Raw genomic sequence first — 144,179 nt, forward strand, 5'->3', positions numbered from 1 at the left:
GGAAAAGGTATACATATACGCGACTACCACAGGGATATTGTGAGAGTCCAACAATATTCGCACAGAAAATGGCAAGTAACCTGGCGGGATTTATCCCACCGAAAGGCAGCCAGATTTTACTTTATGTAGACGACATTCTGCTGGCAGCCCCCACCCAGCAAGAATGCAGAGAAGATACCATAACATTACTACAATTTCAAGCTACTCAAGGACACAAGGTAAACAAAAATAAATTGAAACTTTGGAAAAAACAGGTCAAATACCTGGGATATGTAATATTCAAAGGGGGCAGAATATTGGATGAAGACAGAAAAACAGCAATATTACAAGCACCCAAACCAACTACTATGAAGGAAATGATGTCCTTCCTAGGTACTACTAATTTTTGTCGGAGTTGGATTCCAAACTATGCCTTGGAATCTGCTCCACTGACTAACTTGATATTCAAGAAGCCTATGGCAGCACAAGATTTATTACAGTGGACACCAGAAGCAGAATCAGCTTTCTGCAAATTGAAACAACTGATAGCATCCTCATTAGTTTTAGGATTACTGAACTATCATAAGCGATTTTCCAAACTGTAGATTGTAAGCAGGGTTATACAACATCAGTGTTAACACAGCAGCATGGGGACAAACAACGCCCCATAGCTTACTATTCATCACAGCTAGACCCAGTGGCGCGATCCCTGCCCCACTGTGTACAAGCAGTAGTCGCAGCTGCAATGGCAGTGCAGGCTTCAGCCTCAGTAGTGTTATTCCACCCTCTCATGTTGAGAGTGCCTCATGCAGTCACGATTATTTTACTGCAAGAAAAAGTAGCATATCTTTCTCCTGCTCGACATCTTTCCTGTATGACTATACTGTTGAGCCAACCTCATATGACAACTGAACGATGCACAACTTTGAATCAGTCAACCTTGCTCCCAACCCCTACAGATGGCAAACCACACTGCTGCCTGCAAGAGATTGAACAAAAGACACTACCTAGAAAAGATCTCACGGATGTTCCCTTGGATGAAGCCGAGGTGACATACTATGTGGACGGCTCATGTAGGAGGGGTCCTACAGGACAGAATCTAGTGGGGTATGCAGTAGTTTCTGATACTGAGATTTTAGAAGCAAAGTCTTTACCGCACAACTTATCTGCACAAGCAGCAGAATTGATTGCTTTAACAAGGGCATGTACCTTGGCAAAGGGTAAACGAGTGAACATTTTTACTGACAGCCAGTATGCTTTTTCTACTGTACATGTTTTTGCGCAGCAGTGGAAAAATAGAGGAATGATAACATCTACTGGTAAACCAATTAATCATGCACAATTTATTTTAGATTTGTTAGACTCTATTCAGTTACCTCAGAAAGTAGCTATTTGTAAATGTGTAGCTCATACCAAACAACAGGACAAGATTTCAAAAGGTAATGCGAGAGCTGATTGCAAAACAAGCAGTTTCAGAAGTATTTCTTTTGAGTGAGGAATTACAACCATCTGAGATTTTAGACTTAGAAATGTTAAAAACAATGCAGACACTTTCTACAAATGTAGAAAAACAAAAATGGATAAAACGAGGAGCAATTCTTGAGAAAGGGCTGTACATCTCCAAAGAGAGGAAACCGATTTTACCATCTAACTTGTTCAGATATGCAGCTTTGTTGAGCCATGGGCAATGCCATGTCTCAACAGGGGGGATGGTACAGTTAGTGAGTCGAGTGTTTATAATGTATGGATTTACAAACTACACAAAAACTTTTTGTGCAGCATGCCATGTTTGTAACAAGCATCATGTACAGGGGGCATTGAAGCCTAAAGCAAGGGAGTTTCCCTACACCACCGTATCCATTCCATACTATCTGTATGGATTTTATAGAGCTGAACAAATGTGAAAATAAAAAGTACTGCCTTGTCATTATAGATATGTTTTCCAAATGGGTGGAAGCTTTTCCGACTAAAAATCCAGATGCAGCTACTGTTGCAAAAGTCCTCATTAAAGAAATTATTCCTAGATTTGGTATACTGGAACAGATTTATAGTGACAATGGCACACACTTTGTAAATCAAACTATACAATTGAGCCGTTATTTTGGGATTTCTCTGAAAAACCATTGTGCATACCACCCCCGATCTGCAGGATTAGTAGAGAGGCATAATGGAGTTTTGAAAAACAAACTTAGGAAATTGATCAGTGAGACACAAAAGAACTGGGTGCACTGTCTGCCTCCGGCACTGTTGAGTATGAGAACTGTTCCAAATGTAAAAGGGTTAACTCCTTTGAAATTTTATTTGGGAGGGCACATTATACACCTCAGTGGAAACCTCTCATGCCTGCAGACCAGGAGGCTTACAGTTCACTTGCAGAGTATATGAGGTGATTTTTGAATAACAAACTTTTGGAGTTAAATTCTGTTTCAGATAAAGAACAAGCCAGACCATCGGAAGCAGCAATAGTCCCAGGCATGTGGGTCTGGGTGAAAGTCGTGAAGAAAAAGAATTGGAGTTCTCTGAAGTGGGAAGGACCGTACCAGGTGCTACTGTCAACACCCACTGCAGTCAAGATCGGAGAGCGAGCGTCCTGGATTCATCTGACACACTGTAAATTAGTTAAGAACTTTGAACTGGACAAAAACCTTGTTACTGTTGTACAACGAGAACAAAATGACCAGGTATAGAGTAAACAGGGATGCAGAACAACCTCAGAAAATTTGCATGATTATTCTGATAGCTATACTGATAACAATGATCTTTTTGCTGTGGCCTTTCCTTTTTCCAGCCACATGAGTTGAACTGAACAAACGTGATGCATTACTCGTAGACTGGCATCCAAACTTGGCTGGGACTTTTAATGTTTTGAACTGCTGGATTTGCACAGCTATACCAACAGCATACGGGGGATTATTGATGACTGCTGTCCCCCTAGGAGTCAATGAGACCTGGGAAAACTTGATTTTTGATACTACACCCATGAAATCACAAGACAAAATAGCAGTGTACCTACCTGTTACACAAAAAGGGATTGTATGTTTTTATAAAATGACACTATTCAGGTGGGTTGGTGCAATTGCAATGTGATTGTTTCTTATAAATGTTATATAAAGGCTAATAAGGCAGAAACTATCTTTGATACAAACTATGACTCATATTTTGAAAAAAATGAAGAGAACTGTTAGTGAAATACAGCATAATCCTGTTCTTTTGAAGCAACTTTCTATTATTGACAAAAAAATGTTTCATGCAGGGCGAGCATATATCAATACTAAAGTAGAGAATTGTTATTTTGTTTGTGGGAAAAAAGCATATGACTACCTGAGAATTGGTCCGGCAGTTGTTTTTTGGGTTACCTGGTTCCGGCCATATGACACACTGCAGCTTTGCCTCAGGGGAAAATTCGAAACATCAGAGAGGTTAGCAGTAAACCTAGAAGTCCAATCAAGAAACCCGAGAATCCAGTGGGACGAATCGAAGCAGGGTGGAGAAACCATAACTCCGTGAAAAACAAAGATAAACTGACACATATGGACTTGAGTGACACTATTATATCATGGGCAGGCATAGCCCCTGCATATGGCGCAGTGAAATCAATTTGGGAGCTGAGAAAACTGTCTATACTTCTTGAAGTTATGAGCAATGCAACGTTTTCTGCTCTCGAATTAGTGACTGATGAACTAAATGCTATGAGAACTGTGGTACTTCAAAACCGCATGGCTCTTGACTTCACCCTAGCGGCGAGAGGTGGTGCGTGCGCTTTAATCAAAGAAGAATGCTGTTCGTATATTCCTGACAACCAGCACAAGATACACGACCATCTTGAGGTGATCCAGCAAGTGTCGACCATGACCAAGCCAGGCCCAAACCCACTGACGGACTTTTTCCAGAATTTGTTTGGGGGGGTGGGGTTCCATCCTAATGAACATCCTGATTGCCATTTGTGTGGGATTACTCCTATTAGGAGCATGCATTTGTTGTGGTATTCCCTGCATGAAAAAGTTAATCAAAGATTTTACAGATATGTCAGTTTCTGAGACTTTGTATCAAAGTACTGAAATTGCTTTCATAAGTCTAACCTACATGACTCTCTTAACTGCAAATCCAGAATGGAAGAGGTTAGGAGAAGAAGTAAACTGTTTATGCTTTTGAAAATACAATAAAAAGTATTGAAGGGGGGAAATGTCAGGGAAATATGCATTTATGTATATGTCTAATGCTTATTAGAAGCTAAAAGAATTTACACGTTTTCATTCTATTTTATATACAGCTGAATTCTGTGTGAAATTATAAGATGCTTTTTGAAACTACAGTATGCTTTCTGAAAACTTGCAAGATGCCCCCTGACCTAGTAATTGCTAGCACAGCAAAATTCATGTTTATGCCTTTTGGAAATGTACTGAGAAGCAGGTGATTATCTGCTAGGTCAGGAAGTAATAAATGAAACAATACTATATTCTATAATGTTATGATTTTGAACAATCAGCTCTGTTCGTGTTATGAGAACATGCACAGCTGCAGAAGAATAAGAGATACATAAGACAAAGGACTGCCTGAAGAATCTGTACTTGCTTTGTGCTCGAATTAGCTGTAATACCTTGAACAGAAACATAACATAGTGGGAAACTGCATCTAACCAGTGGTCACCAAGGCCACATTGTTTTTCTTAGGAAGTTTTTCATAAAATTGATAGTGCAAGCAGAAAATTATGGATAAACAGCTGCTATGTAATGATGATATTAAAACTTGTGATCTGCTATGTCAGCTTGGTAGGCGTTAGAAAGTGTATAAAGATGAATTTACTTCCTGATTTTAGTTAGACAAACTCTGTATTAGCACGTTTTTGTCTCCTTGCTGCAAGATTAAAGTGCCTTAACCTGAACCTACTGTGTATTGATCATTTTTAAAGTACATTTTTCCTTTGACACTTTGGCATACATTTCCTCATATGCTTTGACATTTCACACAGAACCCAGTCTTCCTGTATAACTGTCTAACCTTGGATACTGCCACACATTAAGGTCCCCTAGAAAAAGATATATCATCTTTTGTTTTTAATGTATTTATTTTTTCTTTGCCTCTACACATCCTGTTATTGTTTCTATCTCATCTCCATTTGGGCCATAATAGGAACTGACCAATACTGTCCAGTCTTTAAATGTACCTCTGCAGACAAATCACCCACCACTATCACTCTTTCCTGCAACCACTAACCTCCCTGTTTTTACTAATATATTTACTCTTCTTCTCACTTGTTTTAGGACACAATAAATTCTTACCCATTTGCATTATTTCCTCTGCATCTTCCCTTTTTCTATTTGAACTTTATTACAACTCTGAGGGAAGAACTAGGTATATTATGCTGGCAGGAACTAAACACATGCTCCCTCTTTAGCGGGTTATTAATCCTATGCATTCCAACTCCCTACTCCATCCTTCTACCACCTTCACAATTGCAAAATTGTTCCTTCTCCATGCCATCAATTTTTATGCAAACTTATACCACACGAGTTTGATTTCCAATAGCTCATTTTCATATTACTCCATCAACTTTACTTCCTGCTCCAAATATTTTTTCCTTGATTTACCTAGTATCCTCTTTCATACATCTCAAAACTGACAGGCACCTTTCTCTGGCCTACTCTCCTCTCCTTAGGGTCACTGGACATACTACAAGGACTCAGCAATGCTATAGCCTGTCATTTGACTTAACAAACACTTGAATAGTGATCCCATGGCACTGTCTTCCCCTATTTCCAACTTTACCCATTGCCCTGCACCTATCCCCTACCTCCCTGCCCCTAAATTAATTTCCCTTTTATTGCTATTTTCATTGTGTACCTTATTCTCTTGCATCTCATCTTACCTTACTGAACTCTTCATCTTGTCCATGTAACTAGACACCTGTGGAACAGACTGGGCAGCCCTATGAAGATTGTGCCTTAACTTGTATACTACACTATTTAAGTTTGTTAAAATCAACAACATATACACCATTTACTTTCAAATTACCCAAAATATAGACACTGTCCCTTAATCTACAAATATAGAAAAGTAAACTGAAAAGAATAGAATGGGCAAATATTGAAACATCATTTGTCCTTGGTCCCACTACATAAAGACTCGTACTTAATGGACTTCATTGCCATGCTTTGCTTGTTTTGTGGGCTTAGAGTCTGGCATGCTTTTCATAAACCAACATGTGATTTTTCAGGGTCTTCTCTGACAGCTTCCTTTTGATAAGTCTGCAACTCCTTTCTCCTCCTCCATACAACTCCATTCCTCTGTCTCGTATTACACTCTCAATTCACCTTGGCTGGTCCACATAAATCATCTTTTTGTGTCTGGAGTCATTAAAAGCAACCTCTCCCTTCTGCTTGTCCTTGTATTTCTTCTGCAAGCTTACTTTGTAGTACCAAACTTATTACTATTAACACACACATGGAGGATTTAGGCTTATCAAACTCTCCTTTTACTTCAATGGAGCTTTGGTTTTCACTCCCCCCATCACTTGTCTTGAGTGCTAGAAACTACTCCCCTTCTTGAACTGAGTGCACTACTTGCTGCTAAGACACTGCATATGTCCACAATCCTCCTCCTCCATAGCCTTCCTCCAATGATGCATCCCCATCTCCCCCCCTCACCTAGGGGTAGCGGCTTCCACCTTTTGTTTGTCTACATAAAATCTAACAGCTTCTTCTTTAGACTAACAGCAATAAGCACTCTGCTGTCATTTAATACTTATGGCTGCAGTGTAAACTAGTCTGCCCACTGTCCTTTCCCGTTTCAGCTACCATAACACTGACTCCATCTTCACTGTCTCTATATACACAGAGGGCAAAAAAATCCCCACCACTTTTACTACTGTGTCTCCCATTATCAGACCCTCTTCCATACTGCTTCTAGGCCCCAGCAATACTGGAATTTGTTACTTATGCAGTTCCTTGCATGTAACCAAACTCTATTCTTAAGACTTCCAGGAGTCCAAACTACTCTGGGATTGCTCTGTGCATGCCTTGCTTCATCTATCCTCATTTATGCCAGCAGTTCCCCCTTCTTCCTCTTCTAAGTCATTTGTTGCTGTGCCCCTGCTTTCTCTTTCACCACCTCACTGTACTTTATATATCTCGCATATTTGCTCATTATGGTTATGTACTGTTTTACACCTGCTCTCATTTCGTCATCAGCTGTTATCCACCAGCCACACCAGGTCTCTTCACCTTCACTCCTCGACTCTTTCACCTATGTACTTCATTTCTCCCTTTTTACTCATCTACAGCACCTCAAAGTCTCCCATTTGCCTACAACTGCTTGCTCATCTGCCACTTTATTTTAATCTGTAACTGTACCAGTCTACCACAATATTACACTCCTAAACAAGCTGACTGATGTAAACTTCTCTTTAAACCAGCCATCTTCCTCAGCATCACCACAGTGCTCCCCTATCTTCCTCAGCATCACCACAGTGCCCCCCCACACACACTAGAGTACTTGGGACCGATTTCCTTGTAAAATTGTGTCAGACTACTAATGAACAGATCATGTACTGTGCCTTGTAGTTACTAGCTGCAGCAATACTTAGGACCTTGCATTGCAAACAAAATGTACTATACACATAACTGTTAGCCTGCTTAACTCTGCATACGTACTAAATGTGAATTACTTACGGATATTACAGTCTTACCCCACTGCATTAACGTCCACATTGCATATTAAAAATAAGTCTATCATACAGTCTTGTATTTGGTAAATACTTTTATTTCACTGGCCCACATGTCAAGAGAAAAGAGTTTACTGATCAGTTTGTTTACTTACTTAAATACAAGTACAGAACTGGTCAGGATGGCTGCTTTCAGTGAATGGAAAGCTTATGGAATATGTAATGCTGCTGCCACTGGGAAGTGGTCTGCTGTTGGTAATACAACCAAGGTACACAGGCATCCACCTAGAGCATTTCCAAGCCTTAAGTACAGAAAGGAAGCTATTCATTTTTGTAAAGGAATTAGCCAGCTCTACTGCTTGCTCCAGATACTTGGGGAGATATGCTGTCAACTTTCTCAGCTTTACTGCACTGAATATTGTAGGAAGAAGTAATCAAAGCTAGGAATTAAGAAGCTGCATTCAGAAATACTCAAGCTATATAATGTAACACTCCTAATATATTCTGACCACATAATTAGATTAGTGAGGAAAGAAACATACTATGTAAACTCAAAGGACTACTCCAAAATAGTCATAGCTGACAGCACTGATCCACATTTTGGTTGTTCTCACACTTTTCAAGCTGTAGGTTGTAACCTTAAAGTATATGCTGCTCATTTCTTCAGGAAAGTAAACTACACATGCTTCCTTTTGGCAAATCTGAAACTGTCAAGTCAATTTGGCTGCTTGTATGCAAAGTCGGCACTATTTAACTGAAACTACAAAAACTGTTCACCTTTATTCTTTTAGTGACTTTCATGATCAGAGCCTTTCATGATCAGAGCCTTTGTTTTACAACAAATGTTGAAATCAAACTGGATGTTACTTTTGTTTAAAAGCTACACCATTATTAGACACAGTGCAGTCAGGTAGCCAAACTATGAGAGCCTGTGGAATGCCTTCTTATTTCCGGCATGAAAATTTGTTCAAAGTTTTTGACGTCTGCAGTACCTTCACAATTTACACTCTGAGGTTAGACGTAAATTAATATAGAGGAATAAAAACACAATGTCTTAATTTTTTTTCTTAAAATTTTGGCATTAAAAATCACAAATCAATCAAAAGTAAGACCTTGATATGTAGGCATGCTTTCGGGGATTTGTAGGGCTCTGAACTCAGACCACTACACTGCTAGGGCATGTATTACTACAGCAAATATACCAAATTAAATGTGCTTAAAAAAAAAAAAAAAAAAGCATGAGAGAGAAATGTATTACACATCAGTCCACTACAGATACTCCTTTAAATATTGCTTGCAGCATAGTATTATGCTCACATATAAGCCATACAACAAAAAAAGCAGAGGAATAACCTGACCATCAAGATTACCAAAACTCAAAGTTACAGGGTTCAATACTAACTTCAAGTTACTGTTTTTTGTTGAGTCTGCCTGTTCTTCCCTTGTCTGGGTAGGTTCTCTCTAGGCATTGTAGTTTAATGTCTCTAATTATTTAGAAACCATTCTAGGACCTCTTATTAGACATATCCCGACCATTTTGAAAGATACCTATCAGTTATTGGATGATCTTAATAATTTAACAAACACTCCCCCTTCTTGTACATTAGTCACTCTAGATGCAAAGAATTTATTTACGGCAATTCCCAATGATTATGGAATTGAGGCGGTCAGAAAAGTATTACACACGACAGAGGGCTTTGACAATGAGATGCAGTTACTTACTTGCACTTTATTAGACACAGTACTCTGTAACAATGTTTTTATGTTTCAAGATAAATTATATGTACGGAAATGAGGTGTCGCTATGGGCACCCCATGTGCAAATTCTTATGCGAACTTAGTGATGCATCGATGGGAGAAAACACATTTGTTTGGCAGTGCTTTCTTCCCACATATATCACTCTACAGGCATTTTGTAGATGATATACTTATCATTTGGGATGGAGACATGGATTTGCTAAGAGATCTAGTTACTTATTTAGAAACAACTAGTGATTTCCTGAAGTTTACCATTGAGTCTTCTTTTTCTAAGATAGATTTTTTAGATATTACCATCCTGAAGGATCAAACTGGCTTGATTTCAACTACCTTGTTTAGAAAGCCGTGTTGGAAGAATGCATTGCTACACTTTAATAGTATGCATCCACGTTTCGTATTTCCGAACATTGTTAAGAGTCAATTTATGAGGGTTATGAATATTTGTAAGAATGAAATAGATAGGCTCTTACAGTTTGAGATTATGGACAAACTATTTGAAGAAAGAGGATATACACATACTCTAGTAAGGGCCATGAAAGAATCTGTTTTAAGTTCAGCAAGTGTCAATAATAACTGACAATATACCACACGAAGTAGATATAGAGGGGCTAATGATGATAATAGAGTTGATTTTAACAGAGCCAGATTACCTTTTACAACTAGATATACTAATGACAATAAAAAAGTAATAGAAATCATTAGAAAGAACTGGGATGTCCTAATTTTAGATCCACGTATATCCAAGCTTGTAGGTGAAACACCCAGGTTCAGGTACAGAAATAGTAAGAACCTTAGAAGACTTCTTTGTGCTGAAAGAACAATGTTAAAATGAAATATAAGTAGGTGTCCACTGAGAACTGGTACTTACCCATGCAATAAGTGCAATATGTGCAGCAATATTGTTGATGAACAACAGTTTACTCATTCTTGTTTGGATTATGTTTTTACCCCCAGACTTTATGCTACTTGTGATAGCATGAATCTAATATATCTAGCAACATGTACAGAATACACAGCATTCTATATAGGCATGACTTCTAGAAGATTAAAAGACAGGATGTACAACTATATATATGACATCAGGAAGTTGAATCCGGTCAATGCACTAGCTAAACATGTTGCTGAACATTTGGATCATGCTTTTAAGTTTAGGGTCCTACAGATCGTTAATATTAATAAGCGGGGGGAGATAAAATGAATTATTTAGAATCTGTTGAATTGTGCTGGATTTTGAGGGTAAGAGCACATATTGAACCAGGACTCAATCAATATATTAGTATTAAATCTATTTTAGCAGCACGTAGATAATAAAATGTTTGAATATGTCATTTTTTGAGATGTATTTTTATTTTTGATTACTTGATTATGTATATAAGTTTTTATTTATTATTTTTTCATAATTCATGTTTTTGCTTCCTGGTTACTTAAAATATATATTTATAGTAATTGTGAATTTTGTTTTGTTTTAATATATAGCATGATGCTTTTAGTAATATTAGTTACTGTTTCAGAAGTGATTCAGTGTTGTAATTTTATGGAGAATGTTCTGATTTTTAGGGAGCAGCTTTGAATCATTAAGCTACTCATTTGTTCTTATTAATCAATCAATCAATTCAATCAACCTATTAACCTATGAGGTTTAAGCTTGATACGTATATATACCTATAGATATTTATTGTTACTAAAACCTGAGGAAGCATGTTTTATTACACGTGAAAGTGCTTGTTTTTACATTTCCATTAAATTCGGTTTATGTTTTATTTCGTGGTGGTCTTCCTTTATTTTTGGATATTCATCTATCTTTAAATATTAAAAAAATTTCAAATACAGGGATTTTATGCTGGCATCATACATAGAAAATAAAGTACATGTACATCAATGGCAGCCTAGACGCTGGCTGCACTTTCGGCTACAGTGTTCCTTTTTTGTGTCTTAGTAAATTAAAAAAAAAAAAAAAGTTAAGTCCTGCAGGCCTAACAGATACGTGCTTTAGCCATGTCCTTTGTTTAATTTGTCATTTTGTAACCAATTAATATAATTTCAGGACACTGAGTAGAGATGGAAACTGTCAGTATTGTTTTACTACACTCATTTTGTCCAACAAAAAAAAAAAAAAAAAAAAAAGGCACATTTGTGACTTGTGGAAGGCATTTATTAATTAAGAAGAACCAAAGTAACAAAGGTGGGAAGGTTTATTTAAATTGTATTCAAATCTGTCTGGAACGCAATCCTGCAGGGAACTGGAGTACAGGATGTCTTCTATAACTAAAACCAATTTCCAATTATACTCTAGTGCCATTATTTGAACAGCAGCTCAAAATTCCTACACAGAGATAAAGTGGAAATGCCTCTAGTCTTGATCACACATAACAGTCATCTATTGTTTTTTCCAAATCAAAAAAAGTCACTTGTCCCTTGGTTAACAGACCTCACCCAATTCCATTCATATTTTACTAAAGTGCCAAATGCAGTCTAAAACATCATGTAAACAAAGTATATTGCCTTCATTGGCTTCACTTCCAGGTCTAAGTCAAAGTTCATGGCATTATTAGAGCTTACCAGTCTGAAGCATGTCATTTTTAGGCATGCTCTCTTTATATGACCAAGACCTACAGCCTACCAATGTATTACTGCAGCTGACAGTAATGCTAAACACATCAACGAATCACCACTGTCATTGGTCCATAGTTTGTAAAGCTCATATGAGAAAAGATACTCTGCTTCTGCTCAAAATTTGAATCCCTTTCTCGCTAGATCACTTTTCGCTTCCTTAATTTGGTCCTTTAGTTCCTCTGCAGCAGCTTCACAGTTATTGAAAGTAGCTACACGATAACCAACAACTGCAAGGGAATAGCAACCAAAACACACCAGTAGGTAGACTGGAAAGGGCCAGATGACCTCATAATACTGCTTTGAAAGATCGAGTCCTAGGAGATCAAAGGTGAGAGCAGCCCATACAGTTCCAATTAGTGTCAGCCCAACAAGCCACTCTGTCAGTTTAGTCATGGTGCAGTGAATCACTCCTGGAATGAAGCAACTGGAAAACACTAGAAGTGTAGAAACATAAAAAAAAATTAAGCGTGATCAATAAGCATTTAACAGTATTTCTCTTCATAAGCTACCAATAAAACATGTCCATACATGGCACAAATAATGGTTATTCACTAAGCACTGGTACCAGTGGTCTAAACAGAGATTTTATTATATAATTAGCAACACTCAAAACAACGATATTTTATGCTGGATAGTTTGTTTCACCAAACTAATACTTACTGATCTACCAGGTGCATTCTCCAGTTAATCCACTTGGGCAGCAGTTTACTATACACCAGACCTTTTTTCAATTTGCCCTAAAAGATATACATTACGTAATACATTTAACTTTAAAGTGTTTTTGCATTCCTATTGTTCTAGCTAGCTTAATCTCCAAGCACTTGACCCCACCCAGTTTGGATTAGTCAAGGGCAGCTCTTGCTTGTTGAACCCGTTGACTTTTTTGAGACTGTCACCAAGGCACTGGATGAGGGAAAGTCAGTACACACAGCTTACCTTGACATGGCTTGAACCTCTGACAAAATCCCCCACTTGGGCATCATCGAAAAGCTAACAGAACTTGGTGTAAATCCCTATCTCATCAGGTGGTTTGCCAACTGGCTCACTGATAGGACCCACAAAGTCAAAACACGTGCCACTACCTCTGATAGCAGGCCTGTCACTAGTGGTGTCCCCCCCCACGGATCTGATCTGGAACCCCTATTGTTTGGCATCAACTTCTCAAGGTCCAGGCAAAAACAAAAGGCCTGTGGCTGACCAGGTTTGCGGACAACTAAGTTGTGTGATGTCACCGACTCCCCAAATGATGTTAACATACTTAAAGAGGGTCTCACAGCAACAAATGAGTGGTGCCAAAGGCATGGCCATAAGTTAAATGGTAAAACATGTAATATCATATAATTTAGCAAAAGCATAGCCCTTACTGATTACCACACTACTGTCAACCCCCTAAGCACACAACCTGTGGTGAGAGACCTGGGTACACAAGTTGACAACAATCTCACATTTGACCACAATGTAGTGGCAGTGGTCACAAAAGCCTTTTACTTGGTTCATCTCATAAGTAGAGGGACTGCATCCAGAAAAAAGGAGCTTATTAGCTCTCTGTACTCCTCCCTCATTAGGCCAATAATTAAGTACAACGCCCCATTTGGTATGTACCTCTCCAAACACCTGCACCAACTGGGAAGGCCACAGAAACACTTCACAAAGATAATCCATGGCCTCCCAACACCTGTCCTGTGTGGAAAGGCTCAATTCACAATCACTCTACTCTGTATCATGCAGATTGCTCAGAGGTGACCCGTGCTGTGCCAACAAGGCAACTGCAGATCCTGGTCTTCTAGAAACGCTCCATATCCATAAGTCTAACTCCTTGCGTAGTACCCAATCGAAAGGCTTAAATCTAATATGTGACATTAACAAAACTTACTGGAGAGACAGGTTTGTCTCCCACAGGCTGCCCAGTCTCTGGAATAAACTCTCCAAACAAATCAAAGTATGTTGTTGACCCTCTTCAAGCGCAACCTTGATGAGTGGATGGGCAGCCATAACTTTGTTTCAGGGTTCCACATGTGTCACTCATTGACAGGGGTGACAGGTGTTGACTGTAGTTTCTTTTCTGGGGATAAACACTTGGCTAGGCTTGTAAGGGCCCCAGAGCCATTAGCCTAGTAAATCTCCTATGATCCTATGACCTTTCTATATATGTCACCTCTGAGGTCACAAATGTGGAGAAAAGGGAAATGCATTTATTCTCTTTTCTCCAAGTTTGTGAAGCCTTGAAGACAGCACAAAGACTGGGGGTACAAGAGTTACATCCCCTACAAAAAATGTGTTTTATCACATTCCAATTCTCTATATCCAGCCAGCCATAATTATTATGATTGTTGGTTGCATCCAACACCATGAGCAGCCACCATCATCTGCAGAGTTTACCAGATCAGTAGGGAACAGAAGTAGGTAGCTAGGCCCTTCTTGCATATCACACATGCACAGCATGCATAGTTAGGGACAACTGAGATTCATTCAACTGCCCACTACATTTCTTTGGGAGGCAGGAGGAAACTGCAAGTACTTGGAAAAAAAACTCTTGTGAGCATACAGATGATATGCAGAATCCAACGTCCTCTGAGTACTCACAAGAGTCAGTCTGTATGATTTCAGACTTAATACTCTAAATTCATTCCAACTTCACAATCCTTTATCAGGAAAATATTTACAAATCTGGTTGGACAAGTCAACACTTTATTCATTAGGCAAGCATACAAAACTATGAAAGAGAAAATATGCCTGTTCATAAATTCTTGCATTTATGACTCCTCATTCTTGTCAGTCAAGGATTAACAAAGTTGTACAACAATAATTCCAACCAAATTATTTTTATGGTCTATATTAGTCTTCTGGACATTCAGAGGAGAGTTTCATGCTCATTAGCAAATTTCTGTTTACTATATATAACAGATAAAGTAAGCCAGTAGTACAAAACTACATCTGATGTAAATTGTCACTGGTTACAAAATAACACCTAGAAACCAAATTTGATGTACAGAGTTAGCACAGATACTCTTCAGATTTCACTTAAATTTGCAGCACAGGGCAGATTTCACTTAAATTTGCGGCACAGGGCACCTGACATAGAAAAGGAGTGACAAAACTGGTAGCTACTACACTAAACACAGTACACACCAGCACTCTAAATTCCAAATGTGGGAGCTCAGGTAGTGACATCCTGCTCCACGGAATTCAAAGTATGAAGCTAAGCTTTCAAAATAAAGAGAAATAGAAAAAAACAAGGAATACACTTGACTAACTGCATCACTTCATCCTTGAAGAAGGTGACAGATATTTCTTGATATTTCTAAATAAGAAAGGGAATACTGAAGAAATCAATTTTCTAGCCGAGTTCTAAATGCAATAACAAACACATATTTACATAACTTTATGACTTTCATCTAATCACAATTCACTGAAAAATCTCTTAAAACACATTTCACTGAATCAAATTTTATAGAAAATTTCATATAAATCAAACACTACTTCAATATTTTTTTTTTTTTTACTTTTACTTAAACTATGCTAACTCCACTGTCACACAAGTAAAGGAAAAGAGAAAACACTCTACACAAACTTCTAGAGATAGTGATACAATATTAGTTTGGGCATTCTCAAGTCAAGGTACAAATAATGTTTTAGACTAATCTTTCAAACTGCCTTGTAATTCCTATCATTACAAGATTTGTTTTCAATGATTTATGATCAGATGAGAAAAATTATGCAGTCAAATATGAATATATGTACATATGTACATACAAGTACACACATCAAACTACACCTTTTTCTGGTCTCCTTTTATAATCAGGCCTCCGCCACCCACCACCACTTCAGTTCCTCTTCCCTGAACCTCCTCTACCAGTCTGATGTCTCCAGATACAGTATACTTCAAATGGGATTTCATCAAAAAGATGATGCATCTAAAAGGATAAAACAAAAAAACACTAAGCCGCTGTTACTAGGCATGTAAATCTGTCTGCCATCTTGCAAAGCACAAAAAGGTACAAGATGAGCTTCATTCAGGATATAACCTGAATCTGGGCTTCATTCAGGATATAACCTGAATCTGTAGACCAAAATTCCAAACCAAACCAATCCACAATACGCAGAGAAGTCTTCACAAATAATGCCCCACAAAAGAAGAAGTGTTACAAAACACATTTGTACAATTTTCCAAATGAAACAACCATTAAAACTTCATAAAAAAACATAAGCGCTTTAGTTCTGAGCTAAATTATTAGGAACTTTATCAGACCCCTTAACCTGAATCTGTGACACCAACCTTAGTTACATTGAGTACTCACAATTAATTTGAAAGCTAGCATTTGAATTCTTCAACGATTTACAAGAGGAGTTTTGCATGGGAATTATAAAGGTCTGAATGTTTCAAAAAGAAACTGCATTTCAAAGTCATCTTTATTTTTGGCAGCATTCATATTTTTAAAATGACATGTGTAAAGCTTTACTGTCTTCATTTAAGTATATTATAATTTTTTAGGTTAGGTATGTAATTAATCATTAGTGCATTTCTAATGACCTTACCTACACAAATGTGATTCTGTCTATTTACACTTTTTTCAGAAGGTCAAATGTGTGACGTGATGTGCAGCATGGATTCACCATAATACAAACTCAGAGTTTGCAGACAGGACTTTAATATCCACCAAGTGTGAGACTCTCTCTCCTTCCAGGGAAGGAAGGAAATAAATATGTTATGTCATTCTTTGAGCATAACATCCCAAGATCAATACGGTATATACCTTGGTTGCAAAATTAAAATACCAGCATTGCTTACTCACACCTTTAGTCAGTTGACTCGTAAGATTAAAAATGATAATAATTTTACACATACACACACCTATATTTATGTTATGTACATGTGTCTACACACACACATATTAACATATGCAGTTTTCAGAGCACAGCTGTTTATTTTGTTGTTTCACTTATACCTTTTAAAATTCAATACGAGTTACATAGGAGTCTCATACTGGGCTAAGAGCTGCCACCTTAAAGATAAATGTGTACACTGTGGATTATCTCCTGTATGACAGTTACACATATGTGCAAAATTAACAGCTCAAACATTCAGCTGAAATGTAGGTTCATATTTTAGAAATGTACAACAAAAATAGAGAGCAAACCACCAAGGGATAAATGCTCCAAAGCCAGTCACAAGTAATGAGTTTAAAAAGTAAGTAATAATGCTTAGGAGCAACCAAACACGAAATAAAGTCTCCAGCATCAATTAAATACCAATTGTGTGACATAAATGTTAAAGCATCCAAGAATAGTCCGTTCTTGATAAACCAAGTGTATTTTATTTAAGCATATAAGACAGGTAAGCACTTTCGCCAAAAGGCTTCTTCAAACCATTAGTAAACAGATATTCAAACCTTTAACTGTCTTATATATAATGAATGGTTAATTGAATAATTAGAATCAATAACATCATCAAAAAAAATTTTTTCAAAAATTTAAAGTCAAAGGCCAAGTAATACAGGCATATACTAAAGCATACAGAAAAATACATGACATTTTCCATATATAAAAAAATTGATACTATATCAAGTATTAAAAATACACCCAAATAAGAACATATATATGTATATATATATATATATATATATATATGTATATATATATATATATATATATATATATATAATTATGAACTTTGATAAAGCCTTAGTATAAATAAGTAAAAATACAATCCTAACACTAAGAATGGTTAAAAGCAGGCAGTATATAAAATTCTGACAATTAATCTCCTGTTTTTCAAAACAGGCTTAAGTGGAATTGTATCATTAAAACCTGGACTAACATGTGCCTTAAATCTAATGATCCATTTAATCTCTATTCTTTCCGTATAATTTCTAATATCTCCCCCTCTGGAACTGGGATTTTTCACCTGGAGAACCATAAATTTAAAGGTATGCTTGGTGTCTGTTTCAAGAACATGTTTAGATAAAGCATTAGTACTGAACTGAATGCGTATTTGATAAAGATGTTCTCTTATTCTGTCCCTGAACCTTCCATCAGTTTTACCTACATAGAAGGCAGGGCAGCAAGTACACAATGCAAGATAGTCTACGTGTTCAGTGTTGCAAGTAGCAACAACCTCAAACTGGAAACATTTAGATGTAACTTAATGAACAAACATATTATGGTTATAAATGTAAGAGCAAAAATTGCAATTATTACATGGAAACGTACCATTTCTGTATAAGTCATTACTAGAAACTTCCATCATGTTAGGATAACACAGAATTCTATGCAAATTATTCTTATTCTTAAATGTAAACTGTGGATTCTCACCAATTATATCTTTAATTAGGGGGTCAACAGTCAGGACCTTGCAATGTTTGTAAATTATTTCTCCAACATCATTAAAATCATGTGTGTAAAACATAGAACATTTCTGTGCACCTTTCACTTCTTTATTATTTGTTCTTCCAAAGTTATGACAACTGGAGTACATATTTCTACCATAATCAGAAAAATATGGGTAAGCTCTGTCACTCCTATATTGTTCTATACTCTGATAGCAGTCAGATATTTCACGTATATTATATGATCTGGCCAACAGTCTCCCTTTAAGGTCTATTAATTAATTCTCATATCCCTCGAGTTGGATTCAACCTTGAGGCTCTAATGGCTTGTCCTTTAATGATGTTATTAAAGACAAATTTCGGGTGCATGCTCCTATAACAGGGTTTCCTATACACACCATTGTTGAGTTTACCATTATTCAGTTTCTCTATATAAACATCCAAGAAATTGATCTTATGAATGGACTCATCCATTGTAAATTTTAAATAGTCTGTAAGTGAATTGATTTCATTGAAAAAAAATGCACAATTAATTTTTGCTGCATGTCCACAAAAGAAAAAGATCTACAAAATGTTTGTAGAAGACCACAAATTTCAGAAATCTATGTAATGGGAATAAATATTCCCTTTCCCACATAGCCATCACCAAGTTGGCGTAGCTATTGGCACAAGACGTGCCCATAGCTACGCCATCTTTCTGGATGAACATATCATTATTGAATACAAAATATTATCTTCCAATACTATTTCAAGAAGTGAACATAAATCTACTTTAGTAGATGTAAAGTCAGTATACTATGTGAGGTATTTGTGAATATTTCCAATGCCTTCTTTATTGGGGATAACCGTAAACAGTGACTTAACATCTAAAGTCACTAGAAAATAGGGAAGGGTATCTTCTATTGAATCCATTTTAACATAGAGGTCTAACAAAAACTGTTTTGTGTCTTTAAGAATAAATGAATTCTCAACAACTATAGGTCTTAAAATGTTTTCAATATAAACCGAAATAGGTTCGGTGACCCAACCCCTACCAGCAACTATCGGTCTCATCGGTGGGCGGGTTGGGTCCTTATGTATCTTTGGTATCGGTGGGCGGGTTGGGTCCTTACGTATCTTTGGTAGACCTTGAATAACAGGTATTAATGGATTCTCAACCCAGAAAAAAATTAAACATCTCGACACTAATAATTTCACTTTTCTTTAAATCCCCTAAGATATCATAAACCTTTATAACACGATTGTGGACATCTCCCAAAAGAATAGGCATATAAAACTTCCTCTCATCAAGCATTTCATACATGAAGCAATTATATCCAGCCATGTCCATCACTACTACAGGCCCGCCTTTGTCGGCTGGCCTGATGATATTTTTGTCATTTCTCAGTCTTCTCAATGCTGATCTCTGTCTGTATGTTAACTTACCTTTCTTGTATTCATGGGAATAGTTACATAGGTTATAAACATCTTCCTCAACCATTTTACTAAATGCATCTAGTAAAGGGTGATAAATGGGAATGGATGTACTTGGTTTTGAAAAGCGTGAGCTTCAGAATTAGTATCTTCATTATTAAACAGTAATTTCAATTGTTCATTGCGGGCAAACAACTTAGTGTCTAAAATAATGTCCGTCAGGTCACTATTGGTAGTGGGTATGAATGATAGATCCTTGTTCAACAATTCAGTTATATCTTTATCTAAGGGTCTATGAAATTTATCTGACTGCTATCAAAGTATAGAACAATATAGGAGTGACAGAGCTTCCCCATATTTTTCTGATTATGGTAGAAATATGTACTCCAGTTGTCACAACTTTGGAAGAACAAATAATAAAGAAGTCAAAGTTGCACAGAAATGTTCTATGTTTTACACACGATTTTAATGATGTTAGAGAAATAATTTACAAACATTGGAAGATCCTGACTGTTGACCCCCTAATTAAAGATATAGTTGGTGAGAATCCACAGTTTACATTTAAGAATAATAAGAATGTGCATAAAATGCTATGTTATCCTAACATGATGGAAGTTTCTAATAATGACTTGTACAGAAATGGTACGTTTCCATGTAATAAATGCAATTTTTGCTCTTACATTTATAACCATACGTTCGTTCATCCAGTTACATCTAAATGTTTCCAGTTTGAGGTTGTTGCTACTTGCAACACTGAACACGTAGTCTATCTTGCATTGTGTACTTGCAGCCCTGCTTTCTATGTAGGTAAAACTGATAGAAGGTTCAAGGACAGAATAAGATAAAATCTTTATCAAATACGCATTCAATCCAGTACTAATGCTTTATCTAAACATGTTCTTGAAACAGACACCAAGCATACCTTTAAATTTATGGTTCTCCAGGTGAATAACCCCAGTTCCAGAGGGGGAGATATTAAAAATTATACGGAAAGAATAGAGCTTAAATGGATCATTAGATTTAATGCACATGCTAGTCCAGGTTTGAATGATAAAATTCCACTTAAGCCTGTTTTGAAAAACAGGAGATTGTCAGAATTTTATATACTGCCTGCTTTTAACCATTCTTATACTGCCTGTTTTTAATCATTCTTAGTGTTAGGATTTTATTTTTACTTATTTATACTAAGGCTTTATCAAAGTTCATAATTATATATATATGTTCTTATTTGGGTGTATTTTTAATACTTGATATAGTATCAAGTTTTTTATATACGGAAAATGTTATGTATTTTTCTGTATGCTTTAGTATATGCCTGTATTACTTGGCCTTTGACTTTAATTTTTTGAAAAATGTTTTTGATGATGTTATTGATTCTAATTATTCAATTAACCATTCATTATATATAAAAGACAGTTAAAGGTTTGAATATCTGTTTGCTAATGGTTTGAAGAAGCCTTTTGGCGAAAGCGCTTACTTATCATATGCTTAAATAAAATACACTTGGTTTTATCAAGAACTGACTATTCTTGGATGCTTTAACGTTTCTGTCAGACAATTGGTATTTAATTGATGCCGGAGACTTTATTTTGTGTTGGGTTGCTCCTAAGTGTTATTACTTACTTTTTTAACTCATATTTTAGAAAGTTGTAGCTATGGGTTTACAGTTTACAAAAAAGGAGTAACTAAGACCAGCTAGTGTAAAACAGCATTGTATTAATAAATAATTCTACTTTAAAGCAGAACTAATAACATCCGAAGCATGATATTCTGCATTTTCAATAAAAAGAAGTTATGTACTCACCATAACGTTCCATCTGAGTAGGTAAACTTCATTTGTCAGCAACCTGTGGGTTTCGGATCCGATACGGATCTGAGCCGGCAGCATACCAAGCAAAAGATCCGAGCTCCAAGCTCCTCCTCCCTACCCATACTACACTGCAACCTCCTTCCAATCCTCCGATTGGGTTTGCCACTCCACACGTGACGCCAACAAACTAACCTGAGACCCCTGAACCAAGGACAAACCTCTAGCTTGTAAACTCCTTACATCGAGCTCAGCGAAAAGAAATGCCAAGGTAAGGGGGAAGGAGGGAGAGACGGTTGCTAACAAATGAAGTTTACCTACTCAGATGGAATGTTATGGTGAGTACATAACTTCTTTATCTGAAGTAGTTAACTTCATTTGATCAGCAACCTGTGGGACAGAGTCCCCAACTACCCAAAATCTTGGGAGGCCCTTAAGGAAGGATATTCCGGAGCACTGCAGAGCCAAAGGAAGCCCTTCCTCTAGACACCAAATCCAGTTTATAATGAGTAATAAAGGTGTGAGAGGATGCCCAGGTAGCCGCTGAGCAAATGTCACCCAGGGAAACTCTAGACCAGAATGCTGCAGACGTTGCCATAGAACATGTAGAATGAGCATGAACTACTGGTTCTGGTAAGCCAAGCTCTCGGTTTGCTTGTAGGGTAGATAGGGAAATTCACCTAGAAAGAGTCACCTTTGAAACGGGTTTCCCTAAAAAAGGCTTAGCAAAGGAAACAAAAAGTTGATCAGATTTACGAAAGATTGCCATCCTGTGCAAATAAAAAATGTAACTGCCTGTGAACATCCAGCAAATGAAGTTTCTATTCCCCTTTGTTCTGAAAATTAGGGAAAAAGACAGGCAAATTAATAGATTGATTAATGCTCGTCTCAGAAGCAACTTTAGGGAGAAAAGATGGATTAGTCCTGAGAGACACCCTGTCATTATGAAACACAAGATATGGGGGGGTTTCATACAAAGAGCCTGAAGCTCCGACACTCTCCTGACTGAAGTACCAGAAAAGCAGTCTTCCATGACAAGAATTTTAAGTCAACTGATGCTGAGGGCTCGAAAGGAGGCGTAACTAAGGCCTGAAGAACCGCAGTCAGATCCCACGGCAGGGACGGATTCTTAATAGGAGGTCTCAGAAGAAAAGTGCATTTCAAAAAGGTCTTACAAATTTTGGCAGCAATGAGAGAGCCTAAATTGTCCCCTACATGGAAATGAGAAAAGCTGCCAGCTGGACCTTCACTGTGGAAGAGCTGGTTCCTCGAGCTGGTTCCTCGCTGGAAGATACGAGACAAAAAGTCTAATACCGCTAGGATCGGAGCGGTAAAAGGATCTAAATTTCTCTGTGAAGCCCAAATGGAGAAGCGTCTCCATTTGCTACAGTAAATTTTCCTGCTAGAGGATTTATGTGCCGCAACCAAGACAGATTTAACAGGAGAAGAGATACCGGGAGTCCTAGCAACTAGTGGAACTGGAGCAGCCAAGCTGTGAGCTTCAGGCTGTCCAGATTCGGAGGAAGCATTCCCGTGGGATGACGAATCAGATCTGGAATGGGATCCAAGGTGGAGCTATGAGATGAGACCATAGGCAGGGAACCAGACCTGACGAGGTCAGAATGGGGCTATGAGGATCAATCTTCTCCCCAACGGGTGAGCTTTCTGTTGAGCGGGAGTGGGGGATACGCAGAAAGAAGACCAGGTGCCAAGCATGAACAAGAGCATCTCTGGGGGCTTCCCCTGTCAGGGGGATTAGAGCGAAAGACTCGCTGCACTTCGCGTTGGATGGCGATCCGAAGAGATCGCAGCAAGGCTGACCCCACTTGAGGAAGATCTGTTCCGCTACATAAAGGTTCAGAGACCACTTGTAGGGAGAAAAGATAGTTCTGCTCAATTTGTCCACCAAGATGTTGGACCGACCCAGAATGTGCATTGCTATCAGAAAGCGGTTGGTGGAGATTGCCCATTCCCAGACTCTCATGGCTTCTTGACAAAGGGGATAAAACTTGGTTCCCCCCTGTTTGTTGAAATACCCGACCACAGACATATTGTCCGACTGGATAGCAATAGTTCCCAGAGGAAGATAAGCATGAAGGGCCTGCAACCCTAAAAGGACCACTCTCATCTCTAGAACATTTATATGCAGAACGGTCTCGCTTTTGGTCCACGTGCTTTGAACAGTCCTGCACAAACAGTGCCCCCCCCACCCTAGGCCGGAGGCATCCATGGTCACCGTGGCTTGGGGTTGGGGTGCAACAAAGGGACGTCCCTCCTGCAAATTCCGGGATTGGAGCCACCACGTGAGAATTTCTGCACACACTGCTCAGAGGGATCGGAATATCTAGTGGTTGATGAAGAATCGACCACTGAACTTGCAACTTCCACTGTAGAATTCTCATATGCAGACGAGCACAAGGGATCAGGTTGATAGCTGCTGCCATGGACATTAAGGCTCTCAGGACTAATTCTGCAGGGGGTGCAGGGGACTGCAGAAGCGTTAACACATCAAGTGCCAGGCTGTGTAGTCTGTCTGGGGTTAAGAATGCCCTGGCCTGAAGAGAATCTATTCTCACCCCTATGAAGTCTAATACTTGAACAGGTTGAAGGGAAGACTTCCTGAGATTTATGGTAATCCCTAGCCGAGGTGATATCCAGAGAAAGAAATCTCTGGCTAGTAAGAGTAGATGCCTGGTGGGGGCGGTGAGGAGCCAGTCGTCCAGGTATGGGAAGACCTGAATGCCCTGAAGTCTCAGGTGGGCCTTACAACTGCCATGACCTTAGTGAACACCCTGGGGGCTGTGGTCGAGACCGAAGGGTAGGGCCCTGAATTGATAAGGAGTGTTCCCGGACTGCTGAGTTTTTCTGGAACCACAGCTTCTTTTGCTCTTGCTGGTTCCTGGAAAAGGACCTTTGAGGGTTAGAGAAGCAGATCCTGATGTCTGACAGCATTTTCCCATCTTTCTCGCTCTGAACAAGTGTATCGTGGACAGTCTTCCCGAACAGGGTTGAACCGTCAAAGGGTGCGTTACTGAAGGACATCTTGAAGGGTTCTGAGAAATCGCAAAGACGGAGCCAGGTGCGATGCCTTAAGGCGATGCTGGACCCGCTAGCCCTAGTGTGTCCCTCGGTGGCATGAGAGAGTAAACGTGTATTGGACACAGACTTGAGAGTGGCCATACGAGCCGAGAAAGTCCGTTTATCCTCAGCCGACATGGACTCCTGGGGAGACTCAGTGTACTTTTTCACGAGGTCCCGCTGCAGTTGAATTACGTGGATCAAGAAATTCAGCGCGCTTATAGTAAAGGTAGCTGAAGCAAAAGTCCGCTTTCCAAGATGGTCCATAGCCCTGGACTCCTTGTCTGGGGGGTGGACCGAGGAACTTTCTTGGGCGAGTTCCTTTTTTGTGGCTGCCGCCACCACCACCATGGCATCAACCGGGGAACCTTTGTTCCAAGAAGCTCTATCTGCCGGTGGGCTCAATATTTTCTCGGGCCTTTTGGGTATTGGCTCCACAGTGTCCGGTTCCTTCCAAGCTCTGGTAGTGATAAGGTCCACCCGGTGGGGGGGGACACCCAAGAGGTAGATTTGCCTGTGTCAAACGCCTCCAGGAATACCAACTCATCAGAGGAAGGTTTCTGGGTGGACCCCCCCCCCCCAGCGAAGGACTTCCATAATGTTTCATACGGAGATGTCTTTGGGGGGTGATTTGGGGGAAACGTCCCCTTTCTCCAAGTTGGTATCCTCAGTGAGGGACTCGGGGGAGTCCAAATGCCTCCTTCTACACTGGCATTTGTGAGGGACCTCCTCGGGTGGACTCTCCAGTGAGGGCTCACAAATGGTTTTGTGTTCCTCCAAGGGAACTGGCTGGGGGGGCAATAGACACAGGCTGTCCCTGGGGGGACTGGATGATGGAAGACAAGCCCAGATGCGAGGAAGCAGGGAAGGACCCAGAGGACAGAGTGAGGGGTCTTGATCCTTCAGAGAGAACCCTCTCCACAACGATGAATGCCGAGGGAGAACCGGCCTCCCTGAAACTGGTGGTGAGGGTAGCCAAGACCCTCGGATCCAAAGGGATCGGTGCCAAAGCTGGAACGGCCGGACCCAAAGGGACAGTATGCCCTGACCACAACGGAGCCAATGACACACTCATCCCCTCGGATCAGACGTCCAACTCTTGGCTCTGAGAGCTCAAGTCCGAAAGCGGATCTGACAGACTCAAGGGCATGGCCGGCGTTGAGGCCGAAGGTACCATCGGTGCCGACCCCCTGACTCCGGGGCTCCTCAGATCCATAGACTCCGATATCTGATGGTGGATCAGAGAAGGAGCTATAGGAGCGAAACTCAGAGCCGAACTCCCCGCACCGGAAGGGGGGGGGAGCCAGCAACACCCCCATCTGCAGTTGAGTTTGTAGAAACCTTCACATCATCTGATCCATGTCTGCTTCAGAAATGCTCTGAGTCGATCTAGTGGACGCCAACGACACTGGCCGGGAGAGCTGACACGAAGACTACCTCGAGGGTGGTCTAGCCTCCTCCTCCGGCTCCAAAGAAAAACGTGGTGAACGGAGCTGAGGAAAGGATGGCCTGGTAACTTTAACAGGAGACAAAATCGCCTTAGTGGGAGGGGCTGTTGGATCCAACTCGGCCTGCCGCTGGTGGCCCTTCTCTCTATCTTTATCTTTTTCTTTCTCTCAATGTCTGTCTGTCTCCCTGTGTTTTTCTTTTATTCTCTCTTTCTTGGTCTCTCTCTCTCTCCCTGTGGTAAGGTGGGAGGGTGAGTCCCGGACAGGGAAGAAGGGCCTGAAGGCTGGACAGCCACAGCTGTGGCTGGTGAAGAAGCAGTAGAAGAGGCAGAAGTTGATTCTGCGGGTAAAAAACCCACCAAAATTAACTTGTTCCTGCGATCCCGCAGGGCTCGCGGGTTGTAGGCCGCACAGATTTTGCAGCCGGATGACAAATGGGACACCCCAACTACACACAGAGTGTGACCGTCGGCTGGTGACAGCTTGTGGCCACACTCTGTGCACTTAGAGAAAGTCACTTTCTGACTTTCCGACATATTAAGGGAACACACACACACACACACACACACACACACACACACACACACACACACACACACACACACACACACACACACACACACACACACACTCTATGGGTGGGAAGGGAGGCCTACACTAACAGAAAGTTAACAACTTTCAAACTACAAAAAAATAATAACTAGCAATGATGGAAACCCGTAGTGAGGGATAAACTAATAATTACTACTAGAAATATCAAAAGGGGCACACACAGACCAAAATTTTCGAAAAACCCTGACAAACTTGCCTGGAGCTCAAAAATCCCGTGCTGGCAAAGCAGCGGCAAATGAGATCTGGGGATTGGAAGGCGGTTGCAGTGTAGTATGGGTAGGGGGGAGGAGCTTGGAGCTCAGATCTTTTGCTTGGTATGCTGCTGGCTCGGATCCGTATCGGATCCAAAACCCACAGGTTGCTGATCAAATGAAGTTAACTACTTCAGATCGGTTGTTTTTGTTCTTCATCCTAAAATGTATTAATAGTTGGTACATAAAATTTGCAGGGGGTGTGGAGTTTTTTTTGTGGGTTTTATTTGTACCTTTCAACTTTTCGGAAAGTTGATCATATGGTTGCCCCCATATGAAGTTCAGCTTTCTGAAAAGTTGATCTTCTAATATAAACCCATATACATATATAATGACTATATACACAAAAACGCATACAATTATGTATTTATGCAATTGTATTATGAATGTCTGATATTTTAAAAAAATTGAACACAATAAACACATGGAAAACAATAGATCATAAAAGGAAACAAATTCATTTTCTGATCTCCTACTCGTAACCCTATCAATCCACTCAGACCAACTTTGCGTGAATAGTGGTAGTGTTATGGAAATGTGTTTTTCTAACGTAAGGTGTTTGGTTAGAGTTGGGGGCAGGGCCAATGTTAGGGTTAACTCACACATTACTAAGGTGGAGCAGAAAAAGAAATTATGTACCTACCATAACGGTCCATGTTAGTTGTCCTTCATCTCGCCTTCCTTCTTGCTGGATGGGTTCGGAGCCGATCCTCGACTCCGACTCGGCCATTTACTATAGCTCAAGAGCTCTTTACTGGCTCGAGGCTACCCCTTATCCCAGAATGCCCAGCGCCAGCTACCCAGATCTCGTTTGAGATAGCTCACACTAGACATAATAATAGGAGATAATCCATTAATAAACACCTGGATATACAGTTAATTGTCATGATTTGGTTGAGAAGCAACTAACAAAACAAAATTAGCCAGTGAAACTATTGAGAAACTCCTCTCAATCCTCGAGGAAGGGGTAAGGAGGGAGGGACACAAGAAGGAAGGCGAGATGAAGGACAACTAACATGGAATGTTATTGTAGGTACAGGACTTCTTAATGTTTAAGTTGTCCAATCTCGCCTTCATTCTTGCTGGATGGGACAGCGTCCCTAGCACCTCAATCCTGGGTGGCTCATTGGAACAGACTCTTCTGAACCATGGAACCAAGGGAAGCTCTGCCCCGGGAGAGCACATCTACTTTGTAATGAGAAATTAATGTATGAGGATCTGGCCAAGTAGCTGCTGCACAAATTGAATTTATGGGCAATCTAGATGAAATGCTACCGAAGTAGCTTCTGACCTTGTTGAATGACCTTTGGGTTTTGTTGGAAGATCTTCTTGTCGCAAGTGGCAGGTATGGACTATGGTGTCCGATAACCATTTTGATAATGTTACTTTAGAAACTGGAAGGCCTTGCTTGTTTTTAGCAAATGAAAGGAACAAATGATCTGATTTTCTCATTTCTTTAGTTCTATGGAGACAGAAACACAGTTGTCTATGCACATCCAGTTGGTGTAATCTGTATTCTGCCTTGTTGGAATGATTAGGGAAAAAGACAGGGAGTTCAATGGATTGATTCAAATTGGGGTCTGAACAAACTTTAGGTAGAAAAGATGGGTTAGTTCTCAGGGGAAACTCTGTCTTTGTGAAAAACTAGGTATGGAGGGTGAACACATAGTGCATGAAGTTCTGAAACATGTCTGGCAGAAGTAATAGTGACCAAGAAAAGAGTTTTCCAAGAGAGAAACTTCAAGGAACATGACGCTGCTGGTTCAAAGGATGGCAGTATCAAGGAGGCAAGAACCAAATTGAGATCCCAAGGTGGAAGTGGCTCTTTCACTGGGGGTCTAAGTAGAGATACACCTCTCATGAAGTCCTTACAAAGTTTGTGAGACATTATGCTGGAGTTAGAAACTCCGACATGACAATTTGAAATGGCAGCCAGTTGTACACTGATGGTAGCAGCCGCTGCACCAGAATGAAACAGTTCTTCTAGGAAGTCCAAATCTTATGTACAGGAGCTGTAAAAGGATCTAAATTCCTGGATTCTGCCCAGAAAGAGAATCTTTTCCATTTGCTAGCATAGACTTGTCTTATGGGAGGAAACAATATCATCACGCACTGCTGGGGAAATATTGGGGAGCCTGGCTAGGATTGGAAGTGGAGTAACCAAGCTGTGAGCTTGAGAGATTGGAGGGATTGGTGTAGCCCGCCTGATTGATGAATCAAGAGGTCCGGTACTGGGCCCAGAATCCAAGGCAGGGCTAGAAGGTGGGGGTGAAGGAATGGAAACCAAATCTGTCAAGGCCAATAGGGGGCAATGAGGATCATTTTGCAACCCAACGAATTTGCTTTCTGAATGACTTTTGGAATTATGGGGAAGGGGGGAAATGCATAAAGGAATCCCTGAGGCCAATCGTGGACTAGAGCGTCCCTGGGTGTCTGACCTGGAGAAGGGACAAGGGAGAAGTAGCTGCTGCATTTGTTGTTTAGGGGAGTGACTAAGAGATCGCAGCAAGGCTGGCCCCATTTGTGGAAAATAAGATCCACAATTTCCTGTTTCAGAGACCACTTGTGAGGCATGAGGCTAGCCCTGCTGAGCCTGTCCGTTATTACGTTGGATGTCCCAGGGATATGCTTTGCTATCAGAAAACATTGGGAGGAAATTGCCCACTGCCACAGTCTGAGGGCCTCTTGGCACAAGGGGTAAGGCCTGCTTCCGCCCTGTTTGTTGATGTACCAAACCACTGACATATTGTCCGTCTGTATTGCAATAGTCCCGGCAGGGAGAGAGTCTTGAAGAGCTTGCAACGCTAAGAGCACCGCTCTCATCTCCAGCATGTTGATGTGCAAGTGGTAATCGTGAGGTTGCCAAGTGCCTTGGACGGTCTTCCCTAGATAACACCCCCCCCCCCCACCCTATCAGGGAAGCGTCTGTGGTCACTGTGGCGACTGGATGGGGTTCCATGAAAGGTCTGCCCCGAGAAACTAGTGGGGAAACCATTCACCAGGAAAGGTGTCATTTGCAAGATTCTGTAATTAGCATCAAGTGAGACATGGGTAATTCCTGGAAGGACCATTGTGTGAAAAGAAGCCAATGAAGGATTCTCATATGAAAGCGTGCTAAGGGAACTAGAAGAACGGCTGCTGCCATGGACCCCAGAATTTGAAGAACATATTTGACTTGAATTCTTTTGCTCCTCAGGAGAAGTGACACCTGTTTTCAAATAATGGAAACTCTTTCCTGAGGCAATTTTACAATCATTTTTCTTATGTTTAGCCGCTCCTATGTATGTAATAGATTGACATGGCAACAAGGCAGATTTTTCGAAGTTTATTGTGATGCCTAACTGAGCACAGAATGTGATGGTGTAATCTCCTGCTTCTATAAGTTGTTGCCTAGTGGTAGCGGTGAGGAGCCAGTTGTCCAAATAAGGAGAACACCTGGAATCCTTGACATCTCAGGTGAGCCGTGACTACTGCCATGCATTTGGTGAACACCCTGGGGGCTGTGGTGAGACCAAAGGGCAGAGCTCTGAATTGATAATGACTGGCCCCTAGCTGAAAGTGTAGAAATCTCCTGGACCATCTGTCCATTTTTATATGATAGTACGCGTCCTGAATGGAGCACATCCAATGTGACCCAGAAACAGGAGAATGGACTGCAGTGTTACCATCCGGAACTTTTCTTTTTGTACAGATTTGTTTAACCTGCTGAGATCCAGAATTGGTCTCCAGTCCCCTGTGTTTTTAGGCACTAAAACGAATCTTGAGTAAGTTCGGGATCCTACTTGGTCTGCGGGGCCTTCCTGGATGGCTCTTTTTTTCTAGAAGTCTTGAAACTTCTGCGACTGCCTAATCCCTTAGATTGGGTGGAACATCTGGGATGGATTTTTTTGAAACAAAAGGGGGTTGATGAAAGGGAATCTTGTAACCTCCAGATGTAATGGCTAGCACTCATTTGTCTTTTGTAATATTTTGCCAGGCGGATGGGTACAATGAAAGCCTTCCCCTGGCTACCTCCAGAGTTGAGCAGTCGGGCATCACTTCAGGGATGTTGATAGGGTTTGGAAGAGAATGTATCTCTGTCACCCTGATTTTGCGGACACCCTCTGCCATGAGGGCAGCGTCTGCCATTATTATTTCCCCCTCTGCCCCTGGTGGAAAATTCACCATGTGCATCAGGCAAGGGTCCCTGGGATTTTCGAAACCACAACTTTCCACCCTTCTGACCTTTTGGTATGGTCTGGTAGGAGTGGAAAAACAGACTCCGACATCAGACAGTGTCTTGCCTTCCTGCTTTCACCTGAGGCCCAAAAAGAGAGGAGCCATCAAAGGGGGTATTGGTGAAGGACGCTCTGAAAGGTTCTGCAAACTGACACAGCCGCAGCCAAGAATGTCACCTAAGAGCTACTCCTACTCCTGCAGTTCTACTCACTCCATCGACTGCTTATGAAATAAGCCTCATGGAGGAGTTGACTATTGAATTAAGATTCGCAAGCTGGGTAGCTACCTTGGCTGAAGCTCCCTCAGCTGTGAGATGTTGTAGTGTATCTCCAAGCTCTTTTAGGAGATCCCTCTGAAGCCTAGTAAAATGGGAAAGATAGTTCAGGGACCTAAGGGAGAAGGTCGCTGATAAAAACATTTGCTTCCCATATCTGTCCATCGTATGAGAGTCTTTATTCGGTGGATGGACAGATGCAGAAGTTTCAGCTAACTCTCTCTTTTTGGCTGCTGCTACCACCATGGCATCAACTGGGACACCTTTAGTTAAGAGCTGTTTGTCTTGGGGAGCTGTGATGAATTTATTGGGTCTCCTTGGGACAGGTTCCATGGAATCTGGAGCTGACCAAGCCTTTCGAGACACTACAGACAAGAGTGGATCAAAAGGCTGAGACAACCAGGAGGTGTAAGGTCGGGAACCAAATACTTCCAGGGATACAGAATCGTCCTCGGAGGGGTCTAGGGAAGTCCAGCTACGCCTCTGCCTGAGAATCTCAAGGATGTCCGAAAAAGGAACATCTTCAGAGGGGGACCTTGGGGACCTCTCCGATTCATCCAGGTCTGTTTCTGAGGTGACAGACTCAGGGGAGTCTAGGTGCTTCCTCTTGCACTTTTTCTTCCAGGGAGCCTGCTCAGAATGTTCTGGGGAGGCTTCGAAAGAAGAGGGTTCACCCAATGGGGTGTCCTAGGGCATAGGTCCCCTACACTTTGGGGATGGAGGAGGAGCAGAATTTGTCACAGGCACCGAGGGGGATGGAGCCGATGGGACTGATAAATGAGCCGTCTGTGGGGACTGCACTCTCCGCATGACCTCGAAAGTGTCACGGTCTCGACACAAGGAGGGCTCCAGCTCTGAAGAGAAAGGAATACCACCCTGAGCAGAGGGCGATGGCTCCAAGGCAAATGTGGGAGCCAAGCTCAACTGAGCCAAGAGCGGGGTCGGACAAGGGTCCAACGCCACTTCCCCCCTCGGAGCCGACGAGACACCTTCGGCGCCCAGATACCTCAATGGGAGGAAGAATCGAGGTAATCAGAGCCGATGTGGATGTCATCAGAGCCGAAAGAACCACTATCGGAGCGTCCATGGACTCCAGCTCCAAACTAAAGTATAGTCGGAGGAGGAATTGAAATCGAAGCTGATAAGAGCCAAAGCCTGTTGAGGTGGGCTCGAAAGCATTTTAGCAAGGGCCTGTGACTTATGCAATCTACTGACCACTCCCTCCACATCCTGATCCGATAACCTCAAGGATCGAGAGAAGTGGGAAGATCAGAGATGACTGGACTTGCTTTGACGTAATGGTGACTGTGGCACTGAGCAAATCGGCTCCAAAGGAGGAGATGGCTCCAAAATTAACAGTTGGAGCAGACAGAGGGGTAGTTTTGTCAGTGCCAGCCGGCACCGACACGCTTGGTTTGTCAAGCTTACAGGTCAGTTCCGAACATGGAGCCGATGGCTTGACTGGTTTCAAAGGTTTTACTGGCTGAGAAGCTTTAACCGGAGAATCCTGTTTTAATAACCCACAGAGGATAAGCTTGTTTTTAAACTCCTCCAGAACCCTTGGACTAAAGGCATGACAAACAGCACAAGATTCCTGCAGGTGCAGAGCCCCCAAGCAGTAAACACAACTAGTGTGTCCACCTGCCAGAGATATCTTGACAGCATGAGTCACACTTTTTAAAACCAGAGGTTTTAATTTCCTTAGACATTTGAGTAAAAGTCAAACTACAACAGAAAAGACCTAAAAGGAGAGCCTCTAACTTAAACGGCTGTCCGTAAGGGTGGGGAGGGGAAGAACTCTCTAAGTTAAACGAGTTCAGGGAATAATAGAAGGCCTAGCGACTAAGGGGCGATGGCCAACACAGCACCAAAGTAAAGAACAAGGAGGAGATAAGGGGGTTTACAATAAAAGAAACTTACAAACTACTACCAAAGAAGAATTATATCAAATTTTAAGCACAATATTTGAGTTTAAGAGACAAAAAATTATACTACGCCTGAGCCAGTATTGATCGCAACCTTGCAGCTAAAGCAGCAAATGAGATCTGGGTAGCTGGCGCTGGGCATTCTGGGATAAGGGGTAGCCTCGAGCCAGTAAAGATCTCCCGAGCTATAGTAAGTGGCTGTGTCTGAGCAGAGGATCGGCTCCGAACCCATCCAGCAAGAACGAAGGCGAGACTGGACAACTTAACATCAAAGCATTATGATTAACCATTTCAGGCATACAGGATCCTTATGTTATGTCAATAACAACAAAAGAATCTGTCTTATGGATTTACGATATAATAATAAAATAATAAAACCAAAAGTGGGAAATGCAACCAAACTGAAAGTGAGTCAAAAGGCAACCACGAAACGAAACAATCGCCACCAGGAAGTCAGCCAAAGCTCTTTATTCCAAAACCAAGCAGACAAGGCTGTCACCAGCCACGAAAAAACATGTAAACGCCTTAATCCTCTGATAACGGACAGTATGCGTTTTCGTCAGATTCTCGACTTCTTCAGACAATCAGTACATTCAATTAACACAGTATGTATAATGTTGACCATCAATTGATTAATTGAAATTATTCTTCAGGTCATGGTGTCGTGCCCACTTAGCTGTCCTTAAAATGTTTCCTGTTGTAAAGCACCCTTGCTTACTCAGTAGCTCTAGATGCTCATCATGGGAGACTCTATTTGACATAATCTCTGCATTGGCTTCCTGATGTACCTTTGACACAGTCAGATCAGTAGTTCTCTCTCATCCTGATCCTCCCACACTGTGACATAATAAATATAAACCATTTCTAACACAACCTGCTAGGATAAAAATTGCTCAGACTTGCGTCCTTTCCACACTATTTTATGCCTCACCCATTCTCACCAACTTGCCCAAAACCGAAATTGTCAACTCAACACCTGTTACAATCAAATTGAAAATTTGTTACCAGTGCCTCCTACCGAGCCCACCACTGCCACTCCCTAAAACAACTTGGCTGGCTTGAATTCCCTAATCTCCTAAATTATCATTAACTTTCCTTTGTCCATAATCTCCTACTACTCCCAGACAAAACTCCAGCTCTGGCCATTCTACTAGAACTACAAGCTAAAACTAGACAACTTTGCTCTAGTGACAAAAAATTAATCAAGGTCACCAAGACCAACAACACAGCAGGGGACTGACTCCCTCTTCCTTAACTACATAGGCAAAATTTGGAACACCTTACCTACTGCTATTACCTCAGCAAGCTCAAATATTACATTTAAAAGACTCCTGAAAGGACACCTAAAGCAAACATGGATATGCACATGTTCCCCACCTGGCTGACGTCCCCCTTCATCCTCTCCCCTTACTCTTGCCCTCCAACTTCAGCTTCATCATCAAAAGAATGCAACTTCTCTAGCTTCCTTCCAGTTCTAATCCAGTTCTACCTCTAATTTATACCCCTTAGTGAATACCCATATGTCACTGCTAGGACACACGTATCTATCTGCTAAACTTTACTTTTCTCTTTACATCTCTACTCTTACTTTATATTTAAGCTACTTACGCCTCCTGCTTTTCTTACTTAACCTGTTGCCCAATTTCCCATCTCTGTCACTTTGCCTGCTACTATACTCCCTAATATGTCTAATCTTTCCTCTCTTTGTTGCTATACTCCCGACTGTGGCCAACTTGCTCACAACTGTATAAAGCAAAACATGCAACTATTAATGTTCATCATTATGTAATGCCTCAATCTAAAACTGTAAAAGATGTGTTCAGTCTATGTAAATATGTTAAATCTTAAGCTTCAATGCTATGTTACAAGTCATTAAGTGTGGCACTATGTAAATTTGACTGCTTCTGTATACACCTTATATTTTTCTTAAAATTTAACTGTGGAGCTTTTCTCCCTGGGCCTCCAATGAAAATGGACATGCATCCAGTCAGACTTTCCCAGTCAACAAATGTAAAATATATAACATCTGTTATTGTACAACTCTCTCAGATCTTAAAACTCATTATTGCTTTCTTCTTGTAAAACTATAGGACTGGCTGTAACTGTATGAGACATGGTCTTCTTGTTCACCTTTTTATTCAACTTTGTCATTCAATATAAATGCCCAACACTACCAAACAGTCAAAACCACCACGCAACTCCTTAGGGACACTAATCCCACTTACAACTCCCCCCTTTTCAAATATGCTGATTCAGGAAATGCACTCTAATACTGCACCCTTCTCCTTGAAAAAACTACCAACTGACATAAGAAAAAAGAGCAACCTCTTCTAATCTTAAAAAAAAAAAAAAAATACAAATGAAGGGATACTTGTTTGCTGAAAAGTGCAAATCTCAAAGGTTCTGGTTAGCAGTATTTCAAATTAAAACTTTCACTGCAATATTTTTATGACCCCACATTGAATATTGTCCTTTATTGTCAAACTTTTGCTTTTATATAACTGGGTTGATAAGTACTGTAATTTTGAATATTATGTATGGTACTATTATCAGGTATCCCTACATCTGTTTTGATATTTTTTTGGTGTTGCTCTTTCAGCCTTGGTCACAGCCATCACACTTTCATAAGTTAGATACTAAATAAAAAAAAATAAACAAAAAACAAAACAAACTCACTAATTCCATCAAACAAATTAAATTATACTGCTGAGTCAATAGTATGTTTTAATCAAGGACAGTTCATGGGGATAGGCTATAATAATCATCAGGCCTGACAATGTTGAAAGATTCACTTACCTCTAAAACTTAATATCACAAGTTTAACCTTTCCTCAGTTTCAACGGACTGGGTTACATTTCTGCCTCTTTTCAAGTAAAAAGAGATTCTGACATCCAATAACTCTGATCCAGTCCATCAATGCTGCATGTTTTGATGTTCCCAGATAAAGAACAAACAACTAAACACATCTTTTTTTAATGCACCTTACAATGTTTTTGGGGACAAAACTTCCTGATCTTTTGTTTGTACGTTACCACTGTAAACTGCTAATTCAAGATCCAGAGAAGTGAGGCAGAGAAAATCCAGGACTTCTTACAAGAGCTATTTAGCCCAAGCACAGTTAGATACAAAGTTTAAAATTGATCTATCAATATTTCTTGCCCACTACAATGCCGTTTTTTTAACCAAAGTAATAGTGTATTACGGCACATCTTTGACAGTTAAAATGGTGAGGTGTTAGCAACACCATGCTAATAAGCTATTTGAATATCTTCTTATATTTCTATTTTTGTGGATGAACTTGAGAGATCCTCGACCTAATAGCAGATACAGAAAGGACTGAGAATTGGCCTAGATAAAGAGAAAGCATAATAAAAACAGAATCGGGCACAGTCAACAAATGCATTACCTTCAGAGTTGCAAGACTAAAGCCAGACCTTTTTACTTGTATTTGTTTTCAATACCATGGCAACTCAAAAACTACAGGGGGATTTATGAATTACTGATTACTATTTGACTATGCAGGACCCAGTAACAAGATCCATACCTATATGTTTAAAACCACTAGTCTGTGTTTCTTGGTCTGTCATGTCAGAAAACTTTATTCTGTATACAGGACACACTATCACAAAACTTAACAAGAACAATCAAAAATCATTTTCCACTAGCCAGTTGGTAAACTGGAAGGCATGTTTGATACCAAAAGATAAATCTATACAAACTGTTAGGGATACAGGGTAAAACCCAAGCTGTGTAATCCTAAAGCTAGAGTGTCTGAATCAACAAAACATCACAACAGTTAGATGCAGCATTACGGTAATCAGCTTCAGGTCTGGGGATATGTGGTAGAGATCTGGTTAAGTTTAATACTGTTATATGAGTGTTTCATCATTAAATAATCTGTAGACACAACCATAAGTTGTTGTTTGTCTTTTTGGCTTTTCTTGGTTAGGGGTCGCCACAGCGGAACTCCGGTCCGCTAATGATTGGCAGTCGATTTTTATGATGCCGAGTTGCCAGCCTGATGCCCAACCTTCAGTGAAGGCACGCCCATTCACGCATGTCTTTCGGAGGCAACTCGACCACGGGGAGGACATGCAGACTCCACACAGAAGGCACTCCAGCTGAGAATCGAACAGGAGAACATCTTGCTGTGAGGTAACAATGCTACCGCTGTACCATCATGGATATTCTAGTCACAACCATAAGTCATGGATGCTTATTAAAACAGAATAGTTTACAAAGCTAATTTTTGTAGAATCATTTTTTTTTATGGACACCACATAATTATGCCAACACCTGCAAACTTTAACTGCCATTTTACCATAAAAAAGTCACAACATAATCAAAAGATTAGCACATTTTGTCATGGTCTTAAAATTTAGCAATATAAAAAGAATATTGTGAAAACAGTAAAAATTTAGTTTCTTTACAAAAAGAAATTAGTGTTAGAAGGTTGGTTTACCACTTAACTGTTGAGTGCCTCAGATGGTTGGTATCCAGTGATATCCTATTGCAGGTGCCAAGTATTCCCAGTTTTAACAGAATCTGTATTTTAAAACTGGTATGAGACATTTTAATTAAAAAATATACATTTTTGATGAGGACATAATCAAAGTAATTATTTGGCTACAACAGTGACTGTATTAACTAAATAATTACCTTGCAACTTCCCATTACATTGGATAGGAAACAGAACTTGAAGTGAAAGGTCTGGCTTTCTTTAGCATGACTACTCACCTGCTCCTCCCTAAAACAGTAAGAGAACATGGGTAGGGAACCCATGTGCTATTATAAAGTATGCTAAGCAACAGAGATTGGTCGTATGTTTACCCAGTAAGACTGCCAGGATGCTCCAAGCCTCAGGAATTGTTTTCTCTTGGAGGTAGGCATTTTATTCAATTTTCTCTAATGGCATCAGCTATGCTTGTAGGAAAATATAGACTGCTCATAGCATGATTCACAGTCCAGTTGTTATGGTGCTCATGGTGGGGTGGCAGTACCATTAAAAATAAGAAGAAATACTTTCCTGTGGTCAGTATACTTCCACTTTTAGACTATCACACATTGAAGAACAGGTACAACGTACATTCATCATGGCTAGAATATTTACATATAAAGAATAATAACTATATACAAAAACAATAGATTGTTAATAATCATGTTCCCCTATCTAAATACATGCTATTATATGGTATGACGTCACTATGAGCGTGAGTGAAAAGAACAGCTGACTGGGGGTTTGAGTGGTAGGGGGACATTTGGCTAGCGAGTATAAATGTGTTGCAGGCTATGTACACTATTTACAACATGAATGCCACTAAGAGGTAGGTTATTAAGGATTTCCAGTAAGTTTTAGTTACTTATTTTGTATTTATCTTAGATATGATGCTTTATCTAGATGCAGTTTTCATGCAACTGGATTCAAATAAATTCCATTTAATAGGACAGAAATGAATCAAGTAAGGTTGCTCCAGTACCTTTGGAAGTATGACCTTTTCGCATTATTTTTAGTTAATAGTTTATGTGAATATATATATTTTTATAGCCATAACTTTGTAGTCTTCCCAGGAGATTTTTGATTTGATTTTTTGCTATAAAATGTTTGAGCAAGGCACATAGTGTTATTAAAACATGTTTGCGTAACCCTGTGAGAGATTTAGGAGTTATATGGAGAACTGTAATTTCCCATGAGAAAGTGGTCTTTTCGCACCCCATGTTTTCAAGTTTTATTCTGAGAGAACACCATCATTTATAGACAGTTTTTACAACTCCAGAAAACATGGAGTAAATCTGCATTAATTAGAGGGCAAAAAGGACAGGATAGACTTTTCTTATATCCAAATGTATTTAGAACTGCAGGGGTATGATATGAATTATTATCATGAGTTGTGTATATATGATTCTTAAATAGGGTTAGTGTTAAAGTATTTTGTATAACATCATATTTTTGTTCTGATGAAATATTCTTATTGATGTCTTCCCAGCATTTGGAATACAGAAGTGAATACTGGAATTTAATTTGTGATATTAGTTTAGAAACCTGAGAGATCATCTTCGATTTATATGCCAGGGTGTTAATAAAATAATTATTTGGGTTGTTTTTATCTCTTGTTCTTCAATTTTTGCGTTAAAGTATTTTGATTTTTTTAGTTGTCTGGTATTGGGTCACATTTATGTGATGTGCCCAAGTGGTTTCTTAGTTTATGTTAAGATTATTAAGATGGTACAATTGCCAACGTAATATTTTTAATTTGTGGATATTTGTTGAGATCAATTATTTTAGTGTTAATTTTCAAGTTAGGATTGAGATGTAACCTAAACCTAAATGTGGAATTGGTAATATTGAAAAATTAAAACACCAAATGGCTGATTTAACGTAGGGAATAAATTCCTTTGGCTGCAAAAAAAAAAAAAAATTTTTTTTGTGGGAGGGGGGCTTTGCCCCCACACCCCCTAACTAAATATACCAATTTTGAGATCACTCTACAGTGGGGAAAGGGGCAAAATTCACGTAACGGCTAAGGGAATTCTTTCCCTGCATTAAATCGGCCATTTGTGGTATTCGCTAACCTAAATGTTCAATCAGGTAATAGGAATCCTATTATATCTCCCTGGTCTACTTTTTTGGTTGTCATATTTGATCTACACCATTGTATTTTATTCATTGGATTTTTATTCACTGTAAAGTTGACACTTGTTGGATGCGTTTAGAAACTTTTCCTATACATTTATCTTCAACTAGCAGCATGCCATCTGTAATGTTATGATCTACTGCCGATATAAGTAACAATCCATTACCAAGTCTACCTAGTATGAATTGTGATGAACTGGATAATGTTCAAGTGGCTGATACAGAGCTACTAACTCAATATAAAACCAAGGTTAGCAGTTTTAAACTGCCTGTAATGAAATATAAGCATTTGCAGTGCAACGCTTAAATTTCTCAGCATACTTGCATTACAAAGTGGTTCTTAGGGGCTGAGAATACTAAAAATGCCATCATATGGTGAATTATTTCCTGACTTATTGAGACGCTGCAAGCTTATTAAATTTATGTTGCTCATTCTGGTACATGGAACTAATGTTTGGTTATTTTCAACCAGTTGAGCAAGAGTTATTGTGTGAGATTGATAATATGTACACTGACCTAGCTTCTACTACTGAACTTAATGAGCACACCAAGCTTTTAAACAAAGCCATTGATCGCCTGAAAATATTGAGGAGCAAGAAAGCTGAGAAGAGATCTGACTGATTTTTCAAAGGGGAACGGCTTTGCTTGGCCCAAAGAGAAACCACTGACCAGTAAGGGAGAGCTACATCATGTAGAACCTCCTTCGGCTGGCTTAGAGCAGGAAGCAATTCCCTGTGCTCAGCCTTTAGTAAGTGACACGACGGATGGTGGTCCTTTGTAAGGATAAAACTCTAGTGTCTACAGAGATCATTTCTGAGCCAAGCAACAGTCTGGAAACAACTATTGATGCACATTTGGTACAAGCTCTTGAACCGATGGATTTTCCACTACTATTACAGAAACCTCTGCCGATGCCAAAACCCAGAGCCAGAATGAAGAGCCTTGTAAACGGAAGCAGTCTGGTAATGTAAAATCGACCAGTTACAAGAAGCCAAAACAAGGAGGTGATTTTTAATTTATTTAAATACCAACTGAATGACGAACACACTTTGTTTTAGGCAAAGGTTTAACCTTTTTCCCTTCAAGGAGTTTGTTTAATCTCCAATAGTGTATCAGAAATGTCCAATTTGTTAGGAATTTAAATCTGAAGTTAATCTTTGGTGTAAATAATGAATATTCAGCTAATTCTCAAACATTCCAATTTGTTTGTACCATTTCATAATACAATATTACAAGTCTTAGCTGTGGAAAGAGAGGTATATGATTTGCATAAAACACAATTAAGTGGTAAATTTCATAATTTAACTGCAGCACAGTTCAAAGCTATATACTCATTATGTAACAATGATGATATAATTATTAAAAATGCTGATAAGGGGGATGTTGTGCTAGATAATACATACTATAACATCTGTATGATTGATATGCTTGGGTCTGAGGCTATAAACAGGAGATATAGTAATCAAATAGCACTGAATGTTAGGAAAACTGTTGTTAGTACCCATGACAGTCATAAGATTCATGATGAGCCGTTTAATTATCCAACTGCAGAAAACCCTAAATTACCAGTAATTTACGGTGTACCCAAGATACACAAGTGTATGACAGCACCTCCCATGAGACCTATAGTCTCAGCTAGAGGGTGGGCAACTGAGCCCATTTCAAAATATTTAGAACAATTTAGACTTTGGCTGGAAAAAATAAAGACACCACAATGTTTCTTGAGAAACTCTACGACTGGTCATATGGTAAAATAGATTCTAATTACTATCTAGTGACCCTTAATGTAGACTCTCTCTTCATCTTCATTCCACATGATACTGGGATAAATAGTGTTAAGGAATTTTTTTTACACAAATACTCTTTCCCTAGATCAGATTCAGTTAGTATGCGATTTACTTAAGTTGGTGTTAGAGAATAATGTCTTTTTATTTAAGATAAACATATACCACCAAATTAAGGGGGTGGCGATGGGAGTGCATGTCGCAAATACATATGTCCACATTGTTATGTTCATGTGGAAAGAGAGACATTTTATCTTGTGAAAACCCCTTTCTGCAGTATGTGGGTTTTTACAAAAGATTTGTCGATGACCACTTTTTAGTACGGAAGGGTGACATATCTAGTTGTACTGGTTTTGTTGAACATATTTCTAATACAGAGACCTTTTTGAATTTTTTAAGCATGAGATCTATCTCAAAGAAAGCATTTCTTGATGTTTTGGTGTCTAAAGATTCTACTGGGACTACTGAAACTGAGCTTTATTGTAAATCAGGAAAAAAGAATATGTACTTGCATTGTACAAGCATGCACCCCCTTTTATGTTTAAAAATATTGTCAAAGGACAGACGTATTGTGTGGCTAGACTTAATACATCTGATATACATATGATGGAACAACTTGAATCTATGGCTAGTGATTTTTATAAACTAGGTTATCAATATTCTGAAGTTACATCAGGGAAACAGAATGTTATACAGCAGCGTACTGATTTATCTAGACCTATCTTTTTTTCCTTTAATTAGATGTAAATCTAAAGAAAAGTTATGTAAAAAAACAAGCGAGACGTATATTAACTTATAATAAGAAAAGTACACAGTATTATAAAGAAATACTGGCCCATTTTAGGAGATATACCAGAATTTGGTAATATTATATCTCCCTGGCCTCAGTTTGGTTACAAGCGTAACATTTCTCTTAAACAAGCATTATGCTATAAAAAACAGCCTAAGAACTATTTCAAGTTTGAGTGTAAAAAAAGGGGATTATATTTATTGTAAAAAAGTTTTTAAACATCCTTTTCTGGGATTGTAATTTTATGTTAAATGCTTATGGTAACTGCAACACAAAATATTATATATATAGCGTTGTGCACAGCATGTGATGGTTACTACGGGACTACGGGAATGACGAATTGAAAATTTAATGAACACATAGGTAATCATCTTTCAGATATTAGATGTAAAATTAATACTAATGCATTACACAAATATATAGCTGATACGGGGGAGATGCATAGCTTTAGATTTGCTATTTTAAAAGTTATACATCTTCCATTACGTGGTGGAAATATTAAGTTGCTGACTGAGTATGAGGAGATGTGGTGCATCTACCACCAGGTTTAAAAGGTACTTTTACATTAAGAAATTAAACCAGCAAGTTTGAACTTTTTCTTAGATAACTGATGATTTTATTAGACAATTGAGTTTTGCCATGTGATTTGGTATTACTATTTAAACTGTGTTTGATGTCTCATTTTTATCTGATGCCTGAAGAAGCCTTTTTGGTGAAAGTTTACTTGCATATTAAAGAGACGTGTCAGCTGTGGTTTTCAGTTGCTTTACTTTTTTCCAACCTTAGCCCATGTCCTCCCTACACTGGCTCAATGTTATGGGCAAACCCTTCACTTCTGCCTCGAGTCACAGCTGAGCATGCTCATCCTTTCCTGTCTGTGTCATTAAGCACCAAAGCAGGTAATCAAATCCAAATCATCTGGTCCATAGTCAGGGCTTTATCCATCTTTGTCACATGCACAGGTTTAAAGGTTCAGAGGTGAATACCATGCTAACAACCACTGAGGCCTTTATAAGCATAGCCATGCAACCCAAATGAATCCCATAAGTTATTTTGCCTTAGAGGTTATTTTAAGGGTTATATGCTAGTTAGGGCATGAATTAATGACTGCCTCTGTCCATCAGAGCCATAAGTGTCAGACAACGGGTGAATTTGCAATTTCCTATCCACTGGTCCATGCATGCTTAAATAATGTTAGGGAAGGCCAAGGGCTCTGCTTCACAGAGATGGGAAGCCTATTCCACAACTCCAGTGGAGTTCATTTTAAAAATATGCAAGCAAAAGGGATACCAGGAAAGAATCCAATGATGCAGTGTATGGCAGGCATAAATCACCTCTCAGCAGTCTGTAGGAAACAGAGTTTAGAGCTATGGATTTTACAAAACTTGCTTAGGACATTGTGTATACACCCTATATCGTTTTTGTGAGGAAAGTATATGGGCAAGTATATGGGCAGTCTAGTAGTTGCATGTGCCTGGACAGATGCATAATGAAAGGGAAATTATATTCAGTGATGGGTGTCATGTTGGGTAAGTACACTGGCACAATGACTTCATTGGACCTAGATTCCATGCCCTTACTTATAAGTTTAGCAAAACAGAATGATTACTTACTGCCTTAGATACATGTTGGTCAAAAGCCAGGTTTCTATCCATGAGCCTTCAAATCCTTGACTAGTGTGTCAACTTTTAGAGGGGTTTTATCGATGAGGTAATTTCCCCTGGGTGGCCAACTTCCCAAAAAAAAAGTTATGTACCTACCATAACGCTCTATGTTAGATGTCCTTCATCTCGCCTTCCTTCTTGCTGGACGGGTATGGAACCGATCCTCGGCTCTGACTCGGTCACTTACTATAGCTCGAGAGCTCTTTACTGGCTCGAGGCTACCCCTTATCTCAGAATGCCCAGCGGCAGCTACCCAGATCTCGTTTGAGATAGCTCACACTAGACATAATTATAGAAGATAATCCCTTAATAAAACCTGGATATACAGTTAATTGTCATGAATTGGTTGAGAAGCAACTAATAACAAAACAAATTAGCCAGTGAAACCATTGAGAAACTCCTCTCAATCCTCAAGGAAGGGGGAAGGAGGGTGGGGGATGCAAGGAAGGCAGGCGAGATGAAGGACAACTAACATGGAACATTATGGTAGGTACACAACTTCTTCATGTTAAGTTGTCCAATCTCGTCTTCGTTCTTGCTGGATGGGACAGCGTCCCTAGCACCTCAATCCTGGGTGGCGCATTGGAACAGAATCTTTAGAACATTGTAACCAAAGGAAGCTCTGCCCCGGGAGACCACATCTACTTTGTAATGAGAAATGAATGTATGAGGATCTGCCCATGTAGCTGCTGCACAAATTGAACCTATGGGCCATCTAGACTGAAATGCTACCGAAGTAGCTAGTGACCTGGTTGAATGACCTTTGGGTTTTGTTGGAAAATCGTTTTGTCGCAAGTGGTAAGGAGGGACGATGGTGTCCGATATACTTTAGAAACTGGAAGGCCTTGTTTGTTAGCAAATGAAAGGAACAACTGATCTGATTTTTCTCATTTCTTTAGTTCTATGGAGATAGAAACGCAGTTGTCTATGCACATACAATTGATGTAATTTGTATTCTGCCTTGATGGAATGATTAGGGAAAAAGACAGGAAGGTCAATAGATTGATTCAAATTGTGGTCTGAACTAAATGTTAGATAGAAAAGATGGGTTGGTTATCACAGAAACTCTGTCTTTTAAACTAAGTATGGAGGGCGAACACAGTGCATGAAGTTCTGAAACACATCTGGCAGAAGTAATAGCAACCAAGAAAAGAGTTTTCCAAGAGAGAAATTTCAAGGGACATAATGCTGCTGGTTCAAAGGGTGGCAGTATCAAGGAGGCCAGAAACAAACTGAAATCCAAAGGTGGAAGGGGCTCTTTTACTGGGGGTCTAAGTAGAGATGCAACTCTCATGAAGGCCTTACAGAGTTTGTGAGACATTATGCTGGAGTCAGAAACTCCGACATGGAAATTTGAAATGGCAGCTAATTCTACTCTGATGGTAGCAGCCGCTGCACCAGAATTAAACAGTTTTGCTAAGAAATCCAAAATCTCGTGTATAGGAGCTGTAAAAGGATATAAATTTCTGGATTCTGTCCAGTACGAGAATCTTTTCCATTTGCTAGCATAGACTTTCCTTGTATTTATCTTATGGGAGGAAACAATAATACCACGCACTGCTGGGTAACTATTGGGGAGCCTGGCTAGGATTGGAAGTGGAGTAACCAAGCTGTGAGCTTGAGAGATTGGAGGGAATGGTGTAGCCCGCCTGATTGATGAATTAATAGGTCCAGTACTGGGTTCAGAATCAAAGGCTGGTCTAGAAGGTGGGGGTGAAGAAACAGAAACCAAATTTGTTGAGGCCAATAGGGGGCAATGAGGATCATTTTGCAACCCAACAATTTTGCTTTCTGAATGACTTTTGGAATTAGGGGAACGGGGGGAAATGCATAAAGGAGTCCCTGAGGCCAATCATGGACTAAAGTGTCCCTGCGTTTCTGACCTGGAGGAGGGACAAGGGAGAAATAGCTGCTGCATTTGTTGTTGAGGGGAGAGGCAAAGAGATCGCAGAAAGGCTGGCCCCATTTGCAGAAAATAAGATCCAAAATTTCCTGTTTTAGAGACCACTCGTGGGGCATGAGGATCGCCCTGCTGAGCCTGCCCGCTATTATGTGGATGTCCCAGGGATGTGTGTTGCTGTCAGAAAATGTTGGGAGGAAATCACCCATTGCCACAGTCTGAGGGCCTCTCGGCACAAGGGGTAAGACCTGGTTCCACCCTGTTTGCTGATGTACCAAACCACTGACATATTGTCAGACTGTACTGCAATAGTCCCGGCAGGGAGAGTCTTGAAGAGCTTGCAACACTAGGAGGACCACCCTCATCTCCAGGACGTTGATGTGCAAGTGGTACTCATGAGGTTGCCAAGTGCCTTGGATGGACTTCCCTAGATAATGCCTCCCCCCATCCTATCAGGGAAGCATCTGTGGTCACTGTGGCAACCGGATGGGGTTCCATGAAAGGTCTGCCCTGAGTAACTAGTGGGGAGACCATCCACCTGGAAAGGTGTCTTTTGCAAGATTCCGTAATTAGCATCATGTGAGACATGGGTAATTCCTGGAAGGACCACTGTGTGAAAAGAAGCCACTGAAGGATTCTCATGTGAAAGCGTGCTAAGGGAACTAGAAGAATGGCTGCTGCCATGGACCCTAGAGCTTGAAGAACATATTTAGCTTGAATTTTTTTGCTCCTCAGGAGAAGTGATACCTGTTTTCGAATAATGGAAACTTTTTCCTGAGGCAATTTTACAATCATTCTTCTTGTGTTTAGCTCTGCTCCTATGTATGTAATAGATTGACAGGGCAACAAGGAAGATTTTTCGAAGTTTATTGTGATGCCTAGTTGCGCACAGGATGTGACGGTGTAATCTCGTGCTTCTATAAGTTGTTGCCTGGTGGTAGCAGTGAGGAGCCAGTTGTCCAGATAAGGAAACACCTAGAATCCTTGACGTCTCAGGTGAGCCATGACTACTGCCATGCATTTGGTGAACAAAACAATCCAAGAGATGATAGCAAACCCGATAAAGACCAAAACCAAAAAAAAGTTTGCAGGAGAACCAAATAAGGGTGCCAAGACCGTATGATACACATAGTTTATTGTAAAACCACACAACACAGAATTAACGTTGTCTATACAGATCCATTTTCGAACTTCATCAGAAACTGATGAAGTTCGAAAATGGATCTGTATAGACAGCGTTAATTCTGTGTTGTGTGGTTTTACAATAAATTACGTGTATCATACGGTCTTGGCGCCCTTATTTGGTTCTCCTGTGAACTTTTTGTTTGCATTTGGTGAACACCCTGGGGGCTGTGGTGAGACCAAAGGGCAGAGCTCTGAATTGGTAATGACTGGCCCCTAGCTGGAAGCGTAAAAATGTCCTGGACCGTCTGTCCATTTTTATATGATAGTACACATCCTGAAGATCTATAAGCACATCCAATTGTCCTGACCCAGAAAGGGGAGAATGGACTGCAGTGTTACAATCTGGAAATTTTCTTTTTGTACAGACTTGTTTAACCTGCTGAGATCTGGAATTTGTCTCCAGTCCCCAGTCTTTTTGGGCACTAAAAAGAATCTTGAGTAAGTTCTGGATCCTACTTGGTCTGCGGGGACTTCTTGGATGGCTCTTTTTCTAGCAGTCTTGAAACTTCTGTGACTGCCTGATCCCTTAGATTCATACACAATATCCAAACGGACAATCCTCGGCAGCCAAACAAGCAAAATAAATCCACCGGAACCACGTAAAAGTCCAAAAAATTTAATAAATATCCACAGAGCTTAGTTGGTTAAGCGCTTTCACTCGTCAAGCGAGTTTCATCAGAACAATGAATAAATGCGCCTGTGGTCAATTTATATAAAAAATGGCGCCAAAACAACATGATACAAATAAACTTTAAAAACATATGCTTTAAAATGTGTATATTAAATAATTTCATATATACTATAAACTTGCTAAAGTTTTATGAAACTGTTAGATGTGACATAACATTTTAGCATTTTGTATGCTTACTCATACTTATTAGAATGTATCCGAAATGGCTGAAATATGTTAATTGTTCAATAACAACAAAGGTTTGATTGACAAAAAGTCATTAATTCCTGGGGCTGTGTTGGCATTTGTTAATACCTGCCAATAAAGCTCTCTATAAGCTAAATAGTTTTTAATGTTTCCTCCCCTAGGGTTTCTCTTAATAACATCTATAATGGCAAACTTGAACTTGTGTTCTTCACCTTTTTCCTCCGTATGCCTTGCTAAGGCATTCTTTGCATCCTTCTTTTTTATACAATATAGATGAGAGTAAATTCTTTGCCTGAACTCTCTCTCAGTCTTCCCTATATAAAATGAGGGACAGGCTGAGCAAATAGCTATATACACTACTATTTTTGTCCTACAATTGCCTTTGGATGCAAATAACTTATTCCTGTTGTAATTCTGTAATATAATGGGACTATTTTCGTGTATAAAGGAACATTGGTTGCAAAAACCACATCTGCTTGTATGTGCTTCATCAAAAACTTTTTTGGAACTAATATTTAGCTCCAACAGGCTTTTAATATTCTTGCCCATTTTATTAATGAAACGTGGGGTTGTGCCTACTATATCTGCTACTTCTTTTTCATCTCTTAAAAGGTGCCAGTTGTTATACATTATGTTCTTAATAATATGACTAAATGGCCCATATTCTATAATACAGGCTCTATTGAAGTTTATTTGCCCTTTAGTCCCTGAGGCACCTACATCATTAATATTAACATCTGATGAACTAACATATTCTGATATCTGATTGAGGGGGGTCATTAACTGAGGTGTTGTTACTCCCCAGCAAAGATGTATACATACCCCCCCTCTGACTAATAACATACATGGAGATATCCTTCATAGTTTCTAATTCATAACCTCTTTCCAAGAACAAAGCTGTTATATATTCAATTTCAGAAATGGTATCTGCTAAATCAGATGTCATATGAATGGCCCTAATACACTGGCCTTTGTATATACTCCTTTTTACATTGATAGGATGAAAGCTACTGTAATCCAAATACGAGTTGGTAAAAGTGGGTTTTCTGAAAATTCTAGATTTCAAACACCCGTTTTCAACACTTACCAAGGTGTCTAAATACGGCACCCCTGTTTCATTGTATTCAAATGTAAATTTCCAAAATTCACTGCTGGAGTTAATGTATTCCATAAATTCTGAGAAACTAGAGGTATCCCCTTTCCATAAAATATATAAGTCATCTAAGAAACGGGAGTAATAAGCTATGGAATAGTAATGTGGACTGTTGAAAATAGTCGCTTCTTCCCAATCTAACATAACCAGGTTTGCGAATATGGGTGCGCAAGCCGCACCCATAGCCACACCCCTGGTTTGTTTGTACATTTCCCCTTCAAAATAGCTTATTACTCCCGTTTCTTAGATGACTATAAAGTATTGGTGCATTATGATACAAATTTTGCTTAATATATAAAAATAAAGGTTCTAAATAAAGGTTAAACAATAAGGGGGACAAAGGGCAACCCTGCCGTGTACCATTTCTAATCTGCATTCTTTTAGAATAACTCCTATTAATATATAACGTAGTATACGGATTACTATATAATATTTGTAGTATCTGAATAAATCAAACAAAAAGTTTATATCCACTCTATCAAATGTTTCTGAGCATCTATTATAAGGGCATAAATATTAGAGATGTTTTGTTTAGCATACATCATCATATTATGTAGTGTAAGTGTGTTATCACTAGTTTGTCTAGTTGCCATAAATCCAGCCTGTTCCTTAGAAATTAAATGTATCATAATCTTTTTTAACCTACATGCTATAATGGTAGTTAGAATATTCATATCCACATTTATTAATGCTATGGGTCTGAATTAGCTTTATGTATAAAGATTGTTTTTGACGCATTAAGGTGAGGATCACTAATTTTATTTCTGATTATGTAGTTAAATACATGAGACAATATTTTACCAAAACTATCAGCAAACTCTTTATAAAATTCAATTGTCAAACCATCAGGACCTGGTGACATGTACTTTCATATGATGAATTACATATACTATTTCTTCTGGAGATATAGGTTTAATCAGATCACCTTGCAGACTCTCTTCTAATTTTGGAAAGTTAATTTTTTGCAAGAATCTTTTATTCTGTTTATGTATAGACCTATCAATTTGACCCTCATATACCTTGGTATAGATTTTTTCAAAAATATCAATAATTGGTACCAGTTGTTTTATTGTGTAGACCCTCCTATAAGATGTTAGCATCTAGGGGAATTTTAATAATTGCTCCTAACTTGCAATCATCTGCAAACTTGGTAAGCCAGAGGCCCCTGACACTGGTCTTGACTTCTGAAAAACAAATGCCAAAAAGAGTAGCAGATCCAGCACAGAGCCCTGGGGAACTCTACTTGTAACTAGTCACTTTGTAGAGTTGGCCTTTCCAATCCTAACTTCCTGGGTCCTGTCTGTGAGATAGCTGGCTATCCAGTGAGTTACACAGAGGTTTATGCCTAATTCCACAAGTTTGTTTACAATACCTCAGTGAGTATCAAATCTAATGCCTTAGCTAGGTGAAGGTAGGCAGCATGCACTGTTTTGCCCATATTAACTGCCCTGGTGGCCTTATTAAAGAAGTCTGCCAATTTCAGTAGGCATAACTGCCTTAGACAAAACCAAACTGGGTTAGGTCCAGTGTCTGAAGGTTTCCTATGTCATTATTAATCATTTCCACGGCTGTGCATATGTGACTAATGAGTCATCAGTTCCCAGAATCTACTGATGGTCCACTCTTGTGCAGAGGAATAACCGCTGCAGTTCTCCATTCATACTGCATGAAGCCTGTGCAGTGGCTACAATTGAATAGTGACTCTAGTGGCCCTGATAGATATTTCAGTGTATTTAGGAAGCTTCTTTTGATATTACAGTGGACCATCAAAGCTGTATTCTTGGTATTAGAGAGCGCATCTAAGACCTGCTCTCTACTGATAGCTGGAGAGGTTGTTACATGGTATTCCCAGGGGGGTAGCTGGGGGTTAGAAAAGAGTATATTTGGTGCTGAATTGTCAGCCACAAAATTTGCTACATCTCCCATGAACATGGCTCCATTTACTTACAAATTGGCACAGTGTTGTGTGCTGCCTTTGAGGTTTTTGTCATAGCTAAAAAGAAGGCATTATGGTTGTCCTCAGCCTGAGACACTATCTTCATCTCAAAATTTGCTTTGTTGGACTACATTTCTCCTCCTAGTAATCTGCTCAGTTTGATGAGACACTCCCTAATTTCAACTACGCTTTTTTTCTTTTGTTGAATAACCTGTTTAATTTTGTATTCCACCATGTTGTTTTGTTTTGTTTGTTTTTTAGTTAATTTTGGGCTTACTTCCAGTAGGCACAGTAGCCTCTATGCAGTCACTGACATGGTTGTATGGAGCTTCAGTGAACAATTCTGCATAGCTGCTGTGCTGAGCTTGGAGGGACTTGAAATTTTGTAGGTTATCACTTAATAAAAAGTGTATTTTGCCTTTGAGTAGTTTCCGACTATTACAGGGTTTGGTGGGGTTACAAAATTGATTTTTATTTCGAAGAAGACTGCTTTATGGTCTGATCTTAGCAAAGAAGGCATGACACTAGTGTGGGTGTATCGTTGTCCCATGTTTGCGAGTACCAGCTGTAATATGTTTGTTCTTCTAGTATGTGTAAGCACTAACTGGTCCAGGATGTTTGCATTTACAAACTCTAGGAATCTCTGTGTCTGCAAATTAGGGGTCATGTAGGATTCAAACTTTATAGTGGGATAATTAAACTCATTACAGCAGAGTGTGCCTCCAGGCATTTATGCAGTTACCTCCTACTGCACACCTCTAGGCATCAAATATTGCTTGTTCATATTTGCATTAATAATTCCAAAGCCATGCTACATACAAGGTATCAGAATATTTTATCTTGGAAGCATACATGATGGCAAACAGAATTTTACTGACATTTGACTTCTGTCAGAGAATTTGTTAGACTTAAGGTGATCACTTCATTTTTTAAAAGCTCAAGCCACACCCACTGGGAGTTAAAGGTGCACACTCAAAGGTGCTGTACTGGAGGGAATGAGTTATAATCTCCCATGAGTATGATATTTGGATGAATGGTGAGTGTCTCCAATAGGTCAAAGTATGAGCTATGGGGTTCATGGGACCTACAAGGTGACCTATAGCTTGCTAGGATATGGTATGGGACTTATGGTAATCTGGACATGGAGGAACTCCAGTACATCATCTTGTACAACCAACCTGGAGGTATTCTTATTACTGATGTAGATAAAGACAATTCCACCTTTAGTCCCCATCTCTGCAGTTGTGCGCCCAAATGTGTGAATGGCAGAATCTTTGCATTGTCAGGGTACTCTCTGCGGCTTTAAACCAGGTCTCAGTAACTGCATAGATGTCTGCATTCTCCAAGGTGAAGAGAACTTGGAGGGAGTGGAGCTTCTTGTTTAGACTCCTGGCATTGACACCGTTCGATTTCCTTGGGTGGATGTTGCTACATTGAAAGGTTTGTCAATTTGGCATTGCCTAAAAAGACACTATGTGGAGGATAATGTTTTAGCCAATATTTAGAAACCTAGAAGAGACAGATGAAAACCATACTTGGCAATGTAATGTGGTTTGTTAACCATGGCTGTCCATGCTGACATATACTGTATCCCCTAGAATGCCACCAAACACTACACCAGTTATTAAAGTCGGTCATCTTCTGCTTGTATTGTGGCATCATCCTTGGTGAGGGAAGATTGCTGCTTAATCCTAGGCACATACCTACCTGTGACACACAATTCGGAAATTCCATAATGTTTCTCATGATATAGTATAGGGAGGTATGTCTCAGGTCATTTACACCTATGTGGGTTATGACTAAATCATTTTGGTACCTGTGGTGTAATAACTTGAGTACATGTGTAACTTGGTGGATCCTGGTCCCTGAAAAGCAACTGATTGTTATTTTCTTCTTCCTCAGCCTGAATTTGTGTGAATTCATATGATGGAATCCCTCTAGACTCCCGGGTAGTGTATTTTCTTGCCTTATGGGCTTGAGTTTGCTGAGAATAACTTTTGCAGACAGGAATGTCTAGGAGGTCTTTGGGTTTGGGAAGACTGCATTTAAGTGCCTCAGCATAAGTAATGTCCACGTGTGGAGTGCGGCATATGTGTTGGGGGTTATGACAACCAGGTTACTAGGATGATGGTTTTGCCACCAGAGACACTATGCATATACATCTCTCGTATTTGTTTCTTTGAGGATTAAACAGGCGATCTGAACTACCATTCTAAAAAAGAGATTCCAAACAGAAAGGTGCCTTCAATTTGACCTTTACTGGCAGAGTCAGTTCAAGTCTAGGAGCTGATAATCAAACTTTGTTATTTTTTGTTTTTGCGTCTATCAACAAATTCTTAACTTATGTGGCTGTATTTTTGTTAAGAGTCTACATAGTTTTATGCCAAGGTCTTACATGGTGCCATGAAAAAGGCTGGGCATAAAAACAGTAAATATCTCAGCTGTACCACAACTCAGCAAAAATATTGGAAAACTAGGCTGGCAAGACTTGAACTACATTAAACTATGATGAGTAGTGCTGCAGCCCTTTGACAACTAAGAAACTAGCCTATTTCTCATATCTACCTCTGGAATTTATAGTCAACTCAATAAATTACCTATCTAAATGAAGGAATCTTCATGGAACATTATTTGTGTGAAAGACCAAACACTATATTCCTTTCACAGCAATTAAACCTAACTTTAAAAAACTTATTGGGCATGTAATGTTCAGGACTACTGACAGGATCTCTGCAGTTTCTGAAACCTATTATGAATATTATGTTGTTCAGTTCTCTCTTCTCAATTTGCCTATTCCAAATCTTCCTTTTTGCAGTTTTGCTATCAGTTTCCTACTTTCCTGCTTGTATTATTCCCACATAAGAAGTACAAAACTGAACGTTCTCCTGGGACCACCAGCAAAGTACAAAACTGAAAGTTCTCCTGTGACCACCAGCAAAGTACCCATTAAATGCATGACATACAACTATGGTCTCCAGTTATTGTCAACTTCTCGATTCATCAAGAATCATGTCAGGCTGACCTCTCTCTCTCTGTCTTATACATCTGAAGAAACCTTTTATACCATGCTTGATTTTTTTCTGCATGCTACCATTTTTTTTGCTTGGCTTTATTCTTTCATTTGTCAATCAGATGATAAAGGACTAAACAGATTTGCCCATTTTTCATGGATACCCACGAGTACTGGCCGGGTCAGCAACTTACTCATCAGCAAAACATGCAAGAGGAGATCAAGTGGGCTAAACCCAGAACTGTAGTGGTGAAGCTGTTTATCAGTTCATGGCTTTAACCTTCATGTTACTCTGTTCAAGCACCTCACATATTCCGAGCATATTGACAATTATCTAAGTCCTAAAAATAAATATGCACCTAAAGAAAACTCAATAAAACCTCTACACTCTGCTCTTGGTACCCTTTCAACATGGTTACAATCAGTGTTTGCTCCTTGGCACCAACACAGAGCAAAGGCATCCAAGTACACTAATGTCAGACAGAATTTCTCCAACCCTGATTATCTTTTTCCCTTCTTCAAACACTTTTGTAATGTCCTGCCAATTTTTCCTCCCCACATATATATATGGACAGCCGCAGTGATGCAGTGGTTAGCATTGTTGCCTCACAGCAAGATGTTCTCAGGTTCGATTCTCAGCTGGGGTATCTACTGTGCAGAGTCTGCATGTCCTCCCTGTGGTCGGGTGTGTTTCCTCCAGATGCTCCGATTTCCTCCCACATTCCAAACATATACAGAAGGTGGTCTGGACACACTAAACTGGCCATAGCTGTGTGTGTGTGTGTGTGTGTGTGTGTGTGTGTGTGGTATGGATGAGCTACAGTGACAGGGCTAGCCACCCAGCGGTGTAAAGCTTGGCTCGAGATAACTGTCATTTGTGAAGTGACACCTTGACCCCATGTGCAAAATGGGAAAAATGGGGCTATGGATGGATGGATATCCACTGCAGACTCTGAGCTATCCAAGTTTCATTACTAAAGGATCATCCAGTGATCCCTGTTATTAGATATTAAAATAAATACATACAAAGTTAGTCATTTTATCCCCCACACCATGCTGTAAAGCCTTCTGGATTTCAGCTTGGCTTCCATGCTCACCCAATCACTGGATCCAGATTGCTCCTTCTAGGTACCCCTGGTTTAAACCACTGCAATGTCATCTTCCTGACTTCTTAGGAAGTAAAACATACTTATTTATTTATTTTATTTTACATTTGTTAACCAGGATAGTCTGACTGGATGCATGTCCATTTTCAGCGGAGGCTCAGGGAGAAAAGCTCCAAGTTAGAACATACAGAAAAAAAAACACAAGGGATACAAATTACACACAGTTAATAGACTCCAGTTGAGTAAGCATGTAAGATATTATACATATATAAAACAGTGTTGACAAATTGACTAAGCAAGGTAACAATATCAGGGACTATACAGGAGGTTCTAGTCGGGTTCTGAACAAGGACATATCCAGTGAGTTTTAAAGTACAGCTTGAGACTTCTTTTGAAGTGAGTAAGAGAGAAGTTGAGAGTAAAATCAGCAGGTAGAGAGTTCCAAGTTTTGCCAACAGAGTTAACGAACACAGTCTCCAGCAGAGTTGTTGATTCTGGATGTTTGAACCAGCAGTTTATTAGAAGAGTGAAGTGACCTTAGGTTGCTATAGGGGTTGATGATATTTTTAAGTGCAGGTGTCTTGTCGGGGTGGTTGAGAACTTTATGGGCTATTATAAGCTGGTTGTACTGAAGTAGGCTAGGCCATTCCCAGTGGTGGGTCCTACAGGCCATGCCTGTTGCAAATCTAGCAATATGGTTATAACTGCTAGAGAGTTTGCTAAGAGTGGATTTGTTCAAATTAGTAAGTGGGGCGGGGGGGGGGCATAGAGTACTGAGTAAATGGGAATGAGCAATAGGAGTCCTAGCAAATGAAGTAAGGAAAGGCTTGATCTTATAGAGGGAGCCACTTTTTTTTGTTAATGGTTTTGATAGTCTGATTGACATGGATATCAAATTTGAGGGAGTTGTCTATTGCGATGCCTAAGAGTTTGGTTTGTGCATCTGGGGATATAATTGTGCCATTATTAGATTTTATGGTAAAAAGTAGTGAGGAAGAATTACAAGAAGGTAAGAAGAGAAGCAACTTTGTTTTGTTAGGGTTTAATACCAGCCGACTGTTAGAGAGCCAGTTTTCAACTATGTTGAAAGTATTCTGGGTTAGTGTCACTAGATCTGTCGGGGAGGTGGCTGAACAAATTAAGGTGCAGTCATCCACATTTTGGATGCAAGTAGCATTTGGGATGACAGAGGGAAGGTCATTGATAAAGAGTGAGAAGAGAAGGGGTCCTAGTATGGAGCCTTGGGGGGACACCTAGTGTAACTGGTAGACTGGTTGATAGTTTGTCCTGCCACAGGATGGCTTGTTGTCTACCACACAGGTAAGATTGAAACCATTGAAGTGCACGGCTATTTAGTGACAATGCCTTAAGGGTGTGGATGAGTAATTGGTAGTTGACCATATCGATCGCCTTGGAGAGATCAAAAAAGAGGGCTGAGGAATGGCTATTTAGTGACAATGCCTTAAGGGTGTGGATGAGTAATTGGTAGTTGACCATATCGAACGCCTTGGAGATATCTAAAAAGAGGGCTGAGGAAAGCTTGCTATTACTGCAGTTGTAATTAATGGTGTTGGAGAAGGATAAGAGAGCTGAGGTGGTACTGTGATTTGGCCTAAAACCGTGCTTGCTACAGATCACCCACCATGTCCCAGGTACCCTATTCCGCGTTTCTGGAAACACTGGGAAACATAAAGGTCCTACCAAACACCCTAATATTGGGTGATTTCAATTACCCAAACATTAACTGGGAGAATTACTCAAGTACTAACTCCCTTGCCCAACGCTTCCTAGAATGTATAAACTCGAACGCCCTGGATCAACTGGTCAACACTCCCACCAGAGGGAACAACATATTGGACCTGGTCATCATCAACATGGGTGACCGGTGTTCCACACCCGACGTCAACCCCTCGCTGGTTAGATCAGACCATAGACTAATCACTCTGGATATCCACATTCCGCCCCAAACCCCAATCGAGGAAACCACCGTGAAAAACTACTCAAAAGCAAACGTTACTTAAGATAGAGGTGGAAAGGTTCACAGCCCCCACGCCAATGGACAATGCTGTCCAAGCTGCTGAAACCTATACAAAGGCACTCTATGACCATCTGCAGGAATGCATGGATCGTGCTATCCCAAGTAAAACCAAGACTCACTCCTCCAAGAAAAGTAAACCAGTCTGGTGGACCCCTGCCACAAACAGGCTCTACAATAGGAGGAGGAAACTAGTACAGATAAGAGCAAAATCCCTAGAACCACCTAGATCAGTACAGTTGAGTCAAAAAACATGTAGGTGCTGGACTTCAGGAGGAAAGCATGGACTATAGCTACTTCGGTATGGCTAGCCATAAAGGCCAGAACATTTGTACAATACCAAGCCTCTGACTGGTTTCTGTAATAATAAATTTGATATGGGGGGATCAGAGTTGAACTCCCATCCAAGATGGCCACAAGAAGGGTTATACATTTTACAACTTCGAACAGCAACTGCTCCATGATGATGGTGATAGTAAATGAATCTAGAAGAGGTTAAGAGAATGCTTTCCTTATGTTTTGTCAATTTTCAATGTGATGAAGCTTCAGCCTGATAAACAATCTAATGAAGCTTTAGCTTGAAGAAACCTACACAGATATATATACTATTTTGCAGGGGATGAAACAACCTACACCCCTACCTTAAGGAGCTGCCTCCCACTCCCCCTTACTTGTACTAATGCCACAGTCACAGAAAAAAGCAAAAGACCATACATGCTGAATCACTGCAGAGTCAAACAAACACACAGGTTCATAGGTGTGTACTAGGCTAATGGCCCTGGAGTCTTTACAAGCCTGGCCCATAGGATTACTCTGGCATTGTGCCACCCAACCTTAGTTCCCAGTGCCTCTTTAGAGAAGAACCACTGGAGTGATCCCCAGGGTGCATTTTCTATTTCCCATCCACTCATCAAGATTTCTCTTGAAGAGGGCCAATGAGGTGCTCTGTCTTGACATGTACGGGAAGTCTATTCCATTAGCATGGGTAGTCTCTGGGTTATAAACCTGTCCGTCCAGCATGTTCAGTTGATTGCGGTAATGAGGTAGAGGTCTCTGGAGCCTGTGGTGAAGAGGGATTGGGACATATTTAGATGTAGCATTTCTAACAGAGCTGGGTCAGATATGGCTTTGTAAGTCAAGCAGAGATCGCCTCTAAGTAGGCGATATGAGACAGAGAATAGTTGGGAGTTTTTCTTGAGTCTGTCCATATAGGACAAGTGTTTAAGGCATAGGATCCTCTTTGTGAGGTACTTTTGTGGCCTCTCCAGTTGTTGCAGATGTCTAGAAGTACATGCCAAATGGGGCACTGTACTAGGAGGATTGGCCTAATGAGGGAAGAGTAGAGGGAGACAATGACCTCTTTCTTCCTGGATGCAAAACCCTTTGTAATGAGATGTGCCACATAGAAGGACTTTCTGACCAAAGAGGCAATGTGGTGGCCAAAAGAGAGGTTGCTGTCAACCTGTGACCCTAGATCTCTTATAACACCTTCTGTGTTCAGTGGATTACCATTGATCTGGCAATTCATGGGAACCGGGTTTTTCCCAGCGGGGATGACAACACATTTTTTGGCACCGAGTTTAAGACCATGGTTCTGACACCACTCTGTCTCAGCGAGGCCTTTCTGTAGGATGTCAACATCACTTGGGGAGTTAGTAATAGCTTTTAACTTGCAATCATCTGTGAACTTTTCAGCCAAAGTCCCTTCGTGTTGGCCTGGACTTCAGAGAAGTAGATACCAACCAGGAGAGGGACCCAGGACCGAACCCTTTCGGACTCCACTCGTGACTGGTCAGCAGTCTTTCTTGGAGTCAGCTGCTTTCACACTGAGTTCTGTGAGCCAGTTTGCAACCCACCTAGTCATATATGGGTTGATGCCTAGCTTAGTGAGTTTTTCCTATGATTCCTGAGTAGGGAATGGTATCAAAGGCCTTGGCCAGATCAAGGTAGTCTGTATGAACCACCCTGCCTTCGTCCACAGCTCTGGTGACTGACTCAAAGAAGTCATCCAGGTTGAGCAGGCATGATCTACCCCTCACAAAACCAAACTGTGTGGGATCTAGAGTTTGGGGGTTCCCTATATCCTTGTTTATTAGGTCCATGACTATGCGTTCCATAGCTTTGCATATCAGACTCATCAGGCTAATGGGGCGATAGTTCCCAGGGTCTGTAAATCGCTCCTCCTTTGTGAAGAGGGATGACTGTAGCAGTGCACCACTCGGTGGGGACAAAGCCTGAGGTGAAGCTGTGGTTGAATAAAGCACACAGGTGAGGTGCCAGTTCACTCTGTAGTTCATGTAGAATACTACCAGGGATATTGTCAGGTCCCATAGAAGCTGTATTCTTGGCGTTGGTCAGTGCTGTTTTAACCTGTGCATTAGTAATACTGGGTGCCTAGCAATCTACTGGTATTGTGATTGGTCCTTTGGGGGGAGGGGTAACATTGGCACTGAATCTGTCAGCCAGTATACTGGCAATATCTATTGGCTTGGTATAAAAGGTACCATTGTGCAGTAGCTCAGAGCAAATCTGGGTATTGCCGTGGAGATTCTTTACATAACTATAGAAGGCCTTGCGGTTGCTTTTACTATCTGCTGCAATCCTGTTTTCATAGCTAGCTTTACAGGATTTGATAAGGGATCTCAACTTTTTGTTGAGGCTGATAAGGGAGTTTTTCCAGTCTTGGAACTTCACCTTATTCTGCATCAGTTTCCTCCTTCTATTGAAGAGTTTGTTTATGGCAGGCGGCCACCAGATTGGCTTCCTTTTTTTGAACGAAAGCGTCTTGGTTCTATTGGGTATGGTGAGATCTATGCATTTGTGTACATGTTCATACAGTGCATTGGTGTATGATTTGGCAGTCTTGCAACTATTCTCCATTTGCATGGGTGCCGTGAAGTTAGCCACTTCTGTTTTTAGGAGCCCAAAGTTAACTTTGGAGAAGTTTTTCATGGTGGTTACCTTTGTGGGGGGGGAGGGGGTGTATTTCCAAGGTAATTAGTTTGTGGTCAGATCTAACCAGGGAGGAGTTGACTATTGGTGTAAAGCAACGGTCGCCCATGTTAGTAATGACCAGGTCAAGGATGTTGCTACCTCTAGTAGGGGTAAGAACGAGCTGGTCCAGGCCACTGGAATTAATGAATTCCAGTAAACATTGGGCAAGTGTATTGGTACATGAGTAGTTTTCCCAGTTAATGGAGGGGTAGATGAAGTCGCTAGTATGACAGTGTTAGGTTGGACCCTAATATTCTCCAGGGTGCTTAGGAATGTGGAGTGCGAGTCTTGGGACATGGTTGGGGATCTATAGCAGGCTATGACCCAAATCACTGTCTTACCCAATGTTAGCTGCACCTGAAGTATCGCAGATGTAGAAAAACTAAAGAAACGGCTGATATATTCTCAAAGAACATGCATTTCACTTTCACTCTGCTCAAAGCAAGAAAGTAAGAAAACAGATATTTACATGCAATTTATTTTTTCATTCCATTTCCCACTTAGTAATCAGGATCCCATTCTTCACATGCCTTCAATTGCTTTCTCTCTGACTTTGGAACATTGTCTTCTTTTTGGATGGTCATCATCCTGATGTTATGTATTGCTTGATCCCAGTATCATTATCTGAATCTCTGCATGTCGCAGGACTTTTTTCCATGAGTTTTAACATACATCTTACACTTTTAGTACAACTGCATACCGCCATAAAGTCATTACTGCCATTAAGTCATTCCACCAGTACCTACCTCTTATACCGGTTGCCTACCCCCTGCTGCTGCCTTAGACGTTTTCATACTTGTATTATATAATGTCAAGTCTAGTAATTAGTAAGGCCTCCATGTTTTGTTTCACACAAATAAACTTTCATAGCAGTTACGCACTCCTTGACCCACCTAGTTTATTTTAATTTCCTCACCTATTGCATAAGCTAAGATCCTAATTAACCAACAACTTCATTTCACCACTCATTAGAATCACACATCAGCTGTAAGCATTATTAAATTCATTTAAAGGTTTTAACTATGATACTCCTTCACGTAGGCAGATTTATTCATTCAGAATCTTTTCAGTGAACTAATGCTTCCTTGTACACCCCCCAGAGCAATATACCATTTCTTTACAGATTGTGGCTTCCTCTTCTCCTACATTTTCTAAAAGATGGTAGCCACTTGGACTTAAAAGAAATACTTAAGTAACTCACAAACATTATGTCTTCTTTCTATGTTCTTTCTTTGAAACCGATCAAGGCAGGCTCTTGTAGTCTTCTCTGAACTACCTGCTTCTGGTTTGTGCCCTCATAGTTTTGAAATCTGTATAATTGCACACTCAGTGCAAAAGGAAATATAACAATTCATACAAAAATGCATATAAATTATACAAAGTATAACAATTACTGCTAAACTCCTCTAAAACAAAAGCAATGTTTTTTAGCACTAGGCAAAAGCTCTCGTCTACCTTCAGGCCTCTAAAAACCTACGATCATCTTAATAACATTACTGAAAATGGAATTGTATTCAAATATCTAGGGATCTGGTTGGACCCCTTCCTAAATTTCCAACTTCATCTGGACTAAACGCACACACAAATCAACTATCTTATTCTGGGCTAATAGGATCTCCCCCTTTCTATCCAAACCTGTAGAAATGCCAAAGGTAAAGGCATCTTATGAGCTCAGCTAGAATATTATCTCCCTCCAATTACTACAGCTTTACAAAGAAATGTATCCACCATTCAGTCCCATCTCAGATGCCATCACTCTCCCCAAGAAATGACCACCACTGCAAAACCGCTGAAAAAGATAAATGATTACCTGACAATCAAAGTGCTGACCTCCTTCTTGCCTCTCAACTATTTAAACGTATCCAGAATGACACCTCCCCCACATTAGTCTCCAGAGTACTTGGAGATGCACCAACATACAACCTTACAAATCTTAACCACTCATGTCCCACCTCCATTCCACTCAAAATAGGATTCACTGCACAGACCATGCCTTCTCAGACCTTGGTCCCAAACTAGGGAATCTTTTACTTCTCTTCTTAAAAGATCATTCCTCTTACCCCATTTTCCAATGAGAAATTAAACCACATTTCAAGACTAGTAAAATGCAACTGCTATCTCCCTAGTCATACAGCTTAACCTCTTCATTCCCTTCTTCCCTCTACATACCTTGCTCCAACTCTACTTTTGATGTTGATTGTGATACTTTCAGTGTACCAACTTTGATTTCTACTCTGTATGCATTGAGTACTGTCAAGTTACCCTACATATAATGTCATTTATCTATTTGCCTTTATTTCTTCACGCCAACGTTACCTTTCCCTTTATAAAAAATATATATTTATATAATGTATCTTGTCAATTACTCTGTATATAATGTCATGTATCTACTGTGTTTCTGTGGGTAGAGACTGAAATAGGTCCATTGGAATCAGTGCTCTACACACTCAAAATAAATAAAATAATTGCTGTCTGCAAGATAAAGACATTGTCTTCTATTGCTTATTCCCCTTCCTGTACATCCCTTCCTGTGCATCCAGTAATTCTGGGCTGTTTTCGGGAACATCCATACTTCACTCTCTTAGCACAAGAATTCTGGACAAAGCCAAGAATAATGGGGGACGGAGGTCCAAAAGCAGGGACAGATTTCTAATACTGCTCTTATAAACTTAGAAAGCTGACAGAAGAATAAGCTTAGCATTAGCCATGCTCTAAATGATATGAAATATGAAACTCAAATATCTGTCATTTAGTGACTTTGATCCTCAATGTTTTGCTAGAAATCCATGAGGTGTATGAGGAACAGACCACAAACAAGGGGAAACACCTGGACATTCTGCAAAATTCTGGACAATTGAGTGGTATTGGCTCAACAAATCTAAAAGTCTGTGTCCAATTAACTATTCATTGCAAATGAAGAAAATGATCAAGGAATGTCAACTAGACTGTAAAGCAAAAGTAAAACAACACTATAATAAGCCAAATCTTGTTGCAGTTTTTCCCCGTGTATGTATATACATTATATATATATATATATATATATATATATATATATATATATAGTTTCACTTCAGAATCCTGAAATATCACAATCCTGAATTTCAGAAAACGTCATAATCTGGAAGCCCAAAATACTGAAAACTCAAAATCCTGAATTCCAAAAGATTGAAAACACATAGGATACATACACCGACTATAGAGAACACAAACCAGATTACATTCCACCAAATATAAGCAGGGGGGAAAGCCCCCCTGCACCCCCCACACCCCCTACTTAAACATATCAACTCCAAGACTGCACTTCACTACATTATAGTTAGGTTGTAGTATAGCAAGTTAAACGGGAATGTTACTAAGGTTACAACAGGCAGTCATGAAGACATGTGATTGTCTTGTATGTGTCTGCACCCCCAAACCCCCTGCAAATTAAATATACCAACCCCAAGACTGCACTAGTGAGGAAATGGGCTAATTCCCTGTTCCTCACTGAACCACGATCTCCCTGCACAATGCCGAACTCAAATACAAGAACTACACTACCCATCTGCTGTAGTGTAGTTGATTGTACTTTGGTTTGGCATTCTGCTCACTTGAAAACTGCCTTTCGAACACATGCCAATCGACCAAAGCCATACCTCTCAACCTGAAAACATTAAAAATCTGGACAAGGCCTATGAAAAATAGGTACAAATCTGTATGCTGATTAATATAAAATTTGCACAGAGAATTATGTAACCCCCACCCACTCAAATGGAATTGTGGGATACCAACTTTCAAAAAGAAAGTGAAGAACAGACAACCAAAATACAGCACCAGAGTCTCCCTGCAGCCATTCCAATCTCCCATTACCTGGCTATTTCATCCCATTTACCATAAAACACTAATATGCATAGTGCTTTACTTCTACAATGATTATTTGGATTTTATTTTTACATTTTCTAGCACAATGCACAAACACCAACAGACATCTGTTAAACAATGCAATACTGTCTCACAATGAAAATAGACTTAGCATTACAACTTCTCCGCCCTTGAAACTCACATTCATTGAAACAGCATTGAAACCCACACCACATCCAAAGAAAATGCATCTGGCCAGTGGTGGATAAAGATTACCTTTGGGCTGTTTTCAAATCATAGCATAGGCCCCTTGCACAAGAAACATACAGCTGTTCTTTTATACACCTTCCTGAATTTATTATTATTCCTTGTACAATACAGCACACGTGTTAGAGTTAGAGGGCATTTTAAATTTATTGTTTGAACATTTTCCAGTAGGCAATGAAACAAAATGCACAAAACCACTAATGACAAAACTTCCCAATTCAGAACATTTCCATTATAAAAGTCTACACATACACACACCTGTTCAAAAGGATAAATAATTCCACATGCATACCAGAAGATAATTCAATTCCATACACATCTGTTTAAATGGATAAATAATTCCATATGCATACCAGAAGATAATTCAATTTGCAGATATACACACCATTTTTGTAACAGATATTACATTCCCGTTATGCATACCAGATATTTCTGTTGAATAACAGAAACAAATGCTGATAATTCCACAAGTACTAATACATACCAGATAATTTAATTCACAGATAAACACACTGTTTCTGTAACAGATATTATGTTCCTGCTATGCATACCAGATAATTCTACATACACACACACACACACACACACACACACACACACACACACACACACACACACCTCTTCAAATGGATAAATAATTCCACACGTATACCAGAAGATAATTCAATTCACAGATATACACACCGTTTCTGTAACAGATATTACATTCCCACTATGCATACCATATAATTCTGTTCAAATGGATAACAGAAACAAATGCCAATAATTCCACAAGTACTAATACATACCAGATAATTCAATTTGCAGATGGTTCTGTAATGGATACCTCAATTACTTATGCTCCAATCGACTGGAGCCATTCCTCGACAGAAAAATAGGGGTTACTGGAGCCATTCTGTTAACCCTGCTACCAAAGATAACAGCTCTGTGTTAATGCTGCTGGAAAAATGCGTGTATGCTGCTGGAAATGCATGCATGTGAGCCTTGAGCTCAATTCCGACAGGCTGGGAGGCCTTTTCACGGAGCGGATGTCATCACGCACGTAATGACGTCAGCTCAAAAATCAAAACAAAAAAATAAAATAAAAAGCCTGGAAAAAATTCAGAAATTAAGGGGTGCCACTCGGGAATCATGGCACCCCATTATTTGGACCCCAAAACTCGGTAAAAACTGAGTAATTCGGCACGGTTGGGAGGTACACACACACACACACACACTCACACAGAGAGAGAGTTACTTATTCTTGCGCCAAGTGCCTCAACCCCTGCATTTGTCAATCAGAAACGTGTTTGGCAAAACACAGGAACCTACCTATAAACACACACAAATTCAGGATATTGATATAAGTGTGTGTGTGTGTGTGTGTGTGTGTGTGTGTGTGTGTGTGTGTGTGTGTTCATACAACAATATGATACTAAATTGCTGTTCTTGTCTTTGTTTAGCTCATACCTCAAAGGTGATGCACTGGTACTCAAAGAAAAGCTGGCACTGGATAAACATCACTTATATTTCTTCTTAGCCATTCTACAATTACCCACTTAATCCAGTTCAGGGCTGTACCACACATGGCACTCAATGGGTATGATGCAGAGAAAATCCTAGGAAGGCATCTAGTCTATCTCAGACTGCACCCATAAACACAATTGCAAATGGCATGCAAGACTGCTGACAATTTGAAGGCTAGCCAATTCACCTATGGAACAACTTTGGGATGCTGTAGGAAACAGCAGCAGCTGGAGAAAACACATAAGGAAAAAAAAGGTGGACAAGTAGACTCTATAGAACAGTACTTAAGAACCATGAGGCAACATCACACTACTGTGCAACCCCTAACTTTATCTTAATTATAGCAGGCACATGTAACTATCTACTTGCTTTTGTTCATTCTGTCTTTCTGAGAATTGTATTTATACTCTTGATTTTCTGTTACTAAATCTTGTACAACTGTTTTCTCCACAGAACATATGGGTAAATGAGGTTTGCCCAATCAGACTCACAGAACATATGGGTAAATGAGGTTTACCCAATACAACCTCCATCACATTAGATATTGTCACAAAAGTAGATACTGCCAGCCCAGCTACCTGGAACTTTGTAAATAATTATATTTCATTTGTCAATATCAACATGATTCATATGCTTGTGTTACAAATGTATTATAACTGTATGTCATATAATATGGTTTCTACAGACTTGTGCTGAAGAGGTATTTTACAAAATGCTGTTTAAAGATGTAACCACAGCATGCCCTACTGGATTAGAACAGAAATGTACCTGCACTATTGTTAACTGTTTAGGAAGTATATATTTTAACAATAGAAATTGGAACAGAAGAGGTTAACTTCAAAAAAACAGATGAAATTAAATTACTTTATGGCCACACAATACAAGGATGTTATCTTTCAGTTTCAGTGCAGTGATAGACACAATGTCTGGAACTACAGGCTTTCGGTATTGCCTTGGAAATGGTTTAGTGTTTTATGACTTCCACCATTTGCCAAAGATCTGAGGTCTATGTATTTTCGCAGGTAGATGCTAAATGCTACCAGCTGCATTAGTGGAGGTTTTCACCTGGGATAGAGTCAGCTGACAAGAAATTATGTCATTCTGCAAGCTATCCCAGCAGTAATATTTGAGATATTCATTTAAGAACTCTCTGAGAGACACTGAGTATTTTGTATTTCGACTGACCTGACAACATCAAGATCCACTCACCACATCTACCTTGCTTGCTCTGAACTTGTTAGAGTACAGTAATTCTCTTAGATACAGTCAGGAATATAGCAAAGCTTAGATGTTTATTTGAGACTGTCCTGCAATGCTCTTTTAAATATTTCCTATGATTCTGAACTCTGATGTTACTGTAAAAAAGAAGTTATGTCTTACCATAACATTCCATCTGTATTGTAGATCTTTGTTCATTCATTACAGATAGGGCCTCGGTTCTATCCTCGGAACCGATATGGCCATTTCCCAGCTCTCGCAAGCCAAAAACTTACCCACAATGTCCCTCTCCTAGTTACTCCAGATCGAGTTTGCCCACCCTAGATAAAAGATGTAATAATAGAAAAAATAGTAGGAGGCTCTGTCTGAGCAAATACCCTAACCAGGAGTTCCTAAAGTCCACCAGCAGTCCAGGCAGAGGGAAGGAGAGCGGGAAGTAATGAATGAACAAAGATCTACAACACACATGGAACGTTATGGTAAGACATAACTTCTTTATCCGATGCTGTAAATCTTTGTTCATTCATTACAGATAGGACAGAGTCCCCAGCTACTTGAGACTTGAGTGGCCCCCTAAGGAAGGATATTCCTGAGCACCATAGAACCAAAAGATGCTTGTTCCCTGGAGGCCAAATCCAACTTGTAATGAGATATAAAGGTAAGAGGTCTCGCCCAAGTGGCTGCTGCGCATACATCATCCATAGAGGCTCTGGAATGAAAAGCTACAGAAGTAGCCATAGATCTGGTAGAATGAGCCTTTATTCTGGGAGGTAAGGATAGTTTATTCTGTTGGTAGATAAAGGTAATGACATTTCTAAGCCAAGAAGATAAAGTCACTTTGGAAGTAGGTTTACCCAATCTGGTCCTGCAAAGGCCATAAATAACTGGTCTGTTTTCCTGAAAGATTTAGTCCTGTCCATATAACTACATCAAGGGTGTGCAAAAGGTACTCCCCTCTATTAGAATGCCTTGGGAAGAAAACTGGCAGGTCAATAGATTGGTTAATGGAAAAGGCAGAAATGACCTTGGGCAAGAAAGAAAGGTCAGTACGAAGGGACACCCTATCCATTTGGAAGATCAAGTAAGGACTCTGACACTCACGGCCTGCAGCTCAGATACTCTTCTCGCTGAGGCGAGTGCTACTAGAAGTATGGTTTTCCATGACAAAAATTTCAAATCACATGAATCAAAGGGCTCGAAGGGAGAACCTGTGAGAGACTGAAGCACCAGAGTCAAGTCCCAGGGAGGCTTGACCGGAGGTTTAACATGTAATACTCCCTTCAAAAAGGTCTTGGATAGGCAATGTGACATAACTGAAGAATTTCAAGACCTTATGAAAATTGGCGATAGCTGGTAAATGTACAGTGATCGCTGAAGCTGAGGCTCCTGCATGCATAGTCAGGTATTGTAGGATCTTTTGAATAGGCAAAGACAACGGGTCTAAGCTCTGGTCTTTGGCCCAAATAGAGAACCTAGTCCATTTACTAGAATAAACCTTTCTAGTGGGAAGGTTTGTGTGAGGCCAAAAGAATTTCACGACCAGGAGATGGGATGTCAGGCAGCCTGGCAATCACTGGAAGTGGAAGAACCAAGCTGTGAGCTTGAGACTGTGCAGATTCGGATGAATTAGTCCCCAAGGATGAGATAACAGGTCCTGGGAATGAACCAGGATCCACAGGCTGTGAATCAGATGAGGCCATAGAAACGGAAAACAGACTTGACGTGGCCAGTTGGGAGCAATGAGGATCACTTTGCTTTTCAACCTCTGAGCTTTCTGGAGAAATGCTAGAATGAGGGGAAACATGGAAAAGGCATACAGAAGACCCAGGGGCCAATTGTGCGTTACAGCGTCCCTCGGTGGTTCCCCCCTGAGGGGGGGGGGATCAAGGCAAAATAGCTTCTGCATTTGTAATTTACAGGGGAAACAAACAGGTCGCAGCAAGGCTTGCCCCAATGTTGGAAAATCCGACCTGCTATTACAGGGTTGAGGGACCACTCATGAGGCATCAGGATGTTCCTGCTCAGACTGTCCACAATACAGTTGGAACTCCCAGGAATGTACGATGCTATAAGAAAGCAATTGGAAGCTATCGCCCAGTGCCAAATCCTCATGGTTTCCTGACACAGGAGCTAAGATTTGGTTCCACCTTGCTTGTTGTTATACTAGACGAAGGACATGTTCTCTGATTGAATTGCAATGGTCCCCGAGGGTAGGGATGCATGGAACGCCTGCAATGCTAAGAACTGCCCTCAGTTCCAGGACATTTATGTGCAAGTTGGCCTCGATGGGGGTCAAGGACAGTCTTTCTCTGGAAATGTCCCCCTCACCCTAACAGTGAAGCGTCCATGGTCACCATGGCCGTGGGTTGGGGAAGACAGAATGGTCGACACCAAAGATTCTTTTGTGGCTTCATCCACCATAGCATTTCTTCCTTGCAACAGTTTGTAAGGTGTATCATGTGGTTGAGAGGGTGGGTTAACAACACTATTGTGCGGAAAGGAGCCACTGCAGGATTCTCATGTGCAGTCTCACCAGTAGTACTAATGTAATGGCAGCTGCCATGGAGCCCAAGAGTTGCAGTACAAGATGTGCTGGTACATATGTGTGAGGAAGAAGGTCTTGGATTTGGGGTCTTATTTTCAAAAGCCTGTGGGGGGGGGGGGGGGGCTTGACAGGATGTTGTGTCGAATACTGCTCCAATAAATTCTAGTGTCTTCGTTGGGGACATCTGAGATTTGTCTTTGTTGATTGTAATCCCCAAGCGGAGAGTGAGATCTTGAGTATAAGAGAGGCTGCGGACTAGGAGATTCCTGGTCGGAGCGGTAAGAAGCCAGCTGTTTAGATAGGGAAACACCTGGAATCCTTGTAGTCGAAGTGGAGCTATTTGGTGAACACTTGGGGAGTTGTCGAGAGACCGAATGGCAGTGCCCTGAACTGGTAGTCATTGGCTCCCAGCTGGAAGTGAAGAAACCTCCGGGAGCAGTGATCCATCTTTATGTGGTAGTACATAGCCTGGAGGTCTATAGAGCACATCCAATTGTCCCTCCCTAGGAAGGGAAGAATGCACTGTACTGTGACCATCTGGAATTTCTGAGGTTTGATAAACGTGTTCAGTAAGCTGAGATCCAGGATTGGTCTCCAGTCCCCTGTCTTTTTTGGCACTAAAAAGAACTTCGAGTAAAACTTGGATCCTGTCTGGTCTTGTGGGACTGGTTGGATGACTTTTTCTTAGCAGCTTTTCTATTTCTAAGGCTGCCATTTCCCTCTGATTGGGTGGTATATCAGGGATTCGTTTGACAGGTCTGGGAGTTAAATCGAATGGTATTTGGTAGCCTTTGGATATTATTCTCTGCACCCAAACATCGGTAGTACTAAGATGCCAGGCTGGTAGATGCAGAGAAAAACGACCACCCAACTGCTTCCAGAAGAAAGCAATCGGGCCACTGCTCAGGAGTGCTGGTAGGGTCTACTGGAGAAAGAATCTCTGGCGCCCTGGTTATGTGGATCCCCTCTCTCCTGAAATGGGCATTTTCCACACGAGTTGCCCCCCCCCCCACCACGGGGGGGAGATTGTTCACACGAGTGTCACGAAAGGATCCTTGGGATTTTTTTAACCACATCTTTCCTCCCTTCTGGTTAATGGAGTAGGACCTCTGGGGGTTGGAAAAGCGTATGCCCACAGCAGACAAGGTCTTTCAATCTTTCTCACTACGTGCAAGTGTGTCTCGTACCTTGGGTCCAAAAAGTACAGATTCATCGACAGGTGCATTGACGAAGGAAGATTTAAAGGGGTCTGCAAAGTCACACAACCGCATCCAAGCATTACGTCTCATGACAGCAACAGATGCGGCAGCTCGAGCTGCCCCCTTGGGGTGTGAGATATCAAACGCATTGAGGAGTTCAAGATGGATTCAAGGGTAGCTAGCTGTCAGGCGACAGTGTCACGCACCTCATCAGGCAGTACCCCCACCAAATAGGAAGACATTTCAGAAATTAGGTCTCTTTGCAGGAGAGTAAAGTGTGGCAGATACTTCAGAGACTGTATGGCGAAGGTCGCTGAAGCATAGGTCCACTTCCCTAGTCTGTCTATGGTCCAGGACTCCCTGTTTGGCTGATGGACAGTGGAACTATCTTCTGCCAGTTCCCTCTTGGTGGCTGCCGCCACGACCATAGAATCAACTGTCAACTGCTTGGACCAGTAGGGCTGGTCTTCAGGTGGAGATAAAATGTTGGCCTCTGTGGACATGTTCTGCATTGTGCAGGGCCTTCCAGGCATGCCGCACAATTAGTTTAACAAGGTCATCTGCTGGTGGGGTCACCAAGGAAGTAGATGGCCGGGCACGGAAGGCCTGCAGGATCACCGATTCCTTAGTAGAAGGGTTAGAGGACTTCCATCCCCCCCCCGCTGTTTGAGGATTTCGAGAATGTCTCCGAATGAAACGGCATCTGGGGGAGAATGTGGGGACCCTTCCCCCTCATCACAATCAGTGTCTTCTGTGATAAGATTCCTCCGGGGAATCAAGGTGCTTCCTCTTGCACCATTTCTTCTGGGGTGGCTCTCCAGTGGGATCTTCTGAGGAGGACTCCGGAGAAGGGGTTCCCTTCAAAGGGGGTTCTTCTGACTCCTGTGCCTGGGGACCTGATATAGCAGATTGGGAGAGGTGCATGCTAGGGCAGCTTTCTGATACTGATGTCATTGGTGCTGACTGTAAGCCTTCGGAATGAAGGACCCTTTCCATCACCTGTACAGCAGGCCCACTCGAGATGGGAGCCCGAAACCTGGAGGGGCAACCTCGGAACCAGGGTCACACCCCACCCCGAAGAGACCACCTCCAGTTCAGGGGTTTCAAGAGAAATGGAAGCCATCGGAACTGTGGACATAGATGGTGCAAGCGAGAAAATAGGCACCGGATTAGGTACCAAGGTACGGACGGTCCAAGCACCGCCCCAAGAAAGCATGCAGCAAGGGTGGTCCGTGCCGACAGGGGAAACAATGCTTCAGAGCTGAGACAGTAAGCACTAAAGCGGACATCGGTACTGAGATCAGAATAAACAGGGGAAGATGTGGTAAAAGATTCCGAGCCAAGAGGGATGGAAGGTTTAGCTGGAATGGGCACTCCCCTAGCTGCCAGAAGTTGGTCCACAACTCACACTAGGTCTAGTTCAGAAAAACTCCTAGTGGATCTAAAGGAGGCTGCTGAAGGGGACTCAGGTCTTTCTACAAAGGGGCTAAACCTTTGCCCCAAAAAAAGGGTCATAAGTTGGAGAATATCTTGTCCTTGGCAGGTATTCGAGTTTTGGAGTCGATGGAGCTGAAGAAACTTCGACACTATAGCCGGGGATGGTACCAAGGCATTTACAGTCATCGGAGCCCATGGAGCCGAAGAAACTGTCGGCACTGTGGTCAGGGATGGTGCCGAGGCATGTACAGTCATCAGAGCCGATGTGGGAACCAAGGATGGCACTCAAGTCAGTGGCGCCGTGGTTGGGACCAAAATAGGAGTGACTATCATGGTCGGCACTGAGGGAAGAGGACACAGAGCCTGGTGCCGAAGATGTCTGCGCTGAGGGTGCTGACGGAGATGCAAGAACCGAGTTGACTCCGTTTTCCTTATGTATTTTGGTCTAAGGAGGGGGTGAGACCTCCGACCCAGACAGAGCCTCCGAGAGAAAGGTAAACCTTTTAAAATAAGTTTATTCCTACTTTCTGCTAGTGTCCGATTACTAAGACTAGCACAAATGTCACAGTCAGCTTTAATATGATCCACGCCCAAACAGTAGACATGTGTATCTGAGTTAGGCATCTTACGTCCACACTTGTCACACTGTTTAAATCCCAACTTAGCTTTGTCTGACATGGTAAAGTAACAATGCTATCTTGTAGAAAAAATAAGGGAGAAAATACCAGCAATGTTATTTTAAAGAATACCCCTAGTAAAAAGGGAAGACCTGTCAAAGACAGGAGAGAGGGACAGTACCAAAAAAGGTAAAAAATTAAATTACCAAGGAAAAGGGTAGGAAATAGGCTTAGGTTATAGGCAACAGTGAGAAAAAGGCTAACTTGACTAAAAATGTAGTATTTTTGAAGAAAAACAGTCATAAAATTAACAATTGTCTACTTAGCTTTGAGAAAGATGGCTAACACGTCTGACTAGGAACATGGCAAACGAGATCTGGAGTAACTAGGAGAGGGAGCATTGTGGGTAGGTTCTTAGCTGAGAGTTTTTGGCTTGCGCGAGCTGGGAAACGGCTGTATCGGTTCCGAGGACGGAACCGAGGTCCTATCTGTAATGAATAAACAAAGATTTACAACATCAGATTGTATATTTAGTATTGTCTTCTTTTATTATTAAATATATTTAAACCTTTCATTGTAGCTGGTCTGTCTAGACATATTTAGGCTTGGACAGTACTTGCACAGTTATTTGGTGACACTGTGTAGGTCACTCCTAATAGCCTTGCTCTTGGTCAAACTACTATTTGTAGTGATAGTAACATTACAGAGTAAAATTAGACACCCTTTTTTAAGGGCCTTAAAGTAGCTGATAAAGAGGTGGCTGGTGGCAGCAATAATGACCTTATAGTCTGGGCAGAAGGGGGCATAGCTAGTAAACCTGTGACATCCTTTCCCAGGTGTGTGTGTCAACTACTTGGGAAGGAACACGAAGCACTGGTTGGACAGAGAGATTGTTGGAGGTCTTGGCTTGGCCACTCACCTGAGATCTCAACTCTATAACTGTGCCAGTGGGAAGACTTATTGGGGATTCAGAGAAAGAGGGAGAAACCAGCCCTGGACTGACTGTGGTCTCTGTGTGTAAGGGAAACTGCACTTGATGCAGTGAGCTGCATCTGGAAATACTGTACGTGTGCCTGTCATCCTCCCAATGTACGTCCCACACTGGTACTAGTGGTGAGGATTGAAGCTCCTTGATTACTGGGCCAGAGATGGGGCATCACAGATGTAAATAAATAATTCTTAAAGACAGGTAAGAAGAGAGGCACACCATTAAATGACATGCTGATAGAGATGTTAAAGGAGAACTGTATCTAAATTTTGCTTTTCCTAATCACATGGTGTACAGTCCTCCCAACAAAATAATCACTAAACTTACATGCTAGTCAACTTCACAGTATTGGATTTGCTTGAAACAGTGCATCCATTTTCTTTACGAAAATGTCTCTATGGCTCTTACATTTACTGTCCATGATGTTTAGGAATTACAAGGTGACTAGGACCCTGCTTTCCTCCTGTCCCACTGGAACCATCTGACAGCGGAATTTCCAGGGTTACAGGTTTATTTGGCATACACAAGACAGCCATGTTATCCAAACTGAATGATTAGCTCAGGATGCCTTTGTGCATCTAACTTATAAGTGGTAGTGATCACAGGGGGATAGTGTAAATGAAGGCATTTTCAGTCTCACAAAAGCAATGAATTTAATCACTCTCTGTAGGTAAAAAAAAGGAACCAAATAAGCTTCTTTAAAAACTAGGCGAAGAACATAAATCAGCACTCCAAGGTACTCACCATTCTAAGTGAATAGACAGAACAATATGATATAAATGGAAGAAAAAAATGGCATTTGTAGAAAGACAGAACGCACTGTGAGGCAAAAGAACTTTTAGCCAAAAAATAAATCCCATGATTGGAAGGCAGATCCTATTCTGCCAGTTTGTTGTCAAAGCAGTAATATTACCACTTACAGTAATTTGCTCACATTATATTACAACCATATCAAGACAGATATCATAAAACATACATTTTTTTATTTATTCATTCATTTGATGATTGGTTCAAGGACTCTTTTCAGCAATTATTCAGGACTGGGGTACAAATTCAAAACAGTTTAAGGCATTAAAGAGTTACATTTTCAAACAAATACAAAACTCACAAAAATCAATCATACCTGACAAACTGAACACAAGTCAGGTAGTGTTAATTAGTGTACTACTTAAATTTAACGGGCAATATAAGCAGGTTTAAATTCAAACATGCTTATACAGTGTGGTTATAGGTTACAACAAAAAACTGCAGATATAAATAAATTTTGCATATTTATTCTTAAAGGAGTGATCAAATATTACAGGAGCACACATTCTAAATAAAAAGTTAGAAGGTAACAAGATTATAGGTCCATAGGTAGGTACTAGGCTATCGGCCCAAGGGTCTACGTAAGCCTAGCCAGCAAGGTTCCTTAGCTTACGCCACCCAAGAAAGTTATTTTCCTGTGCCACTGTCCAGCAGAGACACAGAAGTGATGCCCGGGGTGCATTTACCATTTCCCATCCACTCATCAAGATTTTTCATGAAGAGTGCTGATGAAGAACTTTGCTTGACATAGATGGGTAGCTTGTTCCAGAGTATAGGAAGTCTCTGGGACAGGAATGTATCCCTCCAGCGTGTTCTGTTTATTGTGGTGACAAGGTTTAGGTGCCTAGAGCATGTAGCTCGGAGGGATTGGGATTTCTTTAGGTGTAGCATGTCCAACAGCTCTGGGTTTGACATAGCTTTATATGTTAGACAGAGATCACCTCGGAGTAGGCAATATGCTATGGAGTAGGTTTTGAGGTGGTCAGTGTAGGGCATTTGTTTGAGGACAGTAATCCTCTTTGGAAGGTACTTCTGTGGCCTTTCCAGCTGCTGCAGATGTCTTGTGAGGTACATTCCATGACTTTGATAGAAGAGTAGTCTAAACCAGAAGGAATTTAAATGTATAAATGTGCTCAATGAAAAGATACTTTGTAGGACTGCAATTAATGAAGAACAATAGAAAGATACTTAGTATGACTACAGTAAAAGAAAGATGAGGACATTACCAGTTACAGTACTGTTTTGGGACCAGTTATTTAATAATGACATGGCTTTAGGGTGCTTGATTAGCAGATTTCCTCATGCTTGTAAATGACAGCAGAAAAAAAGACAAGTGTTTCTGGATATATGTACCCACTGAGTTTATCACTGACCAGTGTCCAAGAAGTTAGTGCAATGGCAGTTTACAGTATTAATTGGTATTCCACAGGTTAAACATTTCACAAGTTGAGTTAGGATAGTGCTGTCTGCACATCATTAACAGTGCATTTGTGAACCTCTTTTATAATTTACTCTTTCAAGCTTTACATCAAAATGTATAACACCCTGTATAAAGTTTAAAATTCATAACTTCTTTCACAGCGTCTGAATCTTTTCATTATTAAAATTAACTAACTATGAACTACTAGCCAATACAAGTGCTTACATATGGAGTAAATCGCCGCTTTATGAACGGTAAAACAAATAAAGATCAGTTACTATTCATGATGCTGACCGTTTTTAATTGAATCATTGTAGGTAAGGTAAGTAACTAGCTACACACTGGTATGCCTCTCAGTGGTTACAATAGCTTTCAACCTTCCATCTCCAAAACGAGGAACACAAACTAACAGCTTACTAACTAGGAAGGACATAGGATGGTTAAAATATGCTTGTTGTACTTACAAGATCTTTCAATGAATTGATATATTTTATTTCTATTTACAATGGATATTCACTAAAAACTGCTAACACTGGATGTGTGACATACCCCTTCAATGTGGAACTTCGAGAAACAAACTTTTGACGACCCCAAATGACATACGTTCCTCGTTATAAGGTACACTTAAGTGGTACGGCACTTGTCACACATTATAAGATACAGCCCCGATTTCGTATTTTTAACGGTATACTTAATGAATAAGACGCGTTATACACGGTTATGTGTTATTTTAATGGAGGCATTCGAAAGACATTGTAATGCAATTAACAGTGTTCATTTCACTGTGTTTTGTACTTATTTCATGTTGGAGCCTGTGTCATATATTTCGCCACTTATGACACATACTTAACTGAATAAAGGCTTAGGTGTTCTGATCAGATTTTGGTACACATACAATAGGTGTTGATCAAGAATCCTTACATACTGTCACTGAAATACAAAATAAAGGGCGTTCAACGGGAGCTAATTGGGCATGTTTGATAAAGGGGCACATTTACTAACATTGACACGGAATGCTCTTTTAAGAGACAACTCCTTAATTCCCCGATGCTTCCAAATAACAATTACTGCAAACAATTACAACTGTTAAAATGTTAACAATCAGCCCCCTAAACTACGCTCACCTGCCACGTATCTGTCGATTCCACCTACAGAACGACCAGCAAACGCGGAAGTCTAGCTTAAGACGTCACGAATGGCGCGTCTTAAAAGCGTAACAGTTGGTAGGTAGCTTCACTTGTGATTGTAGTAGTATTTTTTATGGGAATATTTTTCATAGTAGCATTGTATTTTGGAAAGATAAAGCCGTAATAGGTAAACCACCAAACCCTCATTTCAGAAAGCGGGAACTAGTAAGAAAACGTTGAATATGTCTGATATGCGGTTTAACGAGAAATGTTGTACAGTAAAATTTTAATGGCGTTGACGTGGCCTAATTAATTAAAGTATTTGTTCTTATTGTTTTACGGGAGATTGACACTAGTGTTGTATTTGTCCATCCTTTTACTACTTCGGGTTTTATTGCATACTGCAGCATCTTGTATTTTTTGTTTTTTGTTACAACCCAGTTACTTGCCCATCAGTCACTCATTAAATCTGCATACCTCTGAAGTGTCTCTGGATTTTTTTTTTTTTACTCAAAAGTTTACTGTCAGTTTTAATTCTTCCTAAAACTACTGGCGATTGTTGGAGAAAAGATGGTGGATTACATTACCCTTGTAATAATTGGAGTTATAGAATCTTTTTTAGTTTGGCAAATGCACATGGTGCCACTCTGTCAGCTTCTCAGGTTAATTGTTCTAATATTTTTAAAAGGTTCCTGATTGTTTTTGGATTTGCCTCTTATTCCAGAAATAAGAGTCTGAAAGCTATGTCGTGAGATGCTTTTTTGTTTTTCTCTTGCTTTTCTTCTGTCTTTGCGTTACTTGCAGTAAGGCCAGATATTTGGGTTCACTACTCTCACTTCCAGAGTGAATATGACTCTTGTACTGTTCAACACCAGATCTAAACCCCACTTCCTGAATGTCCTTGCCCTATCTTGCCCTATTTTACTTACTCTTTTTCATTTGTTTCAGAAGCTTCTCACTTGTAGTGAACACCTTAAAGATTTCCCCTTCTCACTTGTAGTGAACACCTTAAAGATTTCCCCACAATTACAACAGTTATTTAGTAGTAAGATCTCACTGTTTCAGAATCTGTGTTTGTCTTGACCTCAGTTAGTTGTCTGGAGTTTTCCATGCTGTCCCCATGTTTGTCTGTTTTTTTTTTGTGGATACTTTGGTTTTCTCCAATCTCCCAAAAACATGTTGCATGGCTAATGTAAGGTAGCAGTTTCCAGACTGAGCACGTACCGCAAATGTTTCAGAGTTGCTTGACCCTGGGTATTTTAATAGGTAATTTGAAGGTCACTGCTGGGCTGTATTTAAGATAAAGAAGTCTGGAGTTCAGTGAAGCCAAGGTAAATTTTCTGCTGCCGTTATAGTTACCTAATTAGCCTTTCAAAAGGTGAGACCACTTTTTAAAGTGGTCCAATGGAGAAATAAAAATTAAAGTGGTCCAATGGAGAAATAAAAATTAAAGTGGTCCAATGGAGAAATAAAAATTAAACATTTTGCTGCTCTTTTGAAGCAGTTTGGTATTGTATGTGAAATTTAAAGGTGAAAAAAGAGGAAATCAAACTCAAGATAGGGTATTAAGAGGCTTAGGCATCAAATTGTAAGAGGGTGGTGTCTTGTAGCAATAGCTAAGGTGCTTTACAACTCTTTAACTTGCTGTGAAAGGGTTGCGTACACCCATACTTACTTTGTTTGTACTGCTGAACCTGGGAAAGAGTGAAAGATGTAGTGTCTGCTGTCAGCAGTGAAGGACCAGTATTTATCTGTGGAGATGTGCCAAATGACAAGACAGATATTTTCTTACATCCTTACAGTATATTAGTAATTTCCCAGAGGCTGTTAAAGTCATTCTGGAGTTCTTTTTGGACTGTCAGTATGATTTTGCCTGATCAGTGGTGAATTTTGCTATCTGCAAATGGAGTAGCCAGATTTCTAGCTATATTAAGGATGGTATTATTTATGCACAGAGAGAAAAAATATTGGTCCCAAGACTAAGCCTTATAGAAAAAAACATTTTCTGTTTTGAGTTTGTGTGTTAAGATAGATCCTTTGTAAGAAATGAAAAACTATGGATAGAAATCTTACATATTTTTGTTAATTGTGAACTGTTATCATGTATATGCAACCTGTACATTTGAGTAGACATATAAACATAATAAGTCGAGTGGACCACATTTGCAGCATGTGCCTGTGAGTAATGTTCCTTTGAATACCAGCTCTAGCCCCCATGCATTTATTAAAGCTTTGGTGGATGTACACAGTATGCAGTAAGTGTCACTGAGGTCAACTGTTGAAAAAAGAGCCATCACCACTGTTGAAAAGCTTCAGAAGTTAGCAGAACATTGGAAAAAAATATGAGGTAGCAGGCAAGAAGAAACCATATGCTAACCAACTGGCAGACTTGGTTGTATGAGTATGATATAAACAAAAAGGCACTAGAGGTAATTGTCCTCATGGAAAGTACCTAGCAACGTTTGCGCCTTGGTCCACCCCACACTCATAGCTTTCAGGAGCAAGTGTGAAGCAGACATCAGGAAGGTCCTAAGTAAACTTTCCAAAAATAAATTTTACAATTTATTCAAAGAAGAGATCAAGACTATAAGGAACCTAAGCAGTGACAAGACTAGAAGAGTCATGAAGGCTGATAAGGGTTGGGAATTATGGTCACTGATACTGTCAGTTATGTTAAGAAAATCAAAAGTATGCTCCACAATAAAAAGCATTATGGCAACAAAAAGGACCTAGGCACAGTGAAAATGGCTTACAGTAATATCTATGAAGAACTTGGAAGGATGCATAAGGATGACCTATTAAGGTTGTTTGAATTTTTTACCATAACCCACCCAAAGATCCCCAGCTTCTGTACAATCCCAAAGCCACATAATTTAGATGATCCCTCACATAGACCTAGTGTGGTCAGTGGTGGGTCGATAACATAACCCATCTCAATATTCCTTGAAGTTCAGATACCACTTGCAGAAAGAAAGAAATCCTTTGTAGGTATACACTTTGGATTTCCTCAAAAAGATTAAATGCATTCCCATCAGTGATAGCACTGTCTTGGTAACTATAGACATGGAAGCATTGTATACTGTGTTTCCACATCAGTACTGCATACAGGCCTTCATTGAACCATATCTGAAAGACAGGTCAGCCCTGCCTGGATCCTACACAACCTTTTGGAAATCTTCTTTAGTAACAACTATTTCAAGTTCTATGGAAAGTTCTATAGACAGATAACTGTCATAACCATAGGTGCTGTCATGGTGCCCAGCTTAGCAAGTGTAACACTTGGGAAATAGGAGGAGGGGACAGTGTTCCAAAGTAAGTATGTGGATTCCATCAAATTTTACCTACACTTTATAGATGACAATATCATATGGGAAGGAGAAGAATTCACAGTAAGAGATTTTTTTTTTACTTCATTAATAAATCCACTAACATTCTAAAATTCATGTGTGATTACAGCAAATCAGCAGTTAGACCTCACCATAACTAAAGATCCGGAGAAGGGTACCCTAACTAACAATCTACTTAGCAGACCCACTCAAGTAAACGTGCTGCTAGACAATAGCAGCATTCACCCTCAAATCACAAAAAAGAATGTTGTGAAATCCCAGGGAATGTGGGTTGCTAGAGTTTCAAAAGAATTAAAAGATTCTTCCACCAATCTAATGAACTTGCAAAGGAACTTTCTTGTTAGGGGCCATGGGAAAAAAAATATTTCACAACATCCTGGAGCCAGTTAGAATTCTGTAGCAATAAAATGACCCAAGTCTGCATCAGCCCCCAGGCAGGACTACTAGGGAGTTTCGACACAGATATACTGACAAAAAAAAGGATCATGGTTTTAACATTTACCACTGAATACAAAGAAATTCTCAAAGTAATTACAGACAACTGAATCATCATTTCCAAGAACAAACAGCTAGAAAAAACTTGCACCTGGGTCCTTTTTCGTGTTTAGAAGAGCAAAGAATGTGAAAAACTGGGTCAACAGCAAAGGCATAATCAGGGAGGAAAATAGTGAGACCTTAAAATGTGAACTACCTTACTGTAACTTTTGTGAATATTTGAGTAACTGAGCATTTCTATTGCTCCAACTCCAGCAAGACTTACTAGAGTCATAAGAGGTACAATTATAATACCCAGTTTTCCCACCTTTAATATGACCTATAACCTGAACAATTCAATTGAAAAGCAAGCAAATTTGTTAGGGGAAAATATAAAAAAATAAACGTACAATAAGCTGGTTGCATAAGTGTGCACTAATACTTTGTTGAAGCACCTTTTGATTTAATTACAGCATTCAGACTTCTGGGGTAGGAGTCTATCAGCATGGTACATCTTGATTTGGCAATATTTGCCCACTCTTCCTTGCAAAAGCTCTCCCAATCTGTTAGATTGCACAAGCCCTCTTCATGTCTAAATATATATATATATATATATATATATATATATATATACACACACACACGTATATAGGTGTATGTATATGTTTATATATATAGGTATATATATATATATATATATATATATATATATATATATATATATATATATATATATATATATATATATATATATATATATATATATATATATATATATATATATATATATATATATATATAGTAAGCAAAAGGCTGTGGTTCCTAGATGTCCAGTTTGAGGTACAGCAACTTTGGAGATGGTGTGTATAATTAGCAGATGTGTGGGGATACAGCTCTTCATATCAGGGGATTGTTTCCCTACAAAAAGACCCACTACTGTCACAGCAAGCATTCCAACTCAGTATTCTAATAGTAAAGTTGGAATGCATTTTTTTGCAGATTGGCACTCGCTGAATTAACTCTGGCAATTGTGAAAGGGAACACTTCAAGATTTACATTCTGGTTCTGGTGGTCACAATTGATAGGTTCAAATACAGGTTGCTGTCAGGATGATTTAATTACAAGTATGCAGGTCCCTTCTCACCTACCTAAAGGCTGGAAGCAGTGTTGGGTGCATAGACACCCTCTTTCAGCATTATGCACGATCAGTACATAATCATGCAGGAAGTAGAAGAACAGCTGGCATGGCAGGTTCATCACAGAGAAGCCCAGAATTCTGGGTGGCTTGAGAGCTGGCTGTATAAATAAAGTATTTGAGATAGTGCAACTTTGTACTTCTGTAGCAGAAAATTAATAAGTCTAGTAGTATAACAGAAATTTGATTGGATGTGAGTTTGTGTAGAACTGTAAAATGACTGAGTAGAGGTACAGGTTTAAAATGGTTGATCATGTAAGATGTACAAATGTTTTTGATATTGGTAGAGAAGGTTCAGCATTTTATACACACTGCAGTAATGGTATAACATTATTAAGCAAGTGATAGTCTACAGTGAAAGGAGGTGTTAGTAATGGACTCTGACTTTAGACCTGCTGTACAGTTTGAAAGCACCAATTAAGCCATCTGAAAAAAAAGTTGAAAGAAAATGTAGACATCTTTGCCAGTCACTTAAATCCTAAATCTTTGGCAAATGCACAGGCCTGTCTCCCGGTAGTATGATGTAGAATGGACAAAGCTGAGCAACATTCTAACTCTGACAGACCTTAAAAACACGTCCCCTGCATGGCAGAAAAATCCCTACAAGCAAAGGAGCCTTGTTTTTGCAGACAAACCTGCTGCCATACAGTACACAGTATTTTGTCTCACCCTCAACTGTTCTTCTGATGAGCTCCTCTGTAGTTTTTTGTATAGCACCAGATTCCCCCTCATTACTCTGTTATCGACTGCTAAGGATATTTGCATACACGAGCACACAGACACACATACACACACACAATTTCCAGAAAGAGGATATATAATGAGTAATGAAGAAATTACAGGAAGAAACATACTTGCACAAGAAAACCTATTAAAGGATAATAATAATTTAAGGTTATTAATACAACAGATCAGAACATAACATTACCCAAGTTAAGAAACATTGGGCTGTCTGTAAAAGGGGGTGACAGAGCAAGTGAAACGAGATGAAGAACAAAAAATAGAGGTAAACATGGACATGGAAAAGATGAAGAGACCTGATATGGTGTATTTACTCCTGGAAGAAAGCCAGACTAATTAATAAGAAAAATGTGTCTCCAAATATATCTGAAAAGTAGTACAAGCAAAGACACCTATACATGGTTCATTTACAATAAAAAAAATAAGATCACAAAGGTGGAATGTAATTGACAAAAAGAAATTTAACAAGATGGAAATGACATCCCTCCACAAAACTCAGACGTAGGATTACAACTTTTTGAGCCAAAGATTCTCCAGATGGAGGAGCAGTCGATGGTGCAGGATGAATCTGGAGAAGATATGGCATGGGGCAATGTTCATGAATCTTATGAAGGAGAACTGCATGAAAGTCCAGTTAGAATTGCATAACAAGGGAAAGACAAAGAGTGAAAACTGTGACATAGGAAATATTCCAACATAATGGTCCATTGAGGCAGCAGATGAAGCAGGATGCATATAAAGAAGATATGTCACAGGCTGATATTCTGGAACCCTCTTTAGGAAACTCACATAAAATTCCAGCTTGAATTGTGCAGCAAAGGAAAGAGCAAGAAAAAGAACACAAAGATGATGATCTCATTTTAGAAGAGAATGATCTAAGGGAAAGCCTGCCTGATTTAATAGAGATGGGCAGACATATTAAGATAGATTGAATAAATAGGCCAGTGCAGTGGCATAGAGGGATAAAGCCTTAACTATCACCAGGATGACCTTGGTTGAACAGCGGATTGTATGTTTGAGGTACTGTCAGGAAGGCATGACATGCCTATCTTGAGGAGAGGGCATCTGTCTAGATGCCCCCTATGTAGATCCTGTTGATTTTAACTCTTCTATTCATTCAGCATTTGTATTAAAATAAATAAAAAGAAGTTGTAATACAAAGAATATGACATGGGCGAAAGTATCAGCTAGAGAAACTGGGACAAAATTAAGAAAAGTTCCCAAATGGAAAACCCTGAGTCTAGATGCAGTACTTAACTTCTGGCTAAAAGTATTAACATCCTTAGACAAAAAGATTTAATCATCAGTAAAAATTGCTTCTGTACACATCCCAAACAGACACCAACCTGGTTAACAACAGGAGAAAACATACTCCTCCTTAACAGGGTACTTGCAAGCCATCATAAAAACTGTAGACCAATAACTGAATTATATACCAGAATTGATGCAGGCATGGTTTATAGTCATCTAGAACAAAAATGTAATGAAATAAAGTCATGTGGAACAAAATATTATCTGATGTTAATCAAAAATATACTAGAGAGCTGTAAAAAGGGGAATAATTTATGTCATGGCTAAATTAAAAAAAAAAAAAACGTATTTCATAGCATCCCACACTCATGGATTATTGGATGCTTACAAATATATAAGGTAAATCCTGCATTTATCAATTACATTGTCATAACTGAAACAGTAACAAACCACTTTACATCTGAGTCATGATAAAGGACACATTTTTATTTCAGAGTTAGAAATTCAGGAGGGGGGTGTATTTCAGTAATTTCCTGTCATCACTGCTGTTTTGCCTTGGCTTTAACCCATTAAGCTGGTTGCTTAATATATTGAACCATGGTTACAGCTTAAATTCCAGAAGCCACTCTTTATGGCTGCTTGAAAATTGTATAGTTCATTGGCTGAGCAACTGAAAGTACAGCTACAAAAGGTTCTATGAATCAGCTTGGCCTCTAACTTGCAGTTTTGATGTAGTTAACTGCCACTAAACATCATTGAATCAATTGGACAAGACAGAAAAAAAATGCTTTATGCTTGTCAAATGATATTTAAAAAAACAGTGAAGGAGTTATGGTCCTCTTCAAAATTGACTATATGTATAGATCTATAATTGTTCGGACTACATACATATTTCTTGACCTCATCAGTTCCAAACATAGTGAAAGTTCTAAAGCATGAAGGGAAGAAGTCTAAAATGACATATTTGCTTGGTTAATCAGAAGCATTTCAGAGAGATGCAAGAATGGAAATCAAACCAGAAGTAGACCTGAATCAAGCAGGAACCAAAAGTGCCAAAATGTGAGAGAGTATAAAGAAAAGGAAATAAAACTAAAACGACCAGAATTATGATGGCAAGAATAACCAAATGTTGATCAAGATTTGATGCATGAATGGTTAAGGTAAAGCAAATTTTAATGAAAAGATGAGAGGTTAATAATGGCAGCCTAAGATACTGGGCTATGTGCATATTGGTTTACAAAATATAATAAAATAGGAGAAACAGACAAATGCATGTTCTGTAATATCGAAGTGGAAACAGATGTACATCTAATTGATGGTTGCAGTGTGCTTATGGCTGAGGTTCTGAAAAGGGATATTAATATGGTAAGACTGTTGCATATGCAGTTATGAAGTTCAGATCATATGGGATCACCCAAAATCAACAGTTAAGAAAATAGTTGCAAGAAAACTAGTTATAGTAGTCTAAAAAAAAAAAAGACAAACAATTAGTCATTGAAATAGCTACACCCAGCGATTATAATGTCTTATGTACTAAGACACACAAAGACATAAAATGCAAAGATCTGCAAGCAGAAACTAGTGCAATGTGGGACAGAGACAGTCATTTGGTTCCGATACTAGTAGGGACATCTTGACTAACAAAAAACAATTTTCAAGTGTATTTAAATATGCTACCAAACATATAACCCCATGTGCAGGCTAAAGGACGATAGAGTAAAATTGACAGAATTTTGAATTTTTCAAAGATGAAGTCATGCATTGAGATAATGTGATTGGCAAATGGATTATAAATCTAGAAAAATGTTGTTGTGGTTGTGCTACAGTCATTGAGACTTCAAAATATTTGTGCTGCAGTCATTGAGACTTCTGAATATGAAACAAAATGATCAAAATGCATCAGTAGACTGCTAAAATACATTTTATTATATAAATATAGCACCACATATAAATCTCCATTAACATAAAATAACAGTAGTGGTACAGGCTGATTTATTTACTAATTTTGTATTTATGTAATCGCTTCTGTTTCAGCAGCTTACTGTCTTGTTTTGGCATTTTTTAACTATTTCATCCAGACCTCAGAAAGTGTTATAGCCAATGTCAAATCTATGACTGGATTTCTACTACCATATGTTTCTACAGATCCTCTTAAAAATTATACACAGAAGAGATGATAGTACATGATGAGACTAAATGAAAACACAGAGAACTGGAAACATTCATTCATTTATCAAAGGAATTCTTTGCAAGGCTGTTATCCACTTTGATCCATCTTTGCCTGTTAGGGTAGCATGCAGTGCTTCTACTGTACTGCTGTTCTAGTGTAAAAACTTCATAACTTCACCTTAAAGCAACCTACCACATTTACTGCATGGCTGTTGACTAAAGCTAAATGTGCCCACATAGACTGAAAAGCTCTTACTATGGTCTAGGGAGTGCAGAAATTTACCCAGTAATTACACAGATGAAGGGTGATGTTAAATATGGATTGCAGACCATTACCAACTACTCTTAATCCAAAAATGAAGGTAACCATACAGTAGCAAACTGGTTAGAATACTGAGCCTCATTTCTAGGGGGATCCTTGTATGTCACTGAATATAAGGAATTAAAGCAACATGGTAATGCTTATAGACTGTCATGACTGCTGTACGAATAGCAAGAGAAACTAAAAATCATGGATTCAGTGCATATACGTGTTATGCAGTTATTTATAACAAATTGTGCTATGCGAAAAGAATCCAGGCATTACCAAACATTGTCATAAGTCTGTGAATTAGTTGGAAAATGATTGTCTTGGTCCATTAATCTCTTAGACTCTGATTTTACTGCTTGAGAAAATGAGTGCCAATTGATCTTACTATATGTCCTGAAAATAGTAATCCCCACTTCTCAGTGCTGGATATGATAAATGAAAGACATCTGGGAACAATGAGAAAAGTTCCTTGCCAAAACTTTCATGTGGTGGCCTGACATTGACAAAAATGAAGACATAACCAAATCCTCCACTGAATATTAGATTTCAAGTTGCACTTCTGCCAACACTTGTGCATTCTTTGGAATGTTTGTGCCATGGTGATATATTTGTGCTGACATTGCAAGTTCTTCCAGGAATTCATATTTTTAGTTAGAGTCAGTGCAACTCAAAGTGGCCAGAAGTGATCTGCATGGAGTCAGTGATAACAGAAAAGATAATAAAAGTGCTAAGAATGTCTACAATAAATTGTTTCTGGGTCAAGTTATCTGGATTAACTACATTTTAGTTAAGACAGTTTAAGATATTTGTAAAATGAAATGGTAATAAGCAGTTTACTGTCTACAGTTATCCACCAACCCAAAATGGAGCTAAATGGAAAGTTTTTGAAATGATTTCTGAAGAATGATAATCTCCCATGGAGGGTTTTTGCAGTAAAAGACTGAAAGTTCCATATATGACCTTATTGCAGTATCATATGTATGGGTCCATATCAAATAATGTAAGTCCTACATCTTTAAAAATTAGATAGCAATTCCAGGAAAAATGTTCTTAAATTAACTGTTACACTTCAATGGTGTTTTTGTAGGGTGGCTTTACCTCCTTGCACTCTCTAGTGAAGGGGGCTGCATCCCCATCATCTCTGTGATCTATATCTATATATATGCACGTATTCTAATTCTGAGCTTGCCGTCCCTCAGAGAAGGGCATGATAATCTGAGATACTGCAGTCCCATATTAGTGTATATTCCCTTTTATTCCAACTACCATCTGAATGTTCAAAGGACTGTAGTTATGGTCCTTTGACTTTTAGGTGTGCACTCCATACACGCCACCATCAGTGCTGCACTATCAGTGTTGTTTAACTGAAAGTTGCACTCCTATTGAGATTTAATTAGACCAGACTTTTTTAGAAACACCCACACAAAGTATAGCGTCATTGCAAAAATAAAAGCCAGCTGCAAATTGTTTGCACTGGTCAGAAAGTGCTAATCAGAGAATATAAAAATGGCAAATACCAAGTGACCAGATTGTTTTAAAGACTTAAATCCCATAGCATGTTTTAATAGCAGATAGGTTACTTAGAGAAGAAAAGCAAACTATTTAGCAAGTATTCAAGAATCAGATTTTTTCCGGTTTTGTGACAGGTGAGTATAATTTATTTATTTAACTTGCAAACTGGTCCTCAGACTGTTTCAGCTTTGATGCAGGCCATAAAGGCAGGGGTAAGTACAATGTATATTGGCAGTTTAGAATATCCAGTTAACATATATAAACTCTAACCAGACAGTAGCCAAAAGTCATGACTGAACCCAAAACCTTTGAGCTGTTAGGCAGACAACTTAGCACTGAGCCAATCATAATATCCACCACCTTAGTAGACTGCTCAATGGTCCCTATTTTGGAGGAACATTCTTAGTCTCAGACCTGATTTACCCCTGCACAGGATGCCCCTATGTTTGGAGGTACGACCTTATTTTCAGGCTTGATTTACCCATTCACACAATTTTCTGAATTCCCTTCATCACATATGTTCTTGAAGCAGCCTAGTCCACAGAAAGCTACACTATATGACCAAAATACTAGTAGCAACAATAATTTAAAGAAAGAGGACACACGTCTTACATCTCCCTTTTTTCTGAAGCAAAAAATAATTGGTACACATTTGATAATGTGCTTATATGTTTCTATCATTTTGTCACTCTCTGTTTTTGAGTTGTGTTTTGCAGTAGCATCTCACATTCCTACTTGAAAGTGAAACAGTTATGTGCTATTTGGTATTGAAATACTATGCTAATTAAATTTCCAGATTTTTAGATGGCCATTCTTACTTTTCAAGGGCCATTTTTCCTATTTTCAGTGTTTGCAGTTTGAGAAGTATGCTTCGTAGTAGTATTGTAGAAGTAGCACCCCACAAAATCTTACGCCAAGATTTATGAATTACCAGGCCAACAACAGAATATGACTGACTGAACTTTATTGTTTCTTCATCATGATGGCTTACCACTTTAACATCTGGAGATAGACCAGGCATGAACATTTTCACATTCTAAGAGCAATTACAGACCAGACCTTTGATTAGAGGGATGATGATTGAAGGCAGTGAGTAACGGCAGCAATAGCATTGGTTTTGCAGTGTTCTTAATGGAGGACACCACCAACATTCAGACATCCAACCAAGTAATTTCTCTGGCCCAGTGAAGTTGTGAAAGTGCAGTCATGAAGGAACTTTTCCTTAAAGTTAAGTCTAAAGTGGGAGAACAAAAAATATTAAAAAAAAATGTGCAATTGTTTCTAAAAATGTGTAATGTAAAAGTGTTGCTGTTACAATGATGGTAGTTCTGTGCAACAGTGCAGTGTGGTGTGATAGTAGGGTTTGCCTTTACTATATGGATTAGTACCTCATGGTATACTTTACCCTACCATACATTCAATTTTCAGCACTATCGTTGAGTATCCTAAACAACTATGCCTTCTCATTTCATACTAGTATACTACCCTAGAATTTTCTGCTACACTTACTACAGAACTGTGATTCCATCTACCCATTCAAGTCTATGGTCTTCGAGTATCCACTTGAGAAAAATAAGTCCTTGTAATGAAAATGATAGAATATTATGCTCTCCAATATGCTGTCTCTTATTTATTTATCTTTTTTTAGTTTCTATACAATTGCACAATAAAGCACATTTTCCCAACATTATTAAAAGTCAAATACCACAGAAAGAAGGTACAGCAGACCACAGACCAGGCAAAAAACTTTTAATTGATCTTAGCGTCTTGGCTAACAAGCCTTCAAGAGAGAAGAAAACCTTACAACTTTCAATCTTCTTTATATAGAACCCACAATTACATCAATTAAAATTAATTATAGATACTTAAAGAAACACCTTACAATTACAATCAGTATTTACCCCATTGGGTGATAATGTACCAAATTTCAAATTAAGCATAGTTTCTTTGTACAAAAGTTTCCTTTTAATTTCCATATCATCCCATCCTTGAACAGTATCTAAAATAGTAGCTCTTAAACACTCATTTTTACCATCATGATATAAACTATAATGTTGTGCTATGGGACTCTCTAATTTTTTATTTTTTATATCGCTCAAGTGCTCCTGTATTCTAATCCTAAACATCATTTTAGTTTCACCTATATAATATAGGTCACAGGAGTACTTCAAATACATAAATTACCCCTTTAGTGTTACAACATACACCAAACCTAGGGGGTAACACAAATCCAATTTATATTGTGAAAGTAAGGCACAACATATTGACACACAGAGCATTTTTCACATGACTTCATACCTCCTTATTCCTATAGTCTTATATAAATTTTCTGTAGGATTTTGAAACTATGAACTAAGATGTCTTTAATACTTATTATTATTAAAAGTCAATTTATTAGAGCCTTGAGGCTATGTACTAGAGATGATAATTGTATTGCAACTATGGAAACACTCAGTAAACAATTTCTAGCCAATGCACTTGTTTTTATGTAGGAAAAATGTTTAAGAAGTTTAAAGATAGAATTTTGAGACATTTATATGACACCAAAAGCAGGAATATGAAGAATGCATTGGCTAAGCATGCTGTTGAAAATAAGGGGCCTACTTTTTAAGTGTTACAATGCTTGTATGATAACATCAGGGGAGGTGATATTAACAATTATGTAGAGGGCAGAATTAAAATGGATATTTAGATTACAGGCTGATAAATATTCTGGATTAAAGACCAATGTATGTTTGAAACCTTCCATAAAAGGGCATAAACTGAACAGTTAGTTTAATTGGTGCTCATATTAATTGTTTTATTTAATTGGTGATTACATAGCTATATAAGTATTATATTGCAGTTTTTAGTTATGCATCTAAAGAAGCGTAGTTGCGTGAAAGCACTTATCCATTTGTTTTAACTAATAAATTTATGCTAACATTCATGGTAGCCTTTTTGGTTCTTTTCATACTTTCTATGCAATTACAGTGGACCTTGCTTCCCACACTTGGCTGAGTTAGCCCTTTTCTCTTATAGAAATATATGTTTGCCTTTCAGTGAGCTGTTGTTGTTGAGTCGCATGGCCTCAATCATGATACTTCTGGCCCATTCTGTTTATTCTTTGTATTCTGTAATGAACAACTGTACTCTACTCACAACATTTCCTTTTCTCAAAGTGCAGGTTCCTGTCTGCGAAAATAATCCTTATTTACCATACATAAAAAAACATGACTTAGCTGTTTCTTCCTTTTTGTGGTTCTTCTGCCATAATTAGTTTCGCCAGCATATATCATTTGGGGTATAAATGAAATCTCATGATACTCTTTCTTTTGGAATTTTTTTCACTGGACATGGTGTAATCTTGTACATCACATTTTAAGATTTTTTTTGTTCAAAGAAAAATCCCCACAACAAGGTATTTTTTACTCTTTGTTTATTCCCACCCATTGGAGTCCTAAACATATTTCCTGGGCATCATTAGAAATTGTGTAGGCTTTGTGTAGAGTCTATACAGTTACAGCACATTAGCATGATGAGCAGCAGCACACATTGACTATGCATGCTTCTCATTATGCTTACACATTTCTAAGCATCACTTCATGGCCAGCAGCAGTGTTGATGACCATGAAACAGTGCAGGGAAGCATGAGCAGAAAATGTAAACAAATCTGCTTGCCTGTGGACAAGCCTGCTATGCGAGCATGTGTGGGCAGCTTATATGAAGTAAGAGCAACTTGATTACAAGACGTAGGATGCGGGGGACAGGAATCTGTGAGAATGTATACTAAATACAATGTTAATAATGCAGACATAAGTATGAGAGGTATAAATGGAGAAAATGTACTCAGTTAATGCATTAAAATATGATTATGTCAAAAACAAACATTTTAAACAAAAGGACGTCTATATAAATGTAATAATAAATAATCTTGTTACGAATTATTTACCCATGTACATAATTAAATATGGGCATGCTAACAAAGGATGTGAGAGGAACACAATGCAACATTACAAGAAAAGGGAGTCACTATGATATTTAATGTTGATAACATGCTGAGTTGAGCTAACAGCTATTCAGGACATTGGATAAATTAGGGGTTATTTGCATACACTACAGTTATTGAATATGACATGTATATACTGGGAATGTATTTGTCATGATTGACTGGAGTGCTTTATTCTCCACTTCATCCTGTATAAACAAGAAGGAATGAGCCATTTCTGATGTGTCATGCACATCAGAAAGGGACATGTTTTACCATTTGCTGTCATTTAACAATTGTAGACTGGGTATATTACCTTGATACTTGTATTAGACAAGCATGTGTTTTATATTTCAAGTACATCATACGCATAAATAGCATTGAAAATGCACAAGTGACAAATGATATTGCAGATCTGACACTGAAGTAGTTCAAGGTCTCCATCCATAAATGGAGCACATCAACTAAATGATTATATAGGGCATGCTCACAAGAAATTACAACCAACACTACCATAACAGCATGTAAACAACGCAAGTGCACAAGAAAGTGTCCTAACAGAGGACTAGTCACACTTTATGATGATCTGGCATCATGGCATACAGTCAGAAATGTTTTGCAAGTCCTCATGTCATATAAAGCTGTACAGTGTTAAGAAAACAATTACAGGAATACATAAATATTTGGAGGAAGGCATGCAATGCAGTGCATTCTTATTTAAAAATAAAGTAATGCCTGTGAACAATCAAGGACATACTCAACATTTGCATCTTGCTAGACTTGTAACACATGCCAGGACAGATATCAGAAAGGTGTGTATCAACCTGTGATGCCACAGAAATAGGCATACTGTGTGCATAATGGCAAACACACTTAAGGGCTTATAGCATTTAACTGTTGTAATGGATATGGGTCCCCTACTTTGTTGGGTGATGCCTTAAAACCATTGCCATCTGACTGTGCCATAAATACTTCCTTTGCCTAAGCCACTCCTGTCTGACACAGGTATCTGACAGAAAGATGTTACCAGATTCAAACCCCTGCCTATCATATTGTATACTCTACAGAACTGTGTATTGACTTCATCTGCCACATGGCATAGCAATGGCTCTTGTTACAAATAAAAAAAAATTAATGTGTCAAGTAATAAGGGACATTTGAGGATAATTTGTACATATGCTATACAGGTCATTTCTGAATGCATGTGCTGTAGAAGCACTCACATGATGACATTGGCGAAACAACTGTTTCACTGGCAGGATATTACAAATTGACTTTATATTTCTCTAGAGTAAAAATTGTGAATAACAACTTTAGCTGTGCTGTTTGTGAAATGTCAGTACATTCATAGAACGCTGTCCTTGGGAATTGAACAGCAAGCTATGTTAGTCCACTGACTATCGATGTATATGAATCATATGCACCACAGCAGAAGTCTTAACAAAGCTGTAACAACCTATGTGAAGTCATTACATCATACAACTGTGTTGCAAATGCTTTCTATGAGATAAAAGGGACTGCGGAGGTTTCTCCCACTGTATTTGTGTATTATAGCAGTTGTAGATATCATTCATGCATAACAGCATTAGGACACACTGTACTTACAGTCAGTCAATGTGTATTTTGAGCACCTGACTGTGACAACAGAAACTACATGATTTTTTGAATAATGAATGCGCCTCAATGCAAGTGTTGTTACAACAGTAAGATATTTGGGTCTTTAAAACCATGATATCATGTTATTGATGCAAGGGGTATGTGTGTGCCTTGATTGCTTAAAAAAAAGATTGTTGCTATATGTCTCTTTCTGCTGCTATGTGTACCCAAACACATGTGATGTGTAATGCAGTCATCACTCTGACAGGAGTATGGAAATCATGCACAATGTGTGGATAATCACAGATTCCAGCACATGCCTTACGAAGGTAACAGCATACAGAACATTGTCTGATGTCCTTATGACACAGGAAAAGCCTTAGTAGTTATCATGAAAAAGTCAACTGTCATCCCATGCCACCATCATTATCCAATAAAGCATTTCTGAAAGAAAATATGAGCATAAATTATTTTAAGAGGGGTCCCAAGCTATACATATTCACAGCAGATAGATGGAAGACATTGTTACCTACATGCACATTCACTGTCATACTGACGCAAGTGAGTCTAAGGAGTAATGGCTGGATTTGAGCAGACTACCTAAGATCACAAAGTACAGAACACTACCGGAATCACACATGCCATATGAGATACTGTTTTACGATTGTGATAGTACAGATGACATTACCATTCTTTAATACAATGACATTCATCTAAAATGTATGAAGATGGTTCATGTAACAGCTACATGCGTTAGAAGCCTTCTCTCCACATCACAACAGACAAACACACATGCACAGTAGTCAATGATTGCTAGATTCAAACCTCCTTCCTCTGTACGTATGCAGACCAGAGACCAGAGAGCACAGTATCAACAGCTAGCACCACAGCATAACTGATACCACAACTGTGATGTAGTTAATTTTTGATATCATGATGTAACCATTGTGTTTCCAAAACTGGGTATTGCCTGGCTGTAATACAGATTTATAAGGTAGCCCTCTGGCAGTGAAAATATGTTTCCTAAGTAGAAATTAAAATATGGGTGTTGTCACAGACACAATTGAACATGGTTGGATTCAAATCCCCCTGGATATCTAATTACACAATTTGTAGAACACAGAATTAGCTGAAAGTGACACAGGAGAAGTTTGACTTGTAAGGGCAGTGAGTGCACTTTTGACATGATGATCTCATCAGTGTGATGCAGAGAAGATGTTTGTGGTATGAGTGGGATAAGGGATGGGGCATCTTCACCCATGTTAAACACATCCCCCACCTGGAAATTGATACAGAATGTCTGTTCTGGAAACTGTATGTACCTGATATCAAAGCCACGCACACATATGTTCACCATTGTGAGATTTGAACCACCTACCTGTCTATTTACACCATCTGGAGAACACAATATTAGCAGCAAGCATCAAAGGACAGGTGTGACTCCTAAGGTGAGATAGTGCACTTTTGACATGATGATCATGACAGTGTGTTGCAGGGAAAGATGTTTGTGGTAAAAAATGGGAAAAAGTGATGGTGGAATACTCACTCAGGTTTAATTTTTCTCATGACTGGAAGTTGATACAGCATATCTATTTATTTAAAAGTGGATAAAGTGCAGAGGGAGCTGTATCCAAAGTTAAATTTATTTACACAGCACATTTGATGAGGTGGTATCACCTGCCACTAGACCCCCCACACACATGCACACACATGCATACAAGTTCACCACTGTGAGAACTGAAACTCCTTCCAATCTAGCTACAGAATCTAGAGAACACAGTATGAATTCTAAGAGCCACACATGTCTTTAAAAATATGAAAATTCACATTTATAATTGGTAAAAATTCACTGTTTGGAACATCAGCTACTGTAAATCACAGGTTTTGGGACAAATCCACCTGTGTGGACAGGACAGTGTAACAGCACTGTGCTTGTATCATGTAATAACATACTTTTCTGCTAAGATTTATATATTGTCATTCATGTACATTGCATTACTGTCAGGGGCATGTACTTGTTTCAAAGTATGGGCTGTCAATGACTATCACATAGGTTCTTAGGTGTGTACTAGGCTAATGGCCCTGGAGCCTTTACAAGCCTAGCCCATAGGATTATCCTGGCATCGTGCCACCTGACATTAGTTCCCAGTGCCGCTGTCAAGTAGAGCCACTGGAGTGATCCCTGGAGTGAATTTTGTATTTCCTATCCACTCATCAAGATTTGTCTTGAAGAGGGCCAATGAGGTGCTCTGTTTGACATGTATGGGAAGTGTATTCCATAGCATGGGCAGTCTCTGGGTTATAAACTTGTCCCTCCAGCATGTTCTGTTGATTGTGGTAATGAGGTTGAGGTCTCTGGAGTGTGTGTTGTGGAAGGATTGGGATTTCTTTAGATGTAGCATTTCTAACAGAGCTGGGTCAGACATGGCTTTGTAAGTCAAGCAGAGATCGGCTCTAAGTAGGCGATATGAGAGAGAATAGTTAGAGGTTTTGAGTCTGTCCATATAGGACAACTGCTTAAGGCCTAGGATCATCTTTGTGAGGTACTTTTGTGGTCTCTCCAGTTGTTGCAGGTGTCTAGTAAGGTACATACCGAATGGGGCATTGTACTTGATTGGCCTAATGAGGGAAGAGTAGAGGGAGACAATGATCTCTTTCGTTCTGGGTGCAAAACCCTTAGTAATGAGATGTGCCACTTCAAAGAACTTTCTGACCACAGTGGCAGTGTGGTGGTCAAAAGAGAGGTTGCAGTCAACCCGTGTTTCCAGATTGCTTATAACACCTTCTGTGTTCAGTGGACTACCATCGATGTGGTAATGCATGGGACCTGAGTTTTTCCCAAAGGGGATGATGACACATTGTTTGGCAATGAGATTAAGGCCATGGTTCTGACACCAGTCGTTGTCTCAGTGAGGCCTTTCTGCAGGATGTCAACATCACTTGGGAAGTTAATAATAGCTCCCAACTTGCAATCGTCTGAGAACTTTGTCAGCCAGAGTCCCTTTGTGTTGGCCTGAAGTTCAGAGAAGTAGATACCAAACAGGAGAGTACCCAGGACCGAACCCTGTAGGACTCCACTCATGACTGGTCAGCAGTCTGACTTGGAGTCAGTTACTTTCACACTGTGGGTTTTATCTGTGAGCCAGTTTGCAACCCACCTAGTGATATAGGAGTTGATGCCTAGCTTATTGAGTTTTTTTATGATTCCTGAGTGGGGAATGGTATCAAAGGCCTTGGCCAGATCAAGGTAGGCTGCATGAACCACATTGCCTTCATTCACAGCTCTGGTGACTGACTCAAAGAAGTCGACCAGGTTGAGCAGGCATGATCTACCCTTCACAAAACTAAACTGTGTGGGATCCAGAGTTTGGAGATTCCCTATAACCTTGTTTATTAGTTCCATGATGATGTGTTCCATAGCTTTGCATGTCAGACTTGTCAGGCTAATGGGGCAATAGTTCCCAGTGTCTGTAGTCATGCCTCCTTTGTGGAGAGGGATGACTGTAGCAGTGTGCCATTCTGTAGGGACAAAGTCTGAGGTGAAGCTGTGATTGAACAGGACACACAGGTGTGGTGCCAGTTCACTCTGTATTTCATGTAGAACACAACCAGGGATGTTGTCATGTCCCATAGAAGCTGTATTCTTGGCCTTGGACAGTGCTGTTTTAACCTGTGCAGCAGTAATACTGGGTGTCTGGCAATCTACTGGTATTGTGATTGGTCCTTTAGGGGGAGGGGTAAAGTTGGCACTGAATCTGTCAGCCAGTATATTGGCAATATCTGTTGGCTCGGTATAGGAGGTGCCATTATGCAGTAGCTCAGAGCAAGTCTGGGTATTGCCATGGAGATTCTTTTCATAACTAAAGAAGGCCTTACGGTTGTCTTTACTATTTGCTGCAATTCTGTTTTCATAGCTAGCTTTAGAGGATTTGATGAGGGATCTCAACTTTTTGTTGAGGCTGATAAGGGAGGTTTTCCAGTCTTGGGACTTCACCTTATTCTGCATCAGTTTTTTCCTTCTGTTGTAGAGTTTGTTTATGGCAGGGGACCACCAGATTGGCTTCCTTTTTTTGGAGGAGACCATCTTGGTTCTATTGGGTATGGCGAGATCCATGCATTTGTGTACATGCTCGTACAATGTACTGGTGTATGATTCAGTGGTCATGCAACTATTCTCCATTTGCATGTGTGCCGTGAAGTTAGCCACCTCTATTTTTAGGAGCCCAAAGTTAGCTTTGGAGAAGTTTTTCATGGTGGTTACCTTTGTTGGGGGGGGGGGGGTGGATTTCCAAGGTGATTAGTTTGTGGTCGGATGTAACCAGGGAGAAATTGACTATTGGTGCAGAGCAATGGTTACCCATGTTAGTAATTACCAGGTCAAGGATGTTGCTCCTTCTATTGGGGGTAAGAACGAGCTGGTCCAGGGCATTGGAATTAATGAATTCTAGGAAACATTGGGCAAGTGTATTGGTACGTGAATAGTTTACCTAGTTAATGGAGGGTAGCTGAAGTTGCCCAGTATGAGAGTGTTAGGTTGGACCCTAATATTCTCCAGGGTGCTTAGGAATGTGGAGTGTGAGTCTTGGGACATGGTTGGGGACCTATAGCAGACTATGACCTGAATTCCTGTCTTTTGCAATGTTATCTGCACCTGAAGTATCTCTGATGTGTTATGTTGGGGTACCAGCTTGGAGGTGTGTGTATCCTTTATGAATATGGAAATACCACTGCCTTTGGAGCTTCGGTCCAAGTTCTGGGGTTGAAAGGTGTGTTATGAGTTATAGCCTGGTAGTGCAGGGGTGCTTTCTGCTGCTTTGAACCAGGTCTCTGTTACACCACAAATGTCAATGTTCTTCATTTTAAGGAGTGCTTCGAGTGAGTGAATTTTGAGATTTAGACTTCTAGCATTGAGCCGCATGACCATCAGATTGCATTTGTTTGTAGCTGTTACAGTGGTAATATGGTCTTTGGAACACAACCTAAAAAAGGCACTATAGGGGTGGCAATATCCTTGGCCAGTATCCGGAAGCCCAGGGGTGACAGTTGCAGGCCATCTCTGGCCAAGCATCGAGGTCTGTCAATCATGTCATCCCAGGCAGACAGATACTGGATTCCCTTGGAATGACACCAGAAACATAGCCAATTGTTGAAATCAGTCATTTTCTGCTTGTACTGTCTATCATTCTGGGTGATGGTAGGATGCTTCTCAGGGCTAGGGTCATACCTGTCTGGGCTACATAATCCGAGAGCTCCTGCATGTCTCTTTTCATGTAGTCCAGGGAGGTATGTCTCAGAGCATTCACACCCACGTGTACAATGACAGAGCCATATTTGTACCTGTTGTTGAGGGACCTGAGTGCTTGTGTTATGTGGTGGATCCTGGCACCTGAGAGGCAGCTGACTATTACTTTCTCCTTATTCAGCCTAGTGAGTGGTACTTCAGTGTGCCTCACTATTAAGTCACCTATGATTAGTGCGTTGGGCATGCTATTTTGCCTTAGGGGCTTTGGTTGAGTGGCAGACTGTTTAGGAGAGTTATGTGTCTCTTGATTAGTGTTGTGTTGTGGTGGTTGAGTGTGTTTCTGCCTTGGAGGCCTCTGCTGTTTGGGTAGATTTTTATTGAGAGCCTCCGCAAGGGTGGGTTTGTGGTTTGTGTTTTTATGTGAAGGCAGTGCTGGTGTGTGCTCTGGAGGGCTATGTTTAACATGTGGTGTGGTGCAAGTGTTGACCTTCTCTTATTGACCAGCTATTTCAGTCTTGGCTGGAGAGTGCGTGGCTTCCAATTTGGATATATAAGTGCATCTGAGTGTTGGGAGGTAATAGGAGACAGTTGTCAGTGTACATGAGGCAGTTGCTACATTGCCTCAGGATGCCCAAGTTCAACAGGTTAATTGGAGAAAGCACAGGGTACTGACCTTTAGACATGCCTGGTGGGGTGGGCATTAATAATAAGTACTGGAGCTGTTTCCTTGTAGAACATTTAGTGCTGGTAGCACTTTTGTGTGCTACAATAATTGCTGCAAGAAGTCTGGTAAAGTGCTAGACTAATAAGCTAGTAAATGTGCAGGAGAGGAGAGAACTAGCAGATCTAAGGGAAAAATTGAAGACCAGACTTCTTGACACCACTCAGAAGCTTACAAAGAGTACTGGATACAGCAAATCTGGATCTGGACTGGACTAGTTGCTGGAAAGGCGGGAAACAAGTACAAACATGGGCTTTTAAACCAGAAAGTTGAAAAAGATGGTAAAACTGCCAAAACGGCCAATAAACTACAGTTTCTGGGCCAGAAGTTCTTACCACTCCCATTGATAAGCTAGAAGGCTTTTCTCTAACACAGAAAGGCCTGGGGGGGGGGGGCTCAGAAGCTTACAAACAGTCCTGGACACAGCAAATCTATATCTGGGCTAGACTAGTTACAGTAAAGGCAGGAAACAAGCTTAGAACTTTTTTTTTTTTTTTACAGAAAATCAGCTAAAACAGCACTAAAAATGATTCAAATGCAGTCTAAGTTAGAACACTTGAGTTGTAGCAATATTAAAGCAAATACAGTTTAAATAAATGCAATTTATTCAAACGGTATTCTGAATTGAATTCAATTATTGTTTTATTCAACTCTGAACCGTTAAAAAGTGCCAAAAAATATACTTATCAGCTCTATATTTCCAGATTGTTTGAAAAGCACACTCAGTCAGAACACAAAGAGATTCTAGCAAGTTTTAAAACAGTGGATTATCAAGCAAGCGTTCGTGCCAGTTCAATCTGGAATTATTGCAGGCAAATAGCAACCCTTTAATGTATCACTGTCAGTTGTCTTGGCTTGTGCTTGTACAATATGCATTGTCAGTACAACCAGATGCTTCCTAAATGTGACAGTGCACTTCAGAATAACATTGATGGATTATGTATGAGAAGGTTACACACAACTGTAACACAGTTGCAAGTATAACTGTTGGCATGCAGACATACATTAACAGATTGACTTAAATGAGTCAACGTCACTCTGAAATCCAGATACCTTGGTTTCAAAATTAAGTAAAGACATACAGAAGTTATACAACTGTCTTCCTGACTCCCAGTGCTGACAAGCTCATTTCCACTGTTGATGGCAAAATATTAGTGCATGTGCAGTCATAGCTTGAGGTGCTGAACAGAATGGAAATTAGCAGTACTCTATGGTGTTCTGCATCAACTTTCACTTAAATAAGCAACATACATGTACAGTCATGTCTGAATCTGATGAAATACAAAGCAAATATGCTTTGTGGTCATGTTTCAGGTGTCATGATTTACATATTTGTCATTATAGTTGCAGTCCTTCAATATGTATATGTATGAAACAGTTGTTTCTGAAAGACATGATGGACCAAGCATGTTATTTCTGATGGAAACATGGCTTATGGAAACCTGTTGGAGACAAAGAGATTTATTGGATGACACAGAGGGAGTCTGAAGAGGTGGATAGTTGGTGACACGAATACAAATACAGACATTGTAAAACCTTCGTTTATGGTTAATTTCTGCACCTATTTGTGTTGTGTTACCGTTTGCTTTATTATCATAATTATTCAGGCAAGATCTGTACAAGACAGTCTTCACAATAGCACATTAATATTACAACAGAATAATGTTTGGTAAAGAAGATGTTTAGTCAACATTTACACCCACAGGAGTCAAAACCAAACATTTAAAAACACTTTGCCATACATCTGGATTCAAACTTTGGCAGTATACTAAGACAAATGTGCAGACCTGAGTATTATTTAAATATACCACATAAGAACTTCTACATCACAAAGTTCAAATATGACAACAGATTGAAGAAAAGGTGAATGAATGTATGTATTAGTCTTCATTAGCCTCATGACAGTGGTATACTGTACATTCAACTCCAGCTTGTTCAACAAAAGATTGTATGCTGCAGTGGTGCAGAGGTAGCATTGTCACCTCACAGCAAGATGTTCTCCGGTTCGATTCTCGGCTGGAGTGCCTTCTGTGTGGAGTCTGTATGTCTTCCCTGCATTCGTGTGGGTTTCCTCAGGGTGCTCTGGTTTCCTCCCACATTACAAAGACATGTGTCTGGAGCGTTTCTCCATGGGCCTCCACTGAAATTTGGCTTTGTTCCAATTAAGACTATCCGGGTTAATAAATATAAATAAATAAAAGATTAACCAAGCTATGGGTAGCTAATCACAATAGGAAGAAGGGCACCACAGTAATATGGCCAAAGGCAAAACCTGATAAGATTTTCCATAAGTCGTTTACTTTCATTTAGCCTGAGTTGCACTTAGTGCTCTGCACCAGACATTGCACAAATGCAGAGGGGGAAAAACTAATGACACAGAAGGGAGAAGATTCATAGATGGGGAGTGACGTAGGGACCAAGTAGATTTTGACAGAAACAGGATAATTTTGGCTCATAACAGTATGTAGGCAACAGCTACACATAAAACAGTGTTCTAAAAACAGTCAGTAACACTTAGCTAATGCCTGGATTAGAACCCTTGAAAGTATACAAAAAAGTTGGCCTATAGATCTGAACATGAGCTCATCACTCTAGAACTGCTACTTTAATATACTTTAAATGGGTTCTTATTACATTAACGAACACCAGATGTTCGAACTTGGAAGATCAAAATGTGATAACATCAAAACATCAGAACAGCGAATTTTTTTCCATGGAAAAAATTTGCTGTTCCGAAAAACACACACACACAACACAAGCACACCAAAAACCTTATAAACCTACACTAAACCTTACATGCACAACTATCTATGAACTAACCTTAACCCAAACCCTAACCCTAAGATCCGTCACTATTGCACACTTACCTTACCCGCACCCTAACCCTAAAGTCTGTCAATATCACACACTTACCCGCACCCTAATCCTGAAGTCCGTCACTATCGCACACTTACCTTACCTGCACCCTAATCCTAAAGTCCATCACTATCGCACACTTACCTTACCCACACCCTAACCCTAACGTCCATCGCTATCACACACTTTCCTTATCCACACCCTAACCCCAACATTCATCACAATCACACACTTACTTTATTTTTCTGTAAATTCCTAAATTCTGTAAATTTTTCTGTAAATAAACTGTAAAATGTAAAATCCCATTCTGTAACTTTCGCACCACAGTGGAGAAAATGTCGAAGCCGCAGAAACGTCCAACCAAATTCTTTCCCTGGGAAAGAATTCAGACTTCTGCGGCTTCGACATTTTCAACTTTCGAACTTCCAAGTTTGAACTTCTGGTGTTCGACCTTCTGGAAGTTTGATTAGGTAATAGGAACCCCTTTAAATCAGACAATTGAAGGGACAGTGAAAACCTCTTGAAGCCCAAGGGAAGTTCAGAGAGAGAGAGAGAGAGAGAGAGAGAGAGAGAGAGAGAGAGATGGAGAGATAAATAGCAACAGTATTGTTTTTGGGACTTGTAGGACCATCTTTATGGTGTGTTTAACTTACTTATTTCCTCATTGTTAATTTGTCATGCTCAGTAGAATAAAATGCTTGCTGTAGAGAACAAGAAGGGGTAGGAGAGTACAACCAACATTAAGACATAAGCATAATAAGGATGTCTTACAAAGTCTCCCTGTTAGGGATGGAATGTTATATGCAAATGCTTCCTTGCTGCAATAGTCAAATGGTATGCTAATGAAATGTAACTGTAGAGAAATACAGACATTTGCAGTTAGCCATATGATAGCAATATAAAGTCTCATGAAAAAAATGTTGATATACAACTGTAATCAAACCCATGATGCTCTGGAAAAACATCAGCCTACAGACAGGGGCATTATCTCAGCATACCACATAGGAGCTTCTAGTTAATTACATCCAGCAGCCTAAGAACTGTTACTCTGTATTCCTATAGAACAGCAGATTTAAGCACATTTGTGGGAAAGTAACCAGACTACTGCATCTAAAACTAAAATATTCATCTTTTGCCATATGAATTTAAACAACATTCACTATCACTCAACATTGGTGCACTGTGCTAACCTCCACACAAATGCTGAGAACAAAAAGGAAAGGCTTTTCAATGGGTGATTTCTGGCCATGTGTGTTATGTGTGATTCTATTTTTGTGACCAGATTAAATATAAAAAAAGGGGTTGATAGGACAGTGGTGAAATGGGGAGTAAGCAGAGGGTAGAATTTGTAGGAAGGTGGTGAGAGAGCACCATAGGTATCCACTTGTTCTGAACATAAATATAGTATTGTGCACACAATTTCATGACTTTGGAGAGTCACCACAACAGGGTTAGGTGCAGCAACAGAATAATGTTGTATAGTGAAGTGGACCAAATCAAGTGTGTCGAGATGATACATAGGCAAAGTGGAGAGGAATGTATGAGGCGTATTTTTTTGTGGGACAGGAGCCCTTTTTTGAGAGAACAATATTGGGGAAGGTGATTAAGAATGAGAAGATCAGGTAGGTAGTCTAGGTTGTGTAGCAGGCTCAGACATACAAGACAGACAGCGATGGTGATGAACACAAAATGGTGGATGACACCATGATTGGGGTTAGGTAGGTAGGGGACTTCAGAGGCACATCCATGTCCAATTTGAGAACAGTAAAAATCTAGTCTTTACCTTCAGAACTGTCATCACCTTCAGAACTGTCATCACTGTCTCCGGTGTCAGTTGCCTAGGTCAGTGCTGGATGTGATATTTTTTGGCAATACAATGCAGGACTTTTTCAAACCTGCAGATCTGTGCACCAAGGTCCCTCTTCATTATGCATTTCACCATTCCTGCCAGCTCCTGATGGTTGACAAAACTGCCACCTCCACTGCTACTACTACTGCTCCTGGGGGGTCAACATTGCACCAGCAGCAAGTCAGAGCTACCCGATGCAAGTGGAGCAGGTAGGGCAGGAATTGTGGGGCAATGCTGACAACCACTAAGTCAGAAATAAAAAACAGGGATAAAGCCTGGGAGCACTGGCGCAAAACCAAAACCCCCGCAGCTAGACAAACATTCCTAGAACTACGCAATAGAGTCAAAAAGCTAATAAAACAGGACAAATTCCAATACTACCAGTCTGCCCTAGACTCCTCACAACACAGCCCCAAACAATTCTGGTCCTCCATAAACTCCATCCTCCACCCAGGTAAAGTCAGTACCCCTCCTCCTAACATCCCTCACTCCTCAGAAAATATTGCTACCTCATTCAACACACACTTCACCCAAACCATACTATCACTAGCTAAACAACACAACCCCCCTCCCCTCCAACCCACACCTTCAACTAGTAATCTCCCCACTGCCTTCTCTTTTTTTCCTGTACCTACCTCCAACATAAAAAAACTCTTAACTAAACTTAAACCCACCAAATTAGCAGCAGACAACCTCCCAAGTGAATACCTACAAATCGGAGCTGATGCTCTGGCCTATCCAGTATCCATCTTGATTAACCGGTCTCTGTCAGAAAGTTACGTTCCCACATTGTGGAAAGTCTCACATATAATTCCCCTCCACAAAGGTGGACTCTCTGCAGAACTAACCAATTACCGCCCCATAGCTATTCTCTCTCCACTCTCCAAAATACTAGAGAGATGCATACACTCTCAGGTCTCACACTACCTCCTTACTAACAACCTCCTTTCCAGTACTCAGCATGGTTTCCGACCAAACCATAGCACCACCACTGCCTTACTCTCCTTTACTAACACTATCCTTTAGCATAAAAACAATGGCTATCTCTCCACTGCTACTTTCCTAGACCTATCTAAAGCATTTGACATGGTCCCACACAAACAACTTATCTCTGTCCTCAATAACCTATCCTTCTCACAATCAGTCACCAACTGGTTTCAGAGTTACCTGTCTGACCGCCAACAATCCGTTGTATGGCAGAATGACATATCTCCCCAACTACCTGACTCCATAGGGGTTCCCCAAGGATCCATCCTTGGATCCCTACTTTTCTCTGTTTACACCAATAACCTAGCCTCTGCCACCAAACATGGCACACTCATCCAATATGCAGATGACTCAACCATCATCTGCTCAGCCCAGTCCCTACCCAAACTGCAAAAAGTCACACAGGAAGCCTTTTCCTCTGTTGAAACATGGTTATCCGATGCCCAATTAATACTTAACCCAAACAAAACTAAACTGCTCATCTTCCAACCCACCAAATATACTCAAAACAACTCTCACTTTAACATCACAGCAAAAGACAGCACCACTATATATCCAACTGAACACACCAAATTGCTAGGAGTGGAAATAGACAATAAACTAAAATTTGACATTCACATATCCATGACCATAAAAAAGTCCACAAAAAACTAGGAGCATTATACAGAAATAAACAATTTCTCACCAAAGCAGCAAAGATTTCCATAGCAAATTCCCACCTTATCTCCACCCTACTTTATGCCTCTCCAGTATATACCAACCTAAGGCAATGTGATCTAAACAAGCTAGAGACCTGCTACAACAAAATCGCCAAATTCGCCACAGGTGCATCCTACCGTAGTCACCACTGTCTCTCACTTGCTGAACTGGGCTGGCTTGAACTCCCTCACCTCCTTCAGTGGTATCAACTCTCACTCGCCCACAAACTAGTAAACCATCCACTAAATGTCCCATCCCTCCAGAATCTACTCCAACCCTATCACACCACCAGACCACTAAGATCCAGCAACAAAAATCACTTGCAGATCACTAAAGCCAATAACTCTGCTGGTGAAGCACTATTCTCTTGCGCCATAGCCAAATTATGGAACTCGCTCCCACCCACAATTACCTCCGTACCATCTTGCACCAACTTCAAAACTTTATTAAAAGCACCTAAAACATGCTGGCTATGCCCTTGCAACTCCCATTCTAATATCATCCACCCCATCCAACTACTACCTTTCTTTCACCTCCACTAACTACCTTGATGATAGCAAGCTCAGATGCTCATAAGCCTAGTACTTATTATACAGCAGGAACTTCTCATTGTTACATTTGTTAATGCCTGTTATGTACTTCACTGATAAAGATTCTAGTTGTCTACTGATGTACTATGTTCTTCATCTGTAAATATGTTGTAAGTAATTTCTATGTTAAATTGTTAATCGCTATGTAATCCAATGTAGCTACTGTCTGTTTATTTTACTGTGGAGCTTTTCTCCCCGGGCCTCCGCTGAAAATGGACCCACATCCAGTCGGACACTCCCGGACAACAAATTTAAATAAATAAATAAATAAATAAAGATGTGTTGTGTGTTTGTGCTGCCTATGGTTGTGGCACAGCAGCTATCTGTGCAGGTATGATGGGCCAAACCCTGGTGGTCAGTCTGCCTCCCTCTGCTGATGTTCATTTTGTTTTCAGCAGCAAGGTATTAACAAAAAAAAAAAAATATATATATATATATATATATATATATGTGTGTGTGTGTGTGTGTGTGTGCGTGTGCAGTTATATTTAATATATATGAGGAGCTTGGGGAAACAGAGAGAATTTGAGTACATAAACCAATATGAGAAATACATAAGTAAACCTTGGCAACATCCAGATATGCTGTGAAGGCATTAATGTGTCATAAATAAATCATTCACACTGGTATGATATCACAAATAGAATCATATAATTGTCTATGCCATATTCAAGATATGATTCAAAGTAAATAAATGCATTTGCAAAAACTGAATTGTTAATGTCATCCAGTATTGCAGTTAATATTATATAAACAGTATCCTGTAAAAAATATCTCATGCCTGTTTCTAGGTATTGAACCCACGCACAATTAATCTGATACACTCATTCCTTAATGCAATTTCCAAGAACTATTGGAACGGGCATATATACTTGATATGAAAATAAAAGTACGTGTGCTCCAGATGATATGCAGTGACCATGCCTCTCAGCTGTCCAGATATTTACAGAATGTCCAGATTTTTACCTCATATGTTTGGTCTGTTCCTCATAAAATTTGTAGTTTTCTGGCAAATTGTTGGGAATTGAAGTCATTAAATAATGACGGACATTTAAATTTCAGTCATATCCTTCAGAAAATGCATGTTACCACACAACATGTTACTCTAGCAACTTTAAAAATTAAAAGAGCAATATTTTAAATATGTTCCTATTTTGGGCCTTTGTTCCCTTATTACTTTTGGCTTTATAAGGTTTCTTTCTCTAAGAGGTTGAGTGGTATGGTGCCAGTGACAGAATGAAAATACTTCTCTGCCTTGTAGTCAGACCTGAAGAATACTCAACCTATGCTTCTCTGAGGTAATTTAGTCTCTCCTGATACACCTACTGTTTTTTGGTATCTCTGTTGTAACTCTATGGTGGGGAAAAGAAAAAATATGAAAGCATAATAACTTACAGTGTTGGCTGGCTAATTAATGCTATATCACAGCCAGGTGATGGGTCAGTATACTTACACAACTGAAGGATTTTTGCAGTCTTAAATTCATCCTCCCATCTGCTCAAGAGGTCCCACTTGCACTTCTTCATGTCACTCTATTGGTGACAACATTGCTTCCCAGTGCATGGGATGCCAGTTGCACTGGAGACAGCCTTGTTCAAGCTATTCCAAGCATCAGCCTTATACTGAGGCCTGGTATAATCCCCCTGTAACAGCCTTAAGCTGTAGCACTTTACATGGAGTGCCACACAGATCATGGATTCCTCTACACCTCACCATTGTGCTCTAAATAGAACAAAATCCCTACTATCATCAGCTATGTCTGCAGCAGTCAAGCTGGAAATTGGATGGTGCAGTGGTGCAGCGGTAGCATTGTCACCTCACAGCAAGAGATTCTCCCGGTCGATTCTCAGCTGGAGTGCCTTCTGTGTGGAATCTGTGTGTCCTCCCTGACTTCATGTGGGTTTCCTCCCAGTGCTCTGGTTTCCTCCCACATTACAAAGACATTAATCTGCAGTGTTTCTCCCCGGGCCTCCACTGAAAATTAGCTTTGTTCTAAGTTGGACCTTTCTGGTTAGCAAATGTTAAATAAATAATACATAATAAATATGGGTCTGAATTGATGCTCACTTTAGATATTGCATGTAACAGCTTCTGCACAAAGATGCACAGCCTTGTTAACTGCATTAGTGGAATTGGAAGTACAGCAATGACTTGGCAGATATATTGTTACTGATAACATGTCAAATATGGCCATGTGTAGTGTTCAGTCTATTGATACATGTTTCATTATTAAACAATGCCATGTTTTATGGTGTTTGTTATAAGCATAGTTGGTTATAGGAAAAATTGTTTGTCATGTGACATAGTGGTTTGTTGGGAGTTACACACTGGTAGGACTGTGTAGTCCAACCTGGGAGTTAAACACACGAGGAACGAGAAGAATGAAATGTTAAACTTTGGTTACTAACTATCAGTGCCTCAGGAGAACTTAACTTTTTGCAGGGTAATTGAAGGTATGATAATGTAACAATGAATCGATATATACTTAAGAGATGCCTGCATGCCTGTGGCTTTACTTAATCGTGGGACTGCATTTCTATGTAAAAAGCAGTATTTGTGTTTGCAAATAAATTTCAGATACATGCAGTTACATAAGTAACACATGGTGACTTAACTTCTATACATAAACACACAGATATGATTTGTGATAACTCATAGTAATTATAACAAAAATATTGTGCATATCATACCTTTGCATGTGCATTCTAAATGAAAGATCCGAATGATCATGTTTAACATAATTTACACACAATATATTGATCTATAGCACACAGTCATGATACATTTGTTGCAGCAAACATAGTTATGGTATTCATTTCCATTTATTTATACCTTCCTAATCAAAATGTTGTGACAAATGACATTTTGAGCCCCTCCATAAACTGGATTTGAACCCTACATCACCATTCTTCATTCAGTAGGATCACTATACTTAAAAGTTGTGCAACAGAGAAAATTAACTGACATAATTTATTCGCTAAGTGCTATTACTATCCAGAGTGCTAACTGCAGTTTGCACTACAGAAGGCAGGCTTAGTTAAAATTTTCACTTTTTTCCTTAGGCAGTGAACCATGTTTGTGAGCTGCTGAGCAGAACACAAATGAAAAGCCATTAAAAAATAAGAAAAACAAATTAAAGGAAAATGGATATGTCTATCAATGACCAGTGTAAGAAGTGCATTAATGTGACACACTCATCCCTCTCACACCTCCTTGCCACATCAGAACTTTCATTTCTGGCACACATTATCATGACTTCAGTTAATGCCAAATAAAGGGCACAGACAACAGTTCACATTTTGTTAGCAATACTGAGAATAGCTGAGTTTCAAATGATGCAATGATATAACAAAATGTATGTATTTATTTATTTATCTTTTTTTTTTACAGGGAAATTACGACTTGGAGGCCCAGGGAGAAAAGCCCCATTTGCTTACACTGCATTACACTACTGTTGTCTGTGCCTTTTATTTGACCGCAGAAATACCTCACTAAATGAATCACAGGCCTAAAGCAGATGCCCTATGCTGACCGTCTAAAAAAAATCCAGCTATACTCTGTGGCATATCGTCTACTCAGAGGTGATCTCTACTTAACATACAAGGCCATGTCACACCCTGAGGTGTTGGACATGTTCCACTTAAAGAAATCCCAATCCCTCAGAGCCGCACGCTCCAGGGATCTAAACCTTGTCATCACAATGAACAAAGCATGCTGGAGGGATAGGTTTCTGACCCAGAGAATCCCCATACTCTGGAATAGACTGCCCATACATGTTAAGCAGAGCGCCTCCTTGGCCCTCTTCAAAAGGAACCTTGACAATTGGATGGGAGATAGGAAATTCACCCTGGGGATCACTTCAGCTAGACAGGGGTCCAGGGAAGTAAATATTGTGGGAAGAAATATCCAAGGAATTGTTATGGCTAGGCTTGTATAGACCCTAGGGCTGATAGCCTAGTACCAACCTATGAACCTGTGAAGTTCTAGTTTAATACAGAGTGGTTACATTTCTATTACATTTATACACAAACAGCAGTTACATTTATACATTCTAAGATTTTACAGAGGTGGAAGTTAGTAAAGAGAAAGGCCACTTGCAACTTAGTGGATTGTATAAACAGCAGTTATATAAAAAAATTGTTTTGTCATTTCAGTGAGAGGTTGAGTGTATTTTGTTTAACTCATTACAATAGAGTGATGTCTCCAGGCATTTCTGTAGTTACCTCCTACTGCGCCTCTAGGCATCAAATATTGCCTGTTCATATTTGCATTAATAATTCCAAAACCATGCTACATACAAGGTATCAGAATATTTTATCTTGAAGCATACATAATGTATTGATATATGACAACTGTATTGATATATGACCTCTGTCAATTAGTATTTGTTAGAACTGTAAGGTGATAACATCATTTCTTAAAGGCTGAAGCCACACCCACTGAGAGTTAAAGGTACACACTCAGAAGAGCTGAAGTGGAGGGAATGAGTTAAGAAGAGTATTGTATGATGAAAACAAAGTCTCAATGTTGTGATGAGCATCTGCAGGACCAGGATTGGTTAAGATGTTGTTTAAGCAGTGGTTAAAAACTATTGAGTTTGTTGGAGAGTTTTAGTTATGTGGGGATACTATTCCAGAGTTTAGCAATGTAGTGGGAGTAGAGCGAGTCTCCTGCAACATTATTTGACTTATTTGCAAGTAGTAAGAATTTGTTACTGGACAGCAGAGGTCAGTAATAAGTTATATAGTGCAGGGCTTTTTTCTGGATGATGAATGAGTTTGTGGGCTGTAGTTAGTTGTGAATATGTTAGGTAGTTGTATAGTTCAAGACAGTTTAATTGGTTTAATCTATGATAATGGTGGGTCATATATGGGAGCTTGGTGGCAAATTTAGCTATGTAGCAGGAGGCAAGTTTCTTTGAGTATTGTTTAAGTTTGTTAACATAGGAGTGGCATATAAGAGAGTTAGCAATAAGAATGTGGTGGCTAGAGTTTTTCTTGCACTATGTGTAAGGAGTCTAATGCTTTTATAAAGGGAGCCTAGTTTTGGTGAGTGGATTTAATGGTGTTCAGTATATGCTGGTCATATTTAAGACTGTCATCTGTTATAATGCCTACAAGTTTACTGTGAGTTACATTTTCAATAACAGTATTATTTGTTAACTTTATGGCAAACAATTGATTTTGACTCTGGCAACTTTTTAAGGAAAAAAGCATTAATTTAGTTTTCTTGGGGGTGTTTAGTAGGTTTGATTCTTTGAGTCAAGTTTCTACAATGAAGAAAGATTTTTGAGTAATTCATTGGAGCTTATTTATTATTGAGTTGTCTGGATACTGAATTAAACTAGCATGGTAAGTAGAGGAGTGGAAGTCATTAATAAATATATTAAATAGGAGAAGACCCAGGATAAAGCCCTTAGGGACACCTGTAGTAACTGGTTGAAATGATGTGTAGGTTTGTTGCCATTTAACAGCTTATTGCCTTTCCAGATAGATAACTAAGAAACCACTGTCGCAAAAGGAAATACTGCCAGCCCAGCTATCTGGAATTTTGTAAATAATTCTATGTCATTTGTGAATATTGATATGATTCAGACAGAAGTGTGTGTAAAGGTGTAATGTATTGAGCTAAAATGTAACCACAGCATGCCTGCTAGCTTAGAAAAGAAATGTATATAAACTATTGTAATTGTGTAAATGTATATGTTTTAACAGTAAAAACTAGAACATAGAGGATTAACTTACAAAACGTCAAGAAAATAAGTTGAAATTAAATTGTTTTACGATTGTGCTATAAAAGTTATCTCCCAGTTTCACTTAAGTAGCAGACAGAATCTCTTGAGTTAGACATTTTTGTATTGTCTTGGAAGAGAAGTAATTACTAGGTCTGGGATGCAGAAGTGTTTTTTTGCTTTATGACTTCCTAGCAGCTGCACAGCTCTGATCCAACATTTGAAGGCTATGTATTTTTCACACAAAGATGTTAAATTCTGTTAGTTTCTGACAAAGGGAGTTTAGCTTGGGAACTAAAAGTCAGGTGACAAAAAGTGATGTCATCCAAGCTAACCCAGCAATAATATTTGATATTAATTTAAGAACTCTCTCAGAGAGAGACTGTGCATTTTGTATTTTGTCTTTGACCTGGAAACATCCACTCATCCCCACATTCTACACTTCTGCCTGTGTGTTATTCTGTAAGCAAGTTTTTAGGTCATAGTAAGTCTTTTACATTCAGATTAGGACTATAGTAAAGTATAGCTTAGATTTTTTTTTATTTATTTGAGACTGTCATGAAATGTTGTTTTAAATATTTCCTGTGATTTTGAACTCTGAAGTCACTAACAATACATATTTGATATTGTCTTGTTCTTTTGTTTATTATTAAATATATTTAAACCTATCTTTGTGGCTGATATTTGTGAGACATATTTATGCTGTTAGAGTACTTGCATATCTATATGTTGACACTGTACAGGCCATTCCTAAATAGCCTTGCTCTTGGTTAGACTGACATTTGGATAATAGTAACATTACACAGTAGGATTGGACACCCTTTGTTAAGGGCCTTAAGTAGCTGATAAAGAGTTGGTTGGTGGCAGTTGGAACTACCTTATAGACTGGGCAGAAGGGGGTATAACTAATAAACCTGTGCCAGCCTTTCCCAGGTGTGTATGTGTGTGTGTGTGTGTGTGTGTGTGTGTGTGTGTGTGTGTGTGTGTGTGTGCTTGTATATCAATCAAATCTCAAAGCGTGTATGTGTGTCAGCTACTTGGGCAGGGAAATGAAGCACTAGCTGGACAGAGAGGGTGCTAGGGGTTTTGGCTTGGCTACTCAGCTGAGATCTCAACCCTATAGCTGTGCCAGTGGGGAGTCTTACTGGGGATCTGAAGAAAGAGGGAGAAATCAACCCCAGACTGACTGTGATCTCTGTATGTGCTTAAGGGAAATTGCACTTTATTGTGTGTGTACTTGTCATCTTCCCAATGTGTACATTCCCCACTGTAGCCAATGTTGAGGCTTGAGGCTCCTTAATTACTGGGCCAGTGCAGAGGCATCACAACCACAACAAAGAGTATTGTGAAAGTCCTATTTAGGAGAGTTGAATGAGCAGTCGTTGGCGCAGGGCAGTATCAAATGACTTTGACAAGTCTAAGAACATGATGGACACAAGCAGGCCATTGTTTCTATGTTGGTTTATTATATTGGTAAAATGTCGTAAAGCAGTAGTAGTGCTGTGCTGGGGCCTAAAGCAATGTTATGTTTCTGAGAGTAGGTTATTTGAGGTTAGTTATTGCATCAGCTTCATATGGATGCATTTCTCTAATATTTTGGAGAGAGGAGAGATAATCATCATTTGTCTGTAGTTATTGAACTCTGTAGATGTGCCAACTTTGTGCAGTTGTATGATGAAGGATTTCTTCCACTGTAATGAGACATATTTTTATGCTATGGACATATTGATTTTATGGATACAGGGAAGTTTATGATTTCTCTGGCCATTTTCTGGTAGTCTGATGGTAGTTGATCTACAACTACAGAAGGAGTTTTTAGTCTAACAATCAACTTCCTTATGAGTGAGGTAGGTACTGGACTAAAACTGAAGAGCTGTGGGTGGTTTTGATTGGACAGGAGTAGAGAGAGGGAGGAAGATATATTAGTGTCTAAGCAAGATAATATTGATTGTATAAAGTAGGAATTAAAATGTGTGGGGATAGAGTCTGTCATATTGTCTGTTTTTGAAGAGGCGGTGAGGGTCTCACCAGGGTGGAGTAGTTTATTTAGTGATGACCAAAAAAGTTTTGGATTGTTTTTATGTTTGTCTTCTAGGTTGGTATACCATCTTTACTTACCTGTTTGACATGGAGTTTTACAAGGTTTCTAATATGTCTAAATTGTTGGAAGGCATTTTTAGTTCTATTTTTGTACCATTTTTCCAGGCTTTATCCCTTTTTGTCATTATTTTTTTTTGTTTCTTGCCATGGTGCAAGATTTGACTTTACTCTTGGTTCTGGATTATTTAAGAGCTGTAAGAATATGTTATTGAAGTGTTCTAGAGCAGTAACTACTGGCATTGTTCTAAGTACATTCCAGTTATATTGTTTTAGAGTGTTTTATTGAAAATATAGTTGCTAAAATTGGTTGTATTTCATATTTGATTATAGATAACATGTTTATCTAGGTTATGGTGAGTTAGTATATGCTGGTATGTGGTCACTTATGCTATATGAGAGGCAGCCTACTTTTGTCAGTTTGTCTGGTTTGTTTGTAAGAATCCAGTCTAATGCTGAGTGTCTCCCTGAAGTTTTATTGATTCTAGGTGTGGTTATTAGTTGTTTGAAGTTGAACAAGTTTATGGATTCAGTGGGGGTAGTGGAATTTATGAGTTGCCAGTCTATATTTAAGTCTCCAAGTATTATAGTTTCATGGTTAATTTGTTGGGATGTCCAATACAGGCTGCTTTCAGTAGTATCAGTGTTATTCCCTGGTGGTATATAAATTGCTGTTAAACATATAGTTTTCCTGTTGATTTTTAGGAGTATTATTAGATTTTCAGCATTGTTAAATGTGGATATTTATGTGGAAGTAAGGTGATGGTTATGGAATTTTTATAGATGATTGCTAAACCTCCTGCACACTTGTTTTGTACACATGACACATGTTGGGGGGGGGGGGGTGATCTCATTATCCTTTATTTCTTTTTTTAACCAGGTTTAAGTAGCTATGACTACACCAGGAGTGTATGTGGCAAGGTAGGCCTGTATGTCATGGATTATATTACACATACTTCTTAGGTTCATATTTAGTAAGTTGAGTTTGGATCCTGTTTTTTGCTGAGATGTATTAGGTAACTGGTTTATTTTTGGGTTGGAAGTGATGGCTTTATGAACATTAAGACTTGGGTTGGGGTGAATATCTCTGCTCATTTTTTGAATTGATATTTTACAGAGAGAAAAGTGTGGACAGTTATATTTTTGTCTCGGTTTGGTATTTGATCATAAATTTATATACTTAGTTTTGAGATATTTATACATAAATAAACCAAATATGGTTTGTTTATGGAGACAGGGTGTTATGAAAAAATCCAGGCTGGGTAGATGTTGATATTCTTTGTGAGGATTGGTTGAAGCCCTAAGTATTTGAAGGAGATGGATTTGATAATTGATGATGAAGGCTGGTAGACTGAGGAGGAATAGTAAAATAATCTGAGTTAGTGACATCTTATTTAATGTGTGTTTTATCTTTGTTGAAAATTAGGATTAGAAAATTTAGTACTGGGTTGGTTGTAGAGATGTAATGTGATAGCTATGGAGGCAAGGATTAAAACAGTTGGAGAGAGAATCTTGGGTGGTAAACAAAAGTGAGTATTACTATTGAAAGCAATTGTATTTATTGTTTTCTTCTGGAGAGAACCAATGGTATTGGTTTGAGGAATATGTGGGTGGTACTATGGAAGTATAAATGTAGAGTAAAAAGAGGTGTGTGGGAATTGAGGGTAGGGTAGGGTAGGGGAGTGGAGTGAGCCTGAGAGTTAGTAAGGGCAAATAAAACTGGTTGAAAACTTGGAAAAAAGACAGAGAAAAAAACAATCAGTAACTTAACTTAAACAACCACAAATCTGCTGAGATAGATAAGTAAAAGGAACAATCCAGTTTAAAAGGCCTCTAAGCTATAAGATGAAAGTCTTGATTTTGTAGTTGAAGGACACAATTTTAGTGGGAGAGTTAGTCCAATAACACCTTGACCTGAGCAATGATGATAAAGTAAAAAATTGCTCTTGACTGTTTGAACAACTGTATAGTGTAAGGAGGTGGACTGCTAAAAACAATGAACCAATGGAACTGCTATGGTCTAAGAAAATGGAGCTATTATGGTAGGCACAATTCTTTGTTTTAGGTTGCCATAATATTTATGATTTATATAAAAATATAACCCACAGACTGGTGTTCAAACTACAGACTCCACTGTTACATGTATATGTATTTGCTTATAGGGACACTTTTATAGCAAACTAAAATCACACTAAAGAGACAGTTGAGTGTACTGAGTCAATGTTGACTGTGCATAAATACTAGCTTAGACCTGAAAATCATTTAATAACTGTCTTGGACAAGGAGAAATAAGAAAGGAAGGGGGCAGACCAAAGGTGACTTCCTTGAAGGCATGCAGTTCAACTAAAGAAAGACAGGAGGGTATAAATAATGGGAATAGCAAGTCTGGAAGAAGTGAAGAAATGATAAGAGAAAAAAATTCATTTGAGTAAGCGCAGTATGAGTAAATGTCAGTGTTTGTTAAGAAGTAGAGGGTAAAAGCTGACCAGCAAAATGTCAGTGGAGGAAGGTTTATAGACTATAAGGCTATCGCTTATAATCTAGGACATTGAAGCACTTATCTTCAGGCTATGCACTATGCAGGCTAAAATACACTCAGAAGACTGGATACCCCTAACACTTACTTAAAGCACAAGGGCAGAGGTGGTACATAGTTTGTCCTAAATAAATTGTGGGTGGATTGAGTGGACCCAGACTGTCTACTGGATGCGCCTGCTGGGTTTATGCTTTAGGGATGTTTCCAGTGAATTCAAAGCACAAGGGCAGAGGTGGTACACAGTTTATCCTAAATAAATGATGGATGGATTGAGTGGACTCAGACTGCCTATTGGATGAGTCTGCTGTGTGTCTATGCTATAGGAATGTTTCCAGTGAACCCTGTAACTTCCTTGCACCCAGCTAGAGAGGGAGAGAGAGAGAGAGATAATGTGTGCCAATATGTATTCACACCCCCCCTCTGTAAAATTATCTGTATACTAAATTTGCGGCATGCATCAGCTGTCCTTTTTCTGTAAGCTCAATGCACCTACACTTACACAGAAGGCAGCCCAAATAAAAATTTTCACTTTTTTCCTTAGTAAGTGAACAGTGTTTGCGCACACTCAAGGGAAGCATAAATGCAAAAGGCATTACAAAAAAGAAATACATTTAAAAATTACCTTGTATTGAAAAGTAACATGTATAATGGATATATGTAGCAAGTAACAAATTGTTATAACATCTGCTTTCAGCATCACAAGTCACATTTAGGTTATACATCATCAGAATTTCACTTAATCGCAATTGATGTAAAAGGGGACACACAGAGAATGATAGGAGGTAATTCTTACCACAGTACATACAATTTCTCCAGACATAAAAGTTTACAATATAATGTATTATTGTCATGATGAGTACTTGTGAGATATGGATAGGTTCTCCACCAGATATGATGCATTTGTCCACATAAGTCATGTTACTGCCTTTGTATTTGCACACTCTACAAAATGTCAAATGCTACAACCTCTATAGCATATATTGTTATTAATAATGGGAAGATGTGAGTTTACTACAAAAACATATTTGTCACATCAGTTCATAGGCACTGCAGGTAAGATTTTTATCTTTTATCACATACTTTAGCCTGTTCATTTCATATATGACATTGGGTGTCAATATTTATTTTGACTCCAGTCACTTCACTTACACCTTGTGCCACAGACATAGTTAGCTGACTGATGGGATTTCTTCACTCAGTACTGTACATAGTGCTGAACAAAGTGCATCAGCGCCAGTCTCAATTGTGCTACTGATGACATTCCAAATTAAATTTTTCAGTTTTTACCTTTGGAAGTGAACTATTGCTCACTGATAGGGAACACTGCCAGTCAAGATTGAGTGTGGCCAAACTGCATACAAAGGATGTGGGAAACAATATATAAAGTAAAGGAAACATTATGAAATTTTTTTTAAACTGTACATTTCTGATGTGAACTCCACTTTCTTGTCATTCAACATGAACATATGCTACTTAAACATCAGTACCTTCACCCAAACACCACCCTCTGTGGGTTTGAGCCATCAAACCAGTGAGTTAGCAGCACACAATTGAGATTACTATCAATATTTGCCACAGAGACAGACAAATGACTGAAAGAAGAAAAAGTAGATTACATATAAGGAAGATGTGAGGTTGTATCAATTCACATTACAACTGCAGCAGAAACAAGCTTTGAAAACCTTCCTTTGAAATTTGCCAGTAGATGTGTGGATGAATGTGATCTTTAGCAACAGTTAACCTGATATTTCTTTACAGAATATAAAGCAAGTATTCACAACACTGCAGCTGTTTTTCTGTCTATTTTCTGAGCAGCATTCCCTTATCTATGATGTAACAAAATGCTATCTCCTTTGCATTGCTGTTGATGTGTTTCAGTGAGTAGGGTACATACTTAGAATTGCAGAAGTAGTGTTACTCAGAGACACAAAGCATGGTCATAAACAAGTCATAGATATGTTATTAGTATTGTTACCTTAACTCTGTTAATGTAATCCCAGAATTTGTTGTTAAGTTTCCTTTCCATGATACACCCTTGATAAGTGTACATTGAAGAGAGCAGGCTGTGATTGTTCCTGAAGTCAGAATAATCATCCACACTTGCAACCCCTTTAGCAAGTATCACTCTCTGGTGCTTGTCTTTGCAGCGGTAGGGCACTGCTTGCAGATGTGTAGTTCCTTACACCATGTTTACATTCCCTGTACTAGGTGCAGATTTTGGAATTCATGAATGCCTATGAGTTCACACCTTATTTGCATGTTCACTGTGCTCAGAGGGCTCAATCTGCGCTACATCTAGTTAATTGTATAGGGAACAAAAGTGTATCATTGTAGGAGAGACTGTTTGAATCCAGAGAGCTCCAAGCTGCTATTTGCTTTGAAAATTTATTTCTAGTTTCACAACTGACTTGATGCAAAGGTATGCTGCTGATTTTTATAAAATGCTGTATTTCAACTGGGTTTATATTAGATGCTCGAAGTTACTGAACTTAGAATACGATATGATTGACACCATATCGTCGAAATCCAGTAACATTGAACATCTAATAAAAACATCACGAAAAGTCAAAAAATAGACCTACTTGCTTTAAGCAGGGGGAAAGCCCACCTGCACCCCCACACCCCCCCTGCTACTTAAATATTCCAACTCTAAGACCGCACTACATTGAAGTAAATGGAAATCTCCATTTATGGAGATTTCCATTTACCTCTTCGATGTTCTGCGGTTTCACTGTTTATGTGTCGACAATGTCAGATTCAACATTGTGAATGTTCACGATTCTGATATAGACCCATTTCAACCTTACATATGGATTGCATTTCACAATATACGCATAACTTTATAGTCTGCATTGTTTTTCCTTTACTGGTGACATAGGTATGCATATCAATATTTTTTTTCCATTACACATTTGTAAAGAATGTAAAATGACATTATGGATAAATTTTCTATGCCACTCTGATTGCCGCACAAACTTAGACAAACTCCCTCCCTCCCTCCCCAGTGTTAAAATCTTTACATTATGTAAAAACTTTTAAAAATGCATTATTTAGGATAGGGACCACTTACTAACGAATTATTTTAAATAAGACTTCACCATCAATAAGCGAATGGTCTATCTGTAACTCTGGAAATGTTATGACCAGTTGTTTTATAAAGATAAATACAGATACATGTTTTTTAAATATATAAAAAGTCATGATGTGATATGAGAACAAGCTGTTAGTATAGTAAAAGCATGACTGGATGTATTATAAAATATGTAATTTAAAAAAAAACAGTATAAGTGAATAACTTGGTCTATCTGATACCCACACCCAAGTTCACAGGGTCAAGCCCACCATGACATTATGGGTGTTTTGATAAACCTAACCTCCCCCTATATGTCCCCTTTGATGTAATGTGAGGTGACAACCCTGGACCCACTTACTAATACTGAAATAAATAGCTCTGACAAAGTGTACTCAGTCTATTAAGCAGTGCTCATTTGCCAATAAAGGAACTTCCACTGTAAACTGGTCTGAGTACTTGTCTTTATTTCAACTGAGCTTTATAACTACAGATTTACCTTCTCCAGGGACCTAGACTCAATGGAATGCTATAACAGGAAGTACCTCAAGACCACAGGAGGAGGAAGCATGGGAGGATTCTCTCCAGAAGCATCCCCCACTGTAAAACCCACACCAGGAATATCTCTCCTTCAACACAGGAAAGTGGATATTTATGTTTTGTGTTTAGCCCTCAGTGACTGTCCAAGATACTGAGTTTTCTTGTTTGCCACCACCAGGACTAGGACCAGGCTGTAACCTGTTTTAAAATGTGTTTTGCTGAGGTAAAAGAACTGTAATAACAGTTAGTTGGAAATTTCATTGTTTGACCAATTTTCAGCTTTTAGTCCTTGTTTTCCCTCCTCAGATATCATAACCCTAAATAGGTATAAAATTATGATGTTTTTTTAATTTAAAGTATGTTGTTCATTGTATATTTTGTATATGTTATATATTATCATATACTATAATTATTTATTCATATTTGTTATATAACAAACAATTGTAAAAGAAAATGAAACTTGTTACTCCCAACTCGTTTATATAACTTAACCAATTGTAAAGCAAATGAAAGTTGTTATTGTCAACTGAAATACCTAAATAAATTATCAAATGTAAAACTCTTACTAACAACTGCAGTTTCTGTATTCTTGCCCAAAAGGGCCTGCGTTCTGGCTGAAAGGGTCTTTGGACCAGCTCACTTACCTAGTCAACAAACAAAAAATAATTTCTTTAAGAGGGAAGTCTGTTTGCCACAGATAGATTGATCAATGCTCAGAAAATTGCACCTAAAAAAGTGTCAGCATCTTGTCATGGCAAACAAATTTGATTTGGAGAAGGGCAACAATGTCTGTGCTGAATTTTCCTCACTTTTCTCCCTGTCTTTAAGTGTGTGTGTTTGTGTGTTCTCAAAGTTGGTGTTGATATATATATATATATATATATATCTATATATATATATATATATATATATATATATATCTATATATATATATATATATATATATGTATATATATATATATATATATATATATATCCATGCATGTACACACACACACACACACACACACGCACACACACACACACACACACACACACACACACACACACACACACACACACACACACATAAGTAGCATAGGGTGCCGGCCCACAGTTAGAAATGCCTTTGTGTTTTGTGAACTTGGGAGTACCACTGTTTTGACTAATGACCTCCCAAAGTTTTAGATGTTTTGAATTCAAATAAACAAGACAAGAATATTCATAGATCCCATGAGTAGTCATCCCCTCACCCTACCATACACACAATGCAGTAGACAGAGAAATGACAGAAATTAAAGTCAAAAATAATGATGGATTATTATGTTCAAGAAAAAAATATACTGACAAAAAATTATAAGCATTTTCATCTGTAATAGAGGTGTATGAAGTCTTTATTTCAGAAGAAAGCACTTAATCTTTTGCCAATAACTTTTTCTTGAACACAGAGAATGTAGACATTCATCGTGGTTTGTGATTTTTGGTGAACATACTTGGCATTTTTGACATATTAGGCCATACTACAATTGCATGAGGTCTGCTGTATTGTTATGCATTTAGGCAAATTCCTCTGACTAATATGACATTTAAAAAAAATACTAACGTGCAGGACTGAAAAGAAAAACTGATAATCAAACAAACGGTCCAGGCAGCAGCAGGTGTCAGCTAGTAGAAAGGTTTATTTTTTTAAAAATTCACCACAAGCGCTTTCACCCTAACAACAATACAGGGCTTTCCCTATATTGTTGTCAGGGTGAAAGCACTTGTGGTGAATTTTTAAAAAAAATAAACCTTTCTACTGGCTGACACTTGCTTCTGCATGGACCGTTTGCTTGATTAATATGACATTTTATGTGATTGAAAGATTGTTTCTTTGCAAATTTTTTGCACTGGGGTAAGGAAGCCTTTTGATTGAATGTGTTTTATATTTTTCTCATAACTTTTGATAGCATGTCTTTTGTCAATTTTTGTTATTTTTGTTAATTTTTTTTTTTTTTTTTTTTTTTTTTTTTTTAGGTATTGACCTGTGGTTTGCTTTTCTTTTTTGATTGTGAGATATCCCAGACATATTTTACCCTATTTTTTGTTTGCTTTTCTCCTAACATTGTATGACTGTGGAGTTAGTATATATAGGGGAAGAGTATAGTGGCAAGGTTTTTTAAAGAAACAATCTGCCCAAACAGTTCAACAATCTACGTTTCAAAGTAGTGTGTCTTAGATTATTTTAGGGAAACTTAATAGATACTAAAATGTGTGTTATCAGTCACAGATAACCAGCTTCACTGTTCAGAAAAATAGTGTGGCCTGAAGTTACTGAAAGCAAGCTTGTACAAAAACAAGTGTTTTAACTTTAGGTTTTAAATATAAATGAACAGGAAAACTCTGCAAAAATATCAGTTTTTCTCATCACTAATTAAACTTCCTTCTCTTTAATCAGACTTCAATAGTACTACATAGAAGAAAATATATATTTCATATTACGTTTCTGGTTTTCTTTAAGTTTCTGATTTACAACTTTTATTCACAGCATTTTATATAACTACCTGTTATTTTCCTGGTATTTTGTGTTACTGCATCTTTTTTTTTTGATGTGTAGGCACATGAATTTACACTAAGGTTATCATGTACATCCCTGATTGGGATATAAGCACTATTAAGTGCTTGCAAAGGATGACAAGAACTTTTAAATCTATCTACATAAAGGTGTCTATGGCAAGTTATCTTATGGTCCATGATATATTTTGTTTAGTATTGTTTGTATGTTCCTATGTTGTATTATAAAACTAATGTTCAATTGAGGCAAATCAGTGAGAAGGGTGAGGGATGGTTATATGAAAGACAATAATTCTAATTGCAGAGCTATTAAAATAAATTAGAAAGCAACACAGGGCAATTCATCCTGTGTGTAAAGTATTAGTCACAACTGTCAAATTTCTTCTACATTAGTTAGAAACTGTGATCTGGCACCATAGTTCTAAGTTTAAAAAACAATTAACTTATCTTTCAAGCCTAACATTAAACTATTTCATTTAAATGCTATGCCAAATGAATATCAAAGGAAACAATGACTTAAAAAAATTCATGCAAGTTTCTCCAAGGGATTAAAATTTCCAGTGTTGGAATCATTAAAGAAGGCATTACCTTTTCACTCAAATTATCTTATTCAGGTTATCAATATGGATTCCTGTTTTTATTCTGAATTAGAATGTATTCATTAATAGGATGGTGGTGCTTAATTCAAAGTTAGTATGGATGTTTTTGTGTTTTTAATAAGCAGAAAAATTATTCAACATTTGGTTTTCCAGACTCAATTGACAGACTTTCAGTGCACATTTCCAGTGAATAGTACCGATTTTTAAAATATATTTCAAGGCCTTTCTCTCAACTCTTGAAGGAAGACGATGAGAGGTTTGCAGGTAATAACACCTGGTGGAGAGTAGTAGTGAGTAGTAGTAGCAGTGAACAATACCAGACCAGGTAGAGGGATTCTAAAACAAAACTGTCTGGAGTGTTCCTCCCCAGCCTTCAATGAAAAGGGCTTGTTGGAAGTTGTTATTGTGCTTAGGAAATGAGCTTCTTATGAATTTGTTTTATAAATGTAGTTAAAATAAATATTTAGTGCTGTATTGAGATACTTGTTGTTTGTTTATTGCTTCTTTTTGTTTATCGGGATAATTGAACAGGATAAACAAGCCCTTTTCATTGAAGGCTGGGGAGGAACACTCCAGACAGTTTTGTTTGTTTGTCTTTCGGCTTTTTCCAGTTAAGGGTCGCCACAGTGGAACTCTGGTCCACTAATGATTGGCAATAGGTTTTTACAGTGCCGAGTTGCCAGCTGAATGCCCGAAGGCATGCCCATTCACGCATATCTTTCGGAACACCACTCGACTGCGGGGAGGACATGCAGACTCCACACAGAAGGCACTCCCTGCACTCCAGCCGAAAACTGAACAGGAGAACCTCTTGCTGTGAGGCAACAACGCTACCGCTGCACCACTGCAGAATGCTCCACACAGTATGATATTAAAATTAACATTAAGATATAAGTAATAGAAATATAGTTACAAAAAAGTAGATGCAGGCAGCAGTGCTAATATAAATTTATAAAACAATTACAAATTTAAAAAGAGATAGTAAGATTTATATAGCATATGATAATATATTGTTATAATTGTTTTGGTTTTCAATGGTATAAATTCTTTCAGTGGTATAAATTCTTTGTTTTTTGGTAATTAGAGAGAGGGAAGGAGATATTATGAACTTATAGAGCTATTTTATAAATGTTAACTATTAAAATACGTATTTAGTATAGTATCTTGCTTTAAATTAGTTATTTCCCTACAGTGCTTTTATGTATAGGTTGTGTCTGAATGGGGAAAATCATTTCTGTCTGAGTTGCTGAGTAGTGACTGCTGTTTTTTTTTTTTTTGAAGATAAGAAGTCTGACCTCCCAGTACACATGCACACCACACACACACACACACATAGACACACGCACACACACACACACACACACACACACACACACACACACACACGCACACACACACATTCTCATCATCCTTCTTCCACTTCTTTTTTAGTATTTTTGCATTAAGAGAGCTGGGATATTTTATCTAGTGTCAGTAGGTGGTGGCCTGATATATCTGAGTTGGAAAACACATAAAAAGCTGTTAATTATAGCCGTTTCATTGACCAGTGGGATTAGCAACCAGTTACCATGTTTTTTAAGTGCCTTTGTAAACTTGGTGTATTTGCATGTCCACTGCTCAGACCATTAGAAACCACATTTTCTGTATAAAACCACCTCTGAAACTCTACCAGTAACTTGGTAAGTCTAGAGGAAGTACTTATATAGCAGCTAGTCTGCATGTTGGAGAGCACTGCCCCTTGAATTTAGTATTATATAGCCCAGTCTAGTCTCTAGCCCCAAAGCACCCTTAGTCAGCCCACTATTAACGCCTCATGCACCACACCCCCTAGAAACTCACTCAGTAAGAAACCTGACATCATAGATTTGCACTTTCTAGTTTCTATGCAGCCAGTTGGGTGGATATGGGAATATTGAGACATTGTAACAATTGTCTAATGCTCATTGACAATGATTTAATCCTCAAAGAAACAAGTACAGTATGCGTGAGATGTATATACCAAATGTCTCTGGAGGCAAAACTCTCACATACAAGCACTCATAATAACAATCTGAATTCCACACATAGGCCTAACTTATGCTGAGGCACTTAACTGCAATCTTGCCAAACCCTGAACACCTCCAAAACAGTCCGCCTGCAACATACAGCCACACCCAGTGAAGATTCAACTACCAAGCCCATAAGGCAAGCCAATATACTACTCAGGACTCTAGTCATAGAGGACTCCATTATATGGCATACTGATACTCCACTCAACAGGCTGAACAAGGAGAATATGATGTTCAGTTGCCTATCAGGGGCTTTGCATGCAGTCAAGTCATTGCTCCACAGATACCAGTGTAATTTAGTCATAGACTAGGTGTAAATAACCTGAGATGTACCTCCCTTGACTATATGAAGAAAAACATTATGGAGCTCTTGGATTATGCGTCACAGGTTAGTATGTGCCTGTCATTGGGCAGCATTCTATATTCACCAAGGATGATGTCACAGTATGAAGAGAAGGTGTTTTTTGGTGTCATTCTGGGCGGTTAAAATAGTTGTCAGCTTTAGAGGACATGGTTAGTAAACCATGTTGCCTTGCTGAGGATGGTCTGCACCTGTCCCCTCTAGGCTTTTGAATATTGGATAAAGCATTGTCTTCCCCATAGAGCCTTTTTAGGCAATTCCAAATTGACAAACCTTCCAACATAGCACAATCTACCCAAGGAAAACTAAAAGTATTACTGCACAACTCTAGGGGTCTAAAAAAGTTTCATTCCCTTCAAGCTATCCTCACATTGGAGAATCTAGACATCCATGCAAGTAACAAGACATGGTTTAAAGTCACAGATAGTACCACAGTAATGCAAGGCTTCATTGTCTTCCACACATTTAGACCAGTGACTGCACAGACAGGGACTAAAGGAAGAGGTGTCTTGATCTTCATCAGTAACAAGCATACCTCGAGGCTGGTTAAACAGGATAATGCACTGGATCTTCTTAATGTCCAGATTACCAATCACAAAGTCCTATACCATATTCAAGCAAAATATAGGCTACCCTCTATGTCCCATGAAATCATAGCTCATACTTACGACCTATTGGAGACACTTACCATTCAACCAAATACTCATGGGGGACTTTAATTATCCTGCTATAAAATGGGAATCATACACAACCACAAATTGCATGTGCAGAGATTCCTAGACTTTGCAAACACAAACACCCTGGACATTTAGTGCATATGCCACCTAGAAGTACAAACATATCTGACCTGGTACTCACAAATATGGGAGAAAACTGCACCCCCTCCCATGCTGTGGCCTCTCTGATAAGGTCAGACTACAAAGCTGTCTCCTTTGAAATAACAATCAGTTCAGTTCTGTAACCACAGCAAACCCTGTAACAGTTAGAAACTACTCCAAGGCAAGCTACATTTTATTAAATGATAACCTATCAAAATTTCAAGCCCCTTTAAACCCAGACAACACAGTAGCCTATGTAGAATTATTCATAGAAGCTCTGTATAACAATGTTAATGACTGCATAGAGGCTTTTGTACTTATCAGAAGTAAGCCTAAAACTAACTAACTAAAAAAAAACCAAACCAATCTGGTGGAATCTAAAACTAAATAGGTTAGACAACCAAAGAAAAAAGTTGTAGATAAAATCAGGAGATCTAACACCAAAAAAAGATAAAAACTCTCTCATCAAACTTTATAGATAACTGAAAGTCCAAATTAAGTCCAACAAAGCAAATTTTGAGGCACAGATAGCATCCCAAGCCAAGGACAACCATAATGTCTTCTTTAGCTATGTCCAAAGCCCAAAAGGGAGCACACAATAGTGTGCCAAACTGGTGGTAAAGGGAACCAAGTTCACGTAACCAAGAAATATAGCAAATCTTCTGGCTGACAAATTCAGCTCAAACTTTACTCCTTTCTCAACCTCAGTCCAACCCCCCCAGAAATACCATCTAACATAACCCCTCCAACTATCAGTAGGAAGCAGGTTTTAGCTGTGCTCTACAAGGCTAAAAATACAGCTTTAATGGGCCCCGATAATGTCCCAGAATGCCTCCAAAATAGTCTGAAATATGAGCTATTAGGACATTGAAGCCACTATTCAACAACAGCCTCTACACAGACTTTATGCTATGTAAATGAATTACTGCATCAGTCATCTCTGAACACAAGGGAGGACCATCAACAGATTCATGGAACTACAGACCCATACATCTGACTAGTCTGATATGCAAAGCCCTGGAAAGAATTATCATGGAAATTATTACCAATGACACAGGAAACCTTCAGACAGTGGAGCCAAACCAGTATGGCTTTGTCATAGGTAGATTATGCCTACTGAACCTGGTGAACTTCTTTGAGAAACACTGAATTAGGGAAAATGGTGCACACTGCCTACTTTGACCTACCTGAGGCATTTGATACAATTTCCTGATAAACAAATTCACTGAATTAGGCATCAATCCATGTATAACTTACTGGATAGCCAAATGACTCACAGAAGTTAAGATTGGAGAGAGCTACTCCAGAAAGAGATCAGTCACTAGTGGAGTTCAGTGGAGCTCTGTGCTAGGTCTGCTTTTCTTTGGCATTTACAGGTAGCTTGAATTATTACTTACCCCCTCTGAGGCCTTCACTGATTTTCACTGATTGCCTCTCTGGTTTCTTTGCATTCCACCTGGTTTACACCCCCTTGTGCTATCTCCCTTCCCCAATACAAAGTCTATATTAGACTCCTGCTGAGCATGGAGCCATCTTTAAATTTCTAGTCTCCCACCAGGACACAAGTGCTCTTCAGTAATTACATTCTGTTTGCCGGTAAGCCATTAGACCTCAGGAATTTGTTTAAAGTGTTCAGATTTGTAAAGTAATACTTACTTTTTTCTCTTGTCTTGGTTGGCTCTGCCCTGCTCCATTCGCCCTCGCTAATGCTCAGGCTCTCTCCGCTCCCCTGCCCTGCCCCCTATTACCTCCCACCCCCACTACCTCTACATTTATAGTAATCACAGCCACACCCACAGCTCACCCTCACATCACCTTCGCCAATCACAGGTCTTCAAGTCATATCACATTATATCACACCAACTTGCTCCACACAAAATACTCCCAATCACTCTCATTCACACTAGGCATTTTTTACATCACCCACACTACTTCTCCATCCACTAACAGTGCAACCCTATAATTCCTATTCAGACCCCCCACCTAGAAACAACTTAAACTTTATAACCATGACTATCACACAATTAAGTCTAGTCTGTCTTCTCATAATTCTTTACAACACCACAAGTTATCACTCTAGCAATATCCCTAAACTTAGTAGCACAACACTACATTATGCACTCGCGTATACAGACACCACACATTATAATATCTGCCCACAGTTATTCAAGAACTACATAATGGACCAATTCAGAACTAAACACATATGCCCTCATTACTACTCCAAAGAAACACAATACTTTCTCACACTCCTCACCAGACTCCAACATCTGTATAACCATTTTAACTCCAGGCTCACCATAAGTGGGGATATCCACCCCAACCCAGGCCCAAATCCATCCTGTCCAACACAAACTGCTCCAACACAAATGTCAGAACATAACACCCCCACTTTCTTCATCCCTGGGCAAATCAACAACAGCAGGAAAACCGACCATTTTTGAATGCTAAATATTCATATTAGAAGTATCAAAAATAAAATACCTGAACGCCAGGCCACAATAGCACACTACTCCCTAGACATAGTTGCTTTAACAGAAACCTGGCTAAATAAAAACATAGCTAACTCAGAAGTTCTCCCTACTGGCTACAATATCATTAGACAAGATAGACCACTTTGTAAAGGGGGTGGAACTGCCTTACTGTACAAGTCCAACTTAACTGTCTGTCAATTATCAAACTCCTACCCCTCCCCCAATAATTGGGACATACTTATCTCACAACTTCAACTTCACCCTAAAAAGGTCATCACCACAATTGTGATTTATATTCCACCTGGTAATACACCTGCTAGCCTTGAAGACTTCTTATCCTGGTGTTCTTCCACATACTCACAAGAAACCCTTATTCTGGGGGATTTCAACTTAGATTGGTTCACCTGTATATCAGAGCCACCAAGTAATCTAATAAATCTCCATGGCTACCAGCAGCTAGTCCAAATTCCAACTAGATGTGATAAAAAATCTAAAAGGGAATCCATCCTTGACTTGGTCTTAACTAACAACCCCACATTGTACCCTCACACAGGCAGTCTCCCAGACACCTTAAGTGACCACAACATAATATACTTTATACGTAGTAGAACAAGCATATGCAAAACCACTAACTATATATCCACTAGAAACACAAAAAAATTCTCTCCTGAGGTCCTCAACACTTTACTCTGTAACTGTGACTGGACCCCCCTAAAAACCCTCCCACTTGACCAGGCTGTAGCATATTTCAACAAAACATTTCTACAACACCTAGACACTGTCACTCCATTGCGCAAAGTCAAAGTTAGAACCTCTACAAACCCCTGGCTTAGTAAAGAAACCAAACAAATCCTCAAGTCCAGAGACACTGCCTGGCTTTACTATCAAAAAACAAAGAGACACAAAGCCTAACTAAGTACCAAGAACTGTGAAACCGTGCAAAAAAATCCATTAGGCTGGACAAAAAAATCCTACTACACAACATTAAAAACTAAATACCAACACAACCCGCAAAATTTTTGGAAAAATGTAAACCAGCTACTGAAATCCACCCAAAAGGCTACCCCCAAACCAACCACCCCTGACACTAAAGTTCCCATCGAAACACAATTCACCTCCCACTTTGTGAACTCAATTGTATCCTTTGTATCACAGGACAGTTCCTTCCTCACTACCCCCCAACACAAATAACACTAATACAAGCTTTACCCTCAAAACAGTTTCCACCAGTTCAATCAAAAGCATGCTCTCCAAACTAAAAACCTCATCAACAGCAGCCAACCTACTCCCCAGCTATTTCTTGAAACTCACAGCAGATGCTATTGCTATCCCAGTCTCCACTCTCATAAACAGATCAATTGTTGAAAACTATGTGTCCAAACTCTGGAAAATATCCTATGTTACACCCATACATAAAGGGGGGACCTCCACTGAAATTAATAACTACAGACCCATTGCTTTACTCTCCCCCCTGGCCAAAATCCTAGAATAATTAATCCATACCCAGATGCTAAACTATCTCCTAGACAGCAACATCCTGTCACCTACTCAGCATGGTTTCAGACCTGCCCATAGTACCACTACAGCCCTCCTCTGCTTCACAGACACAGTAAACCATCTCAAAAATGAAGGCCTACAAGTGTCAACTCTTTTTTTGGTTATGTCCAAAGCATTTGACAAAGTCTCACACCAAATCCTGCTAAACAAACTAAACCAATATCATCTATCAAATTCCACTCTTACCTGGTTCCAAAGCTACTTAACTGACAGGTACCAAGCTGTGAAATGGGAAAATTCTCTCTCTCCTCAGCTGCCCATAACTATAGGAGTCCCACAGGGTTCTGTCTTAGGACCACTACTATTCACAGTCTTCACAAATTACCTCCATACCTCCAGACAGCATGCATCTATAATTCAGTATGCAGATGACTCTACCTTAATCTGTGCTGCACAAAACATTCCCACCCTCCTGCAAACAACTCATCTAGCATTCTCTGATGTTGAAAACTACCTTACCAAAGCCCAACTTATCCTCAATCCAAAGAAAACTCAGCTTATGATTATTACCAGTTCTAACAAAAACACTAACAGTCAATTCACTATCTACTCCACAAATGCTACTCCAATTGCTCCAGTGGCACAGGCTAAGCTATTGGGAATAACCATAGACTCGCACCTAAAATTTGATAGTCATCTCAACTTAACTATAAAAAAAGTACATGCCAAACTGGGGTCACTCTTCCGTATCAAACCATTTCTTACCAACAACACAAGATCAGCCATTGCTCGCTCCCAACTTCTATCCACCCTACTCTATGCATCTCCCATTCTGACTAATCTCAACAAAACTGAACTAAGCAAAATGGAAGCCTGCTATAAAAGAATTGCCCACTTTGCTGCAAATTGCTCATATAGAACTTATCACTGTACTGCTTTGAGACAGCTCCACTGGCTTGAACTGCCCAACCTCCTAACCTACAATCAGCTCTGCCTCTGTCATTCTATCTATTACCTCCCCAATAAGTGTCCTGCCCTCAAAAACCTAGTACAACATCACTCAGCCAAAAGGCCTCTTAGATCATCAAGCAAACTACTACTAGAAGTCACCAACAGCTACAATAGCTTTGGAGATGCACTATATAGTAGTTCAGTGGCTAAAAAATGGAACTCTGTCCCTACTAGCATTCAAAACGCATCATCCAAAGCCTTCTTTAAAGACCTCATCAGGCAACAGCTTAAGAAAAGTTGGCAGTGCCATGATTGCTCCCCAGGCTAGTGAAGGTGGATAACATATACATACTAAATCTAGAGCACTTGATAATAGTTTTCAATCTTACTCACAAACACTGGCTAATCTGCAGTGTATGTACTGTACCTGTGTACTATGTATGTATTCTACCTATGTTCCAAATTTCAGTTGCACATCACAAGTCTATTAATTACCTGCATTTTTAAAATTAATATTTTTTTGTTGGTTCTCTCCACTGTAACTGTTTATGTGCCGTATACCACTGTAAAAACATGTCTCTTGTAATTTGTGTGTATACTGATCATGTCTAAATAACTAGATGTGTCTGTAATTTTTCTTTGTGGAGCTTTTCTCCCCGGGCCTCTGCTGAAAAGGGGCCTTTTCGGCTCAGTCAGATACCCCTGGTTAACAAATGTAAAATAAAATAAAATAAAATAAATAATCTATTTTTCTGAAGTAAAGGCCAATGTCAAGGACCACTTGCTTACCAAGTTTGCAGATGATAGCAAGCTAGGAACAATTATAGAACCCCCCCCCCCCAAGATACTAACATCTTACAGGAAAGTCTAACACAGACAAATGACTGGTGCCAAAGCCATGGCTTAAAACTCAAGAAAATAAATGCATAATAGTACCTTTTGGGAAGTCGGCCACCCAAGAAAATTACCTCATTGTTTGAATACCCCTAAAAGTTTACACACTAGTCAGGGATTTAGGAACTCATGTAAATAGTAGCCTGACTTTTGACCAACATGTATCTACCACAGTAAGAAAATCATCCTATGTCACTCAACTTATAAGTAGGGGCCTGGCAATTAGGACCAGGGAAATATTCACCTCACTGTATTCGGCACTCATAAGACCTATCATTGATTATAATGCCCCTTTTAATATGTACCCAAACAGGCACATGCAACAAATGGAATATCCACATAAGTTCCTCACAAAACGAACACAGGATATAAATACAATGTTCTATGCAGATCATCTCTAAGCTCTATCTCTATACTCTATTTACTACAGACTGCAGAGAGATGATTTATGCCTGGCATATAAGGCATCCTTGGATCCCACTTTGATGGATTTTGTATGTCCACAAAACGAACAGTATCAGAACTACTAGATCTAAGGATTTCAACTTTGCTTCACCATAAATAGGGCATGTTGGAGGGACAGGTATGTATTTCAGAGAATCCTTATATGCAGCAGATCACATCCCTAATCCTGTTCAAGCACAACTTTATTTATTTTTTATTTTATTTTACATTTGTTGACCGGGCTAGTCCAGCTGGATACATGTCCATTTTCAGTGGAGGCCCGAGGAGAAAAGCTCCGCTAACATACTACTAAAAGCTATTCATCTAAGTGGTAATAATAATAATATTAAAAGCTCACACTAAATAATAATAATAAAAAACACACTATAATCATGCAGAAAATAACAAATGTCATTGAAGAGGGCTAAAAAAGTAAAGTTAGAGAAAGCAGATGGGTAGTAATTTATGAGATCAGAAAAATTGAAAAATATTAGTGAGTATGTAAGAAAAGGAAAAAAATGCCTAGTGCACTCAGACATGGTGAGTAAATACTCTGGAGAGACAGAGTTAGGAAATTAAGCAAAGAAGGTTAGCTTAAAGAGTCAAATAAGCTGTTTAGTCAGGCTTATTGCAGGAGCATAGCCAGCCGTTAGTGAGAAATAGTTTTAAGTTAGTTTTGAATAGTGGGAGTGATGTTATGGTAGTAAGGTTTTGTGGTAGTAGATTCCATATTTTGCCAACAGAATTAGAAAATATAGTGTCACCAGCTACGTTATTTGAAAAGGAAGTATGAATCAGCATTCTGTTAGAGGAGCGCAGTTTCCCCAGATTATTGTATGATTTAATGAGGGAGGAGAGCATTGGAGTGTTGTCAGGGTAGTATAGGGCTTTATGGGCCATTGTAAGTTGGTAGAATTGTATCAGGTGAGGTAATTCCAGCCAGCCTAGTTTTTGAGATTGAGACAGTGATGAGTCCTGTATGGAGAGTTTGTGGCAAATCTGGCAATGTGGTTAAATGCTGTAGCTAGTTTGTTAAGATTATGCTTAGAAAGATTAGTGTATATGGGGGAGGCATATAATAAGGTAGAGATTAAGTGAGTTCTAGCTATAGTGGTTCTGGCTTCAGGAGTCAGAAAAGATTTGATTCTATAGAGAGATCCTAGTTTTTTGTTAGTGGATTTTATGGTGGAGTTTATGTGAGAGTCAAATTTTAGTTGGTTATCAATTGTAATTCCTAAGAGTTTGGTGCTGAGATCAGGAGAGATTAGCGTACCATTATTAGATGAGATGTAGAAAACAACCAGGGTCTCTCACCACGTAGCTGTAAAAGCAATGAACAGTTCTGTGGATAACTCAAAGTTCATAGACATCAAAGCATTCAAACCGGCGAAGCCAGAACGACAACTTCACTTTTCCAATAAAAAATCCAATATAAAATCTGCAAAGAACCTTTATTAACTGTAAGCGCTTTCGCGTAGTTACCACTACGCTTCATCAGACCATTTTGTTTTATTATTAGATGAGAGTGAGAAATTAAAGGAGGGAGATAAGTGGGAGGGTGCAAAAAGCAGAAGTTTAGTTTTATTTGGGTTAAGGAGAAGACAGTGGTTAGAGAACCATTGCTCTATAGTGGTGAAGGCTTTTTGAGTGAGGAAATGAAGTTCAGTTTGGTTGGAACCAGAGCAAATGATGGTAGTGTCGTCTGCATATTGAATGCAAGTTGTATCTGGGGTAGCTAGGTGAAGGTCATTTATGAAAATGGAAAACAGTAGAGGGCCTAAGATAGAGCCTTGAGGGACACCTATAGAGGTGGGGAGGAGGTCAAAAAGTTGGTTATTCCAAAGAACAGCTTGTTTTCGGTTTTCCAGATAGGATGTGAACCAGTTTATAGCTAGGTGGTCAAGAGAGAGGGACTTCAATCGGTGGATTAGAAGTTGATGGTTGACCATGTCAAAGGCTTTGGACAGGTCTACGAAAAATGCTGAGGAAAGAATATTTTTGTTGCGGTTATTATTGATACAGTCAGTAAAGGATAGTAAGGCTGTGGTAGTACTATGGAATGGCCTAAAACCATGTTGGCAGTCAGCTAGAAGATTGTGACAAAGTAGATGGGTAAGTATTTGTTTGTGTATGCATTTCTCCATAATTTTTGCAAGTGGAGATAGTAATGCTATGGGGCGGAAGTTGGAAAACTCAATGGAGTCTCCACCTTTGAAAAGAGGAATGATGTGTGAGATTTTCCAGAGTGATGGAATAGTGCCTTCTTCTATGGTTCTATTAATCAATATGGAGATGGGGTAGGCAATGGCTTTTGCTCCAATTTGCAGGTATTCAGCTGGTAGTTTATCAGCTGAGGGGGTGGAAGGTTTTAATTTCTGTAACAGGGCAGAGATATATGAAGTGGATATAGGTTTGAGGTTGAAAGGGGGGGGTGGAGGTAGGAGTGGGAAGTTTGGAGGTATCAGGGTTTTGTTGATTAGCTAGATTAAGTATAGCAGAAGTAAAGAAAGTATTGAAGGTATTAGCTGTTTGCCTTGGGCAATCAGGATTAGAACCTGAAGGATTAGGTGTAGCTACTTTTCCAGGGGATATTAGTGTGTTGATAGAAGACCAGAATTTTTGTGATAGGTGAGGGGATGATTGTTGCAATTGAGTATAAAAGTTCTTTTTATCTTGTAGAATAGCTTTTTTTGTCATATTTCTTTGCTGTCTAAAAGATTGGTGGTCAGTTAGGTTTTTTGTGTTACGCCATTTTGCCCAGGTTTTATTTCTACTAAGGATTAGCTTCCTAGTATTTTTTGAGAGCCATGGGGCTGATTTAGTTTTCATTCTAATGGATCGTATTGGAGCATGATGTTCTAGGATTGCCAGGAAGGTGGTATTAAAGTAATTAACTGCTTCATTAATAGGGTCAGACCTAAGAGGTGACCAATTGCATTGCTTAAGTTCAGTTTGAAACAATTTGGGGTCAAAATGTTTTTTGCTGCAAGATGATCTGACTGATGTAGGGATAGTACAATTACTTTTATGTCTGATAATATATGTTAGAGAGTGGTCACTAAGGTCATCTGGGAGGATTCCTGTAGTGTAGTTTTGTTGTGGACTATTTATAAGTATCCAGTCAAGGATGCTTTCTTTATTATTAAGCTTATTTGTTCTTGTTGAGGAGTTAAAGGTTTGAGAGAAGCCATGCAGGTTGATAAGGGTGGATGGGTTTGTTTGTATACATGAATTCCAGTCAATATTAATGTCTCCTAATAGTATTGTTTCTTGTTGGAGATTTAAGGAAAGCCAGTTTAATATGTCTTCTAGTGTAGTAGCATTATTACCTGGGGGAATATATGTGCATATAATGTTTATTGTTTTATGAAGGTTCAGCTGCAGTTTAGAGATAATTATTTCTGCATTGTTGTTAGATGGTAAGTTATGACTAGTTTTGCTAATTTGAAGTCCTTCCTTATAGAGAATTGCAACACCTCCACCTTTTTTATTTAGGCGGTCTTGTCTAAGGATACTGTAGCCTGGGGGTAGAATTTCATTATCTTTTATTGTGGGTTTGAGCCATGTTTCTGTTAAGCAGAGGATGTCAAACTGCTGAACTTCAAGAAGAGCATGAAGTAGTGGTATTTTGTTGCAAATGCTATGTATATTTAGATGGGCTGTTGAGAGTGATTTATAGGGCATGTGTAAAGGTGATAGGTTTGTTTTGTATTGGTAATAGTTAGGGGATGTAGGAGAAGGGTTGGGGCCAGGGTTGGGGTGGATGTCCCCATCTAATAGTGAATGGAGTACTGTAAGGTTGTAGTATTGTGGAGATTTACAGTAGTAGTCGAGTTGTCTTTTGTGGATAAGTATAGAGTATTTAATATGAGCAAGACGATGATATTTGGCTTGAAGGTAGCTGGTTTTGTAGATAGTATAGAGATAGCTTGTGGGTAGGGCTAGGGGGGAAGTTATTGTTTGTTTGTTAGGGATGGTAAGAGTATAATGAAGGGGTTGTGCATATGAGGTTAAAAGATAGGTAGAGGTGAGCATAGTAAGGAGAGTTGGTAGTAGTAAGGTAGGATGCTGGTAATACATGATAGAAAGGGACTGTAAGGTATGGAATGAGAAGAGTTGGGTTATGTTGTTTAGAAGAGATTAGGCAGGTGAGAGTAGGAGGGATTTATACTGGAGGGGAGTGGAGAGAAAGAGGGTGTGGCTGTCAACGTTCTCCTGAGTGGTTAGAGAAACGTAAAGGGTGTGTCTATGAGGGTATAAATGTAGAGATGGTAGGGGCGGGTGGGATTTGGGGGCAGGGTAGGGGAGCGGAGTGAGCCCGAAGGGCGAACGGAGAGGGAAGACACAAGAGAGTGGTGTGTTGCTGAAAACAATCTACAGAGAGAAGGAAACAGCAGGTAAGTAAGCACAGGTAGTGTATATAAGGTAAAGAGAGTTTCAACTTAGGGAAGTATACAGAGTTGGAGTAGAAGTGTAAGGTAGTAGTATATGTAACACAGTCTGGGAGGGGAGGGTGAAAGACAAACAGTCTGGAAAAAAGAAAAGGCTACAAGACACTTATATAGGTATAGGAGAGGTGTGAGCAAAAAGGCAATAGAAGGGTTTGACCTAGTGGCCAGATAAATTATAGCTAAGACAGTGGCTAGAGAAAGGGGGGTGATAAAGAAAAAAGGGATGGGGAGGGAAATAATGTATTAAAACCACAAGGGGAACTGTTGAGAAAGATGTAGGAGGGGAGACTCCACTAGTTTGGTAGTGGGGATAGGGGGTATTGGCTGCAGGCAGTCCTATGTAGGTAGCTAGGTTAACATACACAATTCTTAATCCTTTAGAGTGAAACGTATTAGAGTAGCACGTACTTTCACTGTCTTATTGGGTATGTTTCCAAGAAGGTTGGAGGGTTGTATCTTGGTAGATAAAACAATTCTGGTCTTCCGGGAGGGTTGTAGGCAGTTAGAGTGATGTTTATAGGCTCCACTTAGTAAAGCTAATAAAAGGGTAGATACAGAAGGAGGATGGTAAGGTAAACAGTGGTAATAAATGGAGGTTATACATTCAAAATAAATCATTCAATTTACTAAATAACATCGAGATAATAGCATTTATATATAATGTTATATGTCAGAAAGAACAGCTAAAAAATGTATTCTTGCTAGGAATGTTAACACATGGATATAAGTAACACAAAATAGATACTTATGCTATCAATTATACATCTAACTTGTGAGGTGAGAGTACAGTCAGTAGTACACCAAGCTCAGGTATTACTTCTAACAGGAAACAATTAGTCAGAGAGTCCTTACTTAGCATTGATTAATTTCTTGCTCTAGATGTTGATATTAATAACAAAATGCCTATCCAAAAAATAGCTGTAAATGGCTATTGAAAATAAATGTAGTGCTCCCTTATGTATGTATTCCCCGTCTATACTGCAGTAAGGTACTAGCAGAAAGACTGTTACTGTGGCGCTAGATGTAAGGCAGCACTGATGGGAACCACTGGTAAGTTAGGACTTTGTGAGTCACTTGTAGCGATAAATCGCATAGTGAAGCGCTGGGGAAATGAGAGCGCTACACAGTATCTCTTACAAGTGAGGGTAATGTTACCAAGGTTTAGACATCAACAAAAATGAAAAATCCTAGGGAATGTACACTAGGTAGAATTTGAAAAGCTTATAATGTTAGGACGCCTAATGAGGCGATGGTGGGGTGAGAGCGCTTCACAGCTGAGCATACAGGTGATGTGATATCACCGTAGTACAAAAATGCTGTCCGATAGGCGCTTGGAGGGTGAGGTCGCTACAAAATGTAGCAAACAGGTGAGGTAATATTACCGATGTTCCAGCAATGAGTTTAAAATGAAATATCCTAGCTTTTCTAATTGGGTGGCAGCGATAGCTGCAGAAGTACACGGTAGAGTAGGATAAATAAAATCTATGCTGAATCGTTAACTTCCACTTTGAATTATCTTAAGAAAACTGTATTTGTCACATCGAGTATAAATAATTTGTTAGTAACCACAAAACAAGAAAGAAAAACTTGTCAGAGCAAAAAAACGCTGACCTTTCATCTAAGTACACATGCCTACAATACAGGAAATCAAGCGTAACACATTATATCCAAAGTCATTACACTCGTACCACAGAATAGGAGCAGGCAGTATAACAAATCTTAGTTAAATGCCAGTATAACATTCTATACACGCAATATTATAATATTATGACCATTTCTTAACAGAAAAGTAGGCATAACAAGCAAAGCTAGTTGCTGGGAACACGTGCATAATCCTAGGTTGCGTTTAAGGAAACAGGAACAAACTTTACTCAATGCACACCAGCATAACCATATTATACAGAAATAGGGGTACTGTTATATTAGGATATATACGTTTTACAGTTCTTGTACAATAAATAAAACAAGAATAAAAAAAAAAAACGCTTACTTTCAACAGACGTTTTAGCACCAGGTATAGAACGCACAGCAGCCAAGGTAAAGAGGGGAAAGAAAGATGGCGTCAGGGATAGTGGGATATATTTATAGGGTAGTAGGAGGCATTGGGGGAGGGTGCAGAGGGACTAACTGCAGGACCTAGGCTGAAAACTTGCGAGAAGGAGAGTGATAGGTAAGGAGATAGGGTGGGATATGGGATGTAGGCGGGGTATAAAGATAGACGAAAATGTGAGATAGTGCAAAGGGGAGGGGGAAAGGGGAGAAACAAGTTAAGAAAAAGGCAAGTCAGAGCTATTAGCCTTATGGGAGAGATGGGAATGACGGGGGTATGAGGGCTAGAGTATGTGGTGGATGTAAGGCTATGAGGAGAAAGTATGACCTACAGTGGGAGACAAGAGAGTGGTGTGTTGCTGAAAACAATCTGCAGAGAGAAGGAAACAGCAGGTAACTTAGTCGAGTGGATGAAAAATTTGAAATTCACCCCGGTCTGTTACCTACGTCTCTGATGGGAGTCATTAAGTCTTGCCCTAACTAACAAACTCCCCCTTAAAATAACCTCTAAGGCACAATAACTCATATGATACATTTGGGTTTCATGGCTAGGCTTATAAAGACCCCAGTGTTTCTTAGCCAAGTATATACCTATGACCTTATGAACTTTATATTCATATTCTTTGATCTACCCCATTCCTCCTTGGCTGTCCCAGTAATATTTTACATTTATACATTTATTTGTTTGTTAACCTGGCATTAACTTTGTATTTGGGTTGGTTTGGGATCCTTTTCAGCTGCACAGTGTATACATTTGAAACTTTGATATGTATTATTACTGAAACCTGGTTTTAATGCTCCAAAACACAATCACAAATTCCAAAGTGAACTTCATTTCTCTGTTACACAGCTGATGGGATAGGTGATAGTATGCCAGTATTTGTAAAAGAAGTGTTTATGCGCTGGAAGTAAAAAAAAAATCACCCAACTCAAAATCATTCTTACAAAACAAATATCAGTGACACTGAATGTAATATTAAAGACACCTACCATACTCTCTATATGCTCACTTTTGAGCATGAAGATTTCCCAGCTAAACTTCAGGACAGAAATAAATCAATAAAAATACAATTTGATGGATTAAATGTCATGTACCTAGACCATGAATGGATGATTTACTTGACAACGTATAAATCTGCCCATCTTTCAGTTTACTGTAGTAATCAAAACAATTTTAGCATGAATTCTATGCATTCAAGTTCAGAGTAGGAATATCTCAGTTGTCTCTTAGATATCATATTGACAGGCTTATGATTTTGCTCCCAACACACAGTTATGCCATTTATCATTAACCCAAATCATGATACCATTGTGCTAAGCTTATGAATAAAATCAAAGTTGTTTAGAAATAAATCAGTCCTTCCTTGACTTTTCCAATAGAAAAGCATAGCATTTGGAAAACAGACTAGGATGTTACACTCAATACCTAGAAACATTTGCTGAAGATGCCGTATGTGAATTCCATGATATTACTAACTTCTGCTTTGTAAATGCATACCTATTAGACACAATTATGGTGGCAAACTAACAAAAAAGACCTTTGATGGAATCACAAAATTAATAAAATAAGTAACAGAGAACAGGAGGTACTAGTTAGATTTCAAAGATGACCCCAGTCATCAAATCAAATCTAGAATAAATAAAGCACAAACATTCTTCCTTATGAAATCTTTTATAGCTAACTATAAACTCAGTATAGTATTAATGGGCTAAAGCAGTAATAAGGTATTGTATTAGAAATTAACAGTAAAAGCGTAAATTGGTATGTAACATGTTATTCATAAACAACAAAGTGATCTCCCAGCTCAGGAGATAGTGGCTCTGTACACAGAAAACATTGTGCAAACTTAGCAATAAACAAAAATATATTTCAAAGTATAAAAACAACAGAAGATATCCATTATGTAATGTCAATTATGATAAGAGCAGCCACTAGTGAAATTAAAAACTCTAGTTCCATGTGACACAAAAAGCCTCTTTGCTGGTTTTATATGCAGAATTAAGGGAATTTAATTAAATGTTATCAGTGGCATTAAACAAAATAGTATGTCGCCACATTCCTAATATGTACCACCATGATGTGGTGGTACCAGTAAACAGTGAGCATTTTTGAGTCTATGTGGGGGGTGGGGGGTCACATCAGATGCAAGCTAGTTTTAGATGTATTAGTTTATCCTTTATTCTATATAAATAATATAGTGAGAACTGAGCTTAGCAAAATCAACAAAAGAGACCTTGCTTCTGATAGATATGGAGATGTTCAGGTAAGTAAAAAGGAGACTTTACTTTTTGACGGCATTTTTGTAGATGTTACAGCAGCACTTGAGGAACTGATATTGTTTATTTAGACCTTGCTCCATATAAGGTAATACAGTAATTAACTGCATAATTATCAGTCCATTTGACTAAAACATTGGTAAAGCAATGCATCAGGACTTGTAAGTTCCATTGGGATTTGCCATTGTGGTTCTACAAGGCTCTATACTGGGGACACTTCTTTTCAGACTATTTTTTTTTTTAGATATAATAATAAGAAATTGGATCTGAACAAAATAATATGCAGAGTTGCAAAATATATATTTACTTCTATAAAAGATAGCAACATTCTCTAGGATGGTATAGAAAAATAAATATCTGGTGTAGTAGTAATAATCTCCCCTTTAATGTCAATGAATGTAGCATCATGAGACTTAATAAAGGTTATACATTTGATTACAAAATAAAACACAAACATTTATATTGAATATCTAGAGACAATAATAAATAAATGTAAACTTTGACCAGCATGTTTGCCTATTAAAGTTAGAGCATCATATTCTTTAGCCCATCTAATTCTAAAGCTCATGTTTTATCACTCTTTAGAGATAATTGTCTCACTGCAAACTTCAATGATGTACCCCATGACTGAGTATGGTGCTGCATTCGGTAGTCTTCAAACATGTCACCTGAAGCATCTTCAAAGTTTTTATTCTTTATTATAAAAATCATAGGTTTGGAAGTGCTGAAGAGTTCAGAAATGCCTCAGGAACTGCTATTATATTACATGTATTCTGTTTCTTGCAAGCTACTTAAAATACCTTTTCCTGGTGTGTAGGGTAATGTCTGATTCAAATCCACTTGAGACTCTGCCTGGAACAAACTGTTTGGATGGAGCTGATCTGCTTGGACACGTAAATGGCAATAATATAAAACAGTCTTAATATATACATTGCACTGTGCCTTTGAAAGAGTGGAAGAAGCTTATCATTGCTGCCTGATTAATTCTTTATTTCAAAAAAGAAAAGTTCTCAGTAAAGGTGAAAAAAGTGGCTCACACAACTACAATCTTACAGCAGAGATTATGATGCATGTAAAATATTCTGTGAGTTGTAATGTCAGGCAGCTATGTCTGGGAATGTAACATTTCTGGAGTTACTATTTACCAAAAGTTAGATCTGCCATTTTATTGTGTATGGGCAGTCTGTGATATCTTTTTGATAACACTTATCTTTGCCCAATAGTTTATATAGAAATGTGTGTTACTACTTGTCTTCTACTGGCTTTCCATAGTAAAAATGTATGTAATTTTATTAAACTGGCACTTTAAGTGGCTTGTACCAAATAGCTATTACCATAGTAATTAAAAGAGATTCATAATGCCAGTTCATATTTCTATATTTGTAAACTAAGAAAACATTTCTTATGACCTAAACACTTTCCATTTACTTATGTTTAATCTTATAATTCAGATTGGCTAGTATGAGTTGCCAAAATAAATAAATAAATAAATAAATAAAATTTTGCATATGTTCTTAAAAGTCCGCTTATGGGTACGTAGAATATGCTATGTCTCTTTGCTTCCTACTTTCTGAAGTACAATAACCGATTTCGCAACTAAAAGTCAGGGGGGAAGAACATTTGTCATACACTGAAACAATTATGTTGATGTTGATAGACTAGGGTAATGTGTGTATTTCTGGCTGTGCTCACTAAATGTTTTACTTTGATTTCCATGCCTAAACTAATTGTGTTTCTCCCTGTTTCCCTCCAATGACTCTGACTTATTGTAGCTGTTAGGTGCGGCTCATGTTGAATGCAGTCAGAGTGTTGAAATATCACATCAGTTCATAGATGGCTAAGCCAAGTTTTTTTTTCTTTTTTTACTTACAGTTCAGCCAGTGATGAGCCAGGAGTTCTGTGAGCC

At 39.2% G+C, this 144,179-nt stretch overlaps 1 protein-coding gene across 3 annotated transcripts; it reads right to left on the minus strand.

The window, feature by feature from the left end:
- Positions 1 to 11,531: 11,531 nt before the first annotated feature.
- Positions 11,532 to 77,481, minus strand: DPM3 (dolichyl-phosphate mannosyltransferase subunit 3, regulatory). 3 transcript variants are annotated; one of them, XM_044080143.1, is made up of 2 exons: positions 77,396 to 77,481; positions 11,532 to 12,444 (listed from the first exon to the last, which is right to left on the minus strand). In XM_044080143.1, the coding sequence occupies exon 2, from the start codon at positions 12,401 to 12,403 to the stop codon at positions 12,125 to 12,127; it is 279 nt and encodes a 92-aa protein (XP_043936078.1). In that variant the 5' UTR covers positions 12,404 to 12,444; positions 77,396 to 77,481; the 3' UTR covers positions 11,532 to 12,124. The 3 variants fall into 3 exon arrangements, with proteins under 3 accessions (XP_043936078.1, XP_043936079.1, XP_043936080.1); XM_044080144.1 differs by lacking the exon at positions 77,396 to 77,481 and adding an exon at positions 61,629 to 61,732; XM_044080145.1 differs by lacking the exon at positions 77,396 to 77,481 and adding an exon at positions 15,786 to 15,805.
- Positions 77,482 to 144,179: the final 66,698 nt, after the last annotated feature.

This window comes from Protopterus annectens, chromosome 8.part0 (genome assembly GCF_019279795.1).
Source record: "Protopterus annectens isolate FY-2018-M chromosome 8.part0, PAN1.0, whole genome shotgun sequence".
Classification (NCBI taxonomy): domain Eukaryota; kingdom Metazoa; phylum Chordata; order Ceratodontiformes; family Protopteridae; genus Protopterus; species Protopterus annectens.

Coding starts and splice junctions, on each gene's coding strand:
- DPM3 (XM_044080143.1), bottom strand. CDS start 12,403: ATGACTAAACTGACAGAGTGGCTTGTTGGGCTGACACTAATTGGAACT.